This window comes from Schistocerca cancellata, chromosome 8 (genome assembly GCF_023864275.1).
Source record: "Schistocerca cancellata isolate TAMUIC-IGC-003103 chromosome 8, iqSchCanc2.1, whole genome shotgun sequence".
NCBI classification, from domain to species: domain Eukaryota; kingdom Metazoa; phylum Arthropoda; class Insecta; order Orthoptera; family Acrididae; genus Schistocerca; species Schistocerca cancellata.
The window spans coordinates 407,998,230-408,142,408 of NC_064633.1; the positions used below are offsets into that span (position 1 = coordinate 407,998,230).

Sequence of the window (144,179 nt, forward strand, 5' to 3'; positions counted from 1 at the left end):
TAGGTTAGTTAGGTTTAAGTAGTTCTAAGTTCTAGGGGACTTATGACCACAGCAGTTGAGTCCCATAGTGCTCAGAGCCATTTGAACCATTTTTTAGTGGCGTTAATAACAATAATAATAATACAATACTCTCAAAAGATTAACACAGTAAGTGCCAGGGGATGTGTAAATTTAAGGTTATGGCTCACATTGTTTTCTTTATACTACAGCATAATCGTAAATGAACTTACATGACTTAACTTTGTTGTTTTTCTGATTGTTAAATTTTCCCTTGGGATAGCCCGTTTCCATTTTTCTAATAATTTTTCTTCCTTTGGAAATGAAAAAACTTGCACTTTCGGTCCCGTCGGGTAATTGCCTTTACACCAGTTCACACAACATCTGTACGGCATTTTGTCTGTTACTAACACAAATTCGAATTGTGCATCACATAAATAACGTTAAAAACGTTCTAAAATAGTTACGTTGTGCTGCGTTCACGTACTCCCATGCTCAGCACAACGTTATAAGATACTTGTCACTTCCTTTTGTTATGACTACTCTTGGATACCCGTCATGCTGTTCACAGGGAGCGCTCAGGCCTTTTCTCTAGGTGGCGTTGGCTGCACGCGCACCTTGCAGGGACCCTATCGAATCTTGGGTGCTCCGCTAATTCATCCAATCTCAAGCCAACATAAAATATCCAAGACTATTTAGAACAGCAGGTGAAATGTAGCAATCAACATCCTGGCTGTGTTTCAGCTCTACGAAATCTAATCATCAATGAACTGCTTTGGCTAAATACGGCATACCTGAAGAAACTTGTGGACTCACTTCCTTGCAGAATATGGGCATTTTTATGTCTAGAGCAATGTTACACGGTCTTGTATGTATGTATGTTGTATGTTAACTGGAGACCTAGAAACGACGGAGACGTTCCGCCCCCGCCACAGCCACAGTGGTCCACAACCCCACGACGACTACCGCAGTCCACTTCACCCCTCCGCCGCCCCACACCGAACCCAGGGTTATTGTGTGGTTCGGCCCCAGATAGACACCGCAGGGAACGTCTCACACCAGACGAGTGTAACCCCTATGTTTGCGTGGTAGAGTAATGGTGGTGTACGCGTACGTGGAGAACTTGTTTGCGCAGCAATCGCCAACATAGTGTAACTGAGGCGGAATAAGGGGAACCAGCCTGCATTCGCCGAGGCAGATGGAAAACCGCCTAAAAACCATCCACAGACTGGCCGGTTCACCGGACCTCGACACAAATCCGCCGGGCGGATTCGTGCCGGGGACCTGGCGTACAGGGTCTTAGCATGACGTGCACTGGGAATGACTAATTTTCGTCCGGTGTTCTCAGCCGGTGGTGGCTGGGCGCCCTCGCAGCCAGTGTCGCAGGATGCGCGACGAGGTGGACGAGCTGCTGGCGCCGTGCGCGGCGGCGCTGCGCCTGCTGGGCATGTGGGGCGTGGCCACGCGGCGCGGCGTCTTCGTGCTGCTGCTCAACCTGGCCGGCACCGCGTGCGCCGCCGTCACACTCGCCTTCCAGCCCCCGCGCGACCTCGAGCGCCTCGCCATGACCGCCTACGTCTGCGCACAGGGCACCCTCCTCTCCGTCAAGGTACCGCATCCGCACAGTGTGACCGAGCAGTCACAGCACTCCTAGCTCAAAAGAATGAGGTAACGAAAGTCGTGGGACACCGCTATTCACTCATACATATGGGAGCAGTATCGAGTACACAAGGTACAAAATGGCACTGAGTCGGCTGGGATGTCACTTGCAGACAGGTAATTAATTTGAAAAAAAATTCCGACGTTACTATGGCGGCGCGACGAAAATTAACAGACTTCGATCTCGGAATGGTAGTTCGAGCTAGACGCATAGGACATTCCATTTCGGAAATCGTTAGGGATTCAGTATTACGCGATAGTCAAGTGTGTGCCGAGAGTACCACATTTCGGGCATTACTACTGACAGTCTTGGGAGAGCCAGTCCTGGGAAAACTCTACCATCTGGTGAGCAAAATGTATGAGACAGGCGAAATACCCTCAGACTTCAAGAAAAATATAATAATTCCAATCCCAAAGAAAGCAGGTGTTGACAGATGTGAAAATTACCGAAGTATCAGTTTAATAAGTCACAGCTGCAAAATACTAACGCGAATTATTTACAGACGAATGGAAAAGCTGGTAGAAGCCGACCTCAGGGAAGATCAGTTTGGATTCCGTAGAAATATGGGAACACGTGAGGCAATACTGCCCATACGACTTATTTTAGAAGCTAGATTAAGAAATGGCAAACCTACGTTTCTAGCATTTGTTGATTTAGAGAAAGCTTTTGGCAATGTTGACTGGAATACTCTCTTTCAAATTCTTAAGGTGGCAGGCGTAAAATACAGGGAGCGAAAGGCTTTTTACAATTTGCACAGAAACCAGATGGCAGATATAAGAGTCGAGGGACATGAAAGGGAAGCAGTGGTTGGGAAGGGAGTGAGACAGGGTTGTAGCCTCTCCCCGATGTTATTCAATCTGTCTATTGAGCAAGCAGTAAAGGAAATAAAAGAAAAATTCGGAGTAGGTATTAAAATCAATGGAGAAGAAATAAAAACTTTAAGTTTCGCCGATGACATTGTAATTCTGTCAGAGACAGCAAAGGACTTGGAAGAGCAGTTGAACGGAAAGGACAGTTTCTTAAAAGGAGGATATAAGATGAACAGTAACAAAAGCAAAACGAGGATAATGGAATGTAGTCGAATTAAGTCGGGTGATGCTGAGGGAATTATATTAGCAAATGAGACACTTAAAGTAGTAAAGGAGTTTTGCTATTTGGGGAGCAAAATAACTGATGATGGTCGAAGTAGAGAGTATATAAAATGTAGACTGGCAATGGCAAGGAAAGCGTTTCTGAAGAAGAGAAATTTGTTAACATCGAGTATAGACTTAAGTGTCAGGAAGTTGTTTCTGAAATTATTTGTATGGAGTGTAGCCATGTATGGAAGTGAAACATGGACGATAAATAGTTTGGACAAGAAGAGAATAGAAGCTTTCGAAATATCATGCTACAGAAGAATGTTGAAGATTAGATGGGTAGATCACATAACTTAAGAGGAGGTACTGAATAAGATTGAGGAGAAGAGGAGTTTGTGTCACAACGTGACTAGAAGAAGGGATCGGTTAGTAGGACATGTTCTGAGGCATCAAGGGATCACCAATTTAGTATTGGAGGGCAGCCTGGAGGGTAAAAATTGTAGAGGGAGACCAAGAGATGAATACACTAAGCAGATTCAGAAGGATGTAGGCTGCAGTACGTACTAGGAGATGAAGAAGCTTACACAGGGTAGAGTAGCATGGAGAGCTGCATCAAACCAGTCTCAGAACTGAAGACCACAATAACAACAACCTCTCACCAAGGACAAGGCAGTGACCGACAGTCATCACTTAACGACCGAGATCAGCGGCATTTGTGTAGAATAGTCAGTGCTAACAGACAAGCAAGATGAGAGAAACAACAGCAGAAATCAATGTGATACTTACGACGAACGTTACGACAGTGCTGCGAAATTTGGCGTTAATGGGCTATGGCAGCAGACGACCTACGCGAAAGCCTTTGCTGAAAGGACAACATCGCCTGCAACGCCTCTCCTGGACTCGTGACCATATCAGTTGGAACTTAGACGATTGGAAGACCGTGGTCTGATCAGATGAGTCCCGCTTTCAGTTGGCAAGAGCTGATGATAGTGCTCGAGTGTGGCGCAGACCTCACGAAATCTTTGTCAAAAAGGCACTTTGGAAGCCGTTGGTGGCTCCATAATGGTGTGAACGTGTTTACATGTAGTGAGCTGGGTCCTGTGGTCCAACTTGACTGATCATGACCTATAAATGGTTATGTTCGGCTAATTGGAGACCATTTGCAGCCATTCATAAACTTCATGTTTCCAAACAACGATGTCACGAGGCCACAATTACTCACGATCAGTTTGAAGAACATTCTGAACAATTCGAGTGAATGATTTTGTGACCCAGATCGCCCGACATGAATCCCACCGAACAGTTCAGCGAGAGGTCAGTTCGTTCACAAAATCTTGCACTGGGAACACTTTCGCAGTTGTGGATAGCTGAGTGGCAGCGTGGCTCAATGTTTCTACATGAGACTGCCAACGGCTTGTTGAGTCCATGCCACGTGAGCTGCTGCAATACGCCGGCGAAAAGGAGGTCCGACACGATATATTAGGAGGTATCCCATGAATTTTGTCACCTCAGTATATTGTGTCTGAAGGTAAAAACTTCTGGGTTGTGAGGCCACGTCATGGTAATTCCTCTTCAAATTTCTTCTTCAATACTCGACGTTTCGACCTCTGCTGGGTCTTCTTCAGGACTCTATTAGCGTTTCTGGTTGACTAAACAATTGGAAGACCAATGTCATATTCGCTTACAAAATAAAGTTTTCCAATTCTTGTTCTGAAGAGGAACAGTTATTTAGTAAAATTTTTTGGGGTAGTGTTGGTGGGTCATTATCATTGGATCTGCAGCTATGGGGAAGATCAGTGTCACATTCGTCTCCTTTCCTTTATTTCATCTCCTTCATTCTCTCTTAGTTATGCCCACAAGTGAAACAGTGCATTTCAAATGTTAGCCTGGCCTAACTGCTTCATTTTATTCTTCTTTTCCCAAAATCTTTTCATGAATTCGTTGTGCTGCTTCCTGCGTTCTTCTGTCCATTGTTTTCCAGCGGTCTTTTTAGTTTTTTCTACAAATGTGTCCATTACAAATAGGATTCCAAAGGCACTGCGTCCTCTGACGGCATGGTCTGTGGTGTTCATTTCTCCTGTTTAATTTCTGCTAGTCGAGTGATTTTTCCTTTTTTTAATTAACTATCTTCTGTAGTTTTTTAGCTAATCTAGTGTCGTCCATCCTGCAAAACTGACGGTAGAACTTGAAGCATCGTCTGTGTATTGGATCAGTGAACCTGTCTATTGCTGTGTATCGGTCTGTAGTTTCTTTTATCCATATGCAATTTATATTTATGAGACCAAAAATTTTCTGATAATTTTTTGCTCTTCCTCTCTATTTGCATTAATGTTTTAGTGGCCTTCAAGATATGGGGCTTTTGAGGCAATAATGCTAGAGGCGTGAAAACTGTCTTGTAGTTATGATGTTTTACATTACGGGATATCGGTCACTTATTCCAGTGATTCCATGTTATGCTGTTCCTGCTGTTTGATTGCTCTTTATAAATTCGCTTTACTGTTTAGTCTAGACGATACTACGATTTCTCTAAGAAATTTAAAGTCGACACACGTGATAGTGTCCCCTTCTCTGTGTTTATTACTCTCGTTTGTTTATTGACATAAAAAACAAGATTTCAAAATACATTGTGCTTTTCTTATAATGTCGTGGAAGTATAAGTATCCATATACCCTATAAGCACTTTTTGTGTCAACAAAGTGCCTACATACATAGTGAGTATGTCAAATCAACTTCTTTGTAGCCCCTCCAAAGATGAGTCAGGCCTTCTAATGTGAAATAATACATTTCTGTCTAGAGCACAATGTGCTGCATGCTTGTTGTTCAGTTTATTCTCTATTGTTTCTTTTACTCTAAATTAGGGCCTGCATCTCGCCTCTGATTCATATTTTTGAACAGGTCTTCAAGGTATTTACGATATGTTCTACCTTTTATCAATAAAATCTTTGCATGTATTTTCTTATTCTATAGAGGTGATCCTTGCAATACTTCTGGTAAATGTTGTGATGCATCTGTAACTATATTTTGTTCTTCTTTTGCTCATTGTGCCACACGTGAGTTCAGCAACTTATAGGTGAGCAGGAAACTTTGTGTCTTGTGATCACTGTAAATTTTCATATGATTATTTGCTAAATTACATCGCCTGTATGCCCCTACCATGGCTAAGGCTTCAAGTTCATTGGGGGAATGCAGCTTCTCACTGTCTGTTAAAACTAGACTTGCCTGATATGTGGCGCAGAATATTTTGCATTAGAAACAAACAAGCTTCTAGCCCAACACACGTGGCAACCATTGTTAATCAAAAACCAAGACCTAAATCCAAGTGGTGTAACGTCTTGGCATTACTCAGTTCTGCCATGTAAGCAGGAGATCCCGGGTTGGAGTTCCGGTTGGGGCACACATTTTCAACTGTCCCCGTTGACGTTTATCAACGCCTGTATGCAGCTAGGGGTATACATTTCATTGTAATTTCATTCTAACGAGCTGCATGGTCGCCGATGGTATCTGTTCTTTATAAATAACCGAAAGGTAATCAGTAATGAAACTTACATCATGTGTACCTCAGAAAGCTAATAGGACTGCTAACCCTAATGTACAAAAATAATTTACTATTTAGGAGGAGCATCGCTGATCGTTCACTAGCGATGCTACTGTCTACAGGAAAACAACATCGCTAGATGATTGCAAAGGAATGCAGAACGCGCTAGAGAAGATTTCCGTTTGACACGGACTGTCCATTCACCTTCAGAATAGATCACTTTAATGTAATGCACATTAACAGGATGAAAATCCTTCATTTTCATTTAAAGCACCGGTGAGAATCCTCAGGACCGTCACGTCAGTTATGTATCTGAAAGTAATGCTACTAAATGATACAGTGCGGAGTGTAATATACTTGTTCTCACCTTGTTATCAGCTATGAAAAATTAACGGCTGAGAGCATTATGGTCCAAAACGACGCATATTTTCTGCATACAAAGGAATGAGAACAAGCAGTATAATTAATTTTTTATTTATTTGGCCATCCTTGTTGCACCTTTTGATTCACTGTAGCTCATTCTTAAACATTCTCCTCAGGTTTTTGGAACTCAGTAGTGTATTATTCATATTTTTGGCTAACACTAGAAAGACAGTACTAGTCAGTTTGACTAGTGAACATTGTTTAACATTTAATAAACAGCGTACGTTGTAATTTAGGAGGCTTATATTTCATGATTTTTAATGTACTTTACTGGCTTTAATTTCTGTAAAACTGAGCGAATTAAAGAATCACAGCCAGTCATTTTCACCGATGTGATATTTTTTATGTTTCATGTCTCTAAACGCGCAATATTGGATTTTTACATCCACTTAGCTTATTTTATTTCATTGTTGTGATCTCGTTCCCTTTTTTTTCTTTCCATTTCACTTTATTTCGTGGAATAGTGGACATACGTTAGTTGCAGTTCTCTGTGAAGGCGTTGTTGTACTCTGCAGAAATTTAGTACTCCTGATTATTACGGTGAATCTTTTCGTTCAGATGAGCTTCCACGATTTCACAAAATTACTAGTTAACATTCTCGACTAGATGCCTCGTCTGTGCCTGTGCACCTTTTTATCATCGTGCTAGACCTTGCTGGAATCAACGCCTGGATCCTTTACAGAGAGACAACAGGAGAAGTTACATGCCAAAATGGCTTAAACTACTAGTACGGAAGACCTGCCAGATAGGAATATGCTAAAGTTAAAAAAAAAACAGATGTATGTACGCAGTACAAGAAATTCGTATGTGGTCCTTATGCTGGAAGTGTTCAGTATGTATATGCCAAGTGTTTTGATGTAGATAATGGATTGATTGAAACATGTCATAGAGAACGACAGTGTTACTTTCTCGTAATCGCCACAGCTATTTATGTCCATTTTACTTTCTGTTTGGTAATAAATATATGTTTATGGCCAGTTTGGGGATAAGACTGAGAATAAATCACAGAGATAAAATATTGTTTTATAATTATATGTTTATTTGTAAATTTAGTATCAAAGTTTAGTTTCAGTGAATATTGTACCTACGATGTTTACTTAGATCGTTTTTTTCTTACTTACCTATAGTTTCTATAGAAAAATTTAAGCATATCACATTGATGGGATAAGCATAATATATTAGTGACATTTAAAGATACCGTACTGAATTAATTTAACAAATATAACTTAAAAAAGAAAGAGAAACATCACCGGTCAAAATAAACAGCAGCTGTCCTTCTAGGTAGTTCGCTAATGCTGTTCCTCCTAGTATTAACTCGGAATTTTGAAAAGTAATCGAAGAGTTCCAACATTTTCATTTTTCATCAAATATACACTTATTGTAGCTAAAATATTATGTTTCTTCCAGTCATGAACCCATGTTGAATCAATTCAGGTTATCACCATATCCGAACTGTTCTAAGACAATATGCTCACCAAAGATGGCACAGCAAAAAGAGAGATAAAAAAGTACAGGAATGTAAACTGGGTGCTTCGACATGTGATACCATTACATTTACAATTTAAATTTTAATTTTTTGTGTGCTTACAATAACTGATGTTTATGAAAGTTGATTTCAGTGAAACGAAATAAATTTGTAGGTGTATAAAATTTTATCTTGCCATAAAAATTGCTTCATGGTTAATTTGGCTGTAACAAATTCATATGCACAAGCGCTATTTGCACATACATATTTTAAAAAACGAAGATAAAATGATCAAACTGAAAGTTATGCCACAAAGATGCCAAAATGATTTAACCAAAATCATATCACTACAACAAATGAAAAGACCAATAAACAAGGGAACAAAATACCATATAAAAACTTAACAGGAAATAATGCGTTAAGTCTCATATGAAGAGCCAGACTTGTACCAATGTTCTGGACTACATTCCAGACCTCTTCACAGTGCCTCATGGAGTGACGGCCTGGTGGCAGTGTTCCATCTAATAGATGGCGTGTTAAGGTAGGCAGCGCCGTTGGAGCTTTTTGAGAAGGGTAGGCATGTGCTGTCTCCAGATTTCACCCTCCCCTTTCTCTCATCATCACAATCAACAGAAATGCGATTCCACACTGAATACAGCCACACGAAAAATTTACACTTAAGATACGTAACACTTAAACCATTCAAGTTTCGTCCATCAAAAAAGCCTTGTACCATTTGACTTTATCTTCATCAGTCGTAGAAAGAGCGAACAACAGAATATGATTTATCTGAGTAATACTCGTGAATATGGATTGGGGCTAAGAAATGAAAGAGGAAGCCGCCTGGTAGAATTTTGCACAGAGCACAACTTAATCATAGCTAACACTTGATTTAAGAATCATGATAGAAGTTTGTATACATGGAAGAACCCTGGAGATACTAAAAGGTATCAGATAGATTATATAATGGTAAGACAGAGATTTAGGAACCAGGTTCTAAATTGTAAGACATTTCCAGGGGCAGATGTGGACTCTGACCACAATCTATTGGTTATGACCTGTAGATTAAAACTGAAGAAACTGCAAAAAGGTGGGAATTTAAGGAGATGGGACCTGGATAAACTGAAAGAACCAGAGGTTGTACAGAGTTTCAGGGAGAGCATAAGGGAACAATTGACAGGAATGGGGGAAAGAAATACGGTAGAAGAAGAATGGGTAGCTTTGAGGGATGAAGTAGTGAAGGCAGCAGAGGATCAAGTAGGTAAAAAGACGAGGGCTAGTAGAAATCCTTGGGTAACAGAAGAAATATTGAATTTAATTGATGAAAGGAGAAAATATAAAAATGCAGTAAATGAAGCAGGCAAAAAGGAATACAAACGTCTCAAAAATGAGATCGACAGGAAGTGCAAAATGGCTAAGCAGGGATGGCTAGAGGACAAATGTAAGGATGTAGAGGCTTATCTCACTAGGGGTAAGATAGATACTGCCTACAGGAAAATTAAAGAGACCTTTGGAGATAAGAGAACCACTTGTATGAACATCAAGAGCTCAGATGGAAACCCAGTTCTAAGCAAAGAAGGGAAAGCAGAAAGGTGGAAGGAGTATATTGAGGGTCTATACGGGGGCGATGTACTTGAGGACAATATTATGGAAATGGAAGAGGATGTAGGTGAAGATGAAATGGGAAATACGATACTGCGTGAAGAGTTTGACAGAGCACTGAAAGACCTGAGTCGAAACAGGGCCCCCGGAGTAGACAACATTCCATTGGAACTACTGACGGCATTGGGAGAGCCAGTCCTGACAAAACTCTACCATCTGGTGAGCAAGATGTATGAAACAGGCGAAATACCCTCAGACTTCAAGAAGAATATAATAATTCCAATCCCAAAGAAAGCAGGTGGTGACAGATGTGAAAATTACCGAACAATCAGTTTAATAAGCCACAGCTGCAAAATACTAACACGAATTATTTACAGACGAATGGAAAAACTAGAAGAAGCCGACCTCGGGGAAGATCAGTTTGGATTCCGTAGAAATACTGGAACACGTGAGGCAATACTGACCTTACGACTTATCTTAGAAGAAAGATTAAAGAAAGGCAAACCTACGTTTCTAGCATTTGTAGGCTTAGAGAAAGCTTTTGACAATGTTGACTGGAATACTCTCTTTCAAATTCTAAAGGTGGCAGGGGTAAAATACAGGGAGCGAAAGGCTATTTACAATTTGTACAAAAACCAGATGGCAGTTATAAGAGTCGAAGGACATGAAAGGGAAGCAGTGGTTGGGAAGGGAGTAAGACAGGGTTGTAGCCTCTCCCCGATGTTATTCAATCTGTATATTGAGCAAGCAGTAAAGGAAACAAAAGAAAAATTCGGAGTAGGTATTAAAATCCATGTAAAGAAATAAAAACTTTGAGGTTTGCCGATGACATTGTAATTCTGTCAGAGACAGCAAAGGACTTGGAAGAGCAGTTGAACGGAATGGATGGTGTCTTGAAGGGAGGATATAAGATGAACATCAACAAAAGCAAAACGAGGATAATGGAATGTAGTCGAATTAAGTCAGGTGATGCTGAGGGTATTAGATTAGGAAATGAGACACTTAAAGTAGTAAAGGAGTTTTGCTATTTGGGGAGCAAAATAACTGATGATGGTCGAAGTAGAGAGGATATAAAATGTAGACTGGCAATGGCAAGGAAAGCGTTTCTGAAGAAGAGGAATTTGTTAACATCGAGTATAGATTTAAGTGTCAGGAAGTTGTTTCTGAAAGTATTTGTATGGAGTGTAGCCATCTATAGAAGTGAAACATGGACGAGAAATAGTTTGGACAAGAAGAAATAGAAGCTTTCGAAATGTGGTGCTACAGAAGAATGCTGAAGATTAGATGGGTAGATCACATAACTAATGAGGAAGTATTGAATAGGATTGGGGAGAAGAGAAGTTTGTGGCACAACTCGACCAGAAGAAGGGATCGGTTGGTAGGACATGTTCTGAGGCATCAAGGGATCACCAATTTAGTATTGGAGGGCAGCGTGGAGGGTAAAAATCGTAGGGGGAGACCAAGAGATGAATACACTAAGCAGATTCAGAAGGATGTAGGTTGCAGTAGGTACTGGGAGATGAAGAAGCTTGCACAGGATAGAGTAGCATGGAGAGCTGCATCAAACCAGTCTCAGGACTGAAGACTACAACAACAACAACTCGTGAAGCCTCTTCTGTGATTTTTTTGTCCTTTATTGTAATTTTAATCACCTCATACAGGCGGGCTGTCAGCAGCATATTACACTGCTCTTCAGCCTTCAGTGGTACAATAATCTGACGTATAGGTGACACAGACAACACAATAAAAGCGGCGGGCAAAAAATGTAGATACAAAAAACAATAAACATGAAGCCGTTCACGCTGGACGAGAAAAAACACTAACACATGTTGACACGGCGCACATAACAGGGATGACTGCGACGGCACACGTGAACAGTGGAGGCGGACGGCGAGAGAACACGAAACACAAAACGAAAGCACACACACGAGACACTGAGGGCGATGATCTCCGGCGCGCGAAAGTCCACTGAGCGTGTACGAGTCCAGGGACCTGCCAAGAGTGGAGGAGGGGGGGTTGGAGAGGGAGAGGGGAGAGCAGAGATGCCATGGGCAGGGGAGACAGGGGGAAGGGAGGAAGGGGGAGGGGAAGCCCGGGGGAAGAGGCGTAGAGGCAGGGGGATGGGGGGAAAAGGAAAGGGAAGGGAGGGGAAGGGAGGGAGGGTGCCTAATGGAAAGGACACAGGAAGTGGGGGGAGGATCAAAGTTGATAGGAGGGGTAGATGGAGGGGAGGAGTACATCATCAGGGAGGGGGAGCTGGCGTAAGCCACCTTGGGAGAGGGTAAGGAGAGTGGAGAGATGGAGACCGGGTGGGACGTGGGAATACAGGCGCAGCAGCAGGCGGGGGTGGGAGAGGATGGGTGAGACAAGTGGGTGAGGAGGATCGAGTTTGCGGGAGGTGTACAGAAGCCATATCCTTTCAAGGAAAAGGAGGAGGTGGGGGAAGGGGATGAGATCGTACAGGATCCGCATGGGGGAGGGGAGACAGATGCGATAGGCGAGGCGGAGAGCATGGCGTTCAAGGATTTGGAGGGATTTATAAAAGGTAGGGGGGGGGGTCGGAGATCCAGGCCGGATGGGCGTAACAAAGGATAGGGCGGATGAGGGATTTATAGGTGTGGAGGATGGTGGAGGGGTCCAGACCCCACATACGGCCGGAAAGGAGCTTGAGGAGACAGAGTCGGGAGCATGCCTTTGCTTGGATTGTCCAGAGATGGGGAGTCCAGGAGAGGCGACGGTCGAGGGTGACGCCAATGTACTTAAGGGTGGGAGTGAGGGCGATAGGACGGCCATAGATGGCTAGATAGAAATCAAGGAGGCGGAAGGAAGGGGTGGTTTTGCCTACAATGATCGCCTGGATTTTGGAGAGATTGACCTTGAGCAACCACTGGCTGCATCAAGCGGTGAACCGGTCAAGATGGGATTGGAGAAGGTGTTGGGAGCGCTGCAGGGTGGGGGCAAGGGCAAGGAAGGCGGTGTCATCGGCAAACTGGAGAAGATGGACGGGGGGTGACGGCGGCAGCATGTCCGCCGTATACAAAAGGTCTAGAAGGGGGGAGAGGACGGAGCCTTGGGGCACACTGGCGGAGGGGAAAAAGGTGTAGGAATCTGTGTTATGGATGGTGACGTAGGAAGGACGGTGGGAGAGAAAGGAGCCGATCAGACGGACGTAGTTAATGGGAAGGGCGAAGGTTTGGAGCTTGAAGAGGAGACCAGAATGCCATACGCGGTCATAAGCACGTTCGAGGTCCAGGGAGAGGAAGATTGAGGAGCGACGGGAATTAAGCTGGTCGGAAAGGAGATGAGTGAGGTGAAGGAGAAGGTCGTCGGAAGAGAAGGACGGCCGAAAGCCACACTGGGTAACGGGAAGGAGGTGGTGCTGGCGGAGATGCTGGTGGATGCGGTGGGTGAGGATAGATTCCAGAACCTTGCTGAAGACCGAGGTAAGGCTGATGGGACGGTAGGAGGAGACGCCAGACGGCGGTTTGCCAGGTTTAAGGAACATCAGGATATGGGAGGTTTCCCACAGGTCGGTGTAGTAACCGGTGGACAGGACTACATTGTAGAGCCTGGCCAGGGTGGAGAGGAAAGAGACAGGAGCTTCACGAAGGTGACGGTAGGTGACACGATCGTGACCAGGAGCGGTGTTGCGTTTTGTGCGGAGTGTAGCAATGAGATCCTGTGTAGTGATAGGGGCATTGAGTTCCGTGTGTGCAATGTTGTCCAAGTACTGGAAACCAGGTGCGAGGGGAGGGACAGAGGTGTCAGTTCGATTGCAGACATCCAGGAAGAGGGAGTAATCGAACTGGGGATCATCGGATGGAAAACACATCGGAGAGGTAGGAGGCAAAGTGATTGGCCTTACTAAGGGTGTCAGGGAAGGGGTGATCATCATGGGGAAGAGGATAGTAGGGGGAGGGTTTAGTTCCGGTAAGGTGACAGAAGGCTGACCAGAACTTGAACGAGTTGACCTCTTCTGTGATCTACTATATTTTTAAGTGTTACTTCGTGTTAAAAGTGGAAACTTATCCAAGAAAGCCACATGGAACAGGTCGAATGAATTCAAAGCTTTAACATATACCAGATGGTTATAGTTAAATTTTCTGTATTTAACACGTTATAACGTGGAAACTAATCACCGTTAAGAGTACCAAACTTGGTAGCATAAATGTCCAGAGTATGCGATGCATGATTTCCATGCATCACAGCGCCACTGTCCAGTTCCAGCTTTTGCCACCAGGTGCCGTGATGAGTCAGCGTGATTCGTAGTCCCACACACCTGATAAGTCGTAGTGCACTTGTTGACATGTCAACATGAGCTTAGGAAAAAGGAGCAGTGCATTATTGATGAAAGTCTATTATCAAAGCAACAGTAATGCTGCAGCTGCACATCGAGAATAGCACCAGCTGAAAGAATTACAGAAGGGTTCTCTTTCTCCACCAGCTGCGCGCAGCATAATAAAAAAGTTCAAATCAACTGGAGAACTGGGCGTCGCTCCGGGAAGAGACTGACGACCGGTTGCACTATAGGCGGTTGATGAAATCACTGTTGCTATGGCAGTCAACGCAGTCATCATTGGCCCACTCGTTTTTGAACAGGTTCGGGCTCAAGGACCAAAGACGTGCAATGTGACAGGCCAGCGTTACTGCGATATGCAGTTCTACAGGAGAGAGACGCACTGATCTCAGCAGTTTTCATGTAAGATGAGGCCCCACCTCACATCGCTCATGATGATCACCTGCTTCTCCGAAACATGTTTGGAAACGATCGAATTGTCCGCCCATGGTTGCCAAACGCTTGGCCGGCACCACCACCTGATGTCACTCGTTGTGATATCTGGTTGTGGGGCTACCTGAAGGACAGAGTTTACCTGGGAAATATTCACACATGTGCTGACTTGAAGCGCAGCATATCAAGAGAGGTAGCCAGCACACCTACAGATATGCTTCGTTCTGCTGTGCAGAATGTAATCCTTCACTTTCAGACTCTCCTAGCCAGTGATGGGTGCAATATTGAGACCCTATTGTAGCAGTAACGGTACCGGTATGTAATGGTATGATGTACTGTAGAGCCGACCGAAGTGGCTGTGCGGTTAAAGGCGCTGCAGTCTGGAACCGCAAGATCGCTATGGTCGCAGGTTCTAATCCTGCCTCGGGCATGGATGTTTGTGGTGTCCTTAGGTTAGTTAGGTTTAACTAGTTCTAAGTTCTAGGGGACTAATGACCTCAGCAGTTGAGTCCCATAGTGCTCAGAGCCATTTGAACCATTTTGATGTACTGTAGCAGCACATAAAATGTGTTTCATTTGAATTGATTCTGTGTTATTTCTCTTCCCTATGTCCCTGACATTAATTCTACCAAGTTTGCTATTCGTATGGTAATTAGTTTCCATGTTATAACGTGTTAAATAGGGAAGTTTAATTATAACCACCTAGTATAAGTGTGAAACGTCCCCTTGGAAAAATTATGAATGACTGTGCTGGTAAACTTCTACGTTATTTGATAGAAATACAGCTGAGTAAAACTGAACGTACTCAGACAGTTCTCTCTTTACTTATTCTGATCATCTCTAAACTGACACACAGTACTTTTTCAGCACAACGCAATCTGAATTTCAATAATCCCTACAAAAGAATGGCCCTGACTAACAATAACCTATGCCTTTCATGAATCACTTACCTCACAAAAATCTTCGTTATTCGAACTACTGCAATACAACGAGCGCCAATACTGCCAGCTAAATAAAAGATTCTAACTACTGAAGGCACTAACTACTGATAGGCATAGTTAGCAAATGAAAGATTTTGATACAGAACAAACAATGTATTTACCTTAATAATGTTCAAAAGTCATCATATATATCTATCAATTCATGACAACCATCTTTACAAATTTCCTTTTCTGGCGGACACACGTCCAGATCGTCCGCTTATAGTAACCTCTAAAAACTCTGGCATCTTTCTCTCCACATCCACTACTGCTGGCGGCTCACCTCCAACGGCACAACGCTACACAAGCGAATATGAGTCCAACCAGCCACAGACTGCACACAGCGCAGTCAGCGATTTTCATACAGAGCACTACGTGGCATTACCAACATAAAAACCTAAACAGCGTACTTACAGGTGTTACAGAAATCCTTTGGGCACTGAAACAATATTAGCTCGAAGAAGGAAGACATTGCTATCGCGAAAGACGTTTTACATTGTACTGCACACCCTCTGTACAGTGTAGTTGCACTCAGGGTGTTGAATGGGTGGTGGTGATAGGCCGGTAGGCCCAGTTGGAGACCTGTTAACAGTAGAGAATGCCTTTATTCAACTCCGGTAGTTGACGTGTCGCAGCTCAGCGAAGCAAACACCCCTCATTCTGTTATTCCTAGCCGGCGCTGACGTCTAGGTGGCGGCGTCCGCCCTGGATAGTGAGTAGGCACCCTGCGATGCTGACAGAACACCTGTGGCGGCCTCTTGGAGACCACGACCGTGTCGTCAGTGGTGTTCTACTTCCTTCAGTGGGGTGCTGTTCTGGCGGTCCCTCGGTTTCACACACATCTTCCGCGGCAGCCTGTGGAGACGGCTGTGTGTGGGATTCGACTCGCTGCCGCCTGACAGGACTCGAACGGCAGCTTGACGCTGAGGAACTGAACCCCCACTAGGAACTCTGTTCTGAGGCACGGATGGCGGGTTGGCGAGGCTGTGGCACAAAGTCCAGTGGGGAAGTTAGTACTGCCGGCAGCAGGTACAGCCCGGTCTCCAATGCACGGCTGCTATTGGTGGTTGGTTCAAATGGCTCTGAGCACTATGCGACTTAACATCTGAGGTCATCAGCCACCTAGAACTTAGAACTACTTAAACCTAACTAACCTAAGGACATCAAACACATCCATGCCCGAGGCAGGATTCAAACCTGCGACCATAGCGGTAGCGTGGTTCCAGACTAAAGCGCCTAGAACCGCTCGGCCACACCGGCCGGCTGCTATTGGTGGTGCCTAGTCGTCTCACTGCCTGGAGTAGCCCCTGGCCTAGTGGTGGTGATGCTGCACTACAGCTACTTCTGTCTCAAAATCCAGACATGTTTACACAGCTCCGAGGCGCATCCGTTTCACTAAAACCTGCCCACTAGTCACGTCGCCCATAAGAGACTTACCCTAGCGTGGTGACATCGGCCCACTTCTTGTGGCCATTACGACTGCGCAGTGCAGTTTTCCGCTACGCGCGGCCACCTTGTTACGCAGTCCCCTTACATGTATGTTATTCTGAGTCACACGACGCCACACTTGCGGCTACCGGCCTACACCTGCTAATGTGATACCTCGCAGTGGCTTTCTCACTATTTCTTATTTCTTTTGCTAAAAGACGCAGGCGCGGACGGCAGGTTGACGGGGCTGTGGTTCCTGTGAGGAACCCGCCACCAGTCTTTAGCTAGCGGACTGTGTAGCGTATTCCAGTGTAAATGTTAATACAAACTAATTTAAAAATTAATTTTGAATAGTGAATGGAGTAGGAAGAGTTTCCCAGCAGAAACTTGTATAACTTTATGTTAACACGGTAACATTAACTCTAAGACATCTAATACGCTCTGACAGGTTGTTAAATACATGTACCCACATACATGATCCTTTTCTGTACTTTGTAAAAGTTATTTTGGTGCCAGTATTGCGTTCACGCTTTGCTTTATTTTTGGAAAACAAAAGTGGTTAACGGCACAGAAAATTATTTAGAAATTTAATTGTGGAATAGTTGTCAAAATAGCAAATATCTGAAGAGATTCCGCAGAATGGTTTAGAACAGGGGTGGGCAACAAGAGGTCCGCTGGTCAAATTCGGCCCGCGATTTGTTTCATTCCAGCCTGCGGAAGATGTTGTCGAAGTTACTCGTAATTATTTGTCGACTAGAATTGCCTATTCCATTGACTTACTTTGTTTTTCTATTCTTTGAATTAGTTGCAACCAATTGCTTTTATAGGCGTTTATTTGCCCACAATGACTTTTCAGGATCCCTGGCAACCCATCTTCTGTACATTTATTTAAGTGTCATGAACATTGTTTCTTTACTAACGGCGTTGCAGAATTTTGCGACGAAAGTTCTTAAGTAAGCTATTGTAAAACGACGTAAGAAAAGATAAAATTTTCATGATGCATAGATAAATACAAATACCTCAATTAATACAATCTCAAAATGGCGTGTTTCGAGGCATAATTTGTTGCCGTGTCCTGTCGGGAAAGGGATGCCATTCATGTCGGTGGTTACCCCATAAACAATAACATCACGGGCCCTATAGTTATGTGAGTATGTTAATCAGGCCAGTGGATCACCAGAGTTTCTTCATGCCTGATTAAGAATTAACACCCGATATAATTATTATAACACGACAGTATTGTTCCTTCAAGTTTGAAAGTAGCATGTACATTTGTTAAAGGACTTACATGTCGTGCAGTTACGTGCTTTCGTGCGCCGAGCTGTGTACTTGCCTTTGTTGTCCGTATCTTAATGTGCATGGACAAATTGCGAGGCTGGATTGGGTTATCAATACACGGACAGTGGATAGTTGTAGTATATGAGAAACAATTAAGTGGTTGCAAATCAGACTACAAATACTCTCTAAGTACATTCCTGAATTATCATCTAGTTAAATATGCGACCCATATTGTAAAGATAAGAATAGCAAAATTTCAAGAAAAACTGCACGTAGCTCAGATCTGCAGTCTACTACTGAAAATGCACCATTTCCTATTATAAATCCTATAAAACAGCAGTTAACCTAAGCTCTTCCCAAAAACCCGAGGTTCAGAAGAAATGGTCTACGAGCCAAAAAAAAAAAAAAAAAAAAAAAAAAAACTAGCAGTCTCCCTCAGAGTAGTGTTAGGCACCTACATAGGTTCAACATTATTCATCAGACCAGAATTGATTAATCCTTATGTGCGTGACATGTTGATGCACATAGATCTTATCCGTCTCTTAAACAATGGCGTTCTTGATCATCCCGAGTCAAAACATGTGTAATACCTTGTTGTTCAATTTAACAAATTTAAGATACGTTCACTTTATCAAATATATGCTGCAGTATAACTGATTTAAAATAACAAATCAGCTTTCAGCGTGATACTTGCCAGTCGCTAGCACTTTATGGCTGTGCATTAACTCTGGAAATTAACTGAAGCAACCGCACGCCGCACTACCCAAAGGTGGCATCATGTTTAAATGTAATGGCGAAAGGTCACTTTAAAACCGTAAATGGCTCTCGCATCGAAGAGCATAGTGTACCACTGCTGCAGCGACATAGGTGACACAATCTTAGAGAGATAGAAATTCATTAAGTTGCAGTTCGTGCCTGATGGGTGGATGTGAGCGTGGCGAAAGGGGAGAAGGTCAAACGAGCTCCATCCAAGATGACAACCGACAACCGACGCGAGTGCCTTCGCTAACAGAATATAGCTTACAGCCCCTCTCTTGGACTCGCGATCATATCGGTTCGGCCCTAGCCGACTGGAAAACCGTGGACTGATCAGATGAGTCCCGATTTCAGTTGGTAAGAGCTTATGGTAGGCTTCGAGTGTGGCAGAGACCCCACGAATCGTGGACCCAAGTTGTCAACAAGGCACTGTGCGAGCTGGTAGTGGTTCCGTAATGGTGAGCGCTGTGTTTACATGGAATGAACTGGGTGCTGTGTTCCAATTGAACGTATCATTGACTGGAAATGATTATGTCCCGCTACTTGGAAACCTTTTGCAGCCCTTCTTGGATTTCATGTTTCCTGGACAATTCGACCGAATGGTTCGATCACCCAGATCGCCCGACATGAATTCCATCAAACTTTTATGGGACCTTATCGAGAGGTCTTTTCGCACACAAAATCCTACAACGGCCACAGTTTCGCAATTATGGACGGCTGTAGAGGTAGCACGGCTCAGTATTTCTGCAGAGGACTTCTAATGACTTGTGGACGCCATATCATGTCCAGCTGCTGCACTATGCCAAGCGAAAGGGGGTCAGAAACGGCATTTGGAGGTATATCATGATTTTACCAGCGCATTGTATGTTTGGTCTAATTGGATGAATAAATCTCTGTAGAGGATCTTGAGATTTTTGGAAACGAGCATAATGCTGTAGAATCGTCTGGACGGACGTGCAAGAATATATTTTCTCATGCCAATATTTTCTATGACATTGGGTCATTTATAACAGCGCTCGGTTTTCTTCATCTGCCAAATCCATAACATTACAGCCCCGCACTAATTTACACAGCTTCAGATGCATTAAGCAGCTGAGCTCCCGTGCACTCACAGTCGCATCGTGTGCAGGTGGCCGCCTTCTTGTGGCACAGAAAGCGTCTACGGCAGCTGGCGCTCCAGCTGGTGAGCTGCTGGCGCCAGTTTGAGGATGTAGGCGGCGGCGTGCGCGCCATCTACCGCAGACAAGCTGTCAGGGTCGTGCGCTACATGCAGGTAAGTCGCTGCTGACTTATTCTCACTGCCAACCGGAAACACTGTTAGAATAATGCAAACACCTTTAACCTCTCGATTAGCGCTGATTCTGCTCGTACTGGATGCATTATACATTCTTTCCACAAGAATTTTGTACCATTGAGTTACAGTGTCGCTTGACAGCCGGAATCTACGGCTGCAGAGCTCAGGCTTAGTTTCAAAGCATCTTTTTCCATTAATGCTCCATAATGTCCTAGACTGGTAATTTCGTGGAGTGTAGTATATGCTGAAGTTCATTCCCATGTTGATCACACAATGATTGAAACATAATCTTTTACTACTGACGATTGTAAAATACAGAATGTGGCAGAAAAACGGGCTGTTTTAATTATTCTCTAAAACTGAAACGTCATTATTGGCAACACTGGATGTTTGTAATAAATACTAGGTAGGTACTCCATCTGCTGAGAGGGAGCGCTGGAGCAAACCTGAACATGCTGTGGCTGTGAAGACCACTTACAAGAATGATGACCTTGTTGCTGCTGCTAGACGGGAATACCGTCGTCATTTCAACTTTAGCCGGAATGGTCCTGTACCATTGGCACATGTAGTCAGGTTATGGGTGAAAAACTTTCAAACAATAGGAATTGCACTTAAGATAAAATCGTCAGGAAGGCTCAGAAGTTGTTGCTCACAGGAAATAATAGAGGAGGTGCATAATGTTCTGACCAAGGGTCCAAAGCTTTCTATGAAAAAAATTGCAGCAGCAATAGCGTTTCACCTTATTTGCATGCAGCCCACATAGCGTAGCTGTCTTGCACGTAATCTGATCTCTTTGCACTACAGTCGTTTTATTACAATAAGTGCTATTTCAAATTCACTACCAAACTTATTAGAATTTGTGTTAACTAACTCCGTCACATAAGTCATTCCATTGATCTTCAGGCAAAGTTAAAAATCTTTATCAACAAGAGATTTTGAGACAATATCTCGACTCCTAAAGTTCTATGACAATCTGAAGTATTTTCATTCTTTAAATGGTTTTACCACACCTGTGTAACGTCGTTCCTGATGCGAATGGTTGATCACAAACTGGATATTGAACTAATCAGAAGCAACGCGTTTAACAGTGAAAAGCGCTCTATGGAAACCTCAAAATTAACATCGTATAACCAGTAATTTCTCTGTACCCATGATTGGGCAATTATTTGAGTACATTTTTAAACTTAAAAAAAACTTTGTTCTGCATCTGGACTGAAACGAAGCACCTACAGCCACTGTAACTAACCAAAACTTTCGTGCCTGGCAGAGTCTCGATCACAGCCAGGTTCGTCACGTGACTAAGCATAAAGAGTCGTGAAATATCGAAGTTTTTACCGGTATCGGTTATCAAATTTGAAAATTTTTGTGCCCTACCAAGAATCCTGTCAACAACGTTATCTCCCTGTTAACTAACCACGAAAAACGTTTAATATTATTCCAAGTAACAAAGTTTGCACATGTTTAAAAAGAAGTGTCGTGATGTAAAATTTTGTGACACGGACCCAGCGCGTAATCAGAGTATCAACTACGTAAAACCAGATGTTAGATATAGAAATGTTTCACCAACAGCGTGATATCTGAATGTGAAATAAGAATGCATCCTTTTCTTGCCTGTCCGGGAATCGAATCCGGCACCTACCGCCGTTGGTTTATGTCCACCAATTGTTTTCTCACCAGTACTGAGATGTGTGCATGTTTGATTAGAAATAACATCACTTATCGTTATTGTTGTCATCACACGGCGAGATATTAAAAACGAAAATTATGTATCATTAGTAGTTAGGTGTGAATACGCTAGGGCTTGAAATGAAACCGTGAATATTTTTGTGCTGGACCAGGATTCGGACACACATATGTGCCTCTCGTGGAGACCTAGAAGAATCTGCAGTCTTGGCGAAAACAACAAAACTGCAGTATATCGTTCTGTGTGGGTCAGATACCACGAAAGAGGAATGCGAATTTGAATCCCAGTCCAGCACCAAATTTTTCAACGTCTCAAGTTCAAATAAAATAAGAGCCCTGTGACCTGAAGTGACTATTGGCCCATGAAATAAAATTAAGTTTACAGCATAAGGAAGCTCATTGGCGACAGTCTGCCGCGACGTCTGCCTCTGTTGTGCCCCAATGTAAACTAGCTCTGCCCCAGTTGGTAGTGAAGGGATGTGATGATTATAATGAGGATTATGAACTACGGTGCAAACTGATGTTCTTCCCTTGGCATTACGAGACGAGTAGATCATTTCGTGTTTGTCTAAAATACATGATGGGATTGGGAATCGAGACCACGACTCGCAAAAAGAAACCATGATCAATCCACGAGACCACTGATGCCAACATTTACTATATTCATGGTTGTGTCTTAACATATGATGCACTTAGCAAACAAATTAGACTCGGTGAAAAAAATTCAGTTCTTTATTAACTGTTTAATTATCAGCAGGCTTCTGATACGCAAATTATGCTAGTCTCACGTCAGTGCTACGTAAAGACGCTTTTAGCCATCATAGCCTCGATTCGAAGTCATTTTGAAATTTTCACTATTTCAAGAAATTTCTTGCATTAAGAAATACCATTGGAAAGTATGAAGTTACAAAATACTTCAATTATTACTGCCATAACAGACACGGGGAGGCATACCGACCCCAGATCGAATCCGCCTTGCGGATTAACGGTGAGGGCCAGTGTGTTGGCAAGTCTGGACGTGATTTTAGGTGGTTTCCCTCATCCGACTAATTGAATACCGGGCTGGTACGCACGCCCCGCCTCAGTTACACGATTCGCAAACATTTAGAAAACGTTCGCACATTTTCACATGCATTAGCATTAGACGCAGACAGTCGGGATACACAAATACCGTCCCGGGGAGGGAAGGAGGGAGGAGGGGCGGTGACGAGCTCATCCCGCCACCCTCTACCACAAACGTTGCCAAATCCAGTATTAACATGCAGACACCATGAGGATATGAGACAAATGGCAGGAAAAACAAGAAGAATAAATGCGCAGTAAAAAGCATGGAGCTAGTCCCACTAGGAGATTGAACAACATTACAGAAAACACACAGTAACTAAGAAGAACGTCAGTGGCTGGCAAGACAAGTTCCAACTCACAATTCAAAGCAAAAGTCTGCAATGTAACAACAACCAAGGTCGACGGCTGAAAGCAGGCGGCACTGAAAGCAAACCGACAAAACTGAAACTGACTGTCGAAACCAACGGCAGAGTGAATATGGCCGACTGGTTACTTCTGGTTGATTACCGGCGAGAGGCGTGGTACTGCTCGCTTCAGAAAATATTTGCCTGTAGTGTGGTTGTATGGAACTGAAATGCGAATGATACACAGTACGTACAAGAAGAAAACAGAAGCTTATGTTAAGGCGTTCTAGAAAAGAATGCTGAAGAATAGGTAGATAAATCGTGTAACTAAGGAAGAGCGACTGGATCGAACTGAAGCGAAGAAGGGTTTATGGTACATTTTTGTTAAGCGTATTCTCCCCTGCCTTAGTCATTTCGGATGCCTAATACGAGGGTCGTCCACAAAGTAAGTTCCGTTTCTATTTCTATCAGCGGCAGAGCTACGATCACAGTTCCGAGCATGTGCGGCAGTTACTCAGACGCAAGGAGAAGACATGTACGCCATTTCAAGATCGCTGCTGTCGATGTGTGCTTTGTAGTGCTTATTTATAATGTCAGTCGTAATTGAAAATGCCGCCGCGTATGAAATCAGATCTGCGATTCGTTTACTAAATGCTAAGAAAGTAAAACCAAAGGAAATTAATCGGCAAATCGGCGAGGTTTACGGACAAAATGCTATGAGTTAGAAGATGGGTCAGACTGTTCAATGAAGGACGTGATGAAGTGCACAATGAAGAACGAAGTGGACTCCTGTCTGTGGTTACTGATGAACTAGTTCACACAATTGAAGAGAAGATTAAGCACAACCGTACGTTTACACATAGTGCCCTTGCTATGGAAGTTCCACAAACCTCACGAACACTAATTGATGAAATTTTTGCTGAAAAACTGAAATTTCGAAAACTTTGCTTACGTTGGGTACCCAAAATTCTTGCTGAACAACAAAAGCAAGGGATAGGCAGTGCACTTCAGTTTTTGACACACTACAATGAAGAAGGCTCTGGTTTTCTTTCTCGGATAGGCATAGGGGGTGAAACTTGGGTATCGTACAACACCCCTGAAACAAACGGCAATCAATGGAATGTAGACACACTTCATCCCCGACGAAGGTTAAGCCTAAGCAAATCTTGACACCTTGAAAAATCTTGTGCACCGTTTTTTGGGACAGAAAAAGCATTTTGCCGATTGATTTCTTACCGCGAGGCCAAACAATGATTGCACATGGTTACTGCGAGACCATTAAGAAATTGCGCCGCACAATACAGAACAAGCGCCGAGGATTACTGTCAAAAGGCGTTGTTTTTTTTTCCACGATAATGCCCGACCTCACACGGCGAATGTGACCGAACAACTCTTAACGGGAATTTCACTGGGACGCGTTTGATCATCCTCCGTACAGCCCGGACCTCGCTCCTAGCGACTTTCATCTCTTCTTACACTTAAATCTGTCCTTGGTGGTCAACACTTCAACGATGATGACGAGCTAAAAAAACATGTTACCACATGGTTGAATACACAAGCAGCAACCTTCTATGAAGAAGGCATACAAAAACGTATGCCACGCTGTGACAAGTGCCTACAAAATTTCGGAAGCTATGTAGAAAAGTAGTTTAACAGTTGTAGATTTTTGTACAATAAATATTTTTTCTGTATCTGTACACGTTTGTATTATATAACCAAACGGAACTTACTTTGTGGAGATATCTCGTACATCAGAGCATTGCTTCACCACATACCCCGCTGCTTTGATTGTATACTGAAATTTATGTTTTCTACCTAAAATACACTCCTGGAAATGGAAAAAAGAACACATTGACACCGGTGTGTCAGACCCACCATACTTGCTCCGGACACTGCGAGAGGGCTGTACAAGCAATGATCACACGCACGGCACAGCGGACACATCAGGAACCGCGGTGTTGGCCGTCGAATGGCGCTAGCTGCGCAGCATTTGTGCACCGCCGCCGTCAGTGTCAGCCAGTTTGCCGTGGCATACGGAGCTCCATCGCAGTCTTTAACACTGGTAGCATGCCGCGACAGCGTGGACGTGGACCGTATGTGCAGTTGACGGACTTTGAGCGAGGGCGTATAGTGGGCATGCGGGAGGCTGGGTGGACGTACCGCCGAATTGCTCAACACGTGGGGCGTGAGGTCTCCACAGTACATCGATGTTGTCGCCAGTGGTCGGCGGAAGGTGCACGTGCCCGTCGACCTGGGACCGGACCGCAGCGACGCACGGATGCACGCCAAGACCGTAGGATCCTACGCAGTGCCGTAGGGGACCGCACCGCCACTTCCCAGCAAATTAGGGACACTGTTGCTCCTGGGGTATCGGCGAGGACCATTCGCAACCGTCTCCATGAAGCTGGGCTACGGTCCCGCACACCGTTAGGCCGTCTTCCGCTCACGCCCCAACATCGTGCAGCCCGCCTCCAGTGGTGTCGCGACAGGCGTGAATGGAGGGACGAATGGAGACGTGTCGTCTTCAGCGATGAGAGTCGCTTCTGCCTTGGTGCCAATGATGGTCGTATGCGTGTTTGGCGCCGTGCAGGTGAACGCCACAATCAGGACTGCATACGACCGAGGCACACAGGGCCAACACCCGGCATCATGGTGTGGGGAGCGATCTCCTACACTGGCCGTACACCACTGGTGATCGTCGAGGGGACACTGAATAGTGCACGGTACATCCAAACCGTCATCGAACCCATCGTTCTACCATTCCTAGACCGGCAAGGGAACTTGCTGTTCCAACAGGACAATGCACGTCCGCATGTATCCCGTGCCACCCAACGTGCTCTAGAAGGTGTAAGTCAACTACCCTGGTCAGCAAGATCTCCGGATCTGTCCCCCATTGAGCATGTTTGGGACTGGATGAAGCGTCGTCTCACGCGGTCTGCACGTCCAGCACGAACGCTGGTCCAACTGAGGCGCCAGGTGGAAATGGCATGGCAAGCCGTTCCACAGGACTACATCCAGCATCTCTACGATCGTCTCCATGGGAGAATAGCAGCCTGCATTGCTGCGAAAGGTGGATATACACTGTACTAGTGCCGACATTGTGCATGCTCTGTTGCCTGTGTCTATGTGCCTGTGGTTCTGTCAGTGTGATCATGTGATGTATCTGACCCCAGGAATGTGTCAATAAAGTTTCCCCTTCCTGGGACAATGAATTCACGGTGTTCTTATTTCAATTTCCAGGAGTGTATCTTATTCTTAACGTCTGTAAGAAAACTTCATAAGACCTCTCTTGGTACGAAGGCCGGGAGCTCTGTAATCCACCCCATACTTTGTGGCGTTTTCTAAATTGGAGGCCAAAAAAAATTAATTCTGAGTCTCCATTCTACGCCACATATCCATATTACGGATTTCGACAGTCAGTGATGAATGAATGAACTGTTTTCGAAATTATCAATAATTTAATAAATTATGATTAATATTTTATAAATATTAGTTCATCTTGTGCGTATAGTTTGCAGCTGTATGTGTAAAACATATTCTTTTGTTCCCTAGAATCAAGGTCATTTTTCAAAACAATCGTTTAATTGAACTTCAGAGTGCAACAACATTTGGATTACGCATTACTTACAGGGATCCTAAAATACCATTTCAGAATGATTGTAAGATATCTTCAGAATCAGCAAGCAATCAGCAATGTTGTGCTGTTGTTTTAAACGTATCTTACGTATAAAAAATTGCAATATCAGTTTAGGTTATTGTGAAATAATTTGTTGATAGGAATTGTGATCGATTTTGCTTCATTAAAAGATAAACGAATATTAAATGACGACGGATATTCGGAAAGTAAGGTCTGATCGATAGTGAAATGGAAACTACAGTTTAAATCCGATGAAGCATTCCTTACATGTTTTCGATAGTGTCCCTAGTATGCCCGTGGATCTCGCTCTTTTCAGTTCTGAGTGCATAGTAAGCACGTAATGATGCTTAGAAAATAGTCTCTCCCATCAAGCATGAGCGCCGGTGAGAAATTTCGCCTGATTTCATGCAGCCTTCACGACGTATCAGACATGCATATCCTTCTTCATGCCAATTCTCGGCCACACATTGCAGGGACAATGAGGATGCTCCTGCAGCGTTTTCGTTGGAAAGTGTATGATCACCCATCATACAGGCCGGACTTGGATCCCTCAGATTTTCATCTCTGCTCACATAAACCGCTGGCTACGAAGAAAACGTTTTGGTACAGGCAACAAGCTGCAGATCAACACAAAGAATTGGTAGAAGGCACAGCCTTCTATGACGAGGATATTGGAAAGTTGGTACAATTCTACGACAAATGTCTTAGTCGTAGCGGCGAATATATACAGGGTGGTCCACTGATCGTTACCGGGCAAAATAACTCACTAAATAAGCGTTAAATGAAAAAACTAAAAAGAACGAAACTTGTCTAACTTGAAGGGGGAAACCAGATGGCGCTATGGTTGGCCCGCTAGATGGCGCTGCCATAGGTCAAACGGATATCAACTGCGTTTTTTAAAAATAGGAACCCCCATTTTTATTGCATATTCGTGTAGTACGTAAAGAAATATGAATGTTTTAGTTGGACCACTTTTTTCGCTTTGTGATAGCTGGCGCTGTAATAGTCACAAACATATGGCTCGCAATTTTAGACGAACAGTTGGTAACAGGTAGGATTTTAAATTAAAATACTGAGCGTAGGTACGTTTGAACCTTTTATTTCGGTTGTTCCAATGTGATACATGTACCATTGTGAACTTATCATTTCTGAGAACGCATGCTGTTACAGCGTGATTACCTATAATACCACATTAATATAATAAATGTTCAAAATGATGTCCGTCAACTTCATTGCATTTGGCAATGCGTGTAACGACATTCCTCTCAACAGCGAGTAGTTCGCCTTCCGTAATGTTCGCACATGCATTGACAATGCGCTGACTCATGTTGTCAGGGTTTGTTGGTGGATCACGATAGCAAATATCCTTCAACTTTCCCCACAGAAAAAATCCGGGGACGTCAGACCCGGTGAACGTGCGGCCTTAGTATGGTGCTTCGACGACCAATCCACCTGTCATGAAATATTTATTCAATACCGCTTCAACCGCAAGCGAGCTATGTGCCGGACATTCATAATGTTGGAAGTACATCGCCATTCTGTCATGCAGTGAAACACTTGTAGTAACATTGGTAGAACATTACGTAGGAAATCAGCATACATTGTACCATTTAGATTGCCATCGATAAAATGGGAACCAATCATCCTTCCTCCCATAATGCCGCACCACACATTAACCCGCCAAGGTCACTGATGTTCCACTTGTCGCAGCCATCGTGGATTTTCCTTCGCCCAACAGTGCATATTATGCCGGTTTACGTTACCGCTATTGGTGAATGACGCTTCGTCGCTAAATAGAAGGCGTGCAAAAAATCTGTCATCGCCCGCGGCCGTGCGGTTCTAGGCGCGTCAGTCTGGAACCGCGTGACCGCTACGGTCGCAGATTCAAATCCTGCCTCGGGCATGGATGTGTGTGATGTCCTTAGGTTAGTTAGGTTTAAGTAGTTCTAAGTTCTAGGGGACTGATGACCACAGATGTTGAGTCCCATAGTGCTCAGAGCCATTTGAACCATTTTTTGTCATCGTCCCGTAATTTCTCTTGTGCCCAGTGGCAGAACTGTAAACAACGTTCATAGTCGTCGCCATGCAATTCCTGGTGCACAGAAATACGGTACGGGTGCAATCGATGTTGATGTAGCATTCTCAACACCGACGTTTTTGAGATTCCCGATTCTCGCGCAATTTTTCTGCTACTGATGTGCAGATTAGCTGCGACAGGAGTTAAAACACCTACTTGGGCGTCGTCATTTGTTGCAGGTCGTGGTTACCGTTTCACATGTGACTGAACACTTCCTGTTTCCTTAAATAACGTAACTATACGGCGATCGGTCGGGACACTTGGATGATGTCGTCCAGGATACCGAGCAGCATCCATAGCAGACTCCCATTGGGCAATTTGATCACAATAGCCATATATCAACACGATATCGACCTTTTCCGCAATTGGTAAACGGTCCATTTTAACACGGGTAATGTATCACGAAGCAAATACCGTCCGCACTGGCGGAATGTTACGTGATACCACGTACTTATACGTTTGTGACTATTACAGCGCCATCTGTCACAAAGCAAAAACAGTGATCCAACTAAAACATTCATATTTCTTTACGTACTATACGAATATGTAATAAAAAGGGGGTTTCCTATTTTAAAAAAAGCGCAGTTGATATCGGTTTGACGTGTGGCAGCGCCATCTAGCGAGCCAACCATAGCGCCATCTGGTTTCTCCCTTCAAGCTAGACGAGTTTCGTTCTTGGGGAAGATCAGTTTGGATTCCGTAGAAATGTTGGAACACGTGAGGCAATACTGACCTTACGACTTATCTTAGAAGAAAGATTAAGGAAATGCGAACCTACGTTTCTAGCATTTGTAGACTTAGAGAAAGCTTTTGACAATGTTGACTGGAATATTCTCTTTCAAATTCTAAAGGTGGCAGGGGTAGAATACAGGGAGCGAAAGGTTATTTACAATTTGTACAGAAACCAGATGGCAGTTATAAGAGACGAGGGCCATGAAAGAGAAGTAGTGGTTGGGAAGGGAGTGAGACGGGGTTGTAGCCTCTCCCCGATGTTATTCAATCTGTATATTGAGCAAGCAGTAAAGGAAACAAAAGAAAAATTCGGAGTAGGTTTTAAAATCCATGGAGAAGAAATAAAAACTTTGAGGTTCACCGATGACATTGGAATTCTATCAGAGACAGCAAAGGACTTGGAAGAACAGTTGAACGGAATGGACAGTGTCTTGAAAGGAGGATATAACATGAACATCGACAAAAGCAAAACGAGGATAATGGATTGTATTCGAATTAAATCGGGTTATGCTGAAGGAATTAGATTAGGAAATGAGACACTTAAAGTATGAAAGGAGTTTTGCTATTTGGGGAGCAAAATAACTGATGATGGACGAAGTAGAGAGGACATAAAATGTAGACTGGCAATGGCAAGGAAAGCGTTTCTGAAGAAGAGAAATTTGTTAACATCGAGTATAGATTTAAGTGTCAGGAAGTCGTTTCTGAAAGTATTTGTATGGAGTGTAGCCATGTATGGAAGTGAAACATGGACGATAAATAGCTTAGACAAGAAGAGAACAGAACCTTTCGAAACGTGGTGCTACAGAAGAATGCTGAAGATTAGATGGGTAGATCACATAACTAATGAGGAGGTTTTGAATAGAATTGGGGAGAAGAGGAGTTTGTGGCACAACTTGACTAGAAGAAGGGACCGGTTGGTAGGACTTGTTCTGAGGCATCAAGGGATCACAAATTTGGCATTGGAGGGCAGCGTGGAGGGCAAAAATTGTAGAAGGAGACCAAGAGATGAATACACTAAGCAGATTCAGAAGGATGTAGGTTGCAGTAAGTACTGGGAGATGAAGAAGCTTGCACAGGATAGGGTAGCATGGAGAGCTGCATCAAACCAGTCTCAGGACTGAAGACCACAACAACAATAACAACAGTTTTTTCGTTTGATGCTTATTTCGTGAGGTATTTGACCCGGTCACTACCAATGGACCAGCCTGTAGAGAAGTAGCTGGAAAGAGTAGCTAACTGTGCCAAATAAGAATTTTTCGATTTTTCAATGTGGTTTCCATTTTGCAACCGACCGTCCCTTGCATTCCCAATACATCACAACTTCAGTCAGTTTCTCCTGTCGTAATAGAACGATGTTACTTGGGAGATAGCACAGACCTGTAGCTCACTCTGCAAGGAACCTGCCTGGCGTGCGGCAGGTGATGACCGGGATCCCGACGATGATGTGGATGCTGGAGCCGCTGTTCTCCGGTGGAGAGGATTCGCCGCAGGGGCGCAGCCTGCCGCTGCCCACGTGGCTGCCCGACGCCCTGCAGCAGTCGCCCACGTACGAGCTGCTCTACGTGCTGCAGGTGTTCACCATCGTCGTCGCGATAGCCGTGTCCGTCTACCTCAACATCTTCTTCGCGGTCCTCATGCTGAGCATCGCTGCCGAGCTGCACGTCCTTAACAATAACATGATGGCGATGGGGAAGTTCGGGGACAACGAGACGGCCGAGCCCTACAAGAGAGATGAGGGAGTACATAGAGACCGGGTCACTTCCAGTTTGTTAAGCAGTTATCGTAGACCTCGTGGAAAATTAGTAGCGGCGGGCCACTCGTTACCTGGGCCTGTAGCTGTGTACACACAGAATGGTAGTCACGAGCAGATGTATCACCAACTAATAAAGAATATTCGGCATCATCAAGTGATCCTTAGGTAAGTTGATTACTTATTTCTATTAGTTTGACACTGGACGAAATGTGCACTCTGTACAGTAAAAAAAGGATATATGCAGTTGGCTATAAAATTTGCAACACCATGAAGTCGATATGCAGCAAACGTCAAAGTTGATGGGAAGTGTACTACACGCTTCGATATGCAACCACACAAAGAAGCTAGGAGTAACGTATTCCTCCCTTTCGCTGAAGACAGCAATCTCACCTGCGAATCTACATCTACACCTACATGATTTCTTTGTAATTCACAACTGAATGCCTGGCAGAGTGTTCATTGGACCACCTTCGCTCTATTTCTCTACCATTTCACTATCGCATAGGGCACGGGCAAAACGAACACTTAAATATTTCTGCGTGAGCTCTGATTTCTCTTATTTAATTTAGCTGTTCATTCCTCCTTATTTAGGTGGGCGCCGACAGAATATTTCCACGATAAGAGCAAAAGCTGGTGACTGAAATTTTATGAGAAGATCCTGCCACAACGGAAATTACGTTTGTTTTAATGACTGCCATACCACTTCACGTATCGTAACCGTGAAGCTCTGTATCCTTGTTTTAACTTTATCGATGTCCTCCATCGATTCTGTGTGTCGCGGATCCCACAGCGCACAGCAATACTCCCCAAGAGGACTTACAAATTTATTGTAGATAATCTCTTTGGTAGATCTGTTGCATTTTCTCAGTGTTTTGCCAAATAAATCTTAGTTTTTGGTTTGCTTTACCCACAACATTATCTATATGATCATTCCAGCTTAAGTTATTCGTGATTCTAATCCCTAAGTATTTAGTTCAGTTTACAGCCTGTATATATGTGTGATTTATCGTGTATCTGAAGTTTAGCAGACTCCTCACACTTTTCGCACTTGGCACTTTTCGCACCATATAGATATCTTGTCTGAATCGTTTTGTAATTTGTTTTTATCATCTTATGACTTTATAAGACGCTAAATGACAGCATCATCTACAAAAAATCTAACAGTACTCAGATTGTCGTTTATGTAGCTCAGGAAGAGCAGAGGGTCTATAACATTTCCTTGGAGAACACCAGATAATATTACTTCTGTTTTACTCTATGACTTTCTGTCAGTTACTACGAACTGTGACCTTTCTGACAGGAAGTCACGAATCCAGTCACACAACTGAGACAGTTTGATTATAAATGGCTTGTAAGGGACGGTGTCAAAAGTCTTCTGGAAATACGAAATCAGTTTGACATCCCCTGTTAATAGTAATCACTACTTCGTGAAAAGAAAGAGATAGTTGTGTTTCACAAGAACGATATTTTCCGAATCTGTGTCGGCTAATTGTCAATGAATCGTTTTCTTCCAGATAACTCGGAGTGTTCGAACACAGTATGTGTTCCAAAATCCTTCTGCAAATCGACCTTACCAATATGGGTCCATAGTTCAGCACATTACTCCTATTAACTTTCTTGGCTATTGCTTTGACTTGTGCAGTTTTCCAGGTGCGGATCGGTTGTAAATGACTACTAAATATGGAGCTATTGTATCAGCATACAATGAGAGGATCCTGACTTGGATACAATCAGGACCGGAGGCCTTCCCTTTATTAGGTGATTTGATCTGCTTCGCTACACTCAGGATAACTACTTTTAAGTTACTCGTGCTGACAGCTGCTCTTGGTTCAAATTCTGAAATATTTATTTCGTCTTCTTTGATGAAGTAATTTTGGAAAACCATATTTAGCATTCCTGTTTCAGTGACACTGTCATCAATAAAATCAGTGAACGTATTGGTTGTGTCCTTCCGCTGATGTACTTCACGTACTACTAGAATCTCTTTCAATGACATTAGTTAGCAACCATTTTGCATCTGGAATGTGATACGTCAACTATTTGTATTTTGGTGTGTAGAATCCGAATATACCTTTCAAAATGTTCTAGCACGTACCATTTTGGAGTTTTTAAAGGTTTTTTATTTTTCGTATTCAGTATTTCTCTTTTTGCTGTTCTTCTGCTTCAATGTTTAATTGTTTGTTTTAGATTTGCAGAGGAAAGCTAGAAGATCTACAAATCGTCAGTAAATGATTGGTGTGATATTCCAGGGATGTGAAAGAGGTCCTCAGTGAGTGTTTCCTGTGAAAGATAGTGCAAACTTTTTGTTTTTAAGACTTACACTAAGAAAAATGGCAACTAGTAAATTTCGTTGCTGTCTAAACCACCCCAACAACTTTTGTTATGTGTGTGGGAAATTCACTCCAAAAGCCCAAAGAAAACCAATTACTATTTTGATTGTCCTGTTGGTGATCAAGACAAAAATTTTGCTCCTCATATTGCCTGCATAACCTGTACTACAACCTTAACTGAGTGGTTGAAAGGAAAACGCCGAGCCATGCCATTCACTGTTCCGATGTAGTGTGTGAGCCTAATGGCCATTATTCAGACTGGTACTTCTGCGTTACAAATATTTCGGGACATTCAAGCAAAACTAGACATCAAATAAAGCAACCAAATGTATCTTCAGTGCATTTGCCTATGCCCCACGATGAGAGGTTGCTTGTTCCTGTTTGTACCTTGAAAGCCACGGAATCAGACACCATGTCAAGTGAATCAGAAAGTATTGAACATATGGAAGAGTACTGCCCTCTATATCATGACACCTTACCTAAGCTCTTTAACCAAAAGGAATAGAACGATTTTGTTCTCGATCTAAAAGTTTCGAAACAGCAAGCTGAGCTCTTGGGGTCGAAACTGCAACAACGTAACCTTCTAGCTCCAGGGACAAAAATTTCCTGTTTCAGATCAAGAGGTGCTTCCTTCGCTCAATATTTCAATATGCAGAATTCAGTATGTGTACGTAGAGATGTCAATGGTCTGATGATGCAGCTAGGTGTACAACATTATCCACAGGAGTGGCGACTATTTATTGACTCCAGTAAAAACAGCTTGAAAGCAGTACTACTGCATAATGGCAGTGCATTTCCATCTGTAGCTTTGGCTTACGCGGTAGACATGAAAGAAACTTACGAAACCATGGCTTTGCTGCTAGAGGCAATCAAATATAAGGATCACGAATTTCAGCTTTGCCATGATTTAAAAGCTGTTGCACTCCTTACAGGTTTACAGGCTGGATTCACTATATACTGGTGCTTTTCGTGCCTTTGGGACAGCTGTGACAACAAGAACCACTATACAGTCAAGGAATGGCCTATAGGGAAGTCATATGTTCCTGGAAACGTAAATGTGAAAAATATCCCATTGGTTGAGCCCAATAAAATCGTTTTGCCTCCCCTTCATATCAAGTTGGGCCTTATCAAGAACTTTGTAAAAGGTGTGGAGAAAGAAGGTGAGGCCTTCAGTCACTTAAAAGAAAAGTTTCCCAAATTAAGAGAGGCAAAGTTGAAAGAGGGTATATTTGTTGGACCACAAATAAGAAAACGGCTGAAAACAAAGGTTGATGTTGGTGTTGGGACAGCAACCTGCCCGCATCTCGTGGTCGTGCGGTCGCGTTCTCGCTTCCCACGCCCGGGTTCCCGGGTTCGATTCCCGGCGGGGTCGGGGATTTTCCCTGCCTCGTGATGGCTGGGTGTTGTGTGCTGTCCTTAGGTTAGTTAGGTTTAAGTAGTTCTAAGTTCTAGGGGACTGATGACCATAGATGTTAAATCCCATAGTGCTCAGAGCCATTTGAACCATTTTTTGACAGCAACCAGCCACAAATTTACTTCCTTTATTCAAAGGGTACCGTTACCAGTTTCTAATTGTTATGATTCATCTTCAGACCGTTTACACACTTTCCTTATAACATGTGGTGCGTTTTTTACAGATAAATTGTCTTAAAATATAAGTAATACATAATTATAAGCACGCCACACACAGATGGTTGCGTTACAGATTTTCGTTGGATGTGACTTACGTGAAATGTCGGTTTGGAGTGTTTGGTTTCATAACATTCGTCCAACAGATGTGGATACATTCCCACTGCATTCTTATTCTTAAACACGTAAATTTTTCTCACTGAACACTTTAGATTTTTCACTGAAAAGATTTCTACTGCTCACCACATGTTTTGATACATACTGATACATACAAAGAGCTTACAAACATATGAGTATCAAAGCTGCTATGATATATCGTAACATTTGAAGATGTCCTATGTTTGGAAATTGATCATATATTCACTTATGCAACTGTAATGCTTTTTACACTAGTACAGAGACATTGATACTGTTACATTAATTATAAAGTTGTTCCTCTTTTTTTAAAATACTGTATAGGTAAAATAGTGCATTATTTAATTACATTAACATCATGAGGATTATAGTAACATATAAATTTGCTACTTGATCTGCAAATGGTTCAAATGGCTCGAAGCACTATGAGACTTAACATCTGAGGTAATCAGTCCCCCAGACTTAGAACGTCTTAAACCTAACTAACCTAAGGACATCACACACATCCATGCCCGAGGCAGGATTCGAACCTGCGACCGTAGCAGCAGTGCGGTTCCTGACTGAAGCGCCTAGAACCGCTCGGCCACACAGGCCGGCCTTGATCTGCAGATAGGCGTAGAAATATTATTTGCTTTGGAGGTTAGAAAACAATTTTTGGAAATTTTTCAGGAAAGGGGTGTTAGCTAACTCTGTTTGTTCATTAAGGATATAGCCTGGGGTGCTGTTTTTGTGTGTGTGTATTTCTATTTCTTCTAATATATTCATAGTGGCTCCTTTGTCTGCTAGATGTAAAATTTTTATGTTGTTCTCAGTGTTTCTCACTGAATGGTTTTCTTCAGCAATATGGGCTGCAAATGCAGATTTGTTCAAGTTTCCAAGTGTTTAAGCATCAATGTGTTCTTTGTATCTAATTTCAAAGCTCCTGCCTGTCTGTCCAATGTAGAATTTTGGGCATGTATCGCATTTGAGTTTGTATATTCTTGATTTCCGGTAGGGGCTCTTGGAGGTATTTACATCATGGATTACTTTTTGTTGTAATTTATTACTTGTGGAAAAGCTGATTGTGATATTTTTCTTTTTAAATAAGTTTGCTATTGGGTATGATTGTGGGCCTATGTATGGGAGGGTAGCATATTTAGGTTTGGCTTCCGTGGCACACTGATTTGGCTTGATGTGACTACTGTGAAGTGGATCTTTGGTTTTTGTCTGTATGTATCAAAACATGTTGTGCGTAGTAGAAATATTTTCAGTGACAAATCTAAAGTGTTCAGTGAGAAAAATTTACGTGTTTAAGAATAAGAATGCAGTGGGAATGTATCCACATCTGTTGGACGAATGTTATGAAAACAAACACTCCAAACCGACATTTCACGTAAGTCACATCCAACGAAAATCTGTAACGCAACCATCTGTGTGTGGCGCGTTTATAATTATGTATTACTTATATTTTAAGACAATTTGTCTGTAAAAACGCACCACATGTTATAAGGAAAGCGTGTAAACGGTCTGAAGATGAATCATAACGATTCGAAACCGGTAACGGTACCCTTTGAATAAAGGAAGTAAATTTGTGGCTGGTTGCTGTCCCAACACCAACATTTGTCTTCAAATAACAGCCATGGTCTCCAACCATGTCATCATATGACAAAATTGCAAATTGCTGAAAGATCCAACCTTTGATACCAAACTCACAGATGTCCAATTAGCTGCTTGGTCTTCTTTTAAAGCACTTGAGAAGGGCTTTTTGGGTAACCGAAAAGACAAAAACTATGTTACCATTGTGAATGGTCTGTTGGACACCTACAAGAACATGGGGTGTAGAATGTCGCTTAAAATTCACTTTTTACATTCTCACCTTGATTTGTTCCCGGAAAATTGGGGAGCGGTAAGCTATGAGCATGGTGAACGCTTTCACCAAGACATTTTTACCATGGAACACCGTTAACAAGGCCATTGGAACCCTTCGATGATGCTGCGGCCTTGTTAGGGAGAGCGATGAAACGGCAAACAAAAGAAGAGCTCCGTCGTCGCATATTTCAAAAACCAAAGACGATTAAAGGTGGAAATATCTTCTGAACTAACTTTGAACCTTTGATTGACATCATGCCCTTATATACATACAAAATAGTATTGATTTCAAATGTTCTGAATGTGTATTTTTGTTTGACTTAATTGATTCAATTTTCGCTGTTATCATTTTTATTCTGCTTTGTATCTAGGAAATGTGACACCATAGAGAAAAATTGACTTCACCAGAGTATTCAGCACCCCTAAACTAGGTAAATCCACCCATTTACAAACCAGATGCAGAAAAAAAGTTAAAATTTGTTACCTAGTGTTATCTGTCAGATTTCTAGATGTACTTTTGTCGTGGAAAGTATTAAAAGCATCTCGCATTGTTCGCGCTCCATTTCGATCTTCTGTAAAACTTCGACTATCTTGAGGGTTTTGCGTTCTTTCAAATTTTCCAGGCTTTGTTCTTCCTTCTGCAACAGTGTTCTAAACTTTTTATTGTACCATGGGAGATCAGTACCATCTCTTATTAATTTATTTGGAATATGTCTCTCAATAGCAGTCAATACTATTTGTTTGAATTTAAACCACATCTGGTTTACGCTTACATATTCAGATTGGAAGCAGTGGAGACTACCTCTTAGGAACGCCTCTGTTCACTATTATCTTTAATTCCTTCTTTTTCCTGTTGCCTTTTACCGTTTGTATGTGGGGTCGACATTGGTGTATAGGTTTTGGCAGTGTTAGCGGCTTTTGTTGTCTAGACGTCCTTCCTGACACCAGGAAGGAATATGTGAACCCCATGTGTCTGCTTGTACTATAGATTACGTGTTCAGGTGGGGTAACAGTTTCTAAACGTTTTCGGGGCACGGGTACCAGCCCAGTATTTACCTAGTTGGAGGTGGGAAACCACCTAAAAACCACATCCAGGCTGGCTGACTCACCAGACGTCGTCGTTAAATCCGCTCTTGGCACGTCTTACCCTGTCCCGTTTTATTGCAATGCTCGGTTTACATTTCAGCAAGATAACGCGCGCCCGCACACGGCGAGAGTTTCTACTGCTTGTCTTCGTGCTTGCCGAACCTTACCTTGGCCAGTAAGGTGTCTTCCCAATTGAGAAAGTTTTGGATCATTATGGGCAGGGCCCTCCAACCATCTCGGTATTTAACGATCTAACAACAACTCTACCAATCAATGCTAAGCCGAATAACTGCTTGCATAAGGGCCAGAAGTAGACCAACGCGTTATTGACTTGCTCAGTTTGTGAAACTCTTTCTCTTGAATAAATCAATCAATTTTTGTGAAATTGTAATAATTTGTTTTTTTCTTACATGTACATCACATCTACTGATTTTCGTCTCATTCGGATAACCCCTTCGTGGTGTGTCTTCTTCTTCTATCTTTCTTGAAATGACAATAATTATGTTATGTGTGTAGCAGTTCCTATATACGAGCATGGTCACGTAACTAGAAACAAATATTCTATTCCAGTTTAAAATCGTTGTAACCGAGGAAATCTTGCCAATATTGTATTTCGTAGTCTGTTCGTTATTATTACGCTATTACACATCAGCAGTCAGTAAGTAAAATGAAATTAAGTAGAACTGTTGTCAAAAATCAGTTACAAGTTAAAACATTTTGAAATAGAAACTATTGGCAACTAACACAAATTTCCATTTTAGAGACAGGGAAAATTGTTAAGACATTAAGGAAACTCAGTTCATTTGCAAACATTACGTTTTCCATGGCAAAATGATTTCCTGTTGCAAGTTACAAGAGGATGCACGTCTGACGAAGTATGGCTTAACCGCCCACACGTTATGTAACTAATTATAAAGATATACAGAATTTTATTCACCATAAAACTTTGTGACTGAAGAATTAACAGTATGCTCAAAATAGCTTTCATATATTATCAGCACTTAAATATGTCGAATTTGCAATGTTTACAAAAGCTGTACAAAACACAACCTCACCTCTCTCAACAACTAAAAATGTAAAATATTCCGGATACTGTTTGTGGTGGTCTCTAATGTGCTGTCCTTCATGTTATTGTAAAGATTGGAACAGCGACCAGGAAACATCATGTGTTTTTAGATAAACTGTCCTCTAGGTACAACACTCTCTGCTATGTGTTGGAGAGTAAGAGCCACAAGTTTCACTTAATGTTCTTCCGAAATACACAAAACAAATATTCGTGTATTTTAACAGCATTGTGTATAATAGCTTCTTCTCCTTAAAAAGTCTTTGTTTTGAAACCATGTTTAGTCGTAGAGTAAGTATTTCACTCTCCAGCGCAACGTGCGTGCGTTTAAAACTTCCTGGCAGACTAATATTCTGTGATGGACCGGGAATCCGACCTAGGACCTTTCCTTGAAGGTAGAAGAAAGATTCTGGCCGAAGCTATGCTGCGTGTGTGCCTCGCGAGTTGGGCTCGGATAGCTCTCCACGCGAACCGACCACTGACAATTTACATCAAACTTTGTTGTTTCGAAATTAGTTCCTGGTACAACAACCACTTAGGGACAGTTAAAATTAATAAAAGAATTAAATAAAAAAGACACCTGTTACTGAAACTAGGAGGCCGCAAGCTGATGCCATCATAAAATTTACTGAAATATGATAGCCAGATTAACAAAGGTAAGGATGAGCTTCATTGCCCTCACTTTAGCTATGTGTAAATAAGAAGAGTTTTTCCATTAAAGCGTTCTGCATATGTTACTCACTCTTTTATTTCCATCACCACTAAAGAATTTTATATCTACATTTCTTTCGTGACCATAGTGGATGACGCTGTGATTTGTCCTTAAAATCCAAGATGGTCGTTTTCTCTGAGGTATGTCTATTCCAGAAGAAGATTTAAGTTTCTCAAATATTTAGTAGTCTGCCAAAATTCCAGATCCGCCACGCTATTTCAACCTAAAGTTTCGTATTTGGTCATACTATATTAGTAACTGTTCTTTATAATTTTACGCTCGATGTGGCCTGAATTAGTGCTGGATTTGGTTAGGACACTGCAAGATCTGATTGGATTGGATTGTTTGGGGAAGAGACCAAACACCGAGGTCATCGGTTTCATCGGATTAGGGAAGGAAGGGGAAGGAAATCGGCCATGCCCTTTCAAAGGAACCATTCCGGCATTTGCCTGGAGCGTTTTAGGGAAATCACGGAAAACCCAAATCAGGATGGCCGGAAGTGGGATAGAACCATCGTCCTCCCGAATGCGAGTCCAGTGTGCTAACCACTGCGCCACCTCGCTCGGTGACACTGCAAGCAAATTCTGAATTATTGTAACTCTTTTTGTTACCCGACAAGCGTGGTTCACTGTAAACCATTAATTACAAAACTCACGCGCAAGACTGCACAGTAACTTATAAGTGCAACTGTCTACTTTTCTAGAGAAATAATCTCTGAAGAAGGCCAATTCACCATCACGTAAGCCGGGGATTTATTTCGCTCTAAACAGCTCCACCTTCAGTATTTTTATTTATTTCGACGTTTTTCACGTCAGTTCCTCAAGGTAGAATCGAATACGTTGCTTAGTGCTTCACTTTCCTTCCACTATTCTTCCCGTGCAGAAGTGAAGGAAGGCACAAGAAAAAATAATTTAAACAAAGGGCAATAAATGCTTTAGAACAAAATTGATGGCATTTGTCTCTCCAACTCTCATTTGGTTTGTAACTGCAGGCGATTGAGTTTAATCCTTTGGGAGCCTGAAGAGTTAGCTAACTGAGTTGCTTGTAGTAGCATTTTATTCACACTCCCTTAGAAATGACGAGGTATAGCAGGCTGCGATAAGGAAGTGAGATGGTATGCGTGTATAACTTAAAAACAGTAATAAGTTAGCTACACTACGGCTAATCTTAACTAACTTACGCAAAAAAACTATTTTATTACGAAACTTAAACTGTAAATTGTGGTTTAAACTAGGTGTAAGGGTGTTCTAGTGGTATCCCATATGAGAAGTATTTCTGTGATTTTTACATAACTAACGCTAGCTTTTGTTATTTACAGGTCTGTTGCAGAGCTGCAAAAAGCTATGACTCACTCTATTTTCGTTCTTCTCTTTTTAAACATGCTCAATATTTGCGTCGTCATCTTCGCTGGATCTACGGTAAGCTAATTCGTAACAATACATGCAGAACTAAACAGGGAAAATTGTTGCTGAAAGTGAATGTTGTTTCCTCAAGCTAGGTCCGTAGACAAGATGTAATGATAAAATGTGGTATTACTAGAACCAAGGGGCCTTATAAGTTATTTTGGAACATCTTTCATCATTGAAGCACGTATAGAAAAAATGTGCCCGATTTCTATACGCTGAACGTTTCAACTGAATGATGGGGTCAACTCGTCGGCTTTGACCAATGACATATTTTAGCCATGAATATTAGTTTGTTTATTTTCGAGCCATAGATAATAAATTGGTTATCTTCCGTGGCAAAGCATCATTGTTGTTGTTGTTGTGGTCTTCAGTCCTGAGACTGGTTAGATGCAGCTCTCCATGCTACCCTATCCTGTGCAAGCTTCTTCATCTCCCAGTACTTACTGCAACCCACATCCTTCTGAATCTGCTTAGTGTATTCATCTCTTGGTCTCCCTCTACGATTTTTACCCTCCACACTGCTCTCCAATGCTAAATTTGTGATCCCTTCATGCCTCAGAACATGTCCTACTAACTGGTCCCTTCTTTTTGTCAAGTTGTGCCACATACTCCTCTTCTCCCCAATTCTATTCAATACTTCATCATTAGTTACGTGATCTACCCATCTAATCTTCAGCATTCTTCTGTAGCACCACATTTCGAAAGCTTCTATCCTCTTCTTGTCCAAACTATTTATCGTCCATGTTTCACTTCCATACATGGATACACTCCATACAAATACTTTCAGAAACGACTTCCTGACACTTAAATCTATACTCGATGTTAACAAATTTCTCTTCTTCAGAAACGCTTTCCTTGCCATTGCCAGTGTACATTTTATATCCTCTCTACTTCGACCATCATCAGTTATTTTGCTCCCCAAATAGCAAAACTCCTTTCCTACTTTAAGTGTCTCATTTCCTAATCTAATTCCCTCAGCATCACCCGACTTCATTCGACTACATTCCATTATCCTCGTTTTGCTTTTGTTGATGTTCATCTTATATCCTCCTTTCAAGACACTGTTCATTCCGTTCAACTGCTCTTCCAAGTCCTTTGCTGTCTCTGATAGAATTACAGAGTCATCGGCGAACCTCAAAGTTTTTATTTCTTCTCCATGGATTTTAATACCTACTCCGAATTTTTCTTTTGTTTCCTATACTGCTTGCTCAATATACAGATTGAATAACATCGGGGAGAGGCTACAACCCTGTCTCACTCCCTTCCCAACCACTGCTTCCCTTTCATGTCCCTCGACTCTTACAACTGCCATCTGGTTTCTGTACAAATTGCAAATAGCCTTTCGCTCCCTGTATTTTACCCCTGCCACCTTTAGAATTTGAAATAGAGTATTCCAGTCAACATTGTTAAAAGCTTTCTCTAAGTCTACAAATGCTAGAAACGTAGGTTTGCCTTTCCTTAATCTTTCTTCTAAGATAAGTCGTAAGGTCACTATTGCCTCACGTGTTCCAATATTTCTACGGAATCCAAACTGATCTTCCCAGAGGTCGGCTTCTACCAGTTTTTCCATTCGTCTGTAAAGAATTCGCGTTAGTATTTTGCAGCTGTGACTTATTAAACTGATAGTTCGGTAATTTTCAGATCTGTCAACACCAAGGCCATCAGTAGTTCCAATGGAATGTTGTCTACTCCCGGGGCCTTGTTTCGACTCAGGTCTTTCAGTGCTCTGTCAAACTCTTCATGCAGTATCGTATCTCGCATTTCATCTTCATCTACATTCCCTTCCATTTCCATAATATTGTGCTCAAGCACATCGCCCTGGTATAGACCCTCTATATACTCCTTCCACCTTTCTGCTTTCCCTTCTTTGCTTAGAACTGGGTTTCCATCTGAGTTCTTGATATTCATGCAAGTGGCTCTCTTTTCTCCAAAGGTCTCTTTAATTTTCCTGTAGGCAGTATCTATCTTACCCCTAGTGAGATAAGCCTCTACATCCTTACATTTGTCCTCTATCCATCGCTGCTTAGCCATTTTGCACTTCCTGTCGATCTCATTTTTGAGACGTTTGTATTCCTTTTTGCCTGCTTTATTTACTGCATTTTTATATTTTCTCCTTTCATCAGTTAAGTTCAATATTTCTTCTGTTACCCAAGGAGTTCTACTAGCCCTCGTCTTTTCATCTACTAGATCCTCTTCTGCCTTCACTACTTCATCCCTCAGAGCTACCCATTCTTCTTCTACTGTATTTCTTTCCCCCATTCCTGTCAATTGTTCCCTTGTGCTCTCCCTGAAACTCTTTACAACCTCTGGTTCTTTCAGTTTATCCAGGTCCCATCTCCTTAAATTCCCACCTTTATGCAGTTTCTTCAGTTTTAATCTACACTTCATAACCAATAGATTGTGGTCAGAGTCCACATCTGCCCCTGGAAATGTCTTACAATTTAAAACCTGGTTCCTAAATCTCTGTCTTACCATTATATAATCTGTCTGATACCTTCAAGGGTCTCCAGGATTCTTCGATGTATACAACCTTCTTTCATGATTCTTGAACCAAGTGTTAACTATGATTAAGTTATGCTCTGTGTAAAACTCTACCAGGCGGCTTCCTCTTTCATTTCTTAGCCCCAATCCATATTCACCTACTATGTTTCCTTCTCTCCCTTTTCCTACTCTCGAATTCCAGTCACCCATGACTATTAAATTTTCGTCTCCCTTCACTACCTGAATAATTTCTTTTCTCTCATCATACATTTCTTCAATTTCTTCATCATCTGCAGAGCTAGTTGGCATATAAACTTGTACTACTGTAGTAGGCGTGGGCTTCGTGTCTATCTTGGCCACAATAATGCGTTCACTATGCTGTTTGTAGTAGCTTACCCGCACTCCTATTTTTTTATTCATTATTAAACCTACTCCTGCATGACCCCTATTTGATTTTGTGTTTATAACCCTGTAGTCACCTGACCAGAAGTCTTGTTCCTCCTGCCAATGAACTTCACTAATTCCCACTATATCTAACTTTAACCTATCCATTTACCTTTCTGATTTTCTAATCTACTTGCCCGGTTAAGGGATCTGACATTCCACGCTCCGATCCGTAGAACGCCAATTTTCTTTTTGCTGATAACGACGTCCTCTTGCGTAGTCCCCGCCCGGAGATCCGAAAGGGGGACTATTTTACCTCCGGAATATTTTACCCAAGAGGATACCATCATCATTTATCCATACACTAAAGCTGCATGCCCTCGGGAAAAATTACGGCCGTAGTTTCCCCTTGCTTTCAGCCGTTCGCAGTACCAGCACAGCAAGGCCGTTTTGATTAACGTTGCAAGGCTAGGTCAGTCAATCATCCAGACTGTTGCCCCTGCAACTACTGAAAAGGCTGCTGACCCTCTTCAGGAACCACACGTTTGTCTGTCCTCTCAACAGATACCCCTCCGTTGTGGTTGCACCTACGGTACGGCCATCTGTATCGCTGAGGCACGCAAGCCTCCCCACCAACGGCAAGGTCCATGGTTCACGGGGAAGCAAAGCATCATAATCGTATATAAAAATAAATTAATGTATTATTAAGAAATAGATATTATGTACGCTTCTTGTCGCTTGTGGTAATTTTAAATTATTTGTGTACATGTTTTGAATTATACATTTGTCTGATACTGAGTCGTTCCAGTTGCTGATCCCTCTGCAATTGGTTTGTATGCTGTACTACGTAGGCCAAATGAAGAATAGGATACTAGTACTAGTCAAGGCGAAAAACGTAACACGTAACACTGGCATCTTGTACCTCAACTAAACTACGGAGGTTGTATCCCATTCTTCAGTTGACCTATATAGGTTTGTTGCATTTCTTACCTTCGCTAGTACTATTATCCTAGACATCATTTAATCTATGTAGGTCAGCTGAAGTACTGGATACAAATTTTACTTGTATCGCATTTCTCGCATTCGCCAGTACTAGTATCCTATTCTTCAGTTGACGTATGTGGGTCAACTGAAGTACAGGATATAAATTTTACGTTTGTCGCCTTTTTTGCCTTCGCTAGTGCTACTCCTATTCTTCATTTGACCTGTATAGGTCAACTGAAGAACACGATACGAATTTTATGTATGTCGAATTTTTAGCCTTAGCAAGTACTAGTATCCTACTCTTCAGTTGGCCTATGTAGGTCATCTAAAGTGAAGGATACAAATTTTACGTTAGTTGCCTCTTTTTGCCTTCGCTAGCACTAGCATCCTATTTTTCAGCTGACCTATTTAGGTCAAATGAAGTACAGTCTACAAATTTTATTTTGTCGCTTTTTTCATTTTCGCTAGTACCCTGTTCTTCAGTTGACCTGTATAGGTACAAGATACAAATTTTACGTATGTCGCATTTTTCGCCTGCACTAGTACTAGGATCCAGTTCTTGAGTTGACCTATGCAGATCAACGATTGTTGGCTTTTTTTTTTTTGCCTTCGCTTCTACTAGTATCCTACTCTTCAGTTGGTACTAGTAACTAGCGAAAGTGAAAATCCGACATAGGTAAAATATGTACATACACTCCTGGAAATTGAAATAAGAACACCGTGAATTCATTGTCCCAGGAAGGGGAAACTTTATTGACACATTCCTGGGGTCAGATACATCACATGATCACACTGACAGAACCACAGGCACATAGACACAGGCAACAGAGCATGCACAATGTCGGCACTAGTACAGTGTATATCCACCTTTCGCAGCAATGCAGGCTGCTATTCTCCCATGGAGACGATCGTAGAGATGCTGGATGTAGTCCTGTGGAACGGCTTGCCATGCCATTTCCACCTGGCGCCTCAGTTGGACCAGCGTTCGTGCTGGACGTGCAGACCGCGTGAGACGACGCTTCATCCAGTCCCAAACATGCTCAATGGGGGACAGATCCGGAGATCTTGCTGGCCAGGGTAGTTGACTTACACCTTCTAGAGCACGTTGGGTGGCACGGGATACATGCGGACGTGCATTGTCCTGTTGGAACAGCAAGTTCCCTTGCCGGTCTAGGAATGGTAGAACGATGGGTTCGATGACGGTTTGGATGTACCGTGCACTATTCAGTGTCCCCTCGACGATCACCAGTGGTGTACGGCCAGTGTAGGAGATCGCTCCCCACACCATGATGCCGGGTGTTGGCCCTGTGTGCCTCGGTCGTATGCAGTCCTGATTGTGGCGCTCACCTGCACGGCGCCAAACACGCATACGACCATCATTGGCACCAAGGCAGAAGCGACTCTCATCGCTGAAGACGACACGTCTCCATTCGTCCCTCCATTCACGCCTGTCGCGACACCACTGGAGGCGGGCTGCACGATGTTGGGGCGTGAGCGGAAGACGGCCTAACGGTGTGCGGGACCGTAGCCCAGCTTCATGGAGACGGTTGCGAATGGTCCTCGCCGATACCCCAGGAGCAACAGTGTCCCTAATTTGCTGGGAAGTGGCGGTGCGGTCCCCTACGGCGCTGCGTAGGATCCTACGGTCTTGGCGTGCATCCGTGCGTCGCTGCGGTCCGGTCCCAGGTCGACGGGCACGTGCACCTTCCGCCGACCACTGGCGACAACATCGATGTACTGTGGAGACCTCACACCCCACGTGTTGAGCAATTCGGCGGTACGTCCACCCGGCCTCCCGCATGCCCACTATACGCCCTCGCTCAAAGTCCGTCAACTGCACATACGGTTCACGTCCACGCTGTCGCGGCATGCTACCAGTGTTAAAGACTGCGATGGAGCTCCGTATGCCACAGCAAACTGGCTGACACTGACGGCGGCGGTGCACAAATGCTGCGCAGCTAGCGCCATTCGACGGCCAACACCGCGGTTCCTGGTGTGTCCGCTGTGCCGTGCGTGTGATCATTGCTTGTACAGCCCTCTCGCAGTGTCCGGAGCAAGTATGTTGGGTCTGACACACCGGTGTCAATGTGTTCTTTTTTCCATTTCCAGGAGTGTATGTCAAATGAGGTACTCCAAGCCAATGTTACGTATGCCGCTTTATCTTGCTTTCGCTAGCACTGGTATCCAATCCTTCAGTTAACCTACGTAGGTCATCTGAAGAATAGGACACTAGGCTTTTGTGCTGTGAAAAAAAGTGATGTACGTAACATGACATCCGAAGTATGTATGTACGTAATATATGTTCACGATGTTTTTCTCTGTACCACATTCCTTTGTTTCTCAACCTTTGTAAGTAACCTGTTTCTACGGGTTATTACGTTAAGAGTGGGAATGGAAATGCTTATTGATTGTGAAATTAACGTGAGAAGATTAGGGTCGCCACCGACTCTAACCATACAACTAATCTAAGGTTTGGCCGAGTCGGAAAATAAATTAATTTGATCAAAAACTCATAAAAATACGTACGTCGTGATATCGCTCATAGGGGATGCGATGTAATTAATAGTATTTCCCGTGCACTGTCCACGAGAATCAACCATTTAAAATAAAATAGCACATGCATGAACACTGTGCAGAAGATCAGCTCCCAGCAACACACCTGAAAATAAGACTTAATGTAAAGCATTTGTTTTAAAATAAAAGGGGAAACTAATCACTCGACCTGTGCGTAAGGAAACGCGTTGGATATGCTAACAGGGAAGCTACGAGATGATTGGCTTAGGTGCAAAAACGTAATCTCGGAATGCAAGAGAAAATTGTGTATAAAATCATTTATTCCTAAGATATGGATGTGAGGCATGTACACAATTCGTGATAACATTAATTCCTAAAACATTAAAGAAAAGCATCGATACATACACCGTTATAATCTACATCTAAAATCATTGGTGTGAATCATTCATACAACTGCTGTTGCCTGATAACTGATCGCAATAACTCGTGAAACGGTACACGTTTCGCAGTACACCCGCATGCCCACGTGGTTTGTGGAGACGCAATTTCTAGGTATCGTGGCCAAGTTGCAACAATATCACATCACACAATCATGAACAGTTAACATTCTTTAAAACAAACATGAGACCGGACAGTTAGTGATGACGGTAGCCCAACAAACTTTAATGTTCAACCACGTGGTCGGCTCCCCACGCTCTTCCGGCGGATCCAAGTCTGCTATAGAAATTTGCTAAAAGAAAAATCTGCCAAAGTTTTGCATTCCTTGCTACGACAAGGCAAAGCAATCTTTCAGAGTTGAAAAGCGAGACCCAAAAGCTAACAGCTCTCCCCTCGCCAAGTAACAACGCGCTACGCGGTCAGTCTAACTCACCCTTCTTCGACTGGAGCACAGTTGTGGACGCTTCCTGTACCGGCGGCAGACTGCCTCCCTTTTTCATCTCCAGCCTCCTCCACGCTCCGCATGGACCAGAAACCCCAAAGATGCCATTTCCGCCACCAACCTAACACAGGTGGATTTCTCACAAGTAGCGCAAACCTCTTTGCCTATTTGACCACTACGAGAGTTGGCTATTCTGTAAAATTGCTGCTGAATCTGTATCACTATCGCAGACCTTCTGCAGCAGACTACGCCACCATCTAGCACCGTGACACACAACCACATTCATTCAATCACACCACTATGAGAGTTATGGGAAAAGATAAACAAGGAAAAGAAAGAGAAATGCTAGTGAAAATGGGCTACCGGACTAATGAAAGGTGGCCACAGGACCCTTTCACCTTCATCTATGCTTTTTAATCTTTGCAGTGCCTTATCTGTGGTAACTTGTGAAGTAATTAGTCAAAGCCGACGGGGTGTATCCCATTCTTCAGTGTTCCCCATTAAACTCTCGCTAATCGAGCTCTCAGTAGTTCGGCCTCTCAATAATCCTACCCATATCTGGCCTGTAAAGCTTCAACCAGAAACGACGCGCACAACAATAAATCACCGTGTGCAACAATATTGTTCGTTAATTACAACACTAAACAATGCTGTACATTCCTGGAGGAGGAGAAATTAATGAAGAACAAATTACTAAGTAGCTGAATGGGGAAAACTGTAAGTTAGATCGAATTTTAACAGATGAAGAAATAATTGAAAGTGTGCAAGAAAGTAATGATGACAGGGAGGGAAAATAGGAGGAGAAAACATGAAGGTTTCTCACACTGCTGTTGCTGAAGCTGCAGACATCTTCCTGGAGAACATTACGCAGCAACCAGATACGTGCGGTACTGGTGTAATGCTTGTGTAGCTGTTGTATGCCGGCGCCGCGTAGCCTATCATCATTGCGACAACAAAAAATTTCGGGACATGTTTCATAGTGAACGATACTACTATTTACACATTCAAGAACCTCGTTTTCTATGAAAATAAATGTATCTTAGGATTTAATAAAATATAGCCGCTATGTGTTTATATTAACTGTCAGACATTCTCAATTTTCCGCCACTTCCGCTAATCCGGCACCCATATCTGTAAGAAATGCCTGGAATAGCGACAGTGAAGATCGCGATTACACTATCAACTTGACGCAAAATCGCTACGGTCGCAGGTTCGAATCCTGCCTCGGGCATGGATGTGTGTGATGTCCTTAGGTTAGTTAGGTTTAAATAATTCTAAGCTCTAGGGGACTGATGACCTGAGAAGTTAAGTCCCATAGTGCTCAGAGCCATTTGCACCATTTTTTGAACGCAAAATACAGCTTCATTTAAATGGCCATCAAGCAAGAATTTAAGTCAAATTGCTATTTTCGAATAATTTTTTCTGCGATTGGGACTTAGTTTTATCTTAAGGTATATTATTGTCAAGTGTGAATAGTTTTGGTTTGATGAAGTAAGTTTAGCTTTTTGAATAATAGTTTATCAAACTTCTCTTGGAAAAAGATATTGATAGCACCCCTCATACAATGAAATATTCACCTATTTGGATACTCTTACTTGCAAAACATCTTGTACTGGTATCTTCAAACACAAAATGTTTGTAGTTTTAACGTTACGTAGGACATCACTTGATGAACACTTGCTGCTTACATAATGTTGATCACCATCTAAAAGTGATATGATATTAATCACATTTCATTGACATAAGTTTGCAAATATCCGAGGGAATGGAGGAAGATACGGATTTAACGTCCCGTCGACAACGAGATCATTAGAGCACAAGCCGGGATTCAGGAAGGATGTGGAAAGTCTACGCTCTTCTCAGAGAAACCATCCAAAGATTTTCCTTAAGCGACTTAGGAAAATAAAAATAGCTGGGTGGCGGGACGATAATTTGAAACGTCATCCTACCCACTGCGCCGCCCTACTGGTGTCGAGCTCTTCAATGGGAGGAGGCCATCACTAAAAATTTAGACAATTGAAACGCTTCACCCGCGACTAGCACACCAGATAATTTGCTTGTGTATCTATTCTAACATTAGAAACAGGATAAATTCAGCTTAATGCAAGGCCCCAGTGATCCGTGGGTTACAGAAGAACAACAGCAAGATTGCTCAAACTGTTTTGTCACATGTTGGGAATCGCATTCGTTTACTGTAGTTGGCTTCTCTTCAGCGGCCAACTCCTCTGCCGCCTCTAAATTATAGTTGCCAAATGCCCCTAAGAAATCACTGTTTGTCCCAGGAACTGGCGCTATAATAAATATTATTCTTCATAGCATTAGAGAGCCTCAAGTCTTTGTGCTGGATAAGGCACTGGAATGGGATTGACGGCCGAGGGTGTCCCAGAGGTGTTCTATGGAGAACAGATCTGGGGATCTTGCTGGTCGCGGTAGTACATCGGAAACACGCAGGCTGTTTGCAGAGACACGGGCCACGGGTGAATGAACTCTGCCCTGTTGAAAAATGACGCCACTATAATATTGCACGAGAAGTTATATATGAGGATGCAGGATGTCCGTGACGTATTGTGGTGTCATCAAAGTTTGCCGTCACACCAGATGGCTCTCCACACCACGACGCCAGGAATAACACTTCCGTGCTTCTCCAAAACACTGGAAGAATAAGACCCCTTCCCACGTCGCCGCCATACTCGCCGACAATGGTTATCTGGGATAGTGCAGAACCGCGATTCTTCGCTGAATACATTTTAATGCCGTTCAGCAGAAACCCACGCTTGCCGATGACGGCACCACTCTAAACACAGCCGTCTATGTTATGGTGTTAACGGCTGCCGACGCCTGTGACGGTAATTCGTTACTGTGGCTGCTGGTAATCTCCGACCAATTGTGCGGGATGCCACAGAATGTTCTAGGGAGTCAATTACTTGTTCTCGGGTGGCAGGTGAAGATGTCAAGCGGTTACGATTTTCTTGGTGTACAGTACGGCGCTTCCCCATTCTACTGTTCAGACGTGGTCGAGCAGAACTTCGGAGGCGAGAATGCCTGTGCTCACTTTTTCATGCAGACCTACGTTGGCCCATTGTCACATCCGAATGCCGCAGAAATCTGGTATTGCACGATTCGCCCAGCGGCCAAATGGAGACCCACAATGAAGTCTCTTTTCAAACTGTCGAATACTAATAACGCTGTCTCTCACCAGTGTGTAGCATCTCTATGTCCTCCACAGTGATCACTCAACATCTGATGTTGTTCAAGCCCCCTTATATATCCCACCAGGCCTGGAAACAACACTAGAAAACAATATTAAAATTAACAACACTAATATACGCTGGTGTTTGTTCCGTATCACAGAAAATGACAGAAATCATTTCCACACGCACCGATGATGTGAACGTGTACGACGTTACATAGACATTCGAACACGTCTTCTGGTTTGTTTCTATAGGGCAGTGTAGATCTACCAATGTATCAGTCAATACTCTACTGAAATCTGTCCTCATTTCTTCTAGACGACGTTCTTCGACGTGTTAGAATTATATATTAACACTTTCAGCTGCTGACAGGCGTTGATATATATCAACGGGGACTGGTGAAAACGTGTGCCCCGAGCGGGACTCGAACCCGGGATCTCCTGCTTGCATGACGGACGCTCTATCCATCTTTTTTTTTTCGATATAGTTCGTTGCCTTTGGTCCGGGTGGACATCACAAGTCATCCGTTCAAGTTGATTGTTGATTCTTTGACTTAGTTTCTATTTTATTACAGAGAGCACGCAGCCATCTGACCGAACACGCTGAGCTACCGTGCCGGCAATACACTACCAACTGTGCTATACGTTCAATATCCATCTGAGCCACCAAAGGTACAGAGGGTAGTGCGACTGCAGGGACTACCTCGCGCACGTCTCCAGCGAGACCCACATTCTCACCTTATATGCCCACACACTAGATTCGTAGTGTCCCTACCCAACACACGCATTACTCGTGGAAGACATTCTTACCAAGTACCGTAAGAGTTCGGGTAATATGTGTGCATCCGCACAGAAGAGGAAGGTCATGGCCGGTATTGCCAGAACTATATACTTATGTGGATATGGTGTCTGACCTTTCGGACATGTCCGAAAGAACAGACACCATATCCATATAAGTATATATTCTTCGACGTGTAGTTTATTGTTGTGACTTACACACTCTTCAGTACTCTTCTAAAATTAAAAAAAATTCACGGATATAATCACATTTGGGGATGGAGTTAGACGGGAGTTTTCGAGAATGTCTTGCACAGACGAAATGCAGTCGTTCTACGGTCCGCTTTCGGGTGCTCAGTCTTGTGAATTCCATTTATATACACGATATTTCGAGTACCGATCCAGTCGTCCTCTTTAGGTGCTGCGTACTCTGATGTTGCTCCAGGAAATCTGACTGGTGTCCACGCAGCGAGCAGGCGTAACACAGAACACAATGAAAATGTCGTCTGCAAAAATGAAATTAACAACTAGGATGAGAGCGAGACAGTACGCTATAACACAGTCACGCCGAGAAAAGCTGAGGGGTTCCATGCAGTAGCTCCATCCGTGAGATGTTGCTAGTGGTATTTCAATGATTTAGGCGGCACGGACTTATCTTCCTCCACAAAACTGAGAGGGAATTCTGTAGCGTCAGTACCATAACTGTTATACGTCCGAATTTAATGAGTGCTATCTTCTAAAACCCGTTACCACTAGTTTAAATACAATTCTTGTGGAGCTGATGCTTTTACTGTTGTAAATGAAGAACCTCAGACATTTATATTGACGTCCACATCTGTACTCCACACGTCACACGCCACTGTGTGTGGTGGAGGGTACTTCTGCTACGACTGTAATTCCCTCCCTCCTTACCAGCTCCATTTGCAAATGGCGCATGGGAAGGATCAATATACCGCCAAATGGTGATGGCCCCGCAACTCGAGGCAGTTGAAGGAGGAGAGGAGCTAACAGGAAGAGGCGGTTAAAATAATGGCAGAAGACAGTGTGTGTCAATCAGTGAGCAGTTACGGTGCACTGCGGTGGTCAGCGTGTTCGGTCATAGGGCTGCTCGCCCTCTGTAATAAAAAACTGATGTCTTGTGACGTCCGCCCCGACCAAACGCAACGAACAATACCGAACAAAATGCAAAAAGAAAAAAAAATTGGTCAGCGCGACAAACTGTCAATCCTAAGGGGTTTCGATTCCCGGCTGGGTCGGAGATTTTCTCCGCTCAGGGACTGGGTGTTGTGTTGTCCTGATCATCATCATTTCATCCCCATCGACGTGCAAGTCGCCGAAGTGGCGTCAAATCGAAAAACTTCACCAGGCGAGCGGTCTACCCGACGGGAGGCCCTCGTCACACGACATTATTATTTATTATTGCAGCCCATTTAACAGGACTAATAGGCACGCAATCTGAGGCTCCAGAGTAGCACGGTGACTACATGGAGTTAGTCTCTTCTACCAACGACCAGCGTATTGTGTTCTGTTCACAACCACACATGGGCGGTGTCGTTTGCTTTTGTGCCAGGAGCACAAGGACTGGAACAACGAGGAGTGGAGTCGCTTGCTCTTCTCGGACGAGAATAGATTCTGTCTGAGTAGTGACACTGGACGTACCATTATACGGCGAGAGATGGAAACACTTAACATGCCCAGGAACGCTGTCGGATATGATCGTTGTGGTTTTCCAGGTGTTATGGTGTGGAGAGGCCTAATGTAGCATGGGCGTACTAACCTCCAGATCTTTGAATACGTTACACTCACCGATCAGCGTTGTTGTGACACTGTACTCCTTCCCCATGTGCGTCTTTCAGAGTTGCATTCGGACCTGACTTCATTACTGTGGATGACATTGCGCGACTGCATTGAACAGCGCTTGTGGAGAAACTCTTAGAACGCGAGGATATTCGGCGAAATCAACTGGCTTGCCCTTCCCGGCGACTTAAATCAAGTCGAGCGTTGGCGAGACGTATTCCAGAATGTTCACATGCACCATCGGCCATCCAGCATATGTCAATCGCATTAGTGGAGGAATGGAACACCCTACCACAAGAACTCTTTTCTGTTCTTGGTGAACGCACATCCTACTAAGAGCCCTCTCCCACCTTTTCTAATGCCCAGAGACCCTCGTAAATCACGGTGACTTCAGGGTAATTATTGTATCTGAATAAAAATGTCATTTCTGTTCCTCTCGTTGCGCCTGTCATTCAGTTACCTCCTGTACTGTACTTAGGAGTTCTCTCTGTATACGGTCCAAGTTTCATAGAGCTATGTTACTTGGCAGTGACACATTTGCGAAAGTTACTTTCGACCTCAACCTCTGCACACCACTGTATACTGCCCAACACTTCTTCAAACGTACACTCTTAGTATTTCAGCAATTAACCCCTCTGTGATGCACTCCTTGGATAAATCAGATTTACTTACGATTCTTTGAATTAATCTCTTGCATCTGCATTTTCTAGATTATACGAGGGTTGAAACTTAAATAGTGGCAAGTACTTATTCACAACCGATAAAAACAGAGTTACATGTTTGTACCTGTTACTGTCCTTTAAAGTAGTCACCAGCGATGTGTAGAACCTGTTGCCAGAGATATGGAAGGCCTATTATACAGCTAGCATAGCCTGTTCTGTTGATGATGCGAATGGAGCGGTCTACTGCCTGTTGAACCTCTGGAACAGTTCTGAAGCCAATTCCTTCATATTCGGAATCAAATCAAAGTCACAAGGACTTGAGTCCAGGGAGTATGGTGGGTGGTACAGTACTTCTCAGTCCCATCGACCGAACAGAGCAGCCACAGCTGTATGCGCCCGCACATTGTCGTGCAAAATGATGGGTGGGTTACGCAGAAAGTGTCGCTGCTTCTTTCGTAAAGCTGGTCGCAGGTGATGATCCAAAAACGAATAGTAATACTGTGCATTGACGGTCTGCCGTGGAGGAACGTAATGCGTTAGGATAACACCATCACAGCCGTACACGAGAACCACTCCATTCGCACCATCAACAGAACAGGCTCTTCCACATCGCTGGCAACGGGTTCTGCACGAAGCTGGTGACTACTTTGAAGGACAGTAACAGGTGCAAACATGTATCGGTTGTGAATAAATAGTTGCCACTATTTATGTTCCAAACCTCGTTTTTTTATGTACAGCGGCTGGGAAAAATACAGAAACGCCTAAAATACAACGCATTGGCATGTCTAATACGGCTATCAATCGAAATATCTTCGAGTCGTCTGGGAATGGATAAATACAGATCCTGTATGATTTCCATGCAATACTATATAACTCTTCGTGCAAAATAGTGGCAAGTCCAAGTAACGAAGATGGAGGTGGACGCCGATCACGCATCTTTCTCCCCAAAATAAGCCACAAAGGCTCAATAATACTGAGACCTGGCAACTATGATGGCCAGGTGTGATGCGACAATTCATCCTCGTGCTCACAAAACGAGCCCTGGACGATGCGAGCTTTGCGAACAGGGACTCCTTCGCTTTGGAATACTACATCACCATTAGGGACAGTTCTAATCAGACTAAATCGTGAGTCCAATCACTAGGGCCAGACAATTTCGCGCGAATGATAACACGAAAAATAACATGAAACAAGATGTTTTTACAGACATAATGCTAATCTGGCGGTTTTCGCAAAATATGCAGAATTTTATGATTTCTTCGTTCCCGTCTAGAAATGTAAATGTGAAGGTAGCTGGTTACTAATACTGGTAACTGACTGTTATTTAATGCTAAATTTCGATCTAGACCTCTTTCTCAATGTTGAGGTACACATGTAACTTTTAAAATGACCATTTATTTCCCCCGCAAGGAATTGATGCCTAGATGTGACGTCAGACAATAACAATTATACTTGGTGATCACAAACAGTATGAAAAACCTTTTAAGGGTGTTGCAGAGTAGGCTGTGCTAAGAAATAATTGTTATAAAAATATTCGATACGGTGGGCCGTTTTCGAGTTAATTACCATTGACTTATTTCTCAGGGCAACCTGCCCTGCAACATCCTTATAAGCTTTTCAGACTGTCTCTGACCACCGTGTATGTAGCAAAATCATATTTTCCCATCTTTTTATACAACAAATCGTGCAAAAACGACGCATTTTGGAGTGACCCTTTAATGTAGTGCGTCAACGGACTCTTTTTTTTTTTTTTTTTTTTTTTTGTACGCTAGATAAACACGAAAACCAACAAATACGTCATTTTAGCTTCACAAACACTACACTATACATGGCACCAGCTGTGTTTGCTATTATCGGTCAGTCAGACTTCGAAATATGTTACTCATCAGGCTGTCACCACATACTTCTTTTCACAAAATAGTAAAAATAACACTGAGCAATTATTGAAATAAAAATTCTCAGTGTTCTGTTGGACCACCGGAAACACGTGTTTGTGACGTCATATGTTCTGTGCTGTGATTGCAAACTCATCAGGTGCCATAATGAACAAAATTACTGTGTTCGGTGGTTTTCATATTTATACTTGTGTACTGCGAAAATATGAAGTTTAATTGATGTGCTGTATTAAAGATATCACCACATGTCTTTTTTAGGCAAGATAAGTTGTATAAAAGTGTCGGGATATGGGGCTTGTTGTGCTGAAGGCACTTCGGCTCTCATATTCAAATACAGACTCGGAGCAACAATTTTCACGTTATAGTGAAGTGTTGATGTTTTAGAAGCCAAATGTTTCATCAGCGAAATTAGAAGTCATAATAATAGAGTTTGAAGCTGCAGAGTTATTTGTTTTTTAATTGACAACATTTACTAGGTTTGATGTAAAATTTCTTTTTTTCCAATAATAAAAATAAATTTTGATTTTTGATGTAATAGTAATAATGATACTATAATCCCTTCATCATAAAAATAAACCTGATGCAAACAAACATAAACTCAATGATTGGTCGGAAGCCGTAGCACACGTACACTGGTGTTGTTACGCTCTTGGAAGTAGGTCCTACTTATGTCCAAAATGGGTTCAAATGGCTCTGAGCACCATGGGACTTAACATCTGTGGTCATCAGTCCTCTAGAACATAGAACTACTTAAACCTAACTAACCTAAGGACATCACACACATCCATGCCCGAGGCAGGATTCGAACCTGCGACCGTAGCGCTCACGCAGTTCCAGACTGCAGCGCCTGCACGGCCACACCGGCCGGCCCTACTTCTGTATTAGATATCTTATTACTAAGTTATGTTAAATGAAACTTAAAGATATGCAAATGTATTAACAGCCATCAACGTTTTTCTTAATCACGCTTTAACTACGTAGTTTTTATTTCAAAAATTGTGTACAGTCACAGCATCTGCAGCGTTGTGCTCTGATTGTCGCGTTGTTAATGCACAGTATGAAAATGGCTGAGGCTACTTTCTGTTCCGTAGAGAAACACTAGTGTGGAATACGGTTAAAAGGCCGGCCGGTGTGGCCGTGCGGTTCTAGGCGCTTCAGTCTGGAACCGCGTGACCGCTACGGTCGCAGGTTCGAATCCTGCCTCGGGCATGGATGTGTGTGATGTCCTTAGGTTAGTTAGGTTTAAGTAGTTCTAAGTTCTAGGGGACTGATGACCTCAGACGTTAAGTCGCATAGTGCTCAGAGCCATTTGAACGGTTAAAAGTGCCGAGAAATGCGCTGTTCTTAATGTTTATCATATATTTAGGAGATTATTGGCTTTGAAGTTTTTCCAGCGATATATAACGCAGTCAATAAATATACGCTTCTTGAATGTATAGCGCAGTCGCTAGCGTAATGGAATGTGAGCCAAATACAGTTATTCATGCGTTGGTGCAAATCTCCCCACTAGCATTTATTTTTCTCGTTCACTTTTAAATTCCTACATCTCGTAATTATAAAATTCTTCATCATTTTTTATGAATAATGCACGTCTTTCAATTACATAATGGACTCGAAAATCCTGTTTCCATTTCAAATATAAATTCTTAGTTATCGATGTTTTATGAAAGTTCGTAAAAGTTGTTTACATTTAGAAATCATTTAATTTTTAAGGTAAAAATCCTCTTTATTTGATCTATGTCAATCCTTTAGTACCACAGACGTAGCTAAGTATCGTAGAAACACGAAAAACAATCATTTTCACAGCATCGACCACATCATACAGATTCTGCATTTTTCATTTGCTACTGTACCATTACAGTATGAACCCATCAAAACCGATTTGGAGCCAAGCCGCGAGATTTGCCCCGAGAAGTTAAGCTGCCAGACGTACTGGAACAAACGCACGCAGTTTTTTCACACCTCACTGCCGAACGCTGGCAGGATATAGAGCGACTCGTCATAAGAGAAGAGTACATGCTGCGTCTGGTTGGCTTCGTAGATTCTGTTGTTGATAGGCTCGTTATGAACGTAGCAGGTGACACTTCCAGAACTAAAATGTATTTCTCGGATTTGGATAAGGAAGGAGCTAGGAGATTACCAGAGGACTGACTGTGGCTTCAATATTTACCTACGAGGTGAAATCCTTCAACACTCTCTTACGTTACACACAACTTAAGCAGAAAAATTACCCTGTGGTTAAGTCATGAATTTTCATCATTCTTGTTTTTAATTAAAATAATATATTACCTAAAAACGATAACGTGTTGCTGTTTTCGTCTAGTCGTCAAAGGAGCGTATTGTGGGAGATTTGCAGTATATTATTTCATTCTGCTTAAAAATTAAATGACATTCGAAGCTGTATTGCTCCTCTGCTCGTCCCTTTTTACGTGTAAACTGCAGCTGGGCATGTCAATGCAGGCTAGCTGTACCAGCTGACCGGCCAATGCTGTCCAGGTTAGGGGGAGCCTGAACGATCTATCTCCTCCATGTTAATTTTAGCAAGTAGAAAGCACAATTTTTTTCCAAAACTGTTAAACATATTGCTCTGAAATTTGGACTACATGTTCAGTGAATATTTCTCTACAAAGCTGTAAGGCCATGTTAAGAAATATTTAATGGTTTTTGTTTACAATTTTTTTAAACAGATGCTTATTTTTTTCTCTAAAATTTTGCACTTTTTCTTTTATAACTCTTGAATTATACAATATTTTTTTTACAATTTGTTATAAAAATGAAGGAAAAGAAGTAAACAATATTGTGTATAAATTTCATTAATGTATTGTTAGAAGTTTTCGAGAAAATGTTCCTCAAAGATGAACATTTTAAAGTTACAGGAAATGGCTTCCAAAGTTTTTCAATGCATTCCTGCCCCATATGATGGATTATCAGCATCCTCTTCTTTTTCCGGTGTTAGTTTCCTTTGTCAGTCTGGATACCAAACCTACAGAGACGGTTGTGATACAGGTCTATATGCCTGCCACAAACCAGGAGGATGAGGAAGTTGAAGCTGTATATGAAGAGTTAAATGGAGCCATGAGAGGAATCAAAGGAGAAACAAATTTAATAATTATGGGAGACTGGAACGCAATAGTAGGAGATAAAGAGGTACAGCCAGCTGTTGGACGCTACGGCCTTGGTAAAAGGAATGATAGAGGAGACCGACTTATAGAATTTTGTAACAGGAATCAACTGATAATATCGAACACGTGGTTTCAACATCACCCCCGTAGAAGATACACCTGGAAGTCACCAGGGGATAGAGAACGATACCAAATTGATTACATTCTAGTCAAAAATAGACTTAGAAATCAACTAAAAGACTCTAGAGCATACGCAAGCCCAGATATTGTGAGTGATCACAACATGGTTGTTGCGGAATGCCGACTCAAGTTCAAATGCATAAGGAAGAAAATAGGAAATGGAAAACTGGATATAGGGAAGCTTGGAAACCGTGAGACGCAGAAGGAGTTCCAAGAAAGGGCTAAGGATCTAATTCAACAGCATCCTATAGAGAATGTAGAACAACATTGGGAAAATATGAGAGATGGCCTAATAAAAGCAGCTGAAGAGATAATTGGAAAACAAAAACCTGAAAAGAGGAAGGAGTGGATAACTGATGAAATAATACTTATGTTTGAGGAAAGAAGGAAGCTCAAAAATAATGAAACGGAAGAAGGGAAAATGGCATACCGAGTGCTTAGGAACAAAATCAACGGGAAGTTGAAGCAAGTAAAAGAAAGATTCCTTGAAGACAGATGCAAAGAAGTTGAAGACCTTCTGAAGAAAGGGAACCTTGAATCAGCATACAAAACAGTGAAACGCTTCTTCTCAGGAGGACAAAGGACTAGATGTAATGCCCTGATAAGAGAGGATAATAAGATGGTGTATAATCATGAAGATATAGCACTTACGTGGAAGGAATACCTAGAGAAATTATATGGAGGCAACGTACAAGATGACATGATTGAAAGTGAGGACGAAGTAGATAAAGATGAACTAGGAGACAGCATACTAAGGTCTGAATTTGATCAGGCACTACAGGCACTTAAGCACGGAAAAGCACCAGGAATTGACTCATTGCCTGCAGAAATCATCAAAGCAGCTGGAACAGAAATAAAAGATAAATTGTATAAATTAATCTGCCAAATATATGATACTGGAGAGCTGCCTGAGGACTTCAAAAACTGTATTATTGTTCCATTACCAAAGAAAATGCCAGCAAAATCGTGTGCACAATACAGAACCCTCAGCCTAACATCACATGCATCAAAAATTTTGACGACCATCCTCCTCAGAAGAATTGAAGGGAACGTGGAATGCATGCTCACAGAAGACCAGTTTGGCTTTAGAAGAGGGAGAGGTACGCGAGAAGCCATTATGGCCCTAAGGCTCATAATAGAAAAAAGAATGGAAAAAGGAAAGGACACCTACATAGCATTTATTGACCTCGAAAAAGCATTTGATAAGGTTGAATGGAAAAAGCTATTCCAGATATTGAGGGAAACTGGAGCTAAGTATAAGGACAGGAGAACGATATGGAACATATACAAAGAAGAGGTGGCAATAGTGAGATGTGGGGAACATCAACAACAAGCAAAAATTAAACAGGGTGTGAGACAGGGATGTGCACTCTCCCCTGTCCTCTTTAATATGTACATACAGAAAGCAATGGACGAGGTCAGAGAAAAGTTAGGACAAGCTAATGGAATCAGGATCCAGGGAAAAATAGTTGATATGCTGCGTTTTGCGGATGACATTGCTGTCCTAGCGGAAAATGAGGAAGAATTACAAGTAGTGTTGGAGGAAATGGAAAACACTCTTGCTACACGGTACAACATGAAAATTAATAAGTCAAAAACAAAAATCTTAGTTGCAAGCAAACAAAATAATCAAGCAATTACGAATATAAGGCTGAATGGAGAGAAGCTGAAAGAAATACAAGACTTTGTCTACTTGGGAAGCAGAATAACATCAGATGGTCGTAGTAGGAAAGATGTAATAAGTAGAATAAATCAGGCAAGGATTGCATTCTATAAAAGGAAAGGACTCCTCACATCAAATATGATAAGTCTGTCGTTAAGGAAGCGGTTAATAAAGACCTTTGTTGGGAGTGTGCTTCTCTACGGCAGCGAAACCTGGACACTTGGAGGGGACGAAAGAAGAAGGATTGAAGGATTCGAAATGTGGTGTCTGCGAAGGATGTTAAAAATTACATGGACGGCCAGGATGACAAATGAAGAAGTCCTGCAGAGAGCGGAGGAAGTTCCAGTTCTTTGGAAGACGGTCAAGAAGAGGAGAGATATATGGATGGGACACATTCTGAGACATGAAAGTCTTCTCCACACTATAACGGAAGGCCTTGTGGAGGGCAAAAGGGCAAGAGGCAGACCTAGAAGAAAGTACATAAGCCAGATAATGCAGGACCTAGGATGCGGAAGTTTCACGGAATTGAAGAGGCTGGCCGACAATCGCACTGAATGGAGAGCTGCTGCAAATCAATCTTAGGATTGGCAACTTAAGAAGAAGAAGTTTCCTTTTCACTGGTCTTTTCTTCCCTTTTGCTGCATGTTGTAGGCTTTTGTCTCTTCTTCCGGTACCTCTTAGCCTTTCTTCATCAATTAGGCGCATTGTGGAAATGGTGTTATGCCCTGATTGGAAACCTAAACGTTTCAGCACATCACATTTGATAATGTTTCCTTCATTGTATGTTGCCACTGCAATGTTTTTATCTGTACAAACACTCTTTTTGGAATCCTAATCCAAATTAAATTATTTATACTTTGATTTGGATTTTGTGTTTTCCCATGTAAACACTTTTCCAATAAACTTGGCTGAGATAAATCTCTGAATATGGGCTTAATTACATCAATTACAGCATTTGGGAAACTATTTTTATAGGCATATTCCTTCCCTGATTGGTACTAACACCACGAATCATCACCTGTGGGGCACAGTGCATGTTGTAGGTGCTCATTTGTTGATGCATATGAAAAAATAATGCCCATACTGCTCTCCTCATATGCTCATTGCTTCTTGTATTTTGCCTAATTGCATACCCATAGGGAGCCTAATACCTCTGCAATCTATCAATTGCTTCATCTGTCAGTCTTCCTCTTCCTCCAAGGGTCTCACCGTCACTAAGCTTCTGGGATCCTAATGTCTGCTTTAGTTTGCGCAACTGAGCCCCCATGCGATTCTGCAGATGTCCAGTGCACTCCTGTTTTTTAATGTGAATATCATTGCCATAAGGTTTGAGTTCCTCTACAGCTTTATATCCCTTAGAATCACCATGTTCTAGATAGTTAGTATATCGTACATTATACCACTCCTGTGGTCTGGAAAAAATTGCTTTCAGTCCCTCTAATTCCATCGCTCCACTCGTGCCATGAAAATTTGCTTCACAACTTTCACTATGTTCGTCCTTGGTATTGCCCTTACATCTACAATGTTCTGAGAGAACAGCATCAGTTACTTTTCAACTGTCGCCACTGGTAGCTGTCACAACTCCATTTAGAGATTTATGACCTCTACGTTGCCATTATCCATCTAAAGCAACAGTTAAATCTCTACAATTCCCAATATGTGACACAGCTTCTTCAACTGCTTTCTTCATTGTTGCTTGAGCAATATCTTCAGCAGCATATCCCACCAATTCATTATAAAATCCAAACTTGGTTGGTGGTTTTGGCAAGTTCATAATTCCACATAGCATTGTCCCTGCAGCACTGCCCTTGCCAATGCAACGCAAGCCATACACTAGCCTAACATTTATATCATACACCTTCTTTCCACTATTACCACTACGAGGGATATTGTTTGCAGCCAGAGAGTGGTGCCGTCAGAGGTGACTCACCAAGGCGCTACAACCGTTTATGCGGCGCGTCAACTTTGCAGCGGTAAAAAACACACTCAGAATTCACTTAGAAGGGTGAAACTTGATTTGTTTTATTCATAAAACTCCAAATAATTTTATAATGAAAAAAACTAAGAAACGTTAATTTTGTAATTTTCATCGTTCCGGCTCCCCTTAAATGCGCCGGTAAAGCTGTTGCCAGGTATTATCGCTAAGTCGATGTGGGCGTAATGCACAGCACAAAACGTACCCTAATTATCGTACTTGACAGTACTCAAGACAGCTTGGCAGCAGTCCCATGTGAAACGGAAAACCCAATGAGGCTCTAGCAAACGCGGAAGGATACATAGTGCAATGATTGCATCAGATTTATTCTTATGATGAACGGACTATAACAATAATAATAATGTAACTGACAGGAACATTTTCATTTACAACACATGAAGACAATGAAATACGACAGAAATAAAGAACGTATTTTAAAAATAAACCATTAGAAAATAACATCAAAATTTTCAAAAAAATAACACCGATTTGAGCAAAAAACAACACCAAAATCTCCTAAAACGTTTTTTTTCCGGTCCCTACCAATCTCAAATCGGCTCAAATGCTCGGCAAGCTCACTGTTTATCGCATTTGTTACGACTATATCTTGCTCAGAGTCTTTTCATTTGCAGTTGTTCGTACCCAGCTATAGAACCTTCTCTCCAGAGGTGATGTGTTCCATACGATTGCTCTTGTGAAGATGTGAAAAGGTTCCCTCTCGCACTGACAACTGCGCTACTGCTTGTAGGCCTTTATCGTTGTACACTCTTTGATGCCCCAGGAATATGACTATTAGCTGTCTTCAATCATAAGTAAGTCGGTAATTGTTCCGATCGCAAAATCGTGATCTTCTTATAGAAAGAGTGTACGACGAACCACTACTGCCGACGCATTTCACGTTCCTTACCGCTCCTCCAGTAATTTTCGTCAAGACCAGATGTCACTCTGTACACTATATAAATGACGAACAACCCAGTATTTCATTTAGATTGTGTCACACACATGAATAACTTTGCGCTTCCGGCGTATAGAAACTCATCTGAATGAACGTGTGCATCGAAATGAAAGAACAGTAATAAGTCACTTTCGACACGTAAAAACAATATTGGTCTGTTTACTAATAAGAATTTGTTACCCGAGTTATCCCAATTAAACAGCATTGCTTTCAAGTGCTAAAACTTTTGGGAGAGATAACATGGAAAGGAAACCGCCTACATTGAGGCGATCAAATCTCTGATCCCTCTCTCAATTCCAGTCACGTAGCGTTGAAAGTGAGGTAATTCTTACCCAAGAGGAAGGTGTCAATTTTTTCGCTCCCGCCGCACTCTCAATGGCCATCTGTATAGTTTTCCTGTCTCGTAGAATGCAATGAGGCCTAAAAGAAAATCCGTTTCAAAACACAGAGTAAATGAAACAAAAGTCCCTCGGGGCACTACGACGCATACGTCGGGACAATTTTAAAAGCTATTTCCATTTATAGGTGAATGTTGGGAATAGCGCATTACGTCCGTTAAAGACAAAAGGCGCATTATATCAGTTGGCCTGTGAAATACAAAATAATAGTTGATGTCTTCGATTCCAGTTTGTATACGTAAAGGAAAAAAGAAGAAGAAAAATGGCGATAACTTCCGATGACAGCGAGAAGTACGTTCTGGGGATGACATCTGATGTAAAAGTCTCCTTTCTAATCAAAGAATTACACATATCAATGAACCTTATAATAGTATATATTCTCTAAACTCATTCCTTGCGTTATTCCAGATTTGTAATGAAATTCTTACCTGGCCAGTTATCAGATAGTAACAAGTAATAGAAGTCTGTCTTTCTTTGTCATTTACTAATTTGTGTAATGTCGTTTACCAGCTGTTGCAGAAGCAAGCAGACCAAGTGGCAATGTACAAAATGTTGTTCAGCGTTCCAATTTACATGTACGAGACTGGATTCTTTTGTGTCGTTGGACAAACCATTATTGATCAGGTGAGTACACTAATATTTGATTAATATTATTTTTCTTACTTATTCACTCTTTAACCTATTTACATTTATTAAATACAAAATGGGATATTTCTATTTCCACAATAAATGTCTGTAAACATTCACATTACCAGAATAAATGTTTACCCAAAAGTGTAGTGTATGCTGACTTGAAACTTCTTGGCAAATTAAAACAGTTTGCCGTATTGGGACATGAACATTCCGCTGCAGAGTGAAAATCCTTTCTTTAAAGAACCCCCTAGGCTGTGGCTTAATCTGTAATCTGCCAGGAAGTTTCAACATTCGTATTAAGCAAAACGAAAATTGTTACATAGTAAATATAGACAGTGCGCTACTGGGTTTAGACGTGCATAGGATTAACTAACGTAAGAGGGCGTGCCGGAAAGTAATGCCTACGAATTTTTTTATCTGAAAACTTAAAACTTTTTAAATAAAACGAACTTTAATTTTTTCAGTATAATCGATGTTTTTGGACAGCCTTCAACTGCGTCATTCATGCTGTAAATAATGAATAACTACACCAGTTGCTTATTTTTTCCCCGCTTAGCACAACGAGGCTCGAGAATTTTTTTTTATTTTCAAGTGCATTTATTTACAGAAACATTTTTTTGTGATTTTCTGCCTCTTTTGCACTGTAGTTGTAGTTTTTGGGTTATACTGCAAGCGGAAACTCGGACAAAATAAACCTTGGGATTTTTTTATATGTTAATGTTAGAGACACTATTTCTGTTTTTGTTCTTACAAGTATTGAGCCATCTCCATTAAACAGAATATCACTCAGACGCATCAGTTACACTCTGTTTTTGTAATAAAAACATACTACAGAGATATTACGACATTAGGGTTACTTTTTGTCAGTATTTCAATATATACATAAAGTTGTCAATTATAAAATTTATTTTAGCATTATTCACGAATGAATTATCGATTATGTTTCTGTTACACGCTACAATTCGGAGCCCTCTAGCGGCAGAAGGCTGCAAATGTGCTGACATGAAGAATAAAGATGTAGAATATTAATACTGGGCGGCCGAGGTGGCCGATCGGTTCTAGGGGCTACAGTTTGGAATCGCGCGACCGCTACGGTTGCAGGTTAGAATCCTGCCTCGGGCATGGATGTGTGTGACGTCTTTAGGTTAGTTAGGTTTAAGTAATTCTAAGTTCTAGGGGACAGATGACCTCAGAAGTTAAGTCCCATAGTTCTCAGAGCCATTTTATTAATACTGTTTGCGTTTTAAATAATGAAAAACTGCAACAACTACTTATTTTTTCATGTTAGCACAACGCGTTTCGAGAATTTATTCGCAGTCTCAAATGCATTTGTTTAGATAAACATTTTTTGTGATGTTTGCACGTCTGATTTTCTTCCTCTCTTGTACTATAACTGTCGTTTTGAGGCTATACTGCAGTTGGAAAATCGGACAAATGAATCTTGGAATGGTTTTTTTATTTGCTAATGTTGGAGATAGCATTTTTTTTCTACTTCCAAGTATTGTGTTTCCTCTGTTACACAGAATATCACACACAGGCATCACCTACACTGTTTGTTTCTGTAATTAAACATGCTACAGAGATATTACGAAAGTATGGTTTCACAAAGTATTTGTATTGACTCAGAGATATTATACACATGAAAAACACTGGACACTCATTCAAAAACGTAACTATTCGGTGCGTGAGAAACGAATGCGAAAATTTCTTCCACACAGATAGCACCCTCCCCTTCAGGCTCACTGTGCCAGATCCACAGGAGCGCTCCATTTGCAACAATCCGACGCCTTGTGTTCACTGTCATCGATCATCCTCCATACAGTCCCGAATTGGCCCCATCCCATTTTTACGTTTGCAAAACTTAAAGAACACTTTCGGGGGCTTCACTTTACAGTAATGAAACGGTGCAAGCAGAGATGAAACTGTGGCTTCGGCAATCAAGTGAGACATTTTACAGTGACAATATCAACAAACTGGTTTCTCGTCAGGAGAAATGTGTTCGTCACAAGTGTGTCTATAGTGAGCACCGCCTCGTATATTACCCGCCTTTCTCTGTGGCTTACATCTATTTTCCTCTGAATTTCTAACATCTGGCATTACTTTATGTTGGTAGCGCATTACCTAGGTCGACAGCTCCTATGAGGGTGTCTTGACTTTTCAAAGTGAGATTTCTGTTCTCAAACCAACATCAGTGTTGCCCCTAGGGCACCTTAACCTTCCCTAAAGTGATCCTAAAGCTGATCGTCATCTAACAGAGCTTATATTTTATTTCCCTTTCTTCCAACAGTTATTCTTATCAGCAGCTTGGGTGTCTGAGGCATTAAGCTGATTGTGGAATAATTCTTGCACTGCTCATACTATTTTCGGAATTGTCAGAAAGATGTTTTTCCAAAAATCTGATGGTATGTTTCCAGTTTCTTAGATTCTAGAAACCAACTTGAATAGACGTTTGGTTGCCCTTTCCCCCAATCATTTTAGAACTTTCGAAGGAATGTCACCTGTGCCTTGCACCATATTTTATTGCAAGTGTTCCACAGCTCCGTAAAACTGACTGTAACACTGGATGCCTGTGTCTTACAAATCAATTCCAATTTCTTCTATCACGTCAGCAGACAATCCCTTCCCTCATAGAGGCCTTCCATGTATTCTTTCCACCTATACGCTTTCTCCTCTAGGTTTAACAGCGGTATTCATGCAGCACTCATAATTTTGACATTTTTGCTTTTAATTTCACCTAAGATTCTTTCCAGCGACCGTTTATTTCTCGATTTCCTCACGTTTTTGTAGCAGCCATTTCGTCTTGGGTTATGTGGACTTCCTGAATATTTCATTCCTAAGTGGCATATCGCTTTTTCTGAGCATATTTCCGTCTTCCGTCGATAAATTTTATTTCTTGTGTTACCCATGTTTTTCTTTAGAGTTAGCTTCCTTGTACCTAAATTTGTCTGTCGAAATTCGATGACTGGCCTTTTTATTTCCTCTTCAACTGAACTGCTTACTGTCGTATGCATCATTGCAGTATCTACAGTTGCAGCGAACGCCAAACGCATCGCATAATTCCTCAGTCGTTGCACGTTGATTCTTCATGACAACTTTCTTGAACTTCAGCCTTCTCCTTCTCGTTACTACATTTTGGTCTGAGTTTGTATCTGCTCCTGGGTACACCTTACAATCTAATGCCTGGTTTCGAAGTCACTGTCTCATCATGATCTCATTCAAATATTTTCTTTTCCAACCATAGCTCCTCCTCTTGTGATTTTTTACCAGTGTATTCGCTATGACTTGCTGATTTTTTGGCAGAACTCAGTCTTTCTCGTCTCTCATTGCTACTGCCGAGTCCATATTCTCGTGTAATACTGTCCTCATTTCCCTCCACTGCCACAGAATTTCACTCACGCATGATTATTAGATTACCATCATCGTTTACGTACTGAGGTACCCACTGAATTTCCTCATACACTGTCCTTGTCCTTCACGTATTGTTTGTGACATCATTATGTATACCTGAATTATCGTTGTAGGCGATGGTTTGCTGTTGATTCTGAAGAGTCTTGGCTACGAGGCGTCAATTTTTCAATCCTGCTTAGAAGAATCTCTTGATGCTGTGACCGAGCTTCCCGTAATCGGCAGCTGGGACGGAGCATGTGAATTCAGCGGTGTATCCACGGCAGTCTCACACCCCCAGATTTTCTTGAGAAAAGACGATGAATGCATCCAGGTGTCCATTATTTGTGTTTCTGAGACACTGAGAAGGCTGCAGCGTAAAGCAAGTCCGTTTGTGTGTAAAGGAAGGCTGTTAAGCTTTCCCGCTCAAGTGTCTCAGGTCCTGAAGGAACTTGGCGATATCTCCCAGCTGTGAGTCAGTCTTCTAAACGGGACAGTCCCTTTCGCAGTGAAGTGCAACACTTGTAAATCACACCTGTCCATCTTGTATGGCTATGGGGAAAGTCTGACGCAACAAGTCACAGTGTAACTAGAATCATTTTGTTGAGAGCGAAGTGCTTTAAAAATACTGCACAAGCAAGCACATATAATCGTCGGTAGTACTAATGTTTTCAATGAAGAACAGCAAATATTTTCCCAAGAAAAAATTGGCAGTGCAGCTGCAGGGTCCCTGAGAGCGCGGGACCCGTAGCATGTGATACCGGGTGTTTATAATTAAAGTGCAGTTACACGCAGGTCGCCCGCCCGGTTGGCCGTGCGGTCTGACGCACGGCTTTCCGGACGGGAAGGAGCTCCTGGTCTCCGGTACGAATCCGCCCGGCGGATTTGTGTCGAGGTCCGGTGAACCGGCCAGTCTGTGGATGGTTGCCCAACACCTGTTTGTGAATATTGTATAGATATTGGGAGTTAATGATTATAATGTGTATTTTGTGTTTAAAGGTTTGTTAGTGTATAACGTTAGTGGGTAAGGAAACATAGATGATTACGAGGGCTAAGGCGCGCTTAATAGAGACAGTTCAGGGCGCAACAGGGGTTGACAGAATGGCATTCATGAGAGGAAGCAACGACAGCTCACACGAATTAGCGGCAGCGGAATTCGAAAGAGAAAACAGCTATTTTCGGGAACGAACAGAGCGCATGGCGTCACCGGACAACATGGAGCATGATGCAGGGATTGGTGGGCCATTGGCGAGTCCAAGAGGTGCAATCAGGCCCATTGAACTGGTGATACTCAGGCGCGAGTTCGGCAGTGTGCCACCGCGGGGGCAAACGTCGCCCATGATAAGCATGAATGGGTTACGTACAGGAGGATCGGAACGGAATAGTCCGACACTGTCGTACCGAGCAGGGTTTGGACCTTACTCGACAGGAGACGAAAGAATGAGCAGGGGATCACCTGCAAGTCATGACAGTAGTTATCATGCGGAAAGGGGAGACTTGGCGGTTGACGGTTCAGGTATCACTGGATTCTTGGAGCGTATGATGCAGAAGATTGACGCTAGTACGAAAGTGATGCAGGAAAGAATTGAAACGTGTAGAAAGGAGAGGCAAGCTAGTCTGGAAAGAATCAGTGAAGAAACACAGAGCAGCATACAGGAGTGTAGAAAGGAAACCCGGGCGTGAAACATGCGGTGTGAAGGATGAAGTAAAAGCGTTGTGTGAGAAGTTAGAGCGAGAGATAGCCGAAGCGGAAAGAACCGCCAATGAGGCGAAATTAATTGCGCGGAGAGCCAAGAGAATAGCGAGAGAAACGAAGGAGGTCACAGAGAACACGACCAAGGTCGGCAAAACTGTTATAAATAAGCTGCAGACACGAGTGAAAAAGATTGAAGAAACTGTGTCGTGGGTGTTTTGTGATGTCCTTAGGTTAGTTAGGTTTAAGTAGTTCTACGTTCTAGGGGACTGATGACCATAGATGTTAAGTCCCATAGTGCTCAGAGCCATTTGAACCAAACTGTGTCGAGCAGGAAGGAGGAAGCCGGAGAGGCACCACTGATGGCAGAATTTGCCGAATTTAAACGACAAATCGAGAGCAGGGTAGAGGTACTGTCAGTCGACAGAACTTCTACAAATGCAGGATAAACTGGAGCCGATATTCAGACGGTATCCACGGAAGAGGTTACCTCGGAAGTACGGCAACGGGACACAGTATCTGTCACAGGAACTGTGAACCGACGTGATAATGAAGCACGCATGCTGGAAACCAGACCGTTAGAACGTCAGGGCAGCTATGAACCGCGAGTCACACGTACGGAGGTACCGCGTGTAATAAGTGATTTGCTGGAGGCGGAGTTCAGTAGCAGAACAACTGGCGCAAGCAATTGCTACCCGCTTAGGCGATCCACCTCGCACTTGCAGGAGGCGCACACGGAGGTAGTTCATGAAAACATCGAAACGCCACCGCAGAAAGATGAAACTAGGCAGTTTGATTATAAACACTTTGTCGGTACGCAAGTTCCAGCACTATAAGGATGATAATAATACGTTACATCCAAAAACGTTCATTGGACAGTTTGATCTAACGTTACCGTTAATGTACAAACTTGACTTTGTGTGTGAGCACTTGGAAGGTGCATCAGCGGAAAGTATGCGTAGTGTTGCTAAAGGTTGCAGAACGTACCGAGAGTTCCGCGACGCATTTATGAGCAGATATTGGTGAAAGGAGACCCAAAGCAGAATTAAACAGGAAATCCTTATGACACGCGACTTCAAGAGCTCAGGTTTCCGAAGTGTTGTGAAATTTTTTGAGAACATGCTGAAAAAGATCAGTATCTGGACGAACCGTGCAGCCCTGGGGAGATTATACGAGTATGCTATATGAAGTTGCCACTTACATATCTGCAGACGCTAGCTGGCAGATGCGGAAATGACGTAGAAGCATTTAAGGGCATTCTTATGGAACTGGAGTTTGCCTATAACGATCAGCAGGTGCGTGAGAAGAAGAAGCAAAGGGAACCGCATGAGGAAGGCCAAGACGCGAATATAGAGAGAAACAGAAACCAGATGAGGAATAACTATGCCGGTAACGGTAACAATAGGGGAAACAACCCACAGTGGCGCGATAATAGACGACAAAATTTTCCGCCACAGGAACGTCGGTGGAACCAGGGTAATAATAACTGGAACCCAGCCAATCAAAATGGAAGGGATCAACCAGTGCAGAACTGGAGAGCGAGTGAAGACCGCAATCCAGAACCTGCGCAAATAATCGAAATACGTCCGGCGAACCCTGGCCGTACGCAAAATGCGCAAAACAGACAAGAATGACTAGGGCGGCACACTCGGCAGCGGAAGAACGCGGCCGGGAACAAAGTAGTGTATAATTAGATTAGATTTTTGTGATTTGTTGGCGATGTTTATTTGTATTAGTATAGGCAGTGTTTTATTTGTGTTTTGTGATTATTTGTTTTATGTTGTGTGTATTTGTTTTGCTATTTTTCATGTGTTTGTCTTATTTTGGTATGGATTGTGTCTATATTATGCGTTTGATGTTAAATTTTGTTGTATGGGGACCACTGGCTCGCTTAGTATAGAAAATTTGCTTCAGCTATGGCACAAACAATATTTAGAAGTATTAGATTAATTATAGAAGGGGTTATCTTATGTAGATAACTTCCTATGCGAAATTTCATGGCAAGGCTATTGGACAGGAGAACTTTCAGGACAAAATCTGGATCTGTGGTGGATGGATTTGGGGTGTGATGAGCGTGTTGTGATGTGGAAGGTGGACATTGCGTCCCACAGAATGTGTTGCGTTTCTTGAGAAGAGTGCAGGGTGTGATGTCCGACGCGGTGGTGTTCAGGACCCACCCGTTGCGTTATTAGCGTATGGCGATAGTGGGTGTTTCGGGTGATAACTATGAGGTGGTCTGTCCGAGGCAGTAGTGTTCGAGACGCACCTGTTTTCACCATTGTGTTGCTAGTGTGAGTAGGGTGATCAAAACGATTATCCGGTGGCCAGTCAATCGCAATTAGGCGATAGGGACGCACCAAACATGGATAATTCGTAATGGGAGCGATGAGGATGTTGTGTGAAAAGGCGAGTTTTGAGCCGCCATAGAAAGACGTAAATCAGGTGGCTAGTCGCACGCAATAGCGTGATCGGCAGACCTTATTGATTATTTGTGCCGTAGGAGTGTTGTAGAGACGTATTAGCGACGCTAGCCGAGTCTGGGCTGAACTATTTGAGTTAAGCAGAGACACTAAAACAACACGCCATTCAGTTTAAAGGAAGATAATAAAGTTCACCACAAAAGATAGATGCTCTGAAGTCCAGCCATGAACCTTGACCACTATCACTGATTTTTACTTGCTGTAACGTGCAAAACTAACTCTTGTTTTGTTCAACAGATAAGCATGACGTTGAATTGAGCCTACCGTTACAGACAGAAGCAGACTAGGAGCGGAAAACCAATACCATAACCAGTCAAACAAGCACAACATCAAAGGGGTATCGGAGAAATTCGGAGTTAGAGTAACCTACAATAATATGCAACAAATGTTTTTAATTGTTCACAGATAATAGCAGCAACTGAGCGACGCCAGGGAAAGGAGTTTACTATAAAATGTCACGGTATGTAGTAGTAGCATGTTGACGTCAACTGCAGAAAGTAGAAATAGAGAAATTAGTAGTTAGAGACCATGTGGTAACGGGATGACTAAATTAATAAACGTTTATTTTATCCACAGGAAAAGACCATCATGCTTGTTTCTGTAATTTTGTTTTGAAAATTTTGTTTAAGAAATGTCTTTCTGTAAAGTAATTGTAATATATTGTACGTGACGACGTAAGAGTGGTTCAAGTGGCTCTGAGCACTATGGGACTTAACATCGGAGGTCATCAGTCCCCTAGAACTTGGAACTACTTAGACCTAATTGACCTAAGGACATCACACACATCCATGCCCGAGGCAGGATTCGAACCTGCGACCGTAGCAGTCACGCGGTTCCAGACTGAAGCGCCTAGAACCGCTCGTCCACCGCGGCCGGCTGACGACGTAAGAGGAAGTGGCTTAGGCAATAAGTAATCATGTATAAAATATCGTATCCTTAGTGAGTGCAGTTACACTTTGTGGCGGTGACTGACCAGCTGACGACGAGCGGGACAACAGACGAGAAGCACGAGGGAACTTCGTCCACGTGAGCACGTTTGCTGCTGCTGCTGCTGCTGCCACTGGCGGATCGTGAACGCTTCATTTTTGCACGTTTAATTACGAAGACGTAACTAGTACTGGACGAATGAAGTATATGAGCAGTGTGAGAGTGAGGTGGACCGTGCACTGATTTATATAGGTCCTGCCTAGCGCGTGTATGTAGGCGCGGGAGTGTGACATAGAGAGATGACGCTATCTCTCTCTCTCGCACCGCGCCACGGCAATAGGAACTAGACACGCACCACGTGGTGGATACACTGGGTGCGACCTTGTTGTTGTTGTTGAATAACGGTGCTTTAGAATGGTGGTGGTGTTATGAAAATATTTACGAAAGGCTACGCCTAGCGCATATAAGTAGGCGGGGGGTGTGTCTCTGACGTCATGGCCGCCATCATGGATAACGGTACTTTGGAATGGTACCGGCATTGGAATGGTACCGGGCTTGTTCCAATACTACTATCAACAGCTCTAATTACATGTGCTGTACATGCGACCGCCTCTGGCCCACAGTGCAGCCAGCACTTGTTCCAGGGGGAGCGGCTCTCCATGTCGGCGTTCGCCAGCGCCTGGCTGGACAGCCCCAGAAAGCTGCACCGCTTGCTGCTGGTCTTCATGCTGCGCTGCGCGCGTCCACCCACCATCACTGTCGGCAAGACGTACACCCTCTCCAAGCGCACCTTTCTCCGGGTACGTATCTGCACCACTGCCCAACTGTTAAGTCAGCTCAACCAGACACACTAGACTGCTCTTCCCAAACTGCATGTCGGAAGAGTTAAAGAATGGGGTGATGCATACCCACAAGATGTTCACTGTGTGACACTTTGAAACTTCGGATGTCACTGAAATAAATCCCTCTTAGTTTTGTTGCGTTGGCTTTGTATGTCTGGGCCAGATTATGTTGGTGAAGGAATATTTTTTTTTTAAATCTTGCCTCTAACGTCTTGTTAGTTTCGTTGTCCTGCAGAGAGATAGCAACAATAAGGGAGCACTCCAAAATTATGTCCGACATTGAGGTGCATATAAAATAGAGGTGCATCACTGAATTCTTCTCTGCTGAACATACTGAGCCAACTGAAATCCACTGACACTTACTACAGGCGCAGAGAGGCGATACAGTATACGGGGCTATGAGAGGCGGAGGGTACTGCATTTCAGTAGTGGTACAAAGCATGTACTGTCACGCCCTAGTCCACCCTGCACAGCTGCCATCCCTCATAGTAAGCAGCGTCTCCATCCCTCATAATAAACAATGTCTCGATAAAATCACCCGTTATGACTGGCGGATTACAATCAAGGAATTGTGCACACAGATGAATGTCTGCTGTAATGCCTTGTATAAGATGTTATGCAACTTGATTGTTGAAAATGTTTACAGGTTGCTTACTCCAGATGTCCACACGAGACTGAAAAATAAACGAATGGAAATTTTTCGGGACCTGCTGGAACAATAACATAATAAATGGAAGTGATACGTAGTATCGCTACTAGCAACCACGATCCAAAGGACAGTCAGTGGAGTGATGACTTGCGAATTCCCCAAAAAAGAAGGGGTTCAAGGTACAACAGTCTGCAAACAAAGTAAAGAGCACAGTCTTCTGGGATAGGCAGAGTATAGTTCTTCTGGTTGTTTCGGAGCGTAAGACAACGGTCAATTCAGAAGGTCGCAACAAGAGACCAACTAGACTGAAAGCCAAAAATTCCAGGAAGTAGAGGAAAGAGGAAGAAAGCTTCTACTTGTAACATGAAAACCCCTAGTCCACCACAGTTTTCTGGCCATGGATCTCATTGTCAAATTTGGATGGACTGTGCTGCAACATCGCCCGTTCAGTCCATCTTTTGGGCCTATAAATGAAGCCTTATGTGGCCCGCATTTTCCAGACTCAGATACTTCCGTCAGGGCTATAAGACAGTGCCTAGCCATAGCTGGTACGCGATCTTATGAGAGTAGCATACAGGCTCTTGCTCATCGTTGGAAAAAGTGCATAACGAATGATGGACAGTATCTAGAAAAATGACAGTATGTAGCTGAAGCCTTACCCTATTTAACTTTGTCACTGTGCTCTCATTACCTGTTGAAGTTTCCATAAAAATAATTGGGAGTTGATAGTTCGGGAATGACCCTCATACATTCCAGTGACATAGCAGCATCTTCTACAAGAGGCGTCTAAATCGGGTGCTAACATTAAAATTTTTTCCTGGAGGATAAAGCCAGAGTAAACAAAGGCACAGTTTTTGCTAGATAGAATTACAATGTTGTTTCTCGACATTTAAATATTTGTACGTCAGATTACATGCTCTTTCCATGATAACGAGACCAGTGATGATTCGGAGGTAATGAAGGTTCATTTGCAAAAGTTGAGATGTCATAAGCGTAACTAGATCATGAAAAAATATTTTTAAGGTGGTGGAAATTGAATCAAATGGATTTGAATTCAAATTAGTTTTTCTCTTCGTGAGATCCGGAAGAATGCTAACGAATTACACTTTCTGGTCGTCTTTCAACTTAAGTTCGACAATCATTAAAAATTTAGGCCCTCATAAAACCCAGTCTGTGCGTAGGCCAGTCTTTTGCGATAAGCCTACGTGATGCTGGGAACATATGACTTTTTTTTCTCATACCAAGGTAATGGCCTACGGGTCAGAGCCTTTAAAACAGGTCTTAGCAGCGCGCTTGTCCATCCCACCATCATTATGTTTCAGATGAGTTTGCTGTTAGCATGCTGGCCGTTGTAACTCGCAAGAGGCAGTATTGGTCTCACAATCGTATCCCTAAGATCTCCTGTAGTTTTTCTCCAAATACCAAGTTTCTTTTCTTTCTGATCACATCGCTGACTACATAGACCTACTGCCTGCTTGAAATATGACCACTTCGTACTACTGAATCTACAATGCAATGGCGTTGATTCGACCTTTAAATCATTTTGCTTACGATACTTTGTGCATTTTTACCCGTGATCCGGTGGTGTTAGTCCATTAGGAATATGTATGGTTCCTATAACTATGCCCATTTCAGTTATAATACGTTGACTATTTACTAACTTCAGATGTCTTATTCTTATTATGGTTTGTGGTTTATCTCCTTCGTCACCAGTCTGTCTGAATAAATACACGAAATATTAATTACAAAAGGCGATTAAAATAGTTTCTGTTCGAAGGCCACACTAACCCCTTGCCTACATGTTGGTGCTTACATACCCATTTGTAGTAGCGCTGGGTTGCATATACGCTGCAGCAACGCTCGCAAACGGAAACTTTTTGATCGCCGCTTATAATTTAATGTCTCATAGTTGAAATAACCCTGCAAGTAAGAAATGATATTTACTGTCTTCATTAAGGGACCTGCGATTAACGATAAGAGGTACAAATGTTGCGACTGAAAGGCGTGGACTGATGACAAAGATACGATCATACGGTTGTTCTCGCAGATATGCGCCGGCTAGCCGCACTTTTTACTAACAGAACAAGCTACGTTATATCTGGCGGCGAATGTTAAATAAACAGATAATTAAGGGTGTTTTCAATATACACAGGCTTTTTATTAACTGAACAAGGTACGTTATACCGGGCGGCGAATGTTAAATAAACTGGTAATTAAGGGTGTTTTCAATATACACAGGCTTAGCAACACTATCAGACTGCACGCTAACGATTCTGAGACATACAAAGTTTAGGACGACTTGGACTGCATTTACATTTGGTGTAATTAACGTCAGACCTGACAGTATCTGATTACAATATTTTATATAAATATAACTTTAGGAATAACACTAAAAAGTCGTATGAACTGGGAAGAACACATAACAGGAATCTGTATAGAAAACCACATGCAAGTCTCTTGTGAGGCTATCTCTAGTGTATTAATCCAAAGTTGGAAGTTCTTATCACGTAGATATGACAGCAGATATCGAATTCTTAATAAGTCAGCATAGCCAGTATGGTAAATCAGCGGAGATGGTAGGATAACACAAATGGGAATCTTTGGAAAAAAGGCGACTTCATGCACGCGAAACACTGTAGGGTAAATTTTGAGGAAGACTTTACAACAGTTCTGTCGCCACTATCGTACATCTCGCGTTGCTATGAAATTTCTGTCTCTTTAACATGGTTCATTTGTCTTCATGAAATGTTCTTTTCATTTCGTGCATGTATATATGAAGGTTGATTCAGATTAGTTGTTCGTCTCATATATTTCCGAGATCCTCGATAATATCGTAATTATGTTTTCGCGCAGATGAAATCCTCATTAAACGAAGTGTAGGCTCTGGTCATGGCTATATTCATGCTATGAAAAATTCAAATGGCTCTAAGCACTATGGGACTTAATCATGGTATGAAGATATCGGTACTAACTGCGCTTTTTTAAATAGAACTATGGAAATTTCTGCTCCATGATTCGTACATCTGAAAGAGGTGAATTCAAACGTGTTCCACTTTCCGAATTCAGATAAGTAGTTTTGAAGATATCAGTATTTATACTTCAATATTTCTCTGCTTTGAGCATAAAAATTGGTTGTTATCACGCAAAACTGTTGCGTCCGGTTGATGGGACTCCGCTGATAGAATCTAATTAATGTCATCTGTTACAATTTTTAAATACAGTCTTGGTGGCAGCTGATGTTAGCTTCTGACCGATTTCGGTCTTTTAATTAGGAGACATCATCAGAGTTTGCACTGTAATAAGAAAAGTAAAAGTGCTATATTACATAGACAAGTCAATGGCGTAGAAGTATACTCTAAAACGATGTATCATTACCCATCTGGATGACGGCGATGGCGCCTGACCCGCTATGGAGGCCTCAGTCATTGTAACTGATGCTGATGGCTTAGCAGCCACGAGTTATATAGGGTAGAGAGAGGGCGCTCCATAGCCTAAGGCATCGGCGTCAGCCAGTAGGGAAAGACTTACATATCGTTTTGAGTCTTCATTTTTAAATATTTATCTTTTAAATTTAATTAATTCGTTTATGGTTCATAATCTATGTTAGAGCCAGCCTCATAAAATGTATTAAAATTTAGTGTAATTCGTTAAGTGAGGTCCAGAGCTACTGGTATTTATTCGTAAGAAAACCAGGTGTATGGCATATTGATACGAAACGATTTTTACCATCAAATAGATAACAAATCTTACAAATGCAACTCGTTATTCTAATAGTTGTGACTATTCTAATAGTTGTGACAAAGCCGTTAAACAGTCGCACAAATATTACTTTATGATACCAGCAACGCCAACGATTTTACAAATGACGTGTATACGATTTTAACATAATTTCTACATTTTTACTGCTCTTCTTAAGACGACCATTCAAGTCATGAGACGCCTAAATATCAGTAAATAGAAAGATGAAGAGCGTAGCTCGTGGTCTTGCGGTAGCGTTCTCGCTTCCCGCGCGTGGGGTCCCGGTTCGATTCCCGGCGGGGTCAGGGATTTTTCCTGACGACTGGGTGCTGTTGTGTCGTCACCATCATTCATCCCCATTTCGGTCGGAGGAAGGCAATGGCAAACGACCTCCACTAGGACCTTGCCTAGTACCGCGGTGCGGGTCTCCCGCATCGTCCCCTACGCTCCTCGGAATATCGGATCTCATCATTATCATCAGAAAGATGATATCTGTCGTGCGCTATTATTAAAACCAAAAGCCGTCAACACCCGCAACAGAAAATCATGACTAACCCGATCAAATGCATGATAAAAATCAATAAAAATTAAACCTCCCGACACGGCAATAGTGGAAACGATCGAGATAAGATCACGACATTCAGCAACGGGAGCCAAAAGTAAGACCCTGGACACAACTTTGATAATGCGCGATAATGTCAGCAAGCAAAACCGACAAGCGACTATTTATCACCAGCGCTACGACTTTATAATCAAAATTGAGTAGCGTTATCGGTCAGACCTTATCCACGGGCAGATGTCCCGTCTTTTTGGGAATTGAAACGATTTTTACGAGCTTAAAGGAGGCAGAGATATGTACCCCTTGCACAACTTCATTCACCATAGATGTTACCGTATCTCCTATCAGAGGCCAAAACCGAACACAAAATTCTTTGGGAAGCCCATCCAAATCCGGTGATTTGCGGGAAGGACACTGAACTACAACGTCAGATATCTGATCACTGTGAAAAGTTGCCAAAAACTCCTCACAAAGAGCTGGAGTAACAACACTGTCAAAGAGGGAAATAAAATCAGCAGACGGTATACCGTCTGATGCCACTCCTATGTAAAGATTGAAAAATACCGGAAAGTTCATGCGTTATATCAGGTTGGGATGGCCACTAACGTACATCTATAGGACGAAGGGTAGTGAGACATGTCCTCTGAAATCGCATTCGAAGCCGAATTAGATTATACAGAAATTATTGAGAACATTTCTCTTGGAGGACAGCGTTTTTTTTTTTAATTACTTAAAATTGAACGTCAACAGTCACAACCGCACGAAACTTCTTTTTTTACGATGTTACCGGTTCCGGTCTGTTTTAGACCATCTTCAGACCTCACACCATGCTGGTAGATAGTGGCTGTGAACGGAGCAGGCGCTACGACTCTACGAACGCTAACTTGCCGAGTCGTGGCGCCTGCTCCTTTCACAGCCACTATCTACTATCATGGTGTGAGATCTGAAGATGGATTAAAATATACAGAAACAGGTAACCTCATAAAAAAAGAAGTTTCTTGTGGTTGTGACTGTTCATGTTCATTTTTAAGATTATACAGAGACGTCAAATCATCATGGAGAATCGAATGCAGCTGAGATCGCAAACGAAGACCATCTAATTGTAGTCTTTTGGGTTGCAGGAGTTTCGCCTTCACACGGTGAACTTCCATAAGTCTTAAAGGGATGTCTCGAGCACTATCATAAAGACCACCGAAGGTCAGTATACTAAAATTCCTGAGTCCTCATTTCAGCCGCTTTACCAGCCCTAAAGCGCATGAGTGCAGTGACTAGTCAAAATATAGCAATGTCATCCCACCATTCCATAATTGAGGGATAACGCACTGTCAAACTGATTGCCTGCCCCACACGACAGCAATGATATCATCCAGAGAGAGGTCCGCCAGACGTAAGATATTTAACTTCCAAATATGGCGAGAAAGATGTATCCGCTGCAGGACTTGGTTAAGAGCCATTGAAACAGCACAGTGATCAGTGAAGCTGGCAGGGATTACATCAACTGACAAGAGTTGGCTGTATAAGGAAGCAGACGAACAAAAGTGGTACATTCGACTACTAGAAGTACTGTAAAATATGTAAAATGCACTAATGCTAATGTGGGATATCTGCAGATCAAGGAATCCTGTAGACTCAAGGACGCCAGTACATCATTAAGTTCACGACAATAGTTATACACTCCTGGAAATGGAAAATAGAACACATTGACACCGGTGTGTCAGACCCACCATACTTGCTCCGGACACTGGGAGAGGGCTGTACAAGCAATGATCACACGCACGGCACAGCGGACACACCAGGAACCGCGGTGTTGGCCGTCGAATGGCGCTAGCTGCGCAGAATTTGTGCACCGCCGCCGTCAGTGTCAGCCAGTGTGTCGTGGCATACGGAGCTCCATCGCAGTCTTTAACACTGGTAGCATGCCGCGTCAGCGTGGACGTGAACCGTATGTGCAGTTGACGGACTTTGAGCGAGGGCGTATAGTGGGCATGCGGGAGGCCGGGTGGACGTACCGCCGAATTGCTCAACACGTGGGGCGTGAGGTCTCCACAGTACATCGATGTTGTCGCCAGTGGTCGGCGGAAGGTGCACGTCCCCGTCGACCTGGGACCGGACCGCAGCGACGCACGGATGCACGCCAAGACCGTAGGATCCTACGCAGTGCCGTAGGGGACCGCACCGCCACTTCCCAGCAAATTAGGGACACTGTTGCTCCTGGGGTATCGGCGAGGACCATTCGCAACCGTCTCCATGTAGCTGGGCTACGGTCCCGCACACCGTTAGGCCGTCTTCCGCTCACGCCCCAACATCGTGCAGCCCGCCTCCAGTGGTGTCGCGACAGGCGTGAATGGAGGGACGAATGGAGACGTGTCGTCTTCAGCGATGAGAGTCGCTTCTGCCTTGGTGCCAATGATGGTCGTATGCGTGTTTGGCGCCGTGCAGGTGAGCGCCACAATCAGGACTGCATACGACCGAGGCAGACAGGGTCAACACCCGGCATCATGGTGTGGGGAGCGATCTCCTACACTGGCCGTACACCACTGGTGATCGTCGAGGGGACACTGAATAGTGCACGGTACATCCAAACCGTCATCGAACCCATCGTTCTACCATTCCTAGACCGGCAAGGGAACTTGCTGTTCCAACAGGACAATGCACGTCCGCATGTATCCCGTGTCACCCAACGTGCTCTAGAAGGTGTAAGTCAACTACCCTGGCCAGCAAGATCTCCGGATCTGTCCCCCATTGAGCATGTTTGGGACTGGATGAAGCGTCGTCTCACGCGGTCTGCACGTCCAGCACGAACGCTGGTCCAACTGAGGCGCCAGGTGGAAATGGCATGGCTAGCCGTTCCACAGGACTACATCCAGCATCTCTACGATCGTCTCCATGGGAGAATAGCAGCCTGCATTGCTGCGAAAGGTGGATATACACTGTACTAGTGCCGACATTGTGCATGCTCTGTTGCCTGTGTCTATGTGCCTGTGGTTCTGTCAGTGTGATCATGTGATGTATCTGACCCCAGGAATGTGTCAATAAAGTTTCCCCTTACTGGGACAATGAATTCACGGTGTTCTTATTTCAATTTCCAGGAGTGTAGTTGGGAGTCCGAACCACACGACGTAAGATGCAGTTGAAATCTGCCCTCGTCAAAATCTTTGGCGGATTTTGACGAAGTAAATAAATGACTTCTTTCTTATAAAAGCTCGAGAGGTCATATGTACGACCAGATCCAGATGTAGCATAAAGAAAAATTAAGGCATCATAGAAACGATACCCCATACCCTGACCGTCGTCATGTGTATCAAAGTCTGTCGACGGAAAGCCATCCATGTAAAGCACGGCCATGCCAGTAGAATTTTCTCGCGCAGTGTTAAAAAACATAGAATACCCAGGAAAAAACGCATCAAATAATACTTCTTGCAAAAACACATCAGCTTGGGAATCATAAATAAACCGTCGTAACGCAGCATGCCATAGTGGAGAGCTTATCCTGTTAACATTTAAGGTAAGAAACCTATACATCTACGTTAATTAACACAAGTAAGGCATGAAAGCAGAACTAGAAAAAAATGTACACATCACGTCCCACTCTCCCCAGCACCGGCAGAAGGCGCGGATGAAGGTACAGGATCTGAATCCTCTCGACAGGAAGGTGCAGATTCCATGCTTTGTCTTTTTCGTCGCGACGCTGCACGCTCAGGTTGAAAACATTTCACACCACTCAGTGACAACATAACTTCTTGACGCGGAAGGGTAGCGGCTCATCAAAGACCACTGTGGGGAGGGAGGAGTCCCCACTCCACGCAACGGAAAGCGAGAAATACCACCGGGAGCGATGAAAGTCATCATCAGGTAAAGAAGAGACTAGCGATGCAGCGTCTGAAGCTGTCTGCATCATCTGACTGCCCGGAAGAGAATCCGTAGTAACCTGTCCTTCTGTCGCATAAGATTGAGGAAGAGATGGCATTTCACTAGAACAATGGAATGGCGGGACACCAGACGATGTTTCCGGTAAATCATCGGATCCCTCCGGAACAGACGTTTGTAGAATGGATGAGAGGACGCACGTGCAACATTCATTTCAACATCAACAGAACCAACCTTGCCAACCCTGGCGAAATAAGAACGGTAGTCATCGACGGTAATCATAGCATCACCACTGAATGAAGCACCATCCACCACCACCACCTTCTCGGAGAGGCGGTATTGGGGCGGGGAGGGGAAGGAACGGGAGGGGGAGCGGGGGGTGAGTTCAAAATCTTCACTATTCTGAGTCCGCCGGTGTTTAAGTTGTGCTACCGATGCCGGCGCATTAACGGCAACAGGTGCCGCATCTGGACCTGCCGGTAGCGGCTGAAAGTCGTGCGGAGTGATGGCCAACGTCCTCTAAAGCTGGCAAATACTGACAGCAGACTGCGAAGACACTAATTCAGCTAATGGCAACGGACGACTTTAAAACCTCAATACGGCGGGGACAGTGGATAAGAAATGGCCACTTTCATTGCATAGCAACAGGTTCCTTCTTGCCCTCCTTATGTTAGATGATTCCGGTGACCACAAACATTCAGGTGTGAAAGTATATTCTTTTGAACATACATTTCTGCGGTTCGTATACCACAGCAATATAGCAAGCAATGTTTAACAGACCAGCTTTCCCCCTTAATATACCGAACGACTCCATAAGGAAACATAAGAAAAGAATCGTTCACTCCGGGTGGAAGATTGTAAACTCTAATCGGAATATACTCGATCGCCGCATTTGCAAGGAGAACAGGATTAACGGAACCATCACGATGATTAAACATCACCTGAGAATCAACCCGAGAAAGACGCCGGTCTACTTGCAAGGGGTCTGGAAACTTCACAAAAAGTGCGTGCAAATCAGAATCAAAATAATCAGTATCTACTCGATCAGATGTAACACGAATCGTATCAACCAACAAACAGTGAACTTCTAGAGAGCCGGGTTGCACATGACGCGTACTCTTGTCAAAACTGAAACGAACGGTACCCCGACGAAAGTGTTCTTGGGAGGATGGACAGACATCATGCCGCGGGCAGAGAACGCCGCCGCCAGAGCACACCAACGACGAATTCCGCTAGGCAAGAATGATGTGACACCGGCTGATACACACACGAGACTACGTACACGAAAGTTCGACACACGCGGTGCTGCTATACAGGTGGAAGCAGGAACAACCTGCTCACTCGACTCGCAAGGCAGAAATGGCTACGGAGATGGACATTGCCTTGATAATATGTCTACAAAATCGTAGCTTCACAAATGATTTTGAACGAAAGATGATTGGACATTTTTCAAGATTTGGTGGTGTGACGTGTGCTGACTGTGGCGTGCTCTCCTGCACTTGGTTGGGCCACAACTCAGCTCTCATATACTGGGCTGGCGGGACACCCGGCTGCGCCGCAACCGACCTGCCTCGGGGAACGAGTTACTGGTTCTTCCGAAAGACGGAGCCTTACAAAAATTTTAATTTGAAAATCAGAGTGTTTTATTCTCAGCAATTGTTTTACAAGTTTACACATTTTAGCACATTACTTGGCTAAGTTTTAGTTCATAGGGGTCATTTTTTTATTTATCCGACACGTGTAATTACAACACGCAAAACTTTTACAACAACCATGTTAAGGCACAAAGTATATACTACCAAAGTGAGCGCGGGTTTAGTACAGATACAGGTACAGTGGTTGGACAAAAATATGGAAACACTGCGAGAAATGCTTTCTTGAGCATGAATGCAGATGCTAACCAAACCTGCAGAATGTGTTGTTATATTTGAGCACGGACCAGGGCCTTTGCTAGGTCTTCTGCCACCCTCGGCGAGAACTAGAAAAATGACGCCCCCTCTTTTTTTCCTACCATCGGTCTCCCCAAATCCGAACCCCTCCATCACTACCAACATACAACGGCACCACAATGTAAATCTCCTATTATACTTTTAATCATTAATCTAAAGTGACAAAACGTCCTCATTTCCTGGGGACAGTCCTCAATTCAACTGACGCATGAAAAATGTCCTGCGGAGACAAAAGCAAAACGCATGCCAGTGCATGAAACCCTCTCGAGGGCTCGACATATACGATTCAAGATAATATTTGTTTATGTTTTGTACTCGGTAGTAGCTGTTTTAGTTTTGAGGTAGGTAGAGGCAATGTGTTTGCTTGTGTCAAAATAAGTAAAGACTTATTAAGTAACTCTTCCGTATGCTTCTAAAAACTATTCGATGTTTCAATTTTTCCTCTTTTTCATTTTTTCTCCTCATTTTCTCAATTTTTTCGCTGTTTGATTTGAAATTATTTTTTCTGCCTTTTACCGCCTCTAAAATTTTGCCGCCCTAGGTAGCCACCTAGTCTTGCCTAATGGTAGAAACGGCCTAGCCATGGACGGCACCTGTGCAATGCCCTCAATACGTTCCATATATGAGTCGTTGTCAGAACACTGCTCTGTATAAAATATCGAATAAAAACACTTTCAGCCGTCAAAGTTTCCAATTGTTATCTTATTTGAGCAACCAGTTTCAGCGCTACATTATGCGATCTTCAGGCCCCTGACCGACGTCAACGAAGAATCCCATCTCTGGCCCAGTCAAAAAGGGGCCAGCATTCGGTGACTGGTATCTGCAGATTTTTAACACTGCAATCCCTCCGATCGTCACTTGCAAGCACTGTAAAATTTTGTCAACCGATCTGATCAAAAACTCTAAGAATTTTTTAGCTTTTGTAAAATCATTAAGCTTTGAAATCATCTAGTCATTCGCGGAATATAATGGAGAGAAGGACGAAATACTAAATTCGGTCTTCCGAAGTTGTTTCACCACAGAAGATTATAACAGAGTTCCTCTTTGAAACTTCCTGGCAGATTAAAACTGTGTGCCCGACCGAGACTCGAACTCGGGACCTTTGCCTTTCGCAGGCAAGTGCTCTACCATCTGAGCTACCGAAGCGCGACTCACGCCCGGTGCTCACAGCTTTACTTCTGCCAGTATCTCGTCTCCTACCTTCCAAACTTTACAGATGCTCTCCTGCTAACCCTGCAGAACTAGCACTCCTGAAAGAAAGGATGCTGCGGAGACATGGCTTAGCCACAGCCTGGGGTATGTTTCCAGAATGAGATTTTCACTCTGCAGCGGAGTGTGCGCTGATATGAAACTTCCTGGCAGATTAAAACTGTGTGCCCGACTGAGACTCGAACTCGGGACCTTTGCCTTTCGCGGGCAACTGCTCTTCCATTTTTTTTTTTAACGCGCTTCTGCTGACCGACAAACTAGTATGCCCCTTCTGTTGCCTTTGTTTGCAACTTGGCTTGAATAAAAATAAATGTAAATTCCATTGAGAAGGCTTTCACATAATTGTTATGGAAACGTAACTGCATCTATAATTTTCTTTCTCCGTGCGTGGAAAAACGGAAAGAAGCAAACTCATTATTGCTGATAAGTAAAATTCTCTTCTTCAGAAAGGTAATGAATTAAAGTAGGCTTCTGCTGCCTGATATTACACATAAATAATATAAATATGTCTTCCTGTGAAAAGAAGGAATGAAAGAAAGAAACTAAATAAAAGGAAGATACCAGTTTCATCACTGTGTCGTATGCTTCCCTCAAAACAAAGTGATATATACATATGGACTTAATTGGTTTATATATACGATCTTCTCTGATTACTTGCTGTTGGATATCCCCCTCTTGCTACGTGAAGTGCAACCTTGTACCACAAAGCATTCGTCTAATATACGAAATGCTTCGATGGATAATGTAAATTACGCATTTCTACTGGTTACAGTATTGTTTTAGTTAAAAAATTTGCGTAGTTTTCTTTGTATTTTTTAGTACACACCAACTTTTGGTGCTCAGTTGTAAGGTATACCCGGAAGTCCTCCCTATTGCTTGATTCTTTTGTTAGGATGTAATGCATCGTTTGACCTTTCAACCAGTTGATTGCGTTTCGTTTTGTTTTAGGGTAAGGTATACTGTCGGGGTTTAAAAATTCAGCAGGCGTAACGGCGTTGGGCGTAGTTCTGCTGACGCTCGCTATCTTTTGTCTTATGTAGAGCCATATGTCTTTTACCTTGTCACACAACAATCTATGCTCTTCGGTATCTGGTATATTACATAATATACACAGCGGTGACTCGGCCAATCGAATAGAGTGAAGTTTAGAGTTCGTCGTAATTTTCCTGTTTACAGCATAGTTGGTTCAAATGGCGCTGAGCACTATGGGACTTAACTACTGCGGTCATCAGTCCCCTAGAACTTAGAACTACTTAAACCTAACTAACCTAAGGACATCACACACATCCATGCCCGAGGCAGGATTCGAACCTGCGACCGTAGCGGTCACGCGGTTCCAAACTGACGCGCTTAGAACCGCACGGCCACACCGGCCGGCTTGCAGCATAGTACCAGGTCGATCTGACATACGTTGGCAGGTTCCGGCAGTGAATATTTTGCCATATCGTTTCCCAGTTATAACAAGGATACTTTTGTTCTACGTCGTTTCTGGGTTTGTCTTTCATAAAGTTATTGTAAAGTTCTTTCACTTTCATGATGTCTTTTTCAGGGATTCTTGCCTGTATGTAACTGTATTCCACTAAAAAGTATTTCAAGTGGTATAGTCCGTTGGGTATGTGTTGGACATTTATAGGTTCACTGATGTCAGCAGGAGCTATTTCATTTAACAAATGTGCAGCAAGGGTGCTACGTAGTTCTTTCCATTGTTTGTATGTGGTTGAAAGGTATAAGGCTTGCGCTTTTTTGCTGATATCGGTGAGATTTAACCCACCACATTTCGTAGGGAGCATCAGAATGTCATATTTGACTTTGAAAATATGTCCGCGGCTGACAAAATGTCCTAGTGCAGATGCGATACTTTTCGACAAAGGCGCAGGTGTGGCAGAACTTGTGCTACGTAATTAACTTTGGATGTGATATATACATTTGCTACTATTACTTTCTGAAGTTCATCGAGTTTCCTAATACTATGTGCTTGTACAGAGGCGCGTATGCTGTTAAGTAATTTTCGATAATTCGCAGCAATAGTGTGTTTGATATTTCTTTTAAAATCTATGCCGAGACATTTCATGGTTACAAGCTCGCGTAACAGACCCTGCGTTTGCGTCCCAATTCCACGGCCGATGTTGAAAATCCCCGACTTTGTTCTATTAAGTTTTGCACCAGATGCCTGTTCATATTTTGTTACTATTTGTAGTGCGCTCTCTACTTTAGTGCCATTCACGACTAGGAGGCCAACATCATCAGCGTACGCCTTTCACACGATCTTTTCTCCATGTATTTGTAGCCCTTGTAGATGTTTCATAAGGGAGGCAAGCAGGGGTTCGATGGCGATGGCGAAGAGTGGCATTGACATTGGACACCCTTGCCTAATGGAGCTGGTGACGTCAATCGGGCGGCTAACGTGCCCATTGATGACAAATCTGGCTGAGTTGTTTGTTAATTTATTTCGTACTACTGCAATGAAACTCGGTGTGTGTGTGTGTTGGGGTTTATGGGCGCTCAACATCGAGGTCATGAAACTCGGAGGGAAGCCCATTGCGCCCATGGTCCGAAGGAGAAAACGATGATTTACCCTGTCGAATGCTTTATCAAAGTCGAGTGAGATGAGTGCACATTTTATTTTGCAGACGTCGGCCGTTGAGATTAGGTCCCTGTAATCACAAAGGGTCTGGAGAATCCTCCTATCTTTGCCCACACTTGTTTGATAAGGGCCAGTGACGCTGGTCATTGTGGTTTTCAGCCTGCGAGCGAGGATGCGGCCAAAGATTTTATAATCGCTGTTTAAAAGCGTAATTGTCCTCAGAGCGCTTACAGTTTTCGTGTTCGTGGTTTTTGGCACTAACACTACGAGTCCCTCACGAAATTCTTTCGGGATGTCATTTTCAGGGTTTAGTAGTTCGTTGCAGATGAGAGTTAACTTGGGTTTTACGAGGTCACTAAATTTGCGATAAAATTCTGCCGGAATTCCGTCTGCCCCTGGAGCCTTATTTTTCATGCTTCCGTATATAGCTTCGTCGACATCTTCTTCAGTCACTTCCGAGATGAGAGTTTGTGCTTCCGCGTGGCATACTTTGCCCTGGAGGTTGATCATTAACTCGTCTTGAAGCTGTTCGTCAACTGGTTGACTAGACATTAAGGATTCAAAATGCTGTACGATTGCCTCTTTAATCTCTTTTTGCTTCGTCAGCTTCCTTTCATCATCAGTTGTTATTTCAGAGAATATCTTGCGAGACGCCCTTTTGCTTTCACGAGTGACATGATAAATGGAAGTTACCTCGTGCTGAGCTACATTCTGGGCACGCGACCGTATTTGGTAGCCTTCCAGTTGTTTACGCCGAAAGCCAAAATTTTTGCTTTAATTTTGTTAATTCTTTCGTAGTTGTCCACAACAGTTACATCGGACTTGTACAAATCCCTTAGACACTGAAAGTAGAATTCTATAGTTGATTTGTCCCAAAAGTTTTTGTCTTTTGAGTAATTTATGAAAAACCTCCGTATTTTAGGTTTGGCATGTTTCAGCCACCAGTCAGTGCCAGAGTTGTACGAGCTAATTTTGCTTTCACACTCTCTCGATAACTTGTAAAATGCCTCCTGACAAGCTTGGTCTTCCAGATGTGACACGTTGAGCTTCCATGTGCCTCTACCTCGGTAGGTGCCTTGTTTTGTCAGACTGATTGTGCATATGTACGCAGCATGATCCGAGAAAACGGTAGGCTATATTTCAGAGTGCAAAATGTGGTGTTTCAAATTGTGCGTTACATATATCCTGTCTAGACGGCGCGCCGAGTGACTTGTGGTGTGGGTGAAGCCAGGGGCGGCACCGTGCATATGCTCCCATGAGTCTATTAGTCTTAGGTCATTAACTATACGTTCCAGTTCAGTACACTTGTTGAAATTGGGAGTTTGGTCTTTGGCATGCAAAACACAGTTAAAATCCCTTCCCAGGATAAGGTGTTCATATCGAGTTCCAAATAGTGGTACAACTTCTTTAAAGAACTCCGCTCTGCGGTGCCTGTTGCTGGATCCTGAAGGGGCATAGACGTTAATGACTCGTATTTTGTTTATTGTGGCCGCTATGCCTTTACTGTTTAGAAGTGTTACCACATCTTGGACTACTATGCCCTCCTTTGCGAGCAGAGCTGTGCCCATTTCCGTTCCATGCCCTGGGTTTATTATGGCGTTGAAGCCAGGTACGTTACCGAGCTCAATGTCTGTCACTTCTTGTAAAAGGATAATGTCACTGTCAGAAGCATATATAAAATCTTTTAAGTTCTGTAATTTAAAGGAACTATTAATCCTATTAAGGTTTACTGTAGCGATCTTGTAGGCTTGTATGTCAGACATTGTTCGTTCTACTTGGTCAAACTTTAAACAACATTCTTCCGTTTTGTCTCGCAAGCGTCCGCTTTAAAACGCATTTTAATAATATTCACCGGTAGCAAATGTTTCAGTGGTGTGTCCTTGTTCTTTAGAAAGTTCGTTCACGGAGACGTCTTCGTTGAAGAAATAAGTCACCTTTGGGGCTGTAGTACAGTCTGTTTTAGTTTCTGAAACTTCTGTCATTTCTTCATCCGCATTGTTATGATCGCTTTCGTCTGCCCAGCTGGTTGACGTTGTCGTCGGGGGTGGGACGAGTGAATCTTCAGGAGAGTGATTCGCTTCTTGAGGGTGGGTGCTTGCTTTCTTTGTTAGCTTTCCTTGGACGTCCCGTTTTTCCAGCACAGAAGGGGAACGCTCCTCAGAAACTGGTGTCGCTTTCCTGTTGCCAGCCATCTGTTGGCTTAAGCTACTACCTATTTCCTTTGCTTTTTGTCGGAGTGTAGGAGCTGTCTCCTCTGCGCCTTTGCGCGCCAGCCGGCGTTTCTTATTTATTTATTTATTTATTATTTTTTTTTGAAGAATTGCCTCTCGATGGACTTTCTTCAGTAGCCAAGTTAGTTTCGCTTTCCCCCAAGGTGTGCCGGTCTTCAACTTCCGGCGGATCTGCTGCCTTAACAGTTGCAGGTGCCTGTTTCGGTGGAATTTCAACTGTTTTCGTAGGGTGGTGGGACTCTTGTAGGTCGTCAGCTATGAAGGCACAGACGTCCATCGGAATTTCAGTGTCTGGAGAATTTGTATTTGCACACGATTCAGGGCTGAGGAGGCAGTCGGTCGTTCGCGTGCCACGGCGGCGTAGGTTCCAGGCAGTGTTGTCATAGCAGGTGGCCTGGCGGCCTCGCCGGCCGGCAGCTGTGCAGCGCGCCGCTGTATCATTCTGCGCGAACGTGCCCAGGCTTGTTACAGGCGGCACAGGTTCGCGGTTGGTCTTCATAAATTACAATCCCTCTATATCCGCAGCCACTGACGTACGATGGGATGTGCTTTTGTAACTCTAGTCGAAGCTGCCGTACTCCATTTAGTACTGGGAATTTATGCGCGCTTGACCATTTCTCGGCAAAGTTGCTGAGCACTTTACCGTAGGGTGAAATTACGGCATTAATTTGGTCTGTTGTAATCTCAAAAGGCAACTCGAAGATTCGAACTGTGCGAATGCCAAAACCAGCATGTGCAACGGTGACTTCACCAACGTTTCCATCTGAGTGCTTAAATCTCATGACACCTCCGGAAGACTCAACTATTTTCTCGCACAACTCTGAACTACGCAGTTTAACAAAAACGACACAAGCTACAATCGACAGGTGAATCCCGATTATATCATTAAAGGAGAGCTTCACATCCTCTTCTAACCAATTCTCTACTTCAAACGACTTAGGTCTGGCATATCGAGAATCAAAGGTAAGTTTCAACGTATCTTTTCGACTTGGCTGAGCCATCACTGCATAGTACTCATTACTTCTCGAAGTGTTCGATAAACAGAGCTTTAAGCTGCAGCAAGCGCGAGACTTACCACGCGGAAGCACAGACGGCGCAGCGCACACCACACTACGTCCTACCTCCACGCCGGCCGACGGCGAACTCCCATCTCAGCTACCGAAGCACGACTCACGCCCAGTGCTCACAGCTTTACTTCTGCCAGTATCTCGTCTCCTAAGCACACTCCGCTGCAGAGTGAAAATCTCATTCTGGAAACTTCTCCCGGGCTGTGGCTAAGCCATGTCTCCGCAGAAATCTTTCTTTCAGGAGTGCTAGTTCTGCAGGGTTAGCAGGAGAGCTTCTGTAAAGTTTAGAAGGTAGGAGACGAGATACGCAGAAGTAAAGCTGTGAGCACCGGGCGTGAGCCGTGCTTCGGTAGCTCAGATGGTAGAGCACCTGCCCGCGAAAGGCAAAGGTCCCGAGTTCGGGTCTCAGTCGGGCACACAGTTGTAATCTGCCAGGAAGTTTCATATCAGTGCACACTCCGCTGCAGAGTGAAAATCTCATTCTGGAAACATCCCCCAGGCTGTGGCTAAGCCATGTCTCCGCAGTATCCTTTCTTTCAGGAGTGCTAGTTCTGCAGGGTTAGCAGGAGAACTTCTGTAAAGTTTGGAAGGTAGGAGACGAGATACTGGCAGAAGTAAAGCTGTGAGCACCGGGCGTGAGTCGTGCTTCGGTAGCTCAGATCGTAGATCACTTGCCTGCGAAAGGCAAAGGTCCCGAGTTCGAGTCTCGGTCGGGCACACAGTTTTAATCTGGCAGGAAGTTTCATATCAGTGCACACTCCGCTGCAGAGCGAAAATCTCATTCTGGAGAGTTCCTCTTTTCAATCACTGAACGAACGTCGAAATGGCAGATATTGAGATAGACGATCGTGGTGTAGAAAAGTGATTACAATCGCTTAGTAGTGGAAAGGCATTAGGATCAGGTGAGGTAGCTGTAAGATTCTACATAGATTACGCGAAAGAACTTTCTCCCCTTCTACCAGCAGTTTGTTTTAGATCGCTGGGGCAACGAAGGGTACATAACGACTGGACAAAAGCCCAGGTCATTTCCGTTTCCAAGAAAGGCTGTAGATCACATGAGCACAGCTACAGACCTATATCGTTGACATCAATGTGTTGCAGAATCTCCTCTCTAAAAATCAACATAGCTTCCGCAAACAGAGATACTGCGAAACTGAGCTCATTATGTCCCTCCATGAGCTCAGTAGCGCTGTAGACAACGGTGCTCAGTTTGATCCTGTGTCCCTTCAGGAAGGCATTGATATCATCGTATACTAACGTTACGTGAAAAAAATATTAGCTCGTCGACTATCAGACCTGATTTGCAACTGTATTCAAGACTTCCTTGTGGATAGAACTCAACATATCGCTCTTAAAGGAATAAAATTGGCAGATGTAATTTTCGGAATACCTCAAAGAAATGTGACAGGACCTTACTGTTTACATTGTATATAAATGATACAGTAGAAAGCGCCGGTTGCTCTTTAAAGCTATTTGCAGATGATGCGGTTCCCTATAAGATAGCAGCAACGCCAGGAGACAATATTAGATTTGCAGAATAACCAGCAGAGGATTGATGGATGGGGCAGGCTCTGGCTGTTAACCTGGACGTAAATAAATGTAAGATATGTAAGGCAGCAAATTTAATGTTTTTTTAATTCTTTTCGGTTTATATTTACGATGCAGAATTAGAGTATTAAACATGTCACTGGCTATTACTGGCTAGCGCTATGCACTAACAATTTCTGTAGTATTCCGTGTCTGGGAGTTATACCTGAGTGCTGACAGAAACGACGAAGTGGGCTATCCTCAGAAACCGCTATTGGCTAGACGGGTTGGGAAAAGCGTTGTCGTGTTCTGCAGGGGCGATCACAAACTCCCCTGTGAGAGAACAGAGCGAGGAGGTGGCGATTTACAAAGCCAGAGACCACAGATCCCCCATAGAATGGACAGTGCAGGTGGGAGGAAGCACTCCGGTGGGCAGAAAAAAAATTCGGTATGTGTATGTGGAAAAAAAGCCTCGAGGGCAGAACAAGGCAAAAAGACATCCTTTTTAGTGCGAAGGAAAGTGCGAGCTCACACACTATGGTCACGAGCTAGCCACCAAGGAATCTTCTCACAGAAGTGCCGGGGCACACTTCCCACCAACAAGTAGAGACGCGTTTTTGATTGGCGGTGCGCTAAGGATGTAAGTGGGGCAATGGAAACTTCCAGCAAATCTTCTGAAATGAATATGAGCTTCAGGTGGCGGTGGTAAGTTCCTATGAGACCAAACTGCTGAGGTCATCGGTCCCTAGGCTTACACACTACTTAATCTAACTTTAATTTACGCTAAGGATAATGCACACACCCAATGCCCGAGGTAGGACTCGAACATCCGACGGGGGGCAGCCGCGCGAACCGTGGCAAGGCGCCTCACACTGCGCAGCTACCCCGCACGGCTATGGTACCTAATCTAACCTAAGCTAACCTAACCTAACCCAACATTGCAGAATAATTTATTTAAATGACCAGTTATGCACATTTCAAGGGTCATCTTAAGATTATGAGCTCTGTAAAGATATGATAGAGCTGGTTAACTAGGGAAGTCAGCCTATACGTAACATACATACAGATCAGAAATACTGAAGCGTGATATTTGGCTGCAGCTATACATAACGTGTACCAAGGATCAGAAACACAATAAAGTGGTGTTTACCCGTTTGGCTGGAGCTGGTGGCGTGGGGAATAGCTCTGTGTGGTCACTATGGTAATTCTACTAGTGCCTGCCTGCTAGGCGTTAAATACAGTACCAAAACGTGCGCATTTGCTGCAGTACGTCACCTGCAGCCGATGGGAATTTAACTTACGTAAATAACTTAACTTTTGAATGAACTGTAAAAAAATAGGCTAGCTGGGCAACTAGCACTGTGCAAATGTGACAGTTCAAACAAATAATACAAGTTTTTACTAATCTTGCTACAAATTTATGAAAGACTTTAAAATAAAAACACCAATAGGACCAACTGTAAGATCGTTGAATTCCACCTGGTGACCCTTCTTAGCACTTCTGAGACGCCGTTTCCATAGAAATACCGATAGGATGGCTATTGGTGGACAAAGATAAGCAGCAAGGTGCCATTTCCGTGGAGACGCTTCATAACAGCCTCATGTGACCAGATGTATGGAGGATGATGTTACCATGCAGACATCATTCAGGCGGCCGTTAATGGTTACAGATGTGTTTATCGAACGCTTTTCCTAGAGAGATCATGCAGTTGCAATAGCCGTTGGCCACTGTGGATGCAACTAGAAAACGTTGTGGCAACTGCGATGAATCCGCCTTGTATCGACGTAAATACCACTGCAGGTGTAAGTTGATGTTATAGCATACGTTGCTTGAAGTTATCAGCACTAGAATGCTCTTAAGAACATTGAAGTCATAACTGGGTGGGAGAAAAATAGAAAACAGTTAATGCCAAATAAGTTACAGTATGAAAGAAATTATGTAAAGCATGAAGTTCCCTATGGGGTACAGTATGCAAAAATCCAAGACTATCGGTAATATCGCCTCCCACATGTTTTTCATTTGTGAGGTGTTATCCGAAGATCGTCTTGTTCTGTGAGGTTCCCATCATAAGTTCCTTAAAATGTGTTTTAAAGTTACGTCTATTTGTCCAGTATATAACTATTCTCAATCTCTACATGTCAATTTATATACCCTCGAGCAAGAATAATGGTCAATAGCAATTCCAGTCGAATTCTTTAATTTATTTAGGAGGGTGTTTGCGGGTTAAAAGGCAATGGAGGTATTTTTAAAAAGACTATTAAATTTACTGGATACTGTTACCACATAAATCAATTTGGAAAATATTTGTTTTGCCCGTAATTTAAGGTTTTTTGGTTGGACTTTTTGTTGTAGAACATCTATAATTTTTAAGGCCTTCAAAAATGGTTCAAATGGCTCTGAGCACTATGGGACTTAGCATCTGAGGTCATCAGTCCCCTAGAATTTAGAACTACTTAAACCTAAATAACCTAAGGACATCACACACTTCCAAACCCGAGGAAGGATTCGAACCTGCGACCGTAGCTGTTGCGCGGTTCCAGACTGAAGCGCCTAGAATCGCTCGGCCACACAGACCGGTAATTTTTTTTTTTAAACATACTCATTAGCAACATCAGTTTGCTCCAGAATCTCTACTTCCTTTTGTTGTTAATCAGGTATTAATTTTAACATCCTGTTGACATTGTTAGAACAAATCTTTTTGTATTTTAATAGGCGGAAAGAACGCATTAATAATGGCATCAGTCACTGTTGGTATCCTAAAAATAGAAAGAAAATGTTTATGATGATTGTTAGACATGGTCAGTTCCTGAAAATTTATGGTTCCTTGATTTTCATATTTGAGTGTGAAAGCTTTATCTGGGAATGCATCATTCAAAACAGTGGTTAAATTATTTAACTCTTCTCTTGATCCATTCTATAATAAAAGTATGCCATCTATGTATCATTTGTAGCACACAATTATTCTGAAAATTTGCAGGTTTTCTCCAAGAAAAGTGTTTTCTAAATGACTGACAAAAATATTGGCAATAGTGCTGTTGAGGTAATTTTCCATTGCTAGGTTATTATTCTATCTATAAGCCCTGTAGTCGAAAGAAAAACTGTTCAAGATTAATGTAGCCTGAATGAGTTTAATGAATTCCATTGTTTCTTCACAGTTCATAATACTGTGTTTTAGCAAATTGTTTTTAATAATACCAATAGTTTTGGCTATTGGAATATTTGCGTATAAGTTCTTGATGTCTAGTGAAGAAAATTTAGGTGGGACAGTTAGAGGTCATTTTTGTTGTTAAAACATAAATATTTTTGATATTTGAGCTATTTCCAAAGATGTAAAATTCTATTAAAATTTCATTTTTTTTAGAATATATGGAGGGCAGTTACTGTTATTAACTAAGGGGCATATTGGCTGTTCAGTCTTGTGTAATTTAATTTGTGAACTATGTCTAAGCAATTGTAGGTTCACACATTTTAATTGTTGTTTATCTTCTGGTAAAAATAAAAAAATATTGTCATAAATTAATTTTCTTATTGTGGACTGAAACTTAATGGTTTGTTCTTTAAATACTTGTGTTAGGATATTCTCAGTGAAGACAACTAATTGTCTTGGAGATGTATTCTCCTTCTTTAATTATAGCCAGAGTACTACCATTATCCACTTTTGTAATTCTGGAGTGATGTGATTCCAGTTTCTCATTAATACTTTCATTAATTCTACTTCTTGAAGATTTTCATTTTTGTTTTTCAGCTTCTTTTTCTCTATTATTTATTTGGTTTTAATAGCAGTTTTATATGTGGCTTGTTTCTTTAATTTTTCGCATTTAGGGGTAATTTTAACATAAGCAATAATGCATTTTATGGTTGAGTGATCTAATGTGGAAGTTAAATTATACTTAGCTCCTTCGTGAGTAATGTCATTTTGCAAGAAGAAAATTGGATATCTGTTACATTCAATGCTCATGGATAAAATTGGTTTGTGGAGGTTGGTCAAAGGGAACCTCTACTTACTGATTAATAAGATTAATTTTGCTGTAATTCTCACTAATGCACTCTCATATATAATTTATTTTTCCATAAATTTCGTTATTCAGTATAGAAATAATAATAGGGACATTTGATTACTGAGTGAGGGATGTACATTCTGAGGTCCAAATCATCCTTCTTTTTATAGACATCCCTAATTTTATATTTCATCCATAGGATGCTGCTTTTCCATTGTTCAAAGAAGGAAACATGAGAATTAGTATTAATTTTCAGCATTTCATGTTTGATCTGATGCTAAACATCACTTGATGAAGCTAATTTTGAAATTTAATTTCTTATTTTTGGTTCTCAGTATTTTAAAATATGCAAAAACCTGTCAAGGTAAAGCATTCATAATTTTAACCAAAATGGGAAGGAGGGAGCAACGATTTGTTCTTAGTGATCAGTTAGAAAAGACGGTCAAAACTGCGGAATCATTTATTAGAATGACCAGTTTCGACACATTTAAATGGTCATTTTCAGATTATGACCACAGTATGCTTGTTAATTAGGTAGGTCAGCCTTTACATAACATATACGAGGATCAGAAATATTGTGACATGATGAAACTTCCTGGCAGATCAAAACTGTGTGCGTGATCGAGACTCGAACTCGGGACCTTTGCCTTTCGCGGGCATGTGCTCTACCATCTGAGCTACCGAAGCACGACTCACGCCCGGTACTCACAGCTTTACTTCTGCCAGTATCTCGTCTCCTACCTTCCAAACTTTACAGAAGCTCTCCTGCGAACCTTGCCCGCGAAAGGCAAAGGTCCCGAGTTCGAGTCTCGGTCGGGCACACAGTTTTAATCTGCCAGGAAGTTTCATATCAGCGCACACTCCGCTGCAGAGTGAAAATCTCATTGTGACATGATATTTCGCTGGAGCTTTACATAATGTGTACAAAGGATCAGAAATACTATAATGTGGTGTTTACCCATTTGGTAGAAGGCAATATTACCCATAGCCTTGGAGTTTGGATACTATTCCTAAAGGAACATTGTTGAACACATTGCAAGAGCTAGAAATTTTCGTGAAATTTTCATGAAATAGCCTTTTTCGACTTTTTGAAGATATAATATAGGAAAGGCTACTGCTTCTTCGCTCTTCATTTTTTCGACTGTTATCTATATGTTTGTTATTAAGGATTTTTAGAAAGAACCAAATATTTTAATATTTTTTATCACTTGACTCATCCTATAATTCCAATATACTTGTTATAAATTTGCCACCATTAAGAATTCATATTTTTTATTCTTTTTATTAAGCTTAAACTTAAAAAAGGACATCATGCTTTACATAATTTCTTTCATATTGTAACTTATTTGGCATTCCTATTTTTCTCCCACCCAATTACGACTTCAATGTTCTTTCGAGCATTCTAGTGCTGATAACTTCAAGCAGCATGGCATAACTTCAACTTACACCTGCATTGGTATTTACTTCGATGTAGGGTGCATTCATCGTAGCTCTCACGTCGTTTTCTAGATGCATTTACGGCGGCCAACGGCTATCGCAACTGCATCATCTTCCTAGGAACAACGTCCGATAAACACATCTTTAGCCATTAACGGCCACCTGAACGACGCCTCCATGGTAACAGTGTCCCCCGTACATCAGGTCGCCTGTGGCCGACATGCAGCATCTCCATGGAAACGGCATATTACAGCGTCTCTTTGACTACCAGTAGCCATCCTACCATATTTCCATGGAATCAGTGTCGCTAGAAGTACCAAGAAGGGTCACCAACTGGCACTCAACGATCCTACGACTGTTTCTATTGGCGTTTCTATTTTAAAGTCTTTGATAAACTTATAGCAAGATTATTGAAGACTTGTATTATTTGTATGAACAGCTACATTTGTAGAATCTGTACGTACAATTGACCTCTTTTATTTCCTTTTTTCCTTTTTATTCGCAAATTATAATGTAATTTACGTAAGTTAAATTCCCATTGATTGCAGGTGATGTAATGCAACAAATTCGTACCTTTTCATACTGTACTTAACTCCTGGCAGGCAGCCACTAGTAGCAGTTGCCATTGTCATCACACAGAGCTGTTCACCACGACGCCAACTCCAACCAAATGGATAAACATCACACTATAGCGTTTCTGATCCTTGGCCCAAGTTATATATAGCTCCAGCCAAATGTCAAGCTGTAGTATTTCTGATCTTTGTATGGGTTACGTAAAGGCTGACGGCCCTAATTAACAAACACTCACGTATATTTAAAGGGCTGATAATCTGAGTATGGCCTTTGAAACTTGCCGAAACGGGTCGTTTTAATAAATGATCCTGCGCTCTTGACTGTTTTCTTTTTCAATTTTTCGGGTGATTGGCAGATACATGATCGATGTAATGGAAGGTAATTTTTTTGTAACGGCTGCTGGGATTCGTCGCCTGAGCGCAAACGTGAACGCCGCGTGGCTGGAGGGAGGGGGGGGGGGGTGTCAGCAGGCTTATGGCATGGGGACACACTTCCCTATGGAGATCGATCGAAGGCAATTCCATCTGGGCTTCGACCTAGACACTACGCCGGCGAGAGAATCAGGTGGTTTCATTTTGAGAAGTGTCGATTTCGCCACAACCAGCACGTGACAGTTGTTTCTCTGTGGATAGAGTTCTTATTGTTATCACTCGAGTAACACTTCTTTAGCTCTCTGTAGAGATTGACACACATGAAAGTGCTGCTTTTCGGAAGAATGCTAGTCGAATTTCAGTTCGTGACGACGATGATGATAATGACGATTTTGGTTTATGTGGCGCTCAACAGCATGGTTATCAGCGCCAGTACAAATTCCCAATCTTTACACTTCCCAGCCTAGCAATTTTTCTCAGTTATGATGAAATGATGAGGACAACACAAACACCCAGTTCGCTGGCGGTAAAAACCCCTGAACTGGCCGGGAATCGAACCCGAGACCCCGCGTTCAGTTCGTAGCTACTGAGCAAATAGAAATCTTGGCTCGTGTTCTCTCGTACTACGGTAATTTCAGCCCTAGGAGCTTGTGGACAGCATCTTGCGTCCACTGTGTAGGCAGAGAATTACAGGTATGTCACGTACATCTGTTCAGTTTCCAATGCCCCAACGATCAGACTATCAGTGCAATGTAACTGCAGTCCGTACTATAATAGGTGATATGTGCACTTTGGTTTGGCAGACAGGGAAACACTCACAATAAGTATGTTGAGTTCCATTTGCTTGTCTACTGAGATTTTTCTCAATGCGATAGTCAGGGTGAAGGTCTTCTGTTTGTCACCTCTAATCAGCACCTACCTGTTAACTTTGTGTCCATCGGTCTAAAGGAATTTAAACGTATGCTCTGCCAATCTCGAAATTAAATTTAGCATGGAGTGTGACAATGCGTACTCCAAATTTATACAATTTTTTGTACTCCTTATGTTTTTTTCGGGATAAATAATGTATGGTATCGAAGCTGTTATTCATTATAGTAGCATCCCGATAGGAAGAATTCGTTTGATGTGCTAAACTGAAGTGAGGTAAAACAACAACACGATACTTATGGAACTCCTTAGGTGGTGGTTGTCAATGTCAGGATGGTTTTAATCATTTGTAGGTGTGAGAGTCCCACTGCGGAGGCAACTTTAGGCAACCACGCATAAACACACTATATGCTAGAAACACCACGGGATTTACAGATATTGCGCATACATAGGAAAAGAAAGCCACTACTCTATGAGGGCTATTCAAAAAATTCCAGGACTTTATCCACAAAATTTTTCTACACTTACCTTATACTTATTGCGCATGGTCTCCTTCGAAATACTCCCCTCCGCAACTGATACTCCGCTCCCAACGCCGTTTTCATTTCCGGAAGCAGTCTTGGTGCGTCGCTCGCTGGATCGCGCGAAGTGCCATCTGCGAATTTTCTTTTATCTTGTCTATCGTTGCAAATCTTCGTTCTTTCTACGGGGTTTTCAACGTTGAAAATTAAAAAAAAAAGGCCGCAGGGGCCATGTCTGCAGAGTACGGAGGATGAGGCAGCACAGTGATTTCTTTCTTTGCGCAATAGTCACGCATCAACAAGGACGAATGCGCTGGTGCGTTATCGTGATCCAAGAGCCATGAATCTGGTCGGCACATTTCGAACCGTTTCCTTCTCACATTTTCTCGCAGACGTCGCAACACGCCTTGATAGTACCATTGATTAACTGTTTGTACCTGTAGAACGAATTCATGAAGAACTAATCCTTCAAAGTCAAAGAGAACTATCAGCATGGGTTTGACATTTGACCTGATCTGACGAACTTTTTTGATCTTGGAGACCATTTCCCCCCCTTTCCCGACCCATTTTGAACATCGAACCTTGGTCTCAACATCATAACAGTAGACCCACGTCTCATCACCAATTACGAGTTTCTTTAAGGCACATCTCGTTTTCATTTGCGCGATCGAAAAGCTCTTCACAGATTGCGATGCGAAGGTCCTTCTGGTCTTGACTCATGATCAAATGGCTCTAAGCACTATGGGACTTAACATCTGAGGTCATCAGTCCCATAGACTTAGAACGACTTAAACCTAACTTAACCTAAGGACATCACACAAATCCGTGCCCGAGGCAGGTTCGAACCTGCGTCCGTAACAGCAGCGCGGTTGCGGACTGAAGCGCCTAGAACCGCTCGGCCACAACGGCCGGCCTTGACTCATGAGCCATGGGGCGAATTGAGCGGCAAAACGATGCATTCCAAAATATTGTGTCAGGATTTTTTTTGACATGATCCAACTGAAATTTCACACTCTTCTGCAATCTCTCGGACAATGGTTCAAATGGCTCTGAGCACTATGGGGCTTAACATCTATGGTCATCAGTCCCCTAGAACTTAGAACTACTTAAACCTAACTAACCTAAGGACAGCATACAACACCCAGCCATCACAAGGCAGAGAAAATCCCTGACCCCGCCGGGAATCGAACCCGGGAACCCGGGCGTGGGAAGCGAAATCTCTCCGACAGTCGGACTTCAATTGGTACGCACAATTTCGCTGACATTCCTGACATGGGCATCGTCGGCAGAGATCAAGGGCGTCCTGAACGATGGTCATCTGTTCCTTCCGTCCGACCATTTCTAAACCGTGTGAACCATTCGCAACACGAAGTACGGCTTAAGCGCTCATCACCGTAGGCTTCTTGTGTAATTTGGAGTGTGTCTGTAAAAGTTTTCCTGAGTTTCATGCAAAATTTAATGCAGGTGCGTTGCTCCTCTAATTCTGCCATCTCGAAATTCGCAAACTATATGACACAACGTTCTACTCAGTATAGCACTGAACAATAATTAACAGACATGCAACAATGAAATTTCCGGCAGCTACACGTTAAACACAGGAGTGTGTATGCATGCCAACGGCATTTTGCTTCAACACAACATTGGCGCGAAATTACGAATGTTCCGGGATTTTTTGGACAGACCTCGTGCAAATACACTATTGATGAGAAACTGCTGGAAACACTATCTGCTTTAAAATATCTAGAAGTAACTATCCAGTGCGACCTTAAGTGGAATTACCAAATAAAACAAATAGTAAGCAAGACAGATGCCAGACTGACATTAAGAGGAAGAATCTTAAGGAAATGCAACTCATCCAAGAAGGAAGTGTCTTTAAGACACTTATTCGACAGATTCTTGACTATTGTTAAGCAATGTAGGATCCTTACCCGATAGGTCTCATAGAAGATGTAGGGAAGATACAACGAAGAGCGGCGCGTTTCCTTACAGAATCCTTTAGTCGGCGCGAGAACGTTACAGAGATCGCTGCGAACTCAAGTGGTAGACGTTACATGAGACGCATTGTACATCACGAAGAGGTTTACTGTTGAAATTTCGAGACAGTACTTTCCCGTACGAGCCGAACTACAAACATCTCGCATAATGACCACGACGAGAAAATTCGAGAAATTAGAACGAATTCAGAAGCTTGCCGACAGTCATTTTTCCGACGTGCCATTCGGGAGTGTAACTGAGCAATAGGTGTCAATTATTGGTGCCAGAAGTACCCTCCGCTGCACACCATTAGGTGACTTGCTGAGTATGACGTAGACTTCTCGATACTGCAGTACACCGACTTTCGCAAGTTCGTGTCATGTATATTCGTTAAGATATTTTTACTCGTCATGGTTTTATTTGTAACTCTTGCCTATTTCTTTTAATTGTACTCATGCTAATAATCATGCTGTTGAGCGTCCTAAAGCCCCTGTGACAAAAGTCTGTTCCCGCTTCCGGAGGCAAAATTCCAAGAAGTAAATGCATATTTAGTATTGATATTCAAAACTAATATTCAGTGTTAAAAAGAGGAAATCGTTAGCGGGAAGCAGTCTGCTCAATTTGTTTGATACCCATATCCATGGTCCCCGTGGGACACAATGGCAGCTGGGGAACTTACAGTCGACAGACAATAATCAGATTTGACTAAAATGTCTAGGATTTTCAAAGTCTTTCGCCTGGTTCAGCAGTTTAAGTGATGGCAGGCCCAGGCAAGTACAGCGTCACAACTAGTGCTCGCTGAGGGTGGCAGCAAAATTAAACAAGAACAGTTGACATGAAGTGTTAGTAACGGGTCCGACTTTTAACGACCAGCACTTAGAGGCCGGCGACCATCTTATCACGTCCTTAGTATATATAGTATGTTGGTGGCTCATGACATAGTAATTTATGTAAGTTGCCAATTAATAATAAGATAGGTACATATGCCGTCAAAGGTGCCTCCCGCAGTGTCACTATTGACTCTTGAGCAAAAAAGTTTGGCGACGATCACTATGTAAGAATACTAGTGAAACCCACCCTAACCACTCTAGGATCTTGTAGACCAGCGAAAGATGACGGATACAATAAACGTTCCAAAGTAGCGTGTTCTCGAGTGTACTTTATATTGTTGATCCACCAATTCCAGTAACACAAAAGACTGTGACGTATTGTCTCGCACTGCTATTACATTTCTCTGAAAAGCAAGTCATTCAGACAAATTGTACACTCATCTTCATTCTACACACTGCAGAACTGATTTACTCTTTTTGTCCGTCTACACTGTAGAACCTTTTCACTCGTTTTGTTATATCCTCCACTTGATTTGTGGTTAAAGAAGCTACTGCAGAGGTTATAAACAAGGAAAGAACAGTTCTACGATAGTTATCTGTAACTTACATGTTTCGTTCTCAGAGGAAGAAAAGAATATATGCACTTGCTGATATTTACTTTGGTTTTTGTATTCTTATATGTCTAAGTTTTTGTCGTTACATGTTGTTAGAGAGAACATCTTTGTATTAATAAAGATTAGTTATAACTCAGTTATTTATATTTTGACTAGAGAAAATTTTAGTTACTGAGTGAGAAACAATTTTATGTTAACTGTATGGTATAAGAGCATAAGAAATAAGCTTGCTGATACTTTGCATGCAATGTGTTCTCATATTACTTTCACTATGCTGTAATTAAAGGGAACCCGTTTTACTTCTTTCTCTCAGATACTGAATGGATCGTACACAATGTTCAATATGCTGTACCAGTTCCAGAGGAAGAGGTAATGTCAGTCATGGAAATGAATATTTGAACTGGCGGATGACAGACGTCAACTTCTTACTGCTTTATATTACCGTAGTTTAAGTAAAGATAGTCTACCACAAAAAGTGTAATGAAACTAATTTTATGAAAATAAAACGTAAACAAGCAGCATCGTAGTCTAAAATTCATTTATAGTTATCCTCTCACTGTAGTTTTCATTGCCTTAAGTTGAATAATTGCTCCATTACGTTTGTTTCATTCAGGACTGTAAAGAGAAGCCTTTGCTCATTATGAGGACAAGTAATTGTTCCGATGACGTAAAGCAGGTTCTAGCACAAAAATACTATCGGTAAAACTGCTTATGAAAGCAGTAATGGCATGAGACCGCGTTCTGCGAGACACTTGGTACGTGAAGTACGCTCAAAAAACAAAAAGAGAGAGAGCGCTGTCTGTGGAAAGGTAGACGTTCTAGTCCTCCTCAGGCACACAGTTTAGTGTCATAAACGTTTAATACAGACTATGTTTTGGTATAAAATCACTCATCGTATGTCATCAAATCAATATGAGGAAATAGATATCTGATGCATAAAGTTATTGGGTTCCAAGCCGTCTGGCGAAGTTTAAATGCCTTCCCCCTGCACATACGAGAAATGAATTCCGCAAGCCTGCCCGGTCCAGTCATTATCTGTAACCTTTAGCCTTTCTTCCTTATCTGCAGAAACATAAAACTGAAGGTGTCTTTAATCTTCCCTGGCATTCACTGAAATCTTTATTTTATCATCGTCTGTTCTGTCGTATTTTTTTCAAGTGCCACTTCGTTTGAAAATTACTGAAATTGTGAAAGTTGTTATTGTTGCTTTCCCTGAATTCCGAAATCATAATTTTTTAGTATTATCGCTAATGTTGTAACCACAAATATAGTGATAATTGTTGCTGTATGATTACAAATATTTTACCGAATGATGAAGCTCTACAAACAATGATCAACTTGAAAAGCTTCATTTACAGGACGTCCTACACTTGAAGGCTCAACATTAAGCGGACGTCAGAGGCTCTTAAACTAAGTTTTTCGGGTTAAGAAAATTATTTTAGGTAATGTGTTCTTGAATGAAAAATGCATTACAGTTATGCGTTTGTAAACTGCCTGTGTTTCATAACTAACGACTGGCCCCTGGGCAGAAAATAGTGGCCCTACATTTATAACCTATATAATATTATAATCGTCAGGGGCGTCTACATTGTGAAGTTTACCAGTATTGAGGAATCTAGACTAGTTGTCGAAAATTGAATATTACTCTATTCAGGAATTTGTAGCGATGCTTTTATTAAAGTATGGCGCAACTGTACCCAGATAGTACAATTAATGTACAGAGAAACATCTAGTAACACACGAACTGGAGCCAGCAATTATTAACTTGATTAGAAATTTGCGGGAAACTATACAGAGAGCTGGCCAACATTCTTGACAGTTTTGCGTGCAGTAGAGTTTGACGAAATAATATTGGATCGTGTTTGAGAGAGTTCATCAATAAGACATTCGTCAATATTCCCAAGAAATATAAATTTTGAAGAATACATTGTGGACAGTACCCCAGCAAGTACGAAAAATGATCGAGTGAGCAGGTTTCAGACGTCTGTGTCATTCCATAACAGGCAACAGAGAGACCTGAGAAAGTGTGGCTAAATTTTCTGCGCCGCTATAACGCACGCATTGATACTAGCGATCAGCTTAAAATAGTTTCTACATCAAATAAAAAGTTAAAAACACGTTTCCAAACAATTTTTCTTCATCTCATGTTACTCAGTTCAGAAATATCTACAATATGTGTAATTGTGGCTCTAAATGCTTGAAACACCCTTCGTAAAAGCGCGATGTACGAGGTACGATCAAAAAGTAAAGGGAGTTTTTGTGTTTTTGTTTTTTTAAAAAATCATTATATATTCATCAAAATGAACTTTGTCTCCCTCAAAGTAATCCCCCTCAGAAATAACACTTTTCTGCTAACGCTTTTCTCAATCTTGGAAGTATTTCTGATTTCTGGAGATCACTTTTCGTTATGGTGTTCAGCTCCTTCAACGATTCTGTTTTTACCTCATCAATGGTAGCAAAACAACGTCCTTCCTAGTTGTTTCAGCATCAGGAGTAGAAAGAATTCGCAGCAGGCCATGTCCGTTGATTACAGTGACCGAGGCAAGATATGGTTTTGCTTTTTGCCAAAAAACACTAACAAGCATTGAAGTTTGGGCGCGATCACTATAGTGATGCAATTTCCACAAGTGGTTTTGCCACAATTCTTGTCGTTTTCTTCGGATTGCTTCATGCAAACAATGGATAACTTCAAGCTACTAGTCCTTATTAGTATTGGGACAAGGCGGTTACTGCCGAAGTACCATTATCCAATATGGCGGCGATGACGTCATCAACTGACACCAGCTGATGACGTCATCCAAGATGGCGGCCGTGAAGTCAGTTGATGATGTCATCCAAGATGGCGACTGTGACGTCAGCTGATGACGCAAGTTCCGTTATGCAAGATGGCGGGAAAGTGCACCCCCACTGCCACACCCCCCTGGTGGGAAGTTCAATTTCCACCATAACAATGCAACTTCTACTGATCAAAGAAAACGGTGGGAAAGAAAGCACAGTTGGGGTACCTCCACTAATCCAAGTCATCTGACCACCACTTCTTCCTAGGGTTTGGCTTCAAATTTGAATTTTGACAGTAAAGAAAGGTCACTTGGGCTATCTCTACTAACCTATGAAAATGGTGGGAAACATAGGGCACTTGGGGTACCTTCTCTAATCTAAGCCACCCAACCACCACCTCGTCCTAAAAAATGGTGGAAAGAGAACTCAACCTGTGCTGGACATAAGTCTTTATTTTTCAAGCACTATTTAGTTAAACAATATAGACACTGAAACCATCCAGTGTAGTCGCCGTGTGGCCCAGAATACAACTGACCTAGTACACAGTACTGCCACCAGAGGGCACTATCGTTCATTCCGTGACATAATTCAGGATGGTGAGGGCAACAATGGGAGGAAACAGTGTGTTCACCATGAGGTCTGGAGTCTAACTGGTCTAGTACACAGTACTGCCACCAGAGGGCACTGTTGTCCCTTCCCTGACGTAATCCAAGATGGCGGTCTGGTGGTGGAGAGAAAGTACCTCATAACTGAAAATTCAAGGGTATATTGTTTATTTATAAAAGAAATCAGTTTGTGGGGGATTAATTTCTCTTGCTCATTATTCTCTGCTGTTTGGAAAGATGTAAGTCTTGTAAGAAGTAATTACAGTGAGCAAACATGATGCATAACCTAATGTTCTGCACTATACTCCAGATGTCTTAACCTGATGGTTGGTTCTTTGTCAGCACTTAACCTATTGTTCTCTTAAATGGTTCTCCATGTCACCCCCATTTCCTTAAACTAAAAAATGTACAAATGTATGTGAAATCTTATGGGACTTAACTGCTAAGGTCATCAGTCCCTAAGCTTACACACTACTTAACTTAAATTATTCTAAGGACAAACACACACCCATGCCCGAGGGAGGACTCAAACCTCCACCGGGACCAGCCGCACAGTCCATGACTGCAGCGCCTCCTTAAACTATTCTATTGCCTTTGATACATAATTAAGTAATTAGTTATGTCCTCCCTCCATTTTGTGGTACACTTTTCGAATTTCACATGCTTTTGAACGCCATTTATGGCGCATTATTCTTTATCACCCACCCCTTTAAACTTTTGTAGTGAGTTTTACATAAAAATTATCAAATTAACCTAGTGTTCTGCACTTAACCTCCTGTTCTGCTCCATGCCACCAACTCACACACACCGTCCCCATAACTATTGTATTGTTAAAACCACGCCGATATAAAAAATTTATGCAAATTAATTAAATCGATATTTTTCACATGCATGGGGTAGTGTTTTTAATTCGAATCATCCTATTGGGCAATGAAATCGATGGAATACAGTTAAACAAAAGACTGCTAATAAAAAACACATCCCACCAGTCGATGCCCGCCGCCGCCGCCGCTGCAGCAGGAGCCAGCGCCGCCGCTGCTGACCGCGGCCTGACCCCACCCTGGCCACAGCCGCCACAGCGTCGCTCTGGCACCCATGGCCCGCCCTCCCTCAGGCTAACAGGTTAGGGCTGCAACAACCAGGCTGCTCACAGTGGCCTGATTCCACAGCGTGTCCTCCACCACCATCACGTCCTCGCCGATCACGTGAGGTACAGCACACGCCACTGTCCACCTCACCACAGAACTCCAAGCCATGCTTACACTGATTCAACATGCAGCGTGTGTGTTTATCGTTGCAGCCGTTATACCTATAGATACTGACGTCACAGACCACGCTATAGAAATCTGTTCCAGAATAGCACAGGCTGCTTTCTCCCTTGCAATCCTAATGGAACATGCAAGCTGCATCCAGCCATGCGTATCTGCCTCCATTTGTATGCACAGAAATTCAAGCCCTAACAAATCCTGTTTACGAAAATAGCACCGAATAACGCCAAATGCATTCTTCCTCGTGGTCGTAACATAACACCATGTTCATCACGTGTTACCCTTAATCCTTTCAACATGTGCAAATGTTCTCACTGCAATGTAGAGACTCCTATATCTCAGTGCAAAGGATGTTGTGTGAATCAATTGAGTATTATGATTGGCTCTTACCGAATTTACCCTCCGAATTACTGATGCAGCCGGTGTGGAAACACCATCTGACTGTTCTTTCTTTCTGCAGATGAGACTTTCAGAGGCAAAAAAACTATTTTACACAGATCGCCATTTTGCATCGACAATTAAACGTTGCAAAGTGCCCCTACATATCGTCAAATACAGAAAGACTCTTGTCAATTACACTGCTTCCCTACTGAGGACTGGAGCATGAATATTAGAGTGTGAAACAGATCTCCAACCCAGCAACATATCACCACATACCACGTCGATGTAGTAAACATACAATTCTTATCCTGCATCAAACATCAGCACCTGTTTTTACATCATTCATACATATACTGTGAAGACGGACAGCACCGTATATACTCCTCACAGCACTAGGTATTTTCCCGCAGCCAGTGGTCACAAGTCATCCACTCCCAACGCTCGACCAGAGCGCCCTCAGCGCACCGAAATCATTCCTAGAAATGTTCTATTCAGTCTCGCTTCCCCTTGGCACAAACGTGTTACTCTTTTTGGTCCGAACCAGCTTCGTTGCTTGCTCACTTTTCTACACTCATCTCCAGACTCTGGGATTACAAGAACACATGTATATTCACATGATTTGCTAGAACATCACACCATTTACGCGGTAATTCTCGATATCAAGCACACAGCTGTATCTTAACGATCACTCGCGCAACATAATTCTGAAGTGGTAGACAGGAAATTATTTCTCCAGAAACCTGAAACATTAGCTAGGTGGAGGGTGCTCTAAACCATAGAGTAACTGGAAAATAATCCAGTCTGCGAAGACTTTTACATGAAAAATCTGGACAAAAGAAAAATAGAGTAAACTGATACTTCCACTCACTGCTACCAATGTCGTGATGTAACAGATTCCAAATCATCCCTATAATTTACGAAGTCAAATAACGTATTTCTCATGTCTAGAGAACAAGGAAAAGTGTCTTCCACCTGCTAGATACATACACCACAATCATTGTTTTCTCAATCAAATAAAAATGCGAAATGTGAAGAAGCAGCCAACAAAACAGTTTACATGGGCGGGAATAATGGCCCAGTGCAAAGACACGTTCATATTGAATCTTCTCAAATTTCCACGTGATCACAAAAGCTATCCAACACATATTAAGTATTAGTTCGGTATTCGGTCGTCTAGAGGTCAACCCAGTTAAGATGTCTACATTCCTATGATCCAACAGGCCTCTCCATTCAGACAGAGCCTACCGATAATTGGAAAAGTGAATCATCCCCACATAGGTCACACCACGGACGCACAGGTAGAATCATCATCCTAACAAATTGGTCACATTTTTATTTTATCCCTGTACTTACAACTAAATGTTACGATCGCAGTGTCAGTTGAACGACATTCCACAATGAGTGAAATATCGGAAATATACCCTGTTGACGGCTGTAGAACTGGAAACAGAAATATCAGTACCATTCTTATGACTTAACATACTCTTCCCTATGCTATCACAGTAATCGATGTCAAATCTACACCTTCCTTGTGAATGGACATTTTCATTTCCTTTCCACATGTTGTAACACAAACACATACTTTATAAGCCTGATGCTATCACTCACCCCCTACTACTAAGTATAATACTTCGTCCCTAGCCCATCACTAGCGATATGAATTATTATTGTCCCAAAATCAACGATTGGTGGGCACGTCTGATAAGTTTTTCTTGCGAGTGCTACCACCATGCCTTAGAAAAAGAGATTTAATCGTCTTACAAACCGCCAGATGTTAAAAAACCTGATCCCATCAACTATTGTACGTTATTGTCACAAGTGGTCTTGGTTCTACATGTGCACACAAGTATACATGTTAAAAGCTATAAGGGCTCCACAAATCCATGTATGGCAGTACCTACAAATCACATGGTTTTTCCAGCAAATACCTAGATCGTGATCGTAGGAGCGCATATTATCAGACCAGCAGTTCGGTTACATGTAACCTACGATGCAAACTCGTCATAAAATCGGTCTATTTTGAAAGTGATTCGGCTAAGGAACGTGGTATGAAACCAATATTTGCAACCCCTCACAGCATGGCTACTAGATATTTCTGCAGTATTTGTGACATATTTTGTCTCGATCGATGTCAGAGGTTCTGCGCTATATCCACTGAGTTATAGGTGATGACTGATTGAGAAGCATCACAACAGTAGTAGATGGTGTGCTGAATGAGGTCATAAGAAGTGTACATGAGTTTTTCAGATCTCTAGTGTTACAGTATCCGCTAGAAATGATCTCTATTATTTGGAACCAAGACTTCCCATTCAACCAAATACTTGCATTGGATCCTATGGAGAAGTCCTCTAATGAATACTGTCACTAGTGAATCATATTTCTCGCACTCTCATGTCTCGAAATGAGTCACCCTTCGCAAACCTAGATGAAACAGTAAAACTGCAACCTGGTTTTAGTCAGCCCCTACGCATCCTACAACAGCTCCCATTTCTACAGCTACGCGCATGTGATCGTTCCAATTTAAGTAGGAACTGAGAAGAAGTCAAAGAAAACCATACCCACCACCTTCTGCAACCTATGTAGAAACAGAACAACCTGCATTAGTGTGACAGGACAGAATTTTGACCATTCGGTGGCAAAGCACGCATTGTGGTACGTATCCAAACCAGATACAGATACTACAGTCCAAAGAATATCCGCGTCCAGTCACATGTATGAGCCCAACATGCTATCATCGTTATGCTGTACCACCCAACAGAAAAAGCGTATGAACTATAAAAGCTCCACTAACTTCATTCAACACAGAACTTACCTAGGCACCAATGATATCGAGATGACGCATAGCTGCGGTGGGGGTCCAGTGCGGAGAGAGAGATATCCCAATGCTTCCCAGAATAGCACAGTGTGCATTCCTATAGCAATCCTAATGGGACAGCCCATCTGTCACTGAATTCACACATCAAGCTGCTGCTGCTGCTGCTGCAGGTGTGGGACAATTCTGCTAATTATACAGGTATCGATCCACTGCAGAGGCCAGTTTAAAGTTTCATCATCTGTACTCTAGGAGGATGTTCGTATCTTGTGGACTATACTGTAAATCGCAAGAGACGCTCCCTGTGTCCCTGTCTCGCTATGTGAAACTATTTTTTTCTGCTGTAGCACGCTTTGTACACTGCCATTTTGTTTCTTCTGCCACGACTTCGAGGTCTCTGTCAGGTTCTAAACCGACATTAAGTCCTTCTGATCCATGGCATCTCGAAGAAAACTAGACGTCACACAGTGTAAATCATATTGTTACTGCGGCTACCGTAACACACAACATACACTGGATGATTTAAAATAAAAGACAATTATAACTTAAGGAAACTAGAAGAGTTTGATGACGTTGTGGAGAGTTTCCAAACTACAGTCCTAAGGTGATCCATGAGCTCTATGTTTAAACTCACCTGTCATACTAATGGTATAGCTGATGACTCTACATTCCATATCGACTGATTAATTATATCGCAGTCACATGCGCAATAACTGTTTCAGTGTTATCCACTCTAGAAGGTGGTGTACCTCCAGCAAAACTCTTCCTCCAAGTGAAACAAGTGATGTCGGTCACTCATTATTTGGTAACCAACATTGTGCCAGTGGACAGATGAGATGGAAAAGACACCATCGGCGTACTCTAATAATAATCATCACAGTTGACAGTGTGAACAATTTTAGCAATTTTACATTAATTTCAACACCAACTGATGATGCGACAGCATGTTTCCCATTCTCAGTGTCCTAGATAAACCACCCCTTCTCCACTTTGCGAGTATTATTGAGAATGTGGATAGACGATGTTCATTCTTTGTTAATTCTCGAGCACATACACCATCAACGTATATCAGACAGCGCTCTACATATTTCTAACACCTCGAGCATAGTGCTTAAGTTACGATCTAGCTCTATGCTGAGTCACAGAGCATTCTCGCAGTCTTAGGGTAAAATTAGAGACTGAAAGACCCCCAATGACACTGTCATTGACCAACTCGATCTGCAGCACCGTCACCGATTTAATCTACATCCGACCATAAGTAGACCACTGCATTCCACGTCTCATGAATGAATGGAGCTTACCGAGTCCTCACCCATTCAAATGCACAAGATTTCTCGAGATGCCCCCATGTCGAGGAGGTTAGCACTCCTTATTGATGTATAGTAACAGATCTGAAAGTGTCGTGATGTAATAACTGACAGTTAAGAAGAACAAGAAATTGATGATTTTTATGCGCGATGGAGCACCAGGCGGATGGAGTTCGACGAATTTTTACATAAATCAACCAAGTTATCAATTTTAAAGTATTATCTCAGATACTAGGACCAGTATCTGGAAGGTAGCGCTGTTAATATTCCAATGTAAGAAATATATTTCAAGAGTTCTTCCTGGTTTCTCTACGATCAACTATGCTACCCAACTGTAAAACGACAAAACTACTTTCTTAAAACATCGGCCGTGTGTGATACGAGCACAATATAGCTTTCCAGAGCTGTATAGCATCCACTGTTCACATCCGATCACGGTTCAGAAATTGTACTATGCCTGCCTCAGCATTATATAAAATAATCGTTAGTAACGGGGAATACCTCTTACAAGGAAACAGACAAAAGCATAGCAGCAGTGTCTGACATCTGAAAATTGCAAGACATCCCGCCACTAACTCTGTAAACAGCACATCTGTCGGGTAAATGTATACACAGGGATTGCAGTGCCCCACAAGCACCTATCGCCAACTTACTTATGAAGCTGAAGTCTTGATTTTACACCCAAGATGCGACGGAAGGAAGGAGTACATCACATAAATCATAGTTCGTTTAGAGGAATGTGTCACTTCCTATCACCCATGAGATGGAAGTCCTCTGATGACCGATGGGTTTACTGTAAACGATCACAAGTAGACAGTGCTTTAAATCACATACATAACACATGGCTGTATATGAGTAGAGCGCAGGCTATGTCACATGACCGATGCATCCTGACAGAACAGTGGAAAAATTGACCTGCAGCAGTTTCTCCCTCTCTGGAATGCATCATCAGTCCACCATTAAATCGTGTCTTGTTACAGCTCCATCTCAATCGATCATACCGTCCACGCTCTGTTATCCTTTAACGGAGATGAATGTAAGTTTAGAGGCGAATGGTTTTATGTCTTCCTAAAAGCGTCAAATACAGTAGTCAAATAGCGTATGTCACTGGTACCTCAAAGAACATACATCATAATGCTGCCTCGACAGAGAAAAATTGACTGCTTTCCTGATTCCCTTCGCTTCCATCGACGTTTTCTCGGATTGTTCTTGCTGCCGCATACTTGTTCCCATGTTCGAATTGTTCTGCGTGAACCAGAAGATACGTAACTACTTCCTCGATTTCCCTACATTTCAGTGTATATTAGGTCAATTTATACCCATTACCCCATCATTTTTCGCAATTCTGTCGATTTTATGTCAGATATATTCTTGTGATCATGACACAACCTCTCGTTCTGTGTTCTAAAATTGCCTGTAAAGGTAGCACAGCTGCCAACACCTACCCCAAATGCACTGATTGGGAGGCATAGTGTAGCACTATACTCGACTGTATCCAGTCACCTCCACATTTGGAGAGTGGTTGGGTCATATCATTGGTGCCTAGGAAAGTTCTATATTGCATGAAGTTAGTGGAGCTTTTATAGTTCATACGTTTTTTTCTGTTGGATGGTACAGATAACGATGTAAGCATGTTGGGCTCATATATGTGAATGGACGCAGATATGCTTTGGACTGTAGTATGTGCATCTGGTTTCGAGACATACCACAATTTGTGCTTTGCCACCGAATGGTCAAAATTCTGTCCTGTCACACTAATGCAGGTTGTTCTGTTTCTACATAGGTTGCAGAAGATGGTGGGTATGGCTTTCTTCGACTTCTTCTCAGTTCTTACTTAAATTGGAACGATCACATGCGCATAGCTGTAGAAATGGGAGCTGTTGTAGGATGCGTAGGGGCTGACTAAAACCAGGTTGCAGTTTTACTGTTTCATCTAGGTTTGCGAAGGGTGACTCATTTCGAGACATGAGAGTGCGAGAAATATGATTCACTAGTGACAGTATTCATTAGAGGACTTCTCCATAGGATCCAATGCAAGTATTTGGTTGAATGGGAAGTCTTGGTTCCAAATAATAGAGATCATTTCTAGCGGATACTGTAACACTAGAGATCTGAAAAACTCATGTACACTTCTTATGACCTCATTCAGCACACCATCTACTACTGTTGTGATGCTTCTCAATCAGTCATCACCTATAACTCAGTGGATATAGCGCAGAACCTCTGACATCGATCGAGACAAAATATGTCACAAATACTGCAGAAATATCTAGTAGCCATGCTGTGAGGGGTTGCAAATATTGGTTTCATACCACGTTCCTTAGCCGAATCACTTTCAAAATAGACCGATTTTATGACGAGTTTGCATCGTAGGTTACATGTAACCGAACTGCTGGTCTGATAATATGCGCTCCTACGATCACGATCTAGGTATTTGCTGGAAAAACCATGTGATTTGTAGGTACTGCCATACATGGATTTGTGGAGCCCTTATAGCTTTTAACATGTATACTTGTGTGCACATGTAGAACCAAGACCACTTGTGACAATAACGTACAATAGTTGATGGGATCAGGTTTTTTAACATCTGGCGGTTTGTAAGACGATTAAATCTCTTTTTCTAAGGCATGGTGGTAGCACTCGCAAGAAAAACTTATCAGACGTGCCCACCAATCGTTGATTTTGGGACAATAATAATTCATATCGCTAGTGATGGGCTAGGGACGAAGTATTATACTTAGTAGTAGGGGGTTAGTGATAGTTTCGCCTTGAGCATCAGACTTATAAAGTATGTGTTTGTGTTACAACATGTGGAAAGGAAATGAAAATGTCCATTCATAAGGAAGGTGTAGATTTGACATCGATTACTGTGATAGCATAGGGAAGAGTATGTTAAGATATAAGAATGGTACTGATATTTCTATTTCCAGTTCTACAGCCGTCAACAAGGTATATTTCCGATACTTCACTCATTGTGGAATGTCGTTCAACTGACACTGCGATCGTAACATTTAGTTGTAAGTACAGGGATAAAATAAAAATGTGACCAATTTCTTAGGATGGTGACTCTACCTGTGCGTCCTTGGTGTGACCTATGTGGGGATGATTCACTTTTCCAATTATCGGTAGGCTCTGTCTGAATGGAGAGGCCTGTTGGATCATAGGAATGTAGACATCTTAACCGGGTTGACCTCTAGACGACCGAATACCGAACTAATACTTAATATGTGTTGGATAGCTTTTGCGATCACATGGAAATTTGAGAAGATTCAATATGAACGTGTCTTTGCACTGGGCCATTATTCCCGCCCATGTAAACTGTTTTGTTGGCTGCTTCTTCACATTTCACATTTTTATTTGATTGAGAAAACAATGATTGTGGTGTATGTATCTAGCAGGTGGAAGACACTTTTCCTTGTTCTCTAGACATGAGAAATACGTTATTTGACTTCGTAAATTATAGGGATGATTTGGAATCTGTTACATCACGACATTGGTAGCAGTGAGTGGAAGTATCAGTTTACTCTATTTTTCTTTTGTCCAGATTTTTCATGTAAAAGTCCTCACAGACTGGATTATTTTCCAGTTACTCTATGGTTTAGAGCACCCTCCACCTAGCTAATGTTTCAGGTTTCTGGAGAAATAATTTCCTGTCTACCACTTCAGAATTATGTTGCGCGAGTGATCGTTAAGATACAGCTGTGTGCTTGATATCGAGAATTACCGCGTAAATGGTGTGATATTCTAGCAAATCATGTGAATATACATGTGTTCTTGTAATCCCAGAGTCTGGAGATGAGTGTAGAAAAGTGAGCAAGCAACGAAGCTGGTTCGGACCAAAAAGAGCAACACGTTTGTGCCAAGGGGAAGCGAGACTGAATAGAACATTTCTAGGAATGATTTCGGTGCGCTGAGGGCGCTCTGGTCGAGCGTTGGGAGTGGATGACTTGTGACCACTGGCTGCGGGAAAATACCTAGTGCTGTGAGGAGTATATACGGTGCTGTCCGTCTTCACAGTATATGTATGAATGATGTAAAAACAGGTGATGTTGTTTGACGCAGGATATGAATTGTATGTTACAACATTAACGCGGTATGTGGTGATATGTTGCTGGGTTGGAGATCTGTTTCACGCTCTAATATTCACGCTCCTGTCCTCAGTAGGGAAGCAGTGTAATTGAGTAAGAGTCTTTCTGTATTTGACGATATGTAGGGGCACTTTGCAAGGTTTAATTGTCGGTGCAATTTTGCGATCTGTGTAAAATAGTTTTTTTGCCAATGAAAGTCTCATCTGCAGAAAGAAAGAACAGTCAGATGGTGCCTCCACACCGGCTGCATCAGTAATTCGGAGGGTAAATTCGGTAAAAGCCAATCATAATGCTCGATTCATTCACACAACATGCTTTGCGCTGCGATATAGGAGTCTCTACATTGGGCTGAGAACATTTGCATATGTTGAAAGCAGGAAGGGTAACACATGATGGGCATGGTGTTATGTTACGACCGTGAGGAAGAATGCATTTGGCGTTATTTGGCGCTATTTTCGTAAACAGGTTCTGTTAGGGCATGATTTTCCATGCATGCAAGTTGAGACCTTTTAGATAGTCAGTCGCCATGCAGACATTCCGTGGCAATGTGTCAATCAATCTGGGGCAGGTATGCATGGCTGGACTTAAAATGCATGTTCCATTATGATCAGAAGGGAGAAGGCAGCCTGTGTTATTCTGGAACAGATCTCTATAGCCGTTCTGTGATGTCAGTATCTATGGGTATAGCATCAGCAAAATTAAACACAAGTGCTGGCCTTAGGCGTTTCATGTATGAGATCAGTGTGAGCACACCTTCTAGTTCTGTGACGAGGTGGACAAGGTTGTGTGCTGTACACCACGTGATCGGCGAGAATGTGACGGCGGAATTGGGCCATTGTGAGCAGCCTGGTTGCTGCAGCCCTAACCCGCTAGCCTGAGGGAGGGTGGGCCATGGATGCCAGAGTGATGCTGTGCAGCTGTTGCTGGGAAGGGGTTGTCAGCGGCGGTGGCGGCTTTGCCTTCGGCCATCGAGTTTGTGAGATGTGTTTTTTACTAGCGATCTTTTGTTTAAACTGTATTCCATCGATTTCACTGACCAATAGGATGATTCAAATTAAAAACACTACCCTATACATGATAAAAATATCGATTTAATTAATTTGCATAAATGTTTTATATCAATGTGGTGTTAGCAGTACAATAGTTAAGGGGAGGGGGTGTGTGAGTGTGTGGCATGGAGCAGAACAGGGGGTTAAGTGCAGAACACTAGGTTAATTTGCATAATTTTTATGTAAAACGCAATACAGAAGTTTAAGGGGGTGGGTGATAAAGAAGATTGGACCAGAAATGGCATTCAAAAGCAGGTGAAATTCAAAAATTGTACCACAAAATGGAGGGAGGACATAACTAATTATTTAATTTGGTATCAAAGGTGATAGAATATTTTAATGAAATGAGGTTGACATGGAGTACCACATAACAGAACAATAGGTTAAGTTCCAACAAAGTGCCAAACATTAAGTTAAGACAGCCAGAGTATAGTGCCAAACATTAGGTTATGCAACATGTTTGCTCCATGTAATTACTTCTTACAAGACTTACATCTTTACCAACAGCAGAGAATGATGATCAAGAGAAATCCAACCCCCACAAACTGAATTTCCAGCTATGAGACCCTTCCTCTCCACCACCAGACCGGCATCTTCGATTACGTCAGGGAAGGGATGACAGTGCCCTCTGGTAGCGGTACTGTGTACTAGACCAGTTGGACTCCAGCCCTCATGGTGAACACACTGTTTCCTGCCATTATTCCCCTTGGATTCCAACTTGGATTATGTCATAGAATGGACAATAGCGCCCTCTGGCGGCAGTACTGTGTACTAGGTCAGTTGGACTCTGGGTCCCATGGCGACTACATTGGATGGTGGTAGTGCCTGTAATTGTTAAAATAAATAGTGCATGCAAAATAAAGACTTACGTCCATCACAGGTCAAGTCCTCTTCCCGCCATTACCTCAGACGAGGTGGCAGTTGGTGACTTAGGATAGTGGAGGTAGCCCAAGTGCCCTTTGTTTCCTGCCATTTTCATAGGTTAGTAGAGATAGCCCATGTGACCTATCTTTACTGTCAAAATTTAAACTTTACGCCAAACCTTAGGAAGAGGTGGCAGTTGGATGACTTGGATTTGTGGAGGTACCCCAACTGCACTTTCTTTCCCACCAGTTTCTTAGATTAGTAGAAGTTGCATTGTACTTTTAAAATTTGAACTTCCCACCAGGGGCGGAGGTGGCAGCGGGGGGTGGCAGGATGGGGGATATGGCAGGGGTGCATGGCATTTTCCCACCACCATCATCAGCTGACGTCGCGGCCGCCATCTTGGATGACATCATCAACTGACTTCACGGCCGTCATCTTGGATAACAGTACTTTGGGGCAGAAACCGCCTTGTCCCACTACTCTTATTGACTGTGCGACCATAACGCAGGAACTCGTGATGACCTGTCCCATTGTAATTGACGAAAACAGTGTGGAGAACCTTCGCATGTGATCGAACTTATCGAACTATTTTGCCTTGGTTGTTGAGGCATTTTCTACTGGGACGGTTCGACGTCATACCCATATGCCTATGTTTCACCACCTGTTATAAGCTTCTTTAGAAGTTCTGGATCGTTGTCGAATTCATTCAGCAATTCTTGAGCATTTCGTGCCTCAAACATTCCCAAAACATCCGAAAAAGTTGCTTGTCATGAGCCAAAGGATTTACCGACATCATCAGCAACCCCTCTGATTCGACATTTTTCGAGAACCATTTTCTTTACTTCTTCAGCACTTTGAAACGTTTATACTACTTTTAAACTCTTATATTACTCATAGTAGGTTCTCTTCAGCCACAGTCTACATTTCGAATGCGGTGCTACACTTTACTCCGTTTTTCAAGCAAAATATAATGCAAATTCTTTGATCCATCTTTTTCGAAAGTAATAAATCGCCAAGCACTCGAAAACACGTATAACCTTTTCAATTGTCAAGAAGAAACTAAATATCGAAAACAGCTGAAAATGCAGACATACGTCACAAAAATCTGTATCAATACGCAAAAAAATATTACTGAGAACTGGATGTATAAGGCCTGTGAAATTAAAAAATTCCCATTACTTTTTGATTGTACCTCCTATGTAGTTCAAGACGTAGTGGAGGAAGTGAAAGTCCTAATGTGGTGGTGGCGGCGGGAGAGATGTAACCCTATGACTTCTTACAGGCAAATTATAGAACAAATGTAATTTGTATAGCAACGAAATAATTATGTAACATATTGTTTTGTTGTTGTGGTCTTCAGTCCTGAGACTGGTTTGATGCAGTGAACACTTTACGTTGTATATGATTGAAAATTTAAAAAAAATGTCATTTATAATTTTATTGCAAATGTTTTTGTTTCCATAATAATAAGGAAATATTCTTCCTAGAATTGAACACTCTTTTACTTCACCAACTGTTGTTTCTACAAATCACTTTGTCAGATTCAGATAAAAGATGCTTGTAAGATCATGTCATAAATTATGGTAAGATAACTAAAAAGAAGAGTGCTAGTTATTTATCCACTATAAATGTTACGAATATTATTTAAAGACCAAGAATGAACTGTCCCATCCTTCAATTTTGAATGAAAATCATCAGAAATAGCGGTCAAAGATCCCCAGTATAAGGTTTCACACATGTTCAGCTGACAGCCTTGTCATAGAGGGCAAAGGTGTAGACAGAATTTAAGGGCAACCTCTTGGCCTTGAGGTGGGGAACTGCACTAAAAGGCTTTTGGATATCTGTGAGTGGACTGCTAAGGGAAGGTAACCATGAGAAAGAGACAGAATAACCAATGAAAGGGTTAAACATTAAAATTCAGAACATGGAGTGTCAAAAGTTTGAACTTGTTACCGAAGATAGCCCTCCCATGAACCATGGACCTTACCATTTGTGGGGAGGCTTGCATGCCTCAGTGACACAGATGGCTGTACTGTAGGTGTAACCACAATGGAGGGATATCTGTTGAGAGGCCAGACAAACGTGTAGTTCCTGAAGAGGGCAGCAGCCTTTTCAGTAGTTGCAGGGGCAACAGTCTGGATGATCGACTGATCTGGCCTTGTAACATTAACCAAAACGGCCTTGCTGTGCTGTTACTGTGAACGGCTGAAAGCAAGAGGAAACTACAGCCATAATTTTTCCCGAGGGCATGCAGCTTTACTGTGTGGTTAAATGATGATGGCGTCCTCTTGGGTAAAATAATCTGGAGGTGAAATAGTCCCCCATTCCGATCTCTGGGCGGGGACTACTCAAGAGGACGTCATTATCAGGAGAAAGAAAACTGGCATTCTGTGGATCGGAACGTGGAATGTCAGATCCCTTAATCGGATAGGTAGGTTAGAAAATTTAAAAAGGGAAATGGATAGGTTGAAGTTAGGTATAGTGGAAATTAGTGAAGTTCGGTGGCAGGAGGAACAAGACTTTTGGTCAGGTGAATACAGGGTTATAAATACAAAATCCAATAGGGGTAATGCAGGAGTAGGTTTAATAATGAATAAAAAAATTAGGAGTGCGGGTAAGCTACTACCAACAGCATAGTGAATGCATTATTGTGACCAAGATAGACACGAAGCCCATGCCTACTACAGTAGTACAAGTTGATATGAAAACTAGCTCTACAGATGATGAAGAACTTGATGAAATGTATGATGAGATAAAAGAAATTATTCAGGTAGTGAAGGAAGACGAAAATTTAATAGTCATGGGCGACATTGGAATTCGAGAGTAGGGAAATGGAGAGAAGGAAACACAGTAGGTGAGTATGGATTGGGGGAAAGAAATGAAAGAGGAAGCTGTCTGGTAAAATTTTGCACAGAGCATAACTTAATCATAGCTAACACTTGGTTCAAGAATCAAAAAGGAAGGCTGTACACCTGGAAGAATCCTGGAGATACTAGAAGGTATCAGATAGATTATATAATGGTAAGACAGAGATTTAGGAACCAGGTATTAAATTGTAAGACATTTCCAGGGCCAGATGTGAACTCTGACCACAATCTATTGGTTATGTATGAACTGTAGATTAAAACTGAAGAAACTGCAAAAAGGTAGGAATTTAAGGTGGTGGGACCTGGATAAACTGACTAAACCAGAGGTTGTACAGAGTTTCAGGGAGAACATAAGGGAACAATTGTCACAAATGGGGGAAAGAAATACACTAGAAGAAGAATGGGTAGCCCTGAGGGATGAAGTAGTGAAGGCAGCGGAGGATCAAATAGGTAAAAAGACGAGGGCTAGTAGAAATCCTTGGGTAACAGAAGAAATATTGAATTTAATTGATGAAAGTAGAAAATATAAAAATGCAGTAAACGAAGCAGGCAAAAAGGAATACAAACGTCTCAAAAATGAGATCGACAGGAAGTGCAAAATGGCTAAGCAGGGATGGCTAGAGGACAAATGTAAGGATGTAGAGGCTTATCTCACTAGGGGTAAGATAGATACTTCCTACAGGAAAATTAAAGAGACCTTTGGAGAAAAGATAACCACTTGAATTAATATCAAGAGCTCAGATGGAAACCTAGTTTTAAGCAAAGAAGGGAAAGCAGAAAGGTGGAAGGAGTATATAGAGGGTCTATAGAAGGGCGACGTACTTGCGGACAATATTATGGAAATGGAAGAGCATGTAGATGAAGATGAAATGGGAGATACGATACTGCTTGAAGAGTTTGACAGAGCACTGAAAGATCTAAGTCGAAACAAGGCCCCCGGAGTAGACAACATTCCATTGGAACTACTGACAGCCTTGGGAGAGCCAGTCCTAACAAAACTCTACCATCTGGTGACCAAGATGTATGAGACAGGCGAAATACCCTCAGACTTCAAGAAGAATATAATAATTCCCATCCCAAAGAAAGCAGGTGTTGACAGACGTGAAAATTACCGAACTATAAGTTTAATAAGTCACAGCTGCAAAATACTAACACGAATTCTTTACAGACGAATGGAAAAACTGGTAGAGGCTGACCTCGGGGAAGATGAGTTTGGATTCCGTAGAAATGTTGAAACACGTGAAGCAATACTGACCTTACGACTTATCTTAGAAGAAAGAGTAAGGAAAGGCAAACCTACGTTTCTAGCATTTGTAGACTTAGAGAAAGCTTTTGACAAAGTTGACTGGAATACTCTCTTCCAAATTCTAAAGGTGGCAGCGGTAAAATACAGGGAGCGAATGGCTATTTACAATTTGTACAGAAACCAGATGGCAGTTATAAGAGTCGAGGGGCATGAAAGGGAAGCAGTGGTTGGGAAGGGTGTGATACAGTGTTGCAGCCTCTCCCCGATGTTATTCAATCTGTATATTGAACAAGCAGTAAAGGAAACAAAAGAAAAGTTTGGAGTAGGTATTGAAATCCATGGAGAAGAAATAAAAATTTTGAGGTTCGCTGTTGACATTGTAATTCTGTCAGAGACAGCAAAGGACTTGGAAGAGGAGTTGAACGGAATGGACATTGTCTTGAAAGGAGGATATAAGATGAACATCAACAAAAGGAAAACGAGTATAATGGAATGTAGTCGAATTAAGTCGGGTGATGCTCAGGGAATTAGATTAGGAGATGAGACACTTAAAGTAGTAAAGGAGTTTTGCTATTTGGGGAGCAAAATAACTAATGATGGTCGAAGTAGGGAGGATATAAAACGTAGACTGGCAATGGCAAGGAAAGCGTTTCTGAAGAAGAGAAATTTGTTAACATCGAGTATAGATTTAAGTGTCAGGAAGTCGTTTCTGAAAGGTATGGAAGTGAAACATGGACGATAAATAGTTTGGACAAGAAGAGAATAGAAGCTTTCGAAATGTGGTACTACAGAAGAATGCTGAAGATTAGATGGGTACATCACATAACTAATGAGGAGGTATTGAACAGAATTGGGCAGAAGAGGAGTTTGTGGCACAACTTGACAAGAAGAAGGGACCAGTTGGTAGGGCATGTTCTGAGGCATCAAGGGATCACAAATTTAGCTTTGGAGGGCAGCGTGGAGGGTAAAAATCGTAGAGGGAGACCAAGAGATGAATACACTAAGCAGATTCAGAAGGATGTAGGCTGCAGTAGGTACTGGGAGATGATGAAGCTTGCACAGCATAGAGTAGCATGGAGAGCTGCATCAAAGCAGTCTCAGGACTGAAGACCACAACAACAACAACAACCGAAGATAGAAAACTTGCAAATTCTTAATCTAGATATAATGGGTATCGCTGAACATGACCTCCTCCATTCTGAGAACATCGTTCGTGGAAAGAAGATAAGTATTTCTTGTAAGAGGAATGTAGGGTAATACCAAAAGCAGCATATAATGGAATAACAGGAGTAGGATTTGTTATCAAATGTGCAAATGTGAGTGAAATCTTATGGGATTTAACTGCTAAGGTCATCAGTCCCTAAGCTTACATACTACTTAACCTAAATTATCGTATGTACAAACACAGACACCCATCCCGAGGGAGGACTTGTACCTCTGCCGGGATCAGCCGCACAGTCCATCACTGCAGCGCCTTAGACCACTCGGCTAATCCCGCGCAGCGATTTGTTATCAATAGGAAGGTAGAATAGAGAGGGATTTACTGTGTAGAGTTCAGTGATAGGATCGGTTTAATCAGAATGGTCCTTTACAAAGGAAACCCAGCAGAACTGCAATAATTTAATCCTTATATCACTGAAAAGATAAGTGAAATAAGTGTTAGTGGCAGTGGTGTAGACAATAGTTAAAATTTAACAAAGCTCCATGGTGATTTGGAAACCCTATCAAATTCTACACTGAATTTGTAGCGGAGTTAGCCTCTCCTTTGAATGTAATCTGTCACAGATTCCTCAAACAAAAAACAACACCTAGTAGTCAGAAGATAGTACACGTCACAAATGTCTACAAGAAGGGTAGCAGGAGTGATCCACAAAACAATGGTCCTAATCCTTCACATCGATTTCTTGTAGAATCTTAGAGCATACTCTGATCTCAAACATAATGAGATACATCAAACAGCATGACCTCCATTCTGAGAACATCGATCATGTGAAACCCAATTTGAACTTTTCTCAAGTGACCCACAGAAAACTTTCTATCAAGGCAGTCAGGTAGGTGTGTACTATTCCACTCCCTACACCTTTACATATGTAACCTGTATATGTATGTAGATACTGCTAATTATTAATTGTTATGCAAGGATATTTAATTAACGCTAAATTATGGCCCTACAAATTTAAAAACGGTGTCAGAATAGTGACACTGCAATTTATATGGTCAGATAAGACACTTACGTAATGAAAGTGGAAGTTGCCTTAAACTCCATTGTTTATTATTAGGTTTTCGCATAAGTTTGCAGCGTTTTTCCATACATTTAATAAACGCAACATGTACAATTAACAGAGACTTTAGTCATGAATGATATATTCTCTTCCACTATTTACAATACTCCGCCAACGCTGGGAAAGCTTTTCGAGTCCGCGACTGTAGAAATTACGTGGTTTTGAGGCAAAGAACTCGTCGAGCCAAGTTCGGAGCCCATTTTCGTCCAGAAATGAAGATCTTTGGAGGTTGTTCGATAGAGAACGGTGAAGGCAAATATATGAGGACGCAAGATCATATGAATAATGTGGATGCCGAATGGGTTCCTAATTCAACTTCTGTATATTGTTATTTGTGAGTTATGCAGAATGTGGGGAGGCTTTATTATGGGTATAACATCAAGCAATCTTTCTAGCCGTTGTTCTTGGGCTGCGTCTACAAGATGTCTCAGTTGCTGATAATTTGCTTATAATAAATGTCATCAGTGATGATAACAGCTCAGTGAAGCAATTCATAGTACAACAAACCATCGCCGTTGCAACACAAAAATATCCTTTCCACAAATCCTGAAGATACCAATGGCAGGTAAGTATCAGAACTACCACACTATCGGCTTAATGGCACACACATCCAAGCTGCTGACGAGAATATTATGCAGAAGAATGGAAAAGAAAATCGAGGAGCTGTTGGATGATGATCAGTTCGGCTTTCAGAAAGGTAAGGACACTATACACACAGTTTAAATCGATAGTGGAAGAAAGACTTAAGATAAGTCAAGACATGTTCATAGGATCTTTCAACCTGGAAAAAGTGTTCAATGACACAATATAGTGCAAAATGTTCGAAATTCTGACAAAAATTGAAGTGAGCAACAGGTAAAGATGGATGATGTACAGTTTCTACAATAACCAAGATGTATCAACAAGAAGGAAGAACAAGAATGAAGCACCCAGATTACAAAGGGGTAAGACAGGGATGTAGCCTTAAATGTTACTTTAGAAACGAGAATCTTAAAAGTAACGATTTGTGAACAGAAGACAGGAATTTAGGACGACAGAAAAGAGTTATGACATATTCTCACTTTAGGACATATTACAAACTCGCAAAATTTTTTTAAAGTAACAAGACTCTTGCATTTAAGAAGTAGAAATAAAAGATAAAAGGAAAGTACATAAATTTGTGTTAGGGTTCTCACCACGTAGCTATCTAGAGTGTGAGGGTTCAGCAAATCATCAAGTCTCTCACATGTGAAGTAGCATCATACATGAACAGTCCACACAGCATCGATCCATACAAATCTATTGCAGCTAGATCTCGAATTGCTTTGGTTACGTTTTACACTGAGGTTTGATGGCCACTGCCCATGCTGAGCTGCTGATGACAGTCAGCGCAATTGCCCAATTTTTCTCATTACGTTCTCTGCCAGGTTGGACTGTGCATGATACTCTGAGATGTAGACTGGCTTGATTCTTCAGTTCTTTAGTGCATCCAACCACTCTTTTGCCACAAATTGTGAACTATTATCAGAGATAAGCTGCCTTAGTTGTCATACTGCTCAGTCATTACTTTGACCATTGTTTTTGCAGTAGCTCGCATGAGTGGAAAGAGCTTTAGTCTGCAGATTCCTTGACTTGCGCTGTAGTGTGGTGGGGCTTTGAGTTCTGCTAAATAGCCAGGAGTCCATTGCACCAGGTGGCAGCTACATGGTAGCAGGGTTGTTTGGCGTAGACTGGGAGGTTTGTTAGGTTAAGAGGGTCTTGGGGAAACACGGAAAGGTGTTTGATTTGACATCCTGCAAAAGGGCTTCAGTCTCAAAGAGAGTAGCACACACGAAGATGTCGATCTAGGAACCATTGGTATAACCATTGTAAATAGTTGTAGCTGTGTTGGGAAAGTACCAGAGCTTCAAGTGCTAATAGAAAGCGCTGATGCTCAAATCGTTACAGGCACTGAAAGCTGTCTAAAGCCAGAGAAAAGTGTAGCCGTAATTTTTGCGAAGGATCTAATGATGTTCAGAAATGATAGGCTAAACACAGCTGGCAGTGGCATGTTTGTGAAGTTAGAAGTAGCTTATCTTGTAGCGAAATGGAAGTAGATAGTTCCTGTGAGTTTGTACAAGTAGATGTTATTCTTGGCAGCCAGACCAAAATAATAATTGGATTTTTTTTTACCGACCTCCCAACTTAGATGATACAATTTCTGAAAGGTTCAAAGGAAACTTGGGACGAATTTCAAACACTTTTCCAAGTCATATAATTATAGTTGGTGGTGACTTCAATTTATCCTCGATATTTTGGCGAAAATACATGTTTAAATCCGGAGGTGCTAAGCACTTCTCTGAAAATTATTTCGAGTAGTTAGTTTATGAGCCAACTTGAATAACAAAAGGATGTGAAAACCCACTTGACCTGTTAGCAACAAATAATGCTCAGCTAACAGGGAGCATCAAAATGAATACAGTGATTAGTGAACAAAGTGCTGTCGTAGTGAGACTGAATACAGTACCTCCCAAATGATCCAAAAACAAAAGAAAATTATACTTGTTCAGAAAATCAGATAAAAACTTGCTTGACGCCTTCCTTGAGAGACAGTCCCCATTACTTCCAAGTTAACAGTGTAAATGTAGACCAGATTCAATATTCAATATTCAAATATTTCTTTGAATATTGAATTCAATATATAGTGTCCAATATCGTTGTAAGAAATGATCCACAGACAAATAAATAATCAAGATTTGTTAGTTAAAATTTCAAACACACTTTTATCATTGAAGCATTCCGGTAAAAATCAATAAACGTAATTAATATACTATGAATAAATGTATATAAGTTATACCATATCGTAAATAATAATTTTAAAGTTAAATTACCGATCTTCAGAAGTCCACATCCTTATCACACCAGTGTTTAGCCCACTTCATACCCTTTGCTTTCTTTGCTGCAGACAAATACAGTGATATATATCAATTTATGTAGAATTGCATTTATAGTCTATCTGCTACATATATTTTCTAGTTGCAAAAAGGTAGTACATATACATATATTTTATAGAATTTTCACAGAAAAAGTCATTAAAAATACATTATAAAAAATGTATATTGACACACTATCAAATTTTTTATTTCAAGATATTCTTTGACACTGTAAGAGCAAATATTGATGAGATGTCTTATTAATTTTCTTTTAAAAAGAGACATACTTTCTATCATCTTTATACATTGTGGTAAACTGTTGTACAGTATGCGCCCAGCAATTACAGGTCCTTTGTCTGTTAATTTTAGCCAAGGCAACAGGAACAACAGGCCTAGAACTTTATCTGACAGCTTCATGGTGAATGTGGAAAATAGATATGACCTGTTGCTTCAGTTATAAGCTGGTGAGCCTCAAGCAGTTGCAGGTGCAGACAGGGCACAACAAACTTTCAGCAGAAAAGTGAAAGTAAGAATGTAAGGAAATCAGTAAAGAGAAAGAAAGTGTTGCTGTTAGGTAGTTCCCTTGGAAGAGGTGTTGGCCACCTTTTGCAGGATGAGCTGGGATCAGAATACCTGCTCAACAATTTTTTTAAACCTAGTGCTGGTCTGGAACAGGTGACAGTATTTAGGATCACTTTGTGAAGATTTCACTAAGGAAGACACCATGGTTATAGTGGGTGGGGCAGCTAATAGTATTGACAGAAATCCTGGGTACAGTATAGAGTGTGACCTGGCAAAGATTGCATCAGCATCGAAGCATACTAGTGTTGAGTTTGTATCTGTTCTTGGGCGCCATGGCTGACCTCATTTGAACTCTCCTGTCAAGAGAGTTAATTTGGAGTTGGAACAGCTGCTTATATCAGGTGCAGGGTCACACATTGGTGTGGTTCCTGTTGATTCTCTCAATAGGTGGGATTTATACTAGGCATAGCCTTCACCTCAACAGGAAAGGGAAGGGTAAACTGGCTGGGAATATAGCAGGAACGTTAAAGAGGAGAGGCACTGTCATGAGTGATGGAATACCAGTGGTTATAGGATTCAGAAAAGACCCTTTCTTAGGGTAGGGAGGACAGAAAGAAACCAAATTTTAAGACAAGTAAGGACTGAGACAAACCTTCAGATTGAGAAAGAAACCAAAAAACATAATTCTAGCTTATTACATCAGCATAAACAACTATAGGTTAAGAATTTTCAACAGGCAGCAGATATTTCAACTCTGCCCAATTTTAACTCAGTCAATGTGAAATGTCAGCTATCTTTATTGCTTCAAAATATCTGAGAACTGAGAAACAAAATTAATGAACTATTTATCTGCATAGATGAATTAGAGTCCTCAATTCCAGGTGACATCATCTGCCTCACTGAACATCATGTGACCACTGGTATAGAACTTTTAAGTGTTACAGGGTTTAGGCTAGCATCTTACTTTTGTAGAGCAGAAATAGAGAAAGTAGGAGTTGCCACATTCATCAGGAACTGTCATAAATTTAAGAACGTAGACATTCATAAATTTTGCCTAGAACAGCATACGGAAGTATATGCAACAGAAGTAGAATTTCACAAAAAATCCTTCATAATATGAAGAGTATAGCGAGCATCTGCAGGTAACTTTAATCTGTTTGTAAACCACCTTGAAGCTATACTGGCCCATTTAACAACCAAAAACAAAGAAATAGTGGTTGCTGGTGATTTCAGTGCAGATTTCCCTAAAGACTCTCCAAATAAGAACTTATTTCAGTTAGTAACACTATCATTCAACTTAATTTAGACTGTAAAGTTCCCCAGTAGGGTAGCCACTTGCTCACAAACAGCCATTGATAATATCTTTATAGAAAAGTCCAATGAACAAAATTATATTACAAAACCAATAGTCAATGGCCTCTCGACCATGACATGCAGTTCCTTCTGTTAAATGTTAATACTGAACAGGATATAAAATCTGTTAAATCTGAGCTCAAGAGGCTAATCAATAAGCCAAAAACTGATTATTTTAGGACATTCCTCAGAGACATTCACTGGACTGATGTTTACAGTGCTCATGGCATGAATGAAAAATATTACACTTTTGCTATTAATGTGCTTACCTTGTTTGACCACTGTTTTCCTCCAAAACTAACCAAGGTTAGAGAAAAGTCTACAAAGAAGCCATCGATTACTCAAGGAATAGGGGTATCTTGTAAAACAAAAAGGAAACTGTATCTGTCAATCCGAAACAGTTCTGACGTTGCTGCTATAGCACATAACAAGAAATACTGAAAATATTAAAGACTTAATACGGACATCAAAGCAAATATATTACAAGGAAAAGCTAGTCATATCAGATAACAAAATAAATACAATATGGGATATTGTGAAGGAAGAGACCAGTAGAACCAGACATGAAGAGGGACAAACAGTGTTAAGAGTAAATGATACATTGGTGACAGATGTGTACTGTGTTGCTGAACTTTTTAACAAACATTTTATAACTGTTACTGAAAAGATGGGGTTGTCAGGTTCTGTAGATGCTGCTATGGAATACCTGAGACCAAACATTTCAAGTAACTTCCATAATATGATTTGAACCTCATTATCCCAACAGAAATAATGTCCACCATAAAATCTTTAAAATCAAAAACGTCTAGAGGGTATGATAAAATATCAACAATGTTAATTCAAGAATGTGATTCCAAGTTAAGTAACATATTAAGCTACATGTGTAACCAGTCATTTATCAGTGGAAAGTTTTCCTGAATGGTTGAAATATGCTGAAGTTAAGCCACTATTTAAGAAGGGAGATAAAGAATTAGCATCAAAGTTCCATCCAATTTCACTTTTGGCAGCATTGTCAAAAATTTTAGAAAACCTAATGTACAATCATCTTTATAACCATCTTATCTCAAATAGTATACTGCTAAAGTCGCAGTTTGGATTTCTAAAGGGTTCTGATATTGACAAGGCTATCTACACTTACAACTGTGCTTAATTCATTAGACAAAAAATTGCAGGCGACTGGTATATTTGTGATCTGTCAAATGCGATTGACTTAGTAAACCACAATATCCTTTTAAGTAAATTAGGATGTTATGGTATAATAGGAAATGCTGCAAAATGATTCAAATCTTACAAGACTGGCAGGAAACACAGGGTTTTATTAGGAAAGAAAAATGTAATAAGCTATCAGGCATCATCCAACTGGGAACTACTTACAAGTGGGGTCCCACAAGGTTCCGTTTTAGGGCCCTTACTTTTTCTTGTGTATATCAATGACCTTTCATCAGTAACATTACCAGATGCCAAGTGTGGTGTCACCGCCAGACACCACACTTGCTAGGTGGTAACCTTTAAATCGGCCGTGGTCCGTTAGTATACGTCGGACCCGCATGTCGCCACTATCAGTGATTGCAGACCGAGCGCCGCCACACGGCAGGTCTAGAGAGACTTCCTAGCACTCGCCCCAGTTGTACAACCGACTTTGCTAGCGATGGTTCACTGACAAAATACGCTCTCATTTGCCGAGACGATAGTTAGCATAGCCTTCAGCTACGTCATTTGCTACGACCTAGCAAAGTTACTATTGATACTGTGAATAATGTACAGTCAAGAGCAACATTCACCATTTATGGATTAAAGTTAAGTATTCCACCAGCTACGTCCCTTTTTTCTAAATTCTGATTTCCTTGTCCTGTTCCAGACCTCACGCCAGCCTGCATGAGCTAAAATGCGTGCCTTTTGGCTTCCTCTAATAACCAGGTGTTGGCTCTCCTGCCAACCCACAACACCAAGTTTATTTTGTTTGGCGATGATACAAACACTGCGATAAATAGCAAATCAAGTTTAGTCTTAGAAAGATCAGCTAATAAAATATTTGTGGACATTAACCACTGATTTCTAGACAATTCTTTGTCCCTAAACTTTGAAAAAACACACTACATGCAGTTCTGAACTTTTAAGTGGTGTCCCACATTTATATATCTAACATATTATGACAAGCAGATAGAAGAAGTGGACAGTGTTAAATTCTTGGGATTACAGCTTGATAATAAATTCAATGGGGAGGAGCACACCACAGAACTGCTGAAGCATCTTAACAAATCTCTATTTGCAATGCTAATTGTGTCAGACACAGGGGATATGAAAATAAAAAAGCTGGCATACTATGCCTATTTTCATTCCATAATGTCATATGGGATTATTTTTTTTGGGTAATTCATCAACCCAGCTAAATTTGTCCGGGCACAAAAACGTGCACTAAGAGTTATGTGTGGTGTGAACTAAAGAACATCCTGCAGAAGCCTGTTTAGGAAACTAGGGATACTAACTACTGCTTCCTAATATATTTATTCCTTAATGAAATTTGTCATTAAAAATATATCACTTTTATATGGGATTATTTTTTTTTTTTTTTTGGGTAATTCATCAACCCAGCTAAAGTTGTCCGGGCACAAAAACGTGCACTAAGAGTTATGTGTGGTGTGAACTAAAGAACATCCTGCAGAAGCCTGTTTAGGAAACTAGGGATACTAACTACTGCTTCCTAATATATTTATTCCTTAATGAAATTTGTCATTAAAAATATATCACTTTTTCAAACCAACAGCTCAATTCATCGAATCAATACTAGAAATAAGAATAATCTTCACAAGGATTTAAAGTCACTTACTCTTGTACAAAATGGTGTGTATTATTCAGGAACACAGATTTTTAATAACTTGCCAGCAACCATAAAAAGCTTAACAACCAATGAAATTCAGTTTAAGAGGAGCCTAAAGGATTTATTGGGGGCCAACTCCTTCTTCCCCATAGATGAATTTCTCACTAGAACCAACTGATCTGAGTGTGTGTATGTAAGTACAACACAACTTCTGCATAATTTCAGTGCAGTAATGTGTTCATTGTAAATACATATTATAGTAGCTCTATTACATGTTTATTGCCTTATAAATAAAAAAAACTTTTTTTTATTTTAAATTCAGTGCGTTAGTGTTTCTAAAATGATTGTTTCATATAGTGTTCATTTAAAAAATGTTATCATTCCACTTGGGACCTGCGGACGGTACATTAGCTTATTTGTTTCAGTTGTAAATATTTGTCATGTATTATTGTTTTCCTGACATGTTCGGCATCCTGGAGGACCTCCTCACTATGGATCAATTGGAATGAAAGTAAATTTAATTTAATGTATGATAGTCATTTCTTATCCTTGTATTACGTTCATGATACTCTCCATTTAGCAGTGTAGTTAATTTTTAAGTATATATATATATATATATATATATATATATATATATATATTTATATATACTGATGCAATTGTTAAAATTTTTTGTTTCTTGAATTTATTTCTGCAAGGTTTTCTAGGTGGTACTTTCACGATGAATCATACGGCTCTCTTTTGTAATCTTGATACCCTTAGTGTGTGTACATTTGTAGCATTTCCTCAAACCAGGATGCCATATGAGGTGTGAATGGACTAGTCCATAGTACATTGTTTGTAGAGTGTGTCTATTTACTGACTTTGACATTTTTCTCATCAGAAATATGCTTGAACCTAGTTTGTTACAGATGTTATTTATGTGATTCTCCCATGTCATATACCTACCACTGTTACGCCTAGAAATTTATAGCTGTCTGTCTCCTTTAGTTCTAGGTCTCCAAGCCTGACTGTGATGTCCAAAGTGTGTTTTTTGTTTGCATCTATCTGCATATATGTTGTTTTCCCTCCATTTATATTGTTTTCCTTGAAATAATTGTTTCCACTTTTCATATTTAACGAAGCCTTCTCTTGCATGTCATTTGTTGTAGAACTGGTAAGAACAAATGAAGTGTCATCTACATACATGACTACACTGTCAGATACTGATACGGTCATATCATTGACATACAAAATGAAAAGTAGTGGACCAAGGATGGATCCTTGAGGAACTCCATAGTCCACAATTTCAAAATTTGAAAAGACACTTTCAATATTATTTTTAACTTTTCATTTTATTTCTACACACTGCTTTCTATTGCCCAAAAACGATTTAATGATGCCTACAGCATTCCTCTTTATACCATAACAATAAAACTTTTCTAATAGGATGTCATATCATACACAATCAAATGCTTTAGATAGGTCCAGGAACATACCACAGACTGTTCACTGAGTGCTTTAGTTAAAGGTGTTACAAATTCGGCTACTACAGTTTTGCTATAGATTTGCTCTTTCTGAATTCATGTTGTTTGTCATGGAGAATGTCCATGTCTGTAGCATAGCGGTAGCGTTATCGCCTACCACACAGGGGCCTGGGTTCGATTCTCGGCAGGGGACTGGGTGATGTGTGTCCATCACCACCATTTTCATCATCATTGACTTACAAGTCAGCGAAGTGGCACAAATAAAAAGGACTTGCAATACAGTGGCTGAAATCCAAAAGGGGCCTCCTGGCCAACAATGCCATATGTTCATTTCCATTTTTTTATCATTGAGAATATTGCATGTTTGTATAAAATTTAATATTCTGTCTTGTATTGTGAGTTCTATTATTTTAGAGAGTACATATGTAATAGTTATAGGTTTGTAAGTTCCTGGGTCTTTTTTCAGCCTCCTTTATGCTAGGGATTACTTTACTCTTCTTCAGGCACATTGGCAATATCAGTATGTACGCCATCAAACAAGAAAAAATTTCATCCCAACTGAATTATTCAGACTGTAAAATATGCAACTAAGATGATGATTTGGTCTGTCATCTATGGCAAGGGTACAGGACGTCTTTACATTGTGAAAGGTAAAATGAGGCAAGACCAGTACAAGTAAGTCCTGCAAAAACGGTTAATAACACAGCTCAGAGAATGGTTCCTGAATGGGGAACCACTTATTTTTATGCAGTATGGAGCCCCCTATCACACAGCCTGGTCAGTTAAATCCTTTCTGAAGGAACAAAATATCTCTATATTAGACTGGCCAGGTAATAGTCCCAACATGAACACCACAGAAAATGTATGGGATCTAATGAAGAGGGAGGTGGCAAAAGATGTCATCACAACAAAAACACAGCTCTTAGAGAAGACCATCCATGTGTGGCATCATCATCCACAAATGCAGAATACAGTACAGTCCTGTATTGACAGCATGCTACATTGTATTACAGCTCTTATAGCTGCAAAAGGTGACTCAACAAGATATTAAAACTAATGTTTTCGCATTCACAATATTTTAATCTTTGTTGCAATTATTGAACTAAAATGTTTTCAACAAATGGTACATTTTATTTATTTGTTGTAACACCTTAGTTGTGAATAGACGACACATAATCATTTTATCACAGTTTATGTATTAAAAAAAACAAATTTCGTTAAACATAAATCGAAATTTGCTTAAGAGCTGAAGTGTGTCTAATAAATTGTTCTGGGACTGTAAGTGTTAACTTTCTCTGCGAAGTCATCATTAATTGTAACTGGGTGAAAATTTTTTGAAGTGGTATCAAGCTATAAATTCACATAAGAAAAGTTTCTAAGAACATATGCAGAATATCGATGATAATTTATTACCAGGTATATGTTCGTTTTCTGTTGACTAAGCAATAAGTAATGAGTTTTTAACTGAATGTGGATAATCAGAAGTGAGTGCAATGGAACAGTCGAATGTTTACTCAGTCACTTGTCTAGTTTTTATTAGAAATAGTGCAATACTGTTGGAATAGTGTGTGATATGTGTGAATTTGAATGAGAAAGCCACGAGTTTCAGTTTAGATGAATTTATTGGGTATGGGCAGGACACAGACAAAAATAATATTACACAGTAGCTAATAAAATTACTTCCCACATAAAGGTCTGTTTTATCTATGAACATACAAGTGGTATTATTATTATTATTATTATTAGTAGTAGTAGTAGTAGTAGTAGTAGTAGTAGCAATATTAGTAGTGTATTTTACAATAAAGAATGACAAGGAAGGTTCAACACCAAGGTAAGTACAAGAGAGCTTCAAAAAATAAGTTACACATTGTTATGTCAGACCAAGTAACTATTACTGAAAGCTGCATTCACTTCTAAGTGACATAGATTTATTGCACTATCTTGCAACACAAGTCACCAAGTCCCTGTAAACAATTGTCGAAATGTTCAACCACTAGTTCAACTTTTCAACAATAGAAATCCACTCCTTGGTTATGGAGCCATTTGAGGAAAACTGTGTGAATGTCCACATTATCGAAAAAAATCTCTGCTCCCTACCCTGTTGTTCTTTCAAGTTGCCTAAAAGAAGGAAATCACATGGTCCAAGATCTGAGCTTCCCACTCAGCATTTTAGATATTTTATGAAGAAGAATCTTGCTGTCCAGCATTTCAACTCTGAAGTACTCTTCCAGTTTCTACATCATGTCGTTCACGCACTGTGATGCACTGGTACTCCTTACCACAATAGAGCTGTGACTGCAGGAAATCCAGAACATGTATTCTCTTTTGACAATGCAGCACTCTTATCATGCAATGATCTTAGCATGAAACGGAATGTGTAATTTAGTTTCTGAAGTCCTTAGATAGAAAGAGAATACAAGTTACTGATTAAGCAATGATAAGAAAGGCAGTCAGCTACTTAGTTTTTTAAGTATCCTCCTTTTTGCTGTTTTCGAAATATGAAAGATTAATTTAACTTACATCACTGTTTAAGAATCCCTTACAGCACTGCTTATTCACCCATATCAGTTTGCAACCAATAAACCCATGGCCCTAATTGTTTAAAGAACTGAACTCACATTTATAAAACATTTTCAAACATTTACTACTCTACAAATTAGTTAATGCGTTAAATATTTGTCACTAAGAATGTAATAAGTTTGGAAAACGTTTGAAATTATGTTTAAAATTCGTTAGAAGTCACTGAGTGCTCTCATTATGAAACACTGGAGGAATACAGTCAAGGTAATCTACACTCTGTTTCAAGCCAAATACATTCAGGGGTGTATTTGGATACTGTCTGCAAATGTGTTGCAAATAGAGTTAGTAATATAGAAGCAATAAATCGAGCAGATACGGAACATCACCGAACAACAATTGCAATGTCATTCACAACCAGCATTAACTGCCCCTTTACTGACCAATCAAGTGCAGCAAGCATGTAACTCCAGTAATGGAACAAAAAATCATTTCTGGGACAAATAATTTATTCAGAATGGCGACTGGGTTTTTCCCACCCTCCACCTATGATGTCACACCCCTTCCATACCATACGAATGGAGGGAAAATTTCCCTTCCCCCCTCCCTTTTGGAATCTTAAACCTTCCTATACTTTTATGCCTTATTTCTATGATTTATACTATAATGAGCCTCATTGAATTAGATACTAGTACTTGCTCAGGACGTACCCACAGTTCCTGCCCAGCTAATAAGTAGAAAGGAATGTAAGACATTACACCAAAGAAGGACCAATATGATATGTATCAAAGTTTGTTCATCACATTACAGGTATTTAACGATAAATCTATCATTCCATTTGGAACTGATATCCATTATCAAAATCAATATGAGGTGTGTATGAACACACTCTTGTATCCATTGTGGCATAGGAGCAGACAGCCTCCAAAAATCATCTGCAGGAATATCTTGCCATGCCTGAAACACGGGATGTGTTAGTTCGTGAAGACTGGTGGTAGAAGACTGATATAACAGTCTGCGTTTTCGAATTACATCCCAGACATTCTCTGTAGATGACAAATAGGGGTCGCCAGGGCAGCCAAAGATCTGTACATTCTTCAAGGCTTTTTCTGTGTGATCTGCAGCATGGGATCGAGTGAGATGGTTAGCTCACTGGACTTGCATTCTGAAGAACATCAGTTTAAATCCCTGTCCGAATATTAAAACTTGGGATTTCGGTAATTTTCCGAATTTCTCTAAAAACAAATGCCAGGATGGTTCCTATAAAAGGATGTGGCCGATTTCCTTCCCCATTCTTCCCCCATCCGAGCTCCTGCTTTGCCTCTAATGACCTCATTGTATATGGAATGTTACTCTCCTGTTTTTTGCAGTGTGGAGACTTGTTTTATCCTGCTGGAAAACGCCTTATCGTGCCCAAGTTATGAAGGGAGTGACGAAAGAGTTTGGTATTCTTGCCACATCCTGTCGAGTTTTCAGCCTCCCTCAAAAATTAGCAGGTCAGTCTTATTGGCATATCCAATACCCCCTCCCCACCCACACCCCCCTCACACCATGATGCCTCGCACTGGGGTTCAAGAATGGCTCTTCTTGTGTGTTCTGGTGTATCCACAAGCCCTGGGACGAAGATGAAGAACGCAAGAGAAGAGAAGGCGGTGAAATGACGTCGGCCAATGCTGCGCTGACTAGGACCGCACCATGACATGAGCAACCTTTAAAGAGAAGAATATAAATGCTTCTCCTGCCAGCCTCGGCTGCTCAGTATTCGGGCAGTATATAGACAGGCCTAGCAAAGAACGCTACAATAGCAGTTATTAGTGACCCACAAACTGTGTGTCAAACATGCATGAGCATGGTATATAGCAAAGGACTCGGATTTGTGTTGCATGTCGCATGTCGCCCATCACTTGTGACACCACTGCATATTCCAAGTTAAGTATTATCAATCTGTTGTGTACATAGTTCCGCGTAGTCAGCACGTACACAACTTTCCCAATAGAGCGCACCCCGCTAAGCACAACAGTGCAGGCGCAGCGCTCGTCCGTCTCCGCACTATGAGATGGCGCTGTCTTAGAGACGGACCAAATTGTGCTTCCACCAATCCGCATGTTAATATGTAACGCAGCCAATGACACTGCTGCTAACGTAGAATATTTTCTCCTCACAGATCACACTCACGCAGTGATACCTGAATGCGCAAGGTATTATAACGAGTGTACAGACCTCCGATTAGTCAGTCTGCACCTGTCTGTACCAGTCTGCGTTAGTCTGCATTAGTCTGTAGTCAAGTTTCAGTCTGCGCCTAATAAGATTACCTTATTCCTGTACATAGCCATGAAGATAAATGTATAGACACTTTTGTCAAGTATGAGAGATATGTGAGAATAAGATTAACGTACCAAGACCAAAGGAACTTAGCATCCAGAACCAAGTTAAGTTATTTTTATGCTTGTTATTATTTTAATAAACGTGAAAATTAATCAAGTTCTGTTTAAAGTTGGTCACCGTCAATCTGCTACTCTAAGGGTACAAGTGGCATTTCTATCGTCTGACCTAACAGCAGAAGATGAACACGCTATCATAAGACCACGAGACATATTGCTGACACTCACCTACTTCGTTAGAGCGACAAGTCAAATAATTTGATTGAGCGTGTACTGAAGGTCTTACAGTATGCACACCACACAATCTTCTTATTTGTAATAAAAACTATGAATGTTATTTGTTTGAATTGTTGTATAGCATTCCGAGAACGCAGCATCCCTTAGGCACCCTATACAAGGCGAGTGAACAAGAGCCTACATATTGGTACGAGTATCCGCCGAACCCAGTGCTAAACGGCCACAGAATAAAAAATTAATTTTCTCTTGTCTTTACTTTGCGGGGACTTTCCCTTGCTTAAACGGTTTCTTGTTGTTTATTTCTAATCAGTGTTTTCAGATGGGCGTTGCAGAAAATTTCTTTGATGTTGTCGTTATTTACATTGCTTGCCTTGCCTGTTTGTTGCATTTGTCCCAACACTCAGATGCAAGCGTCAGATGCCACCACACAGTTAATGCAGATGTTTCAGTTCCAGACACTACAAATGTCTACGTTAATCAACACGGTGCAGCAGCTGCTGGCCAATACTGCACGCCTGATGGAACAACTACAGCTGCTATACCATCTTTTCGACAGTTCTGTGAACAAGAAGAAGAATGGCTCGAGTGGCTGTCACATTTTGAAGCCCAATTCATTGCCCACAATGTACCAGGTACTGAGAAACTTCTCTATCTACTATCAACAGTAGGAAGTGTAGAGTTTAGGCTCCTATAGAAACTGTTCCCTAACGCCACTCCGAGTGAACTTGCTGCGACGACGTGGTAGCGTCACTAACGCGCTATTATGACCATCAAGTGAATGTGGTAGCAGCTAGGTATCAATTCCTCATTTGAAAAAAAAAAAAAAAAAAAAAAAAGGTCTGAACAAACATCGCGACTGGGTAACAAATTTGCAGGGTCTGACAAGAAAATGCAAATTTAAATGTACTTGAGGTTCTTTATATTCAGATGTAATGTCGCGTGATGCGATCGTGTACAACGTGCCTGATGTCAACGTCAGAGAACAAATTGTGAAACAATCCGATGCGTCATTTCAGCAGGTAGTGCAAATACTAGAACAGCAGGATTCCGGTGCCTTTTCGGCTCATACATTTGAGCAGCAGCTGTTTGTCGGCTTGAATCCCTTAGTTGTGATCGCCCCACTCCGCACCTGCGGCATGCGCTAGCCAAGCCGTGTAAACACCTGTCCACGCCGCGAAAGCAGTTCCCTGAACAGGCGGCTCCACAGCCGAATAGGGTTTAGTCTTGCCTTCGCTGTTATACACGGCACAAACGCCAAGACTGCTCGTCCCGACAAGCTCAGTGTTACGCTTGTGGTAGGAAAGGACATGTGTAATCCGTATGTTTGCAACGGAGCAAACATCAGAATTTAGCCCACTCACAAAACTCATGTCACAAGGCCCATGTTATTAATGCAGTATATTCAAAGTCTGCAACTAGCGAGCGTGCAGTTTCGCAGTGATAGGTCAGTCAAACTTTTTGTTCATTTACTTATTTGCGGGAAACGTCTGAAATTTCAGTTGGACACGGGTGCCTCTATCACATCGCTAAGTCGTTGCACATATCAACTATTAGGATCCCCACGCATCTCTAAAACTATCACGCAACAGATGGCCTATAATGGACAATACATTCCCGCTCTCGGAACATGTACTTTGCCTGCCATGTATCGCTCACATACGTAAACAGTGACTTTTACAGTGCTACAATCCCGCGAGTGTGAGAACATATTTGGTCTTGATTCCTTCCATTTGTTTGGCTTTAACATTCAATACGACTTGTTGTCAGTGTCTGCATTCAATGCAAAAGACAGTGTAGTTAGCCTGCTAAAAGAATACCTGGAAATTTTTTCTGAAGGTTAGGCAAAGCTAACAATTTTGTTGCACACGTTACGCTGAAAGACAATTCTCTGCCGAAATTTTGCCGAACCAGAACTGTTCCCATTGCATTATGGGACCAAGTTCCTGCTGAACTTAAAGAATTGCAGGCTAGTGGAGTTATTGCACACGTAACAGCTAGTCAGTACCTAAGTCCTCTGGTTTTGCTGCCGAAATCTTCAGGTCGCATTCGCCTCTGTGTTGACTTTAAGTCTACAGTCAACCCACAAACTGTCATTAATACTTATCCATTGCCACGCCCAGAAGATCTTATGGACAAATTAGGCGCCACAACTTTTCTAAAATTGATTTGCGCGACGCATATGTTCAAATACCGCTCGATGAAGAATCTCAATGTGTGTAGTAAATACTCATTTGGGCTTGTTTAAATATTTGCGTTTGCCTTTTGGCATTGCTTCCGCACCCGCCATTTTCCAACGGTATTTAGAACAGCTGACTGCACAAGTGCCAAACTGTTGAAAC

General features: G+C 41.9%; 1 protein-coding gene across 1 annotated transcript; it reads left to right on the forward strand.

Moving 5' to 3' along the window:
• Positions 1 to 1,384: 1,384 nt before the first annotated feature.
• Positions 1,385 to 106,557, forward strand: LOC126095600 (odorant receptor 43a-like). The gene is made up of 7 exons (XM_049910372.1): positions 1,385 to 1,606; positions 20,059 to 20,202; positions 31,180 to 31,679; positions 41,636 to 41,735; positions 66,091 to 66,204; positions 75,342 to 75,497; positions 106,419 to 106,557. The coding sequence occupies exons 1-7, from the start codon at positions 1,385 to 1,387 to the stop codon at positions 106,476 to 106,478; spliced, it is 1,296 nt and encodes a 431-aa protein (XP_049766329.1). The 3' UTR covers positions 106,479 to 106,557.
• Positions 106,558 to 144,179: the final 37,622 nt, after the last annotated feature.

Coding starts and splice junctions, on each gene's coding strand:
- LOC126095600 (XM_049910372.1), top strand. CDS start 1,385: ATGCGCGACGAGGTGGACGAGCTGCTGGCGCCGTGCGCGGCGGCGCTG. Junction 20,203..31,179: donor GGGTCGTGCGCTACATGCAG/GTAAGTCGCTGC, acceptor GGCGTGCGGCAG/GTGATGACCGGGATCCCGAC. Junction 31,680..41,635: donor CATCATCAAGTGATCCTTAG/GTAAGTTGATTA, acceptor TGTTATTTACAG/GTCTGTTGCAGAGCTGCAAA.